Source organism: Trematomus bernacchii, unplaced genomic scaffold (genome assembly GCF_902827165.1).
Source record: "Trematomus bernacchii unplaced genomic scaffold, fTreBer1.1, whole genome shotgun sequence".
NCBI lineage: Eukaryota > Metazoa > Chordata > Actinopteri > Perciformes > Nototheniidae > Trematomus > Trematomus bernacchii.
This window is the reverse complement of record NW_022988082.1, coordinates 354023-480960: the sequence shown is the minus strand read 5'-3', so window position 1 is coordinate 480960 and position 126938 is coordinate 354023. Positions and strand designations below refer to the sequence as shown.

Below are 126938 nucleotides of genomic sequence, written 5' to 3'. Positions count from 1 at the left end.
GACTCGGATAAGGAAATATATGATACATTATGATGTGATATGCCGCAGACTCAGTGGCGTTTTTATATGTACAAAAGTGGTGGGGCACAAAAAACTTAGATGTCTATATATAAGCTTCTGCAGTGATGTGCAGTGAGGTTCATGGCTGGTGAGGCACTGGCACTGACTCTTCAGGTTTACAAATATTATATTTTGACCTAAAGCAAAATATAATATTATTTTCAAAAGCTTTTTTTGTCTGATGCTTCGATTAATTTTAAACAGACAGTTCAACAAAAGGATACCCAAAAAATGTAATTTTATCATTTAAATATTGAATTGTTCTCTCTTAGTAAGATCCCATTTTCAATAAAATTGCGGTCTTACCTTGACTTGAAGATGAAGTCCATTTGCCTATCCTTCTGGACAAACATTTCTATAACTTTTTTGTAAAAGTCCTCCTTATCTCCTTGTAGTTTCAAAAGTCTATCATAAATCTAATCGATAGATTTATGATAAAAAAATTATAAAAGTAGGGTAGACATGTGGATGTTATCCGGCTGAACAAAACGTGCATTTATCTAACGGGTACGTTTCCCACAGATCTTATTTCGAGCTATTTTCTAAAATCCTATGGAGAAACCTCATTGCTTTTTTGTCGAGGGAAGCCATGCGCAGCTTACTTCCTGGTTTTAGGACGCGTCACTGCAGCTCTCTCGTCTCCTCTTCACACACCAGACTTTTCGCGGCACACGTACTTACAGCCAATCAGTTCTATTTCGTATATGGCTTCGCCCTCTAAGGCTATCGCTATTGGGTAATCCCCCTGCGCACCCGCGCAGCACTGAAACACTTGTAGTCCACGCCCGCCCGCAAGGTGGGCCCCACCCTCGGGCTCCCTTCCGGTATAAATAGGAAGGAGGCCCGACAATCTGCTCCCTCTTTTTCTTCAGCACCCCGAGTTACTGAAGCACAAGAGACACGTAGTATATCCGAGAAACATGAGCAACAATTGTGTTAGAGATTGTCCCTCATGTGGATCCGGCTATATTATGAGCTACGATCAGCACACAGTATGCGAATCCTGCCTGGGGTCAGAGCACGCGTACGCGGCTCTCAGCCAGCAGGTCGCATGCCAGCACTGTGCCCGTCTCCCCTCGGACGACAGGAAGCGTAGAGTGGACGCTCTCGCTGCTGAGGCCGAGGAGGATGATTGGCCCGTCCACGGGCTCGTGGACGGCAGCCTCGTGTCCCTGGAGCCGAGTGCCGGGCAGGAGTCGGACGACTCCTACCCCATCTCCCTCCACGGTTCACCGTATGGTTCTCCCCTCCCAGTCGGAGCAGGGTGCCGACTGTACATTCTTCAGCTCCCCCCGTGCCACCGGCCATTGTGGGGGCATAGCATCAGTGTTTAGAGCTAGCCTCCAATGCCGATTGCTTCACCCTGGAACTAGCTACGCTAGCTTTGAGTTGCAGCTTTTTGAACTGAACCCGGCCTCACCTGTGCTCTGTGCAGTCGTGTATCGTCCGCCAAAGTGCAATAAGGATTTCATCAATGACTTTTCTGACTTTCTGTCCGGGATCATGGTGAAATATGATCGTGTTTTGATTTGCGGAGACTTCAATGTCCATGTGTGTTGCGAGTCCAAACCTCTGGTTAGGGACTTTTTAAATCTCCTCGATTATTTTGGTCTCGTTCAGTCCGTGGCTGGCCCAACACACGAAAAAGGACATATTTTAGATTTAGTATTATCGTTTGGACTGTCTGTATCTGTGGATGAAATATGTGCAGCAACGCGTATATCAGACCATTTACCGGTTCTGTTTACAACCTCGATCCCTTCCGCAGGAGTCGAATTACGTGCTCCTGCGCGTCGTCTGCGTTCAATTAACCCCTTGACTGCCTCACAGTTTTCTGATGTTTTTAATGCTTCTCCGATCTGTAAATTAGAGGTGAACTGTGCTCTTAGTGCTGATGAGCTTATCTCCATGTTTGACTCGACATGTACACTAATACTGGATTCTGTTACTCCTTTTTACGCTTAGACGCACCAAAGTTCTCTCAGAGCCGTGGCTCAATGACTGTACTCACCCTCTCAGGCGCATATGCAGGGTTTTTTTTATCGAAAAAGTATCTGCACTTGGGCTAGCCCACACTAGTGCTACCCCATGATCCTGCTCCTTTTCTGTGCCCTGCTGTCCTCAACCACTTTGAGCCTGTATCCCTCTCTTCTCTCTCGGATGTTGTCAAGCACCTACGGCCGACAAACTGCACCTCAGACAGCATTCCCTCTCGCCTTCTCAGAGATGTTTTCAAATCAGTTGGAGCAAGTATTTTATTACTAATAAACACCTCCCTTAGCTCAGGATGTGTCCCAGCTGCCTTCAAACATGCCGTGGTCCAGCCACTACTTAAAAAGAAAAACCTCGACCCCTCCATTCTCGCAAATTTTAGGCCCATCTCCCAGCTACCTTATTTATCTAAAGTCCTGGAGCGAGTAGTCTACGCCCAGCTGCAGTCTTTCTTAACCTGTTAAGCCCGAGAGACCCCGGTACCGGGGCACTGCCGCAACATCTTGCAGGAAACAGTGTCTGAGGGCATGTTCATTTAATAAACTATGAATGTTTTATATCCATGTAACGGGAAGAAACTCATCTAACTGATCATTTTTATTTATTTTTCAAAAGAAAACCCACAATGCTAACACTGAGCCTCTGAATTAGCAACGAGCGAAAAATGCTAACAGATTACTGCACCGAAAATCACTCACAAAACCTTATTATTTATCTTTTCTCTACATCCATGACATCGTTTCACATCGTGAGGTGACACAGAATCGATGGGTACCCTCATTATCACTGAATTATACGAAATGGCGACGTTATAAGCAAAAACGGACATCAAAACAGGTGACGCTAGGTAGCTAAAAATGCTAACATTTTTACCTTGGCTCTGTAGTCTCTCCAAAGTGGTCTTCAATGGCATTAAAACGATAAAAACGCTGCTGTAGTTAATCCATAGGTTAATCGAATGTGTCTGTGTCCCTTTGAATTGATTTCTGATAATCCATAAGCAATAAAACTGCTTTTCCGTTTCCAGATGTCAGAGCTAAAGATAGGTTCGCTCTGATGCAAAACTGCATGCGCGAAGCCTTCACCTTTTCTTTTCACAATGAGTGTGTGTGGGGGACTCCCCCTTTGATTCTATTGGCTCTAACGATCAGAAAGGGGTGTCAACCATCAAAATCGAGCAAGGGGGGCCAGAGATATGGAAAATCCACCCAAATGACCCCAGAAGTGGTTTCTTTTTGCTAAATCTCTCTAAAAAGGTCAAATGTCACTTGTTTTGCATCAATCTTGATACAGGGTACTTATATGTTGTACTTTGGATTCCTAAAGCTTTTAGTCTACCTTACCATCATCCAAGGGTGGTTTTCACTATCTGTAAAAAATAACTTTTGGAATGACACTATAATTTACAGTTTTTTACTATGTAAAATCTGAATTTTCTTTAAAATAAAAAACATTTATATTGATTCTGACACTTCTACATCCAACTCACAGATGTAACCTTGCTTTGATAAAAGAAATTATTCATATAACCCTTTTAGAAGTTAAGTTGTAGTCATTTGTTTTGGGCATGTCATTTTCGAGCCTGAAACATGAAAAACAGGCTAGGTGCTTAACAGGTTAAAGACCTAGAAAGGGTTATTAACGCCTTTGTAACCTTGAGACTGGATTACTGCAACGCTCTGTATGTGGGTATGGACCAGGCGTCAATTAGACGCCTGCAGCTAGTGCAGAACGCAGCTGCACGTCTTCTCACTGGCCATAAAAAGCATGACCACATCACCCCAATTCTGGCCTCATTGCACTGGCTTCCAATTCGGTTCCGAATTGATTTTAAACTTCTTTTATTTGTTTTTAAAGCACTAAATGGGCTGGCTCCGGCTTATTTAGCAGAACTCCTCCATCGCTACACCCCAGCCAGAGCTTTAAGGTCGGCTGACCAGCTGCTGCTGATCAGCCCAAGACCAGGCTCAAAACCCAGCTGCTGGCCCCAGGCTCTGGAACACTCTACCCCTCCATGTGAGGTCGGCCCATACCCTAGGGGTTTTTAAATCTACACTTAAGACTCACTTCTTCTCTCTGGCCTTCTAGTCAGAGCAGAGTACGACTCCTGACATTTCCCTGTGTGTGATCTTTATTTATTTTTGCTGTTGTAATTTATTGTCGTCTGTTTGCTATTGTAGTAAAGTGTTATTATTGCATGTACAGCACTTTGGCTGGACCAAAAATAGTTTTAAAAATGTGCTATATAAATAAAACTTGATTTGATTTTGATTTGTAAGCTAATTTGCTATCATGCTTCTGGACCAGCGCAACAGAACAGCCCGTATCACGTGACCTAAACAGGAAGTGCTCCGTAGACTAGACCGTCTGATTTCGCAGGCCGCTTGGTCCAGCCTACGTGGGCCGGGTCCTCCGTGGGCTGGGCCCTCCTCCGTGGGCTGGTTCCTCCATGGGCTGGGCCCTCCTCCGTGGTCTGGGTCCTCCTCCGTGGGCCGGGTCCTCCTCCGTAAATTGAGACACAGGCCGTGTCTCAATTCAGGGGCTGCATCCTTCGGAGGACGCAGCCTACGTGGTCCACGAATGACCCAGCCCACGTAGACCGGGTAGGCTGGACCGAGCGGCCTATGAAATGAGACGGTCCAGCCTACCGAGCGCTTCGTATTTACGTCACGTGATACGCGCTGTTCTGTTGCGCTGCTCCATTAACCTGCTAGCAACTTAGCTTACAAGCTAACTCAGCTGAAAAGGATCCAGAAACTTTACTTTTACTCCATTTGTTGGAGATCACTGACGGCGATGAAATAAAGAGGACCATACCCAGGTAAATAAGATTAAGCTGTTCCTTTAGCCCCCAGTAATGTTACATTAGTAAGTTAACAAGTACATTATGTATAGCTGATGTCATTTAATCATATTATTTCATATTTAAAATAAGTCTTCATTTTTCTGTACTAATAAAACGATATGTTTTTTTAAATGAACAAAAGCATGTTGTATAGATTGATTCTTAAAGGGCCCATGTCATGGCCATTTCCACTGATCATAATTACATTGTTGAGGTATACTAAAATAGATTTATACTGTGCAATTTTCCAAACTCACATTGGTTTCGCATACAGCATCTCTGTAAAGTATGTGTATTCAGCAGTATTCACTCTCTCCACTAAATGACTCGTTGGAGCTCTTGCCCCCCCCTCCCTGTGAGCCTAGTGTGCTCCGATTGGTCAGCTTGGCCACTCTGTTCTGATTAGTCAACCACCAGAGAGGCTCCGCCCATGTCTAACAGTGCTTTTTTTCGGCACGCTCTCAGCGGAACATCAGTCTTATAATGGCGTCGGTACAGCCGTATATTTTATACGCTAACAAACCGAACTGTACCTACAACTGTTGTTATAGAAGAGTGTGACGGCCCCAGGGCCTTTGTGCAGGTGTGTTGCAGGTCTTACGATGGGGTGGAGTTGAAGAGGCTAATCAGCGCGATCACGGACACCTGGCCGGAGCCGAGGTGCTATTAAGCCCAGCTGCCCGGAGTCACACGGCGGCCCCTGTCTCTCTCCAAAGCGGCTGCAGAAGGACGAACTCGGCGATCCTCTCCCCTCGACCACCTATCTCTGCATTTACCACAATAAATGTGCCGTGGTTTTGTAAACTCGTGTATGTCTCCTTGTCTTTCCGTTGTGGCCTACGAGCCAGTCATAACAAAGAGTAAGTTATTTTTACCTGTAATAAACTACTACTGTTTGATGAGAAATCAAATCATGGTTTGCTATATATGAATGATATGTTATAGGAGCAAATAATTCAGGGAAGAAAGGATAGGCCTACTAAGTATTTCCATTAAACTTTATTTTTAGAAATGTACAAAATGAACATAAATATACATATATACACGGTATATCATCAATTCCTCCCCGTTGTCGGCATCTTGCCTTTCGCAGCCGGGGCTTTTTAGGACGATGCATCAGTGTGGTAGTCCCGTCATGTATTGTCCGGCAGGATCTGGCTGGACGAAATCAAATGCAAATCACAAAATATTAGAGAAACTTGTTTTAGATTCATTAGTAGTAGTTGTGGTAGGAGTGTGGATCTATCTAATCAACACAGTAAGCTTGCCAGCTAATATGCTAACCTAGCTTTCTTGTTTACTTTGGTAGCTAACACGATATGAACGCTAGCTCGGAGGAACGGCAACTATAATGTAGGGTAATAAAACTACTATGAACAAAAGCTAGTGGTTCATATTAGGCTAGCAATAACGTGTTTATAATTGCAATCTTATACGGGTAGTCTGCTACGTTCGGTCATTCATTGTAACTGGCATGAATATACATTGTTTTGCGCTAGCATGTATAGCTAGCCTCGTTAGCTATACATGCAGTATGTACATGTACTGTCACAATGTACGGTAAATCACCCGGAGTATACTGTATGAGTATTCCGTGTGTGACTGCAGACATTCTCCTGCCATGACAAACATGTAAGGCCATCTGCTGACATTGTAGTTGATATATTTAAACTAGGGCTGTCAGTCGATTAAAATATTTAATCGCGATTAATCGCATGATTGTCCATAGTTAATCGCGATTAATCGCAAATTAATCGCACATTTTTTATCTGTTCTAAATGTACCTTGTTGGAGCAGAATACCTCTGCTACGCGCCGTTCGTTGGATGAGGCTGGATCTCTATTAAATTAAGAAAGGAATTGAAAACACCGGAATCAAAGTTATAACAAATTATCTGAGTTTACTTCTGGTAGGAAACCAAACACATATACAAGTTATACAGAGTACTCGAGTACTCCGGGCTTCAGGTTTGTGATGCGATGCAGATAAAGGTGTCGGGACCCGCCAACTCGTCAAACGAGATGAAAGTGACTTCAAGTTTGTGATGCGATGCGGACACAGATATCGGGACCTGCCACTCACCAAACCAAAAAGCATTTTTACATACAGAAACATCAGTATTTATATCTATTTTTGGGGCGGAGATGGGTCAACTCTTCCTTCCCATTTTCCTCCCAAGCGAATCAGAGTTCCGTGAGGAGGAGCTGTGTAAGCTGATCACCTCCCCCAAGTGTCCTGACTGGCTGGATTCACTTCTGGTCGAGTTCAATAGTTCTCACCAGGGTTGCGTTCGAATACTCCAAAAAAACAGCTCCTAAGTTCTAACCCTATCGTCTATTCCTTGACCTCGGAGTGAAACGTCATGGGGTTAAGGGATAGTGGATAGGAGAATTCAAAAGGATTTAGGAGAAGAGACTGCGGCACTTTAGAGAATCCGACTGCACTTTCACTATCCGACGTGTTTATGATGCGCCAGCAGAGGTCATAAATGTGCGCCTGCTGCTGTGGGGAAACTATGGAAACTACAGTTTTCTATACAGCGGACTACAACATGGATGTTTAATAAGAACGAGGGACTACTGTAAACTCATCTAGAGACTCTGCACCGTGCTCTGATGCTGTTGTTTTATGCTTTATGAACGGGGACAACAGAGAAACATATTCTTCATGACCAAAGTTGGAATTGAAATAAAAAAGGAAAGTGAAACTTATGCTCGTCACCCTCTCCCTCCGGTCCACATTAATACAAATGATCCCAATACATATGATTGTATGAAAAGATCTTAAAATCAATACAAATGTATTTATTATAAACGTTAGTCCTTAACATCTATCACTGTGTATATCACCATTCAAACATCTTTTAAAAGTTGAACAAACCCCACACAGCTCAGTAAAGACTGTGAAATGTTGACTTTATTTGATCATTTCAGTAAAAACTAACGTTCATATTTCTCTTTTTGATTATAATACTGATGAACGTTCAAAACAAAGCACTTTGGCAACTTACCACATACGTTTTAAAATGCTTAATAAGCACCGTAACTTTCATGATATCATTTCTCGTTCATAATCGGTTGTTTCCGTGAACGGCCGACTGTTGTGTGACGGCAAATGCTGCGGCCGCAAGGCATTGTGGGGCAGCATTTTCTCCTCTCCTTTCGGTTAGGGAGGTCCAGTGGTTCCTAGGCTAAAGGAGGTTTATAAAGGAAGTTTGAAACCTCCTTTCCTTTTAATTTAGAGAATTCGAACGGCACTTATCATGGCTGCCACTGAGGGACTTCCGGGTCATTTCACTCCGTTAGGAAGGTTCCTAAGCTAAATGGACTATTCGAATGCAACCCAGAACTTGGAATTCCAAAGTTCTCTAAGGTCAAAAGTCAACCTCTATCTCCGATTCGAATCTTAACTCTATTCCTTTCCCATGAGTTCTTCACATAAACCATCCCTTTTCAGACATTTAAACTTTTCTTCACCTATTTAACGATGTCTTTAACGACTTAAAAACAACATCTGGCTTTTAGGGCTGAAAAAGCCAAGTTGGTGTGTGAAACAGAATCTCTGGATCAGTGAGTTTGAAAGTAAAAATAACATTCCTATTCTAAGTGATTATCAAAACCCGTTTGTGATTACCTAAAACAGTTCAAACAATACATGTTCACTAAAATACAATTCAAAACAATACATGTTTACTTCAATACAGTGTAGAATCATATCTTTTTACTTCAATCCCTCTTTTGATCTCACCTCACGAGATCAACATATAGCATTTGAAACATTACCACTGTCAATTTTCTTCTTACTGTGTCTGTCCCAACATATATATAAACCCATCAGAAGTGGGGATATAGAGCACTTTAAACCTTTAGGAACAGTCCACAACAACAACTTATTATGACAGTGGAGGGAGAATAAAACATGTCTAAAAAGCAAAGTCCTTGTCAGCTGAGTCATCTTTACTCTTCCCTCAATGGTGGAACTGATGAGTCTAACACACAATGAGCGGATACAAGGCACACAACAACAACCACATGTCACCAAAATGGCAATAAAAGTAGCCACAGAAATTAGAAAAGACATTATTAAACTTTTCCCTCTTTTGGTAACACATAGTTCTGTAGAATAAAAAAATTCAAATCCCTTATATTGTGGGATATAAAAATAAAGTTGAAAGTTCCTCCAAAAAATGGATTGTTCCGACAAAGTTCCACACCGGCTATATCAACCTGTTTCAGCGGGAAATGGAGTTCCCTGTGCCGTCTTGATTTGCCATGTCTTCGTCCCCCCAGCCCGCTGACGGCGGCTTCTGAGCTGCCTTCTAGAGAGATGTGTCCGGATTGTCCTCCCCCGGCCCGCTGATGGCGGCCTCCGGGTCGATGCTGGAGAGATGTCCCGATCCTCCTCCTCCGGCCCGCTGATGGCGGCTTCCGGGTCGACTGCTGGAGAGATGTCCTGATCCTCCTCCTCCGGTCTGCTGATGGCGCCTCCTGGGTCGACTGCCTTGACGAGAGCCAGATCTGTTCTGATGTCGTCTAGGGTCTTCGCGACGAGGGCCAACTCTGTCCTGATGTCGTCTAGGGTCCTCGCAGGTGTTTTTCCCGACCGCACACTGGCTCCAGTGGTACCAGTTGTCTCCCTTTCCATCTAGGCGGACGGCATGGGAGGTCACCTCCAACCAGACGTAATCTGCTGTGTTGGCCTTGTGTTTCTCGGGTCCCCCTTTTGGCGTCAGCAACCTGTGTGGAGAAGTCTCATACCAAGCCCTTAAGTTGCTGGAAATATGGTTTTGAAAATAAAATAAAAAATAAAAAATAAAAATAAAAAATAGAACAAAAATAAAACAAAAAAGGAACAAACTAACAAAACAAAAAATAACCAAAGCTAGATTATTTCAAATGTATCAATTTCTCTTAAAAGCAACAAACAAAACAAAACAAAACAAAAAATCGCCAAAGCTAGTATTTTAAATTGATAAATTTCTCCTAAAAACGTAATAATCTCACATACATATTGTCTGATGTATATCCTATCCTTTTCCCCCTTTTACTGAAATAGAACGCCGTTAACGGTGTTCTTATTATCAGAAATATCGAGCCTTATACATCAGTTATTTAATATCAGCTATATATCATTATTACTATTACTTATATATCAGGCATTAAATGTCAGCCTTCTTCCATGATTGACCTCGTTTATATTATCTGACTTATGTTGATACGTGTTCGTTTGTATTTATTTAATATACTGTGCAATTACAGCTTTGGTATGAGGATTTTATTGTTGAGACAATATTTTCTCATCCAAACTAGGCCCACATGGCCTAAACTGCCGTGTAATTCGAGCACAACCTGAGGAGCTTCTTCAGGAGGTACATGAATGCTTCCACCCTTTTTCCATATACTAGGAAATATGGCAGTCAGGTGGTTAACTCGTCTCCTGCTTTGAGCAAGCGCATCAACTTCTCTATTTCCCTGATAGTCGAAATAGATCTTATCTGTATGGCTACGAACATGATTCCACTCTAGGTACATGCCGCCCTTAACTCTGCAATAAGACTCCATTGATGGGCATGTGTCAGCGCTTCACCTTTCACATTGGTAAACTGCCTTTGTTCCCAATAATCAAGCTCTTCTTTACCTGCTTTGTAACAATAATCACTATCAGTAACAAAACGGATGCGTGTTATTTTACGGTTTTTAGCAAAAGAAGTCCCTCAACAATGGCATTTGCCTCAGCAGTTTGTGCTGTTCCTGGAATTACACCCTTTTGCTTGCAAAGTACTTCACCTGAATTAGTTTTCATTATACAGGCCCAAGTGGCTGCTTGGTCACCTTTTCGCAGACTCCCATCTGTAAACAGAGTTATTTTGGGAGCAGCGGTTTTCTGTAAGGGTTTCATTGTTTCCCTTTGTAATAAAAGGATAACTTTTTGAATCTCCCTCTTTTCTTAACAACTGGAGCTATGGCTATTTGAAATCTGACTTGGTTAAGAGATGATTTGTTTATTGGTGAGAGGAACACTCTTCCCCTTGTGATGGGGTGGGGGTGGGTAGTTTGGGAGAGTTCCTTACAATCTCCAGATCTTCCTCTCTGTGTTGAGGCCATAAAACCTTTTAATGGGCTCTGTGGTCTGTTCAGATTTAGATTTTCCTCCTCTCCAGAGGTCACGCCTGTCTTTGACCCTGTGTGCTGCCGTGAGTCTGCAGCACCTCAGGAGCAGAGAAAGGGGGAGATCTCTTCCCAAAAGTGTAAGCTCCCTCATGAGCAACATAGCACCATATTTAACTCTCCCTGACTTGTTTGTAAAGCGTTCTTTAAGGCCTGAATTGAGTCTTCTGTTGTGTAACGGAAAATCCCATTTCCAAAAGGGGTCAGTTTAATAGTCCTTATCATATTATCGCTCTGTGCTTGCATGCTAGGACCTATTCTCTTTGCCAGAGCTGCTGCTATTCCTCCTACATGTTTTAGCTCCATATTAGCAGGGTTCACTAACATGGCTGGTTGATCCAGTTTAAGATTTTCAATATCTGCCATTACTATTTCCAACATTCCTTTTCCCTGAATATCAGGTCTAACAATGTGTTTTCTTTTAGGAGTATTAGATGGGATACTCATAAGTGGCATTTGTGAGCTATCATCTCCGTAGGGTGGAGGTAGGGTCTCAGACATTATACCACCTGCTTGTTGCTCTCTGTCTCTATGTCTTCTGCAATTCTTTACCCACAGTTCTTTTTACTGGATTTTTCTCTCAGGTATTACACAGATTTGACTTAAAAAAATCACACAGAGTTTTTCATATATTCACACAGTACAGTCAGGCAAATTTATATTGTGCGATGTATATTTCAACAGATAGCGTGACTTCCAGAAGCAAGCTTCTACAATCCCCTCACGGCGATTGCGGCTTCAGGCAAGGAGTTAAAACTCAGTCAACAAAATCTCTTTATCGTCACGTTTAATGAGCCTGATCAACCCCACAGCAGTTTTGTGATGAGATTCGGTCGTTCCAAATAATTAGTTGGAGGTCGCGTCTCTCTCCTCCTCTATCACCCACCATATAACAATTACAGACATTTTATACATTTAAAGCACCACGAAAGGTAACCGCATTAATCAATCTTATCATGATCTGCGGGGAATTTAACCCATCTGTTTTTTACACCTTTTGCAGCCTTTAATTGACGCACTGCAAGCGAACCGCATTAATCAATGTTATTTTGACTTGCGGGGAATTTAACCCATACATCTTTTACAGCGTTGCAGCGTTCGTTTTTAGTGGGTCATAGGACGGGACTGAACTACCCGCCTCTTATGAGCACTTTTGTGCCTTAGGTAAGGACTGAACTACCCGACTCTAAGCACTATTAATCTAATTCAACTAGAATATGTATTGTATTTCCCACCGTGACTAAGAACACTGAGAACGCTGCTGACAACTCTAAATTTTGTAGTATAATCAATCACAGATATTTGATAGTCAAAACAGGCGTCTGCTCACCTTTTGTATATTGCCATGGTCTTAGTTGTCACCAGTATCTCTGTGTCCTCCCCCTGGACTGGATTCTGTCCCCTGGCTATCGGTGTCCCTTTCTAGAGATAAGCACTCATCACGTCGGGAAAGTCACCACTTGTTGGAGCAGAATACCTCTGCTACGCGCCGTTCGTTGGATGAGGCTGGATCTCTATTAAATTAAGAAAGGAATTGAAAACACCGGAATCAAAGTTATAACAAATTATCTGAGTTTACTTCTGGTAGGAAACCAAACACATATACAAGTTATACAGAGTACTCGAGTACTCCGGGCTTCAGGTTTGTGATGCGATGCAGATAAAGGTGTCGGGACCCGCCAACTCGTCAAACGAGATGAAAGTGACTTCAAGTTTGTGATGCGATGCGGACACAGATATCGGGACCTGCCACTCACCAAACCAAAAAGCATTTTTACATACAGAAACATCAGTATTTATATCTATTTTTGGGGCGGAGATGGGTCGACTCTTCCTTCCCATTTTCCTCCCAAGCGAATCAGAGTTCCGTGAGGAGGAGCTGTGTAAGCTGATCACCTCCCCCAAGTGTCCTGACTGGCTGGATTCACTTCTGGTCGAGTTCAATAGTTCTCACCAGAACTTGGAATTCCAAAGTTCTCTAAGGTCAAAAGTCAACCTCTATCTCCGATTCGAATCTTAACTCTATTCCTTTCCCATGAGTTCTTCACATAAACTATCCCTTTTCAGACATTTAAACTTTTCTTCACCTATTTAACGATGTCTTTAACGACTTAAAAACAACATCTGGCTTTTAGGGCTGAAAAAGCCAAGTTGGTGTGTGAAACAGAATCTCTGGATCAGTGAGTTTGAAAGTAAGAATAACATTCCTATTCTAAGTGATTATCAAAACCCGTTTGTGATTACCTAAAACAGTTCAAACAATACATGTTCACTAAAATACAATTCAAAACAATACATGTTTACTTCAATACAGTGTAGAATCATATATTTTTACTTCAACCTTAGAGGGATATTTTTCACGTTTTTAATACTCTTATCAACATATGAGTGGACAAATATGCTTTATATGTTTGTTTATTATCATTTGAACAATGACAAATATTCTCATGAATATTAAACACAACAACCTCTGAACATTACAAATATTCACCTCAATTCAACCTGGAACGTCTCTCATACATTAATACTGTGTGTGTGTGTGTGTGTGTGTGTGTGTGTGTGTGTGTGTGTGTGTGTGTGTGTGTGTGTGTGTGTGTGTGTGTGTGTGTGTGTGTGTGTGTGTGTGTGTGTGTGTGTGAGAATGTTGAGACACTGTGATGGATCGTTGGAGCTATGTGCAGCTCAAGGCACATATGCTCCAACGGGAGCTGCAATCATGTTGCGCGTACTATCCGTGCTGAGTGTGCTGACTTTTCGTACAATGTCCCACTGTCTGGCTAGCTGCATAAAGTCAAGTGCTCGGCGCAGTTGTCGGCGAAATGTCATCGAAACAGCTCCTTATATCCGTTAGCGCAGCTAGCTAGCACCAGATGCTAACAACAACACGTAAGGTGTGCCTCGCTCGCGCGAGTCGCGCCACACATACCCTCCCGGTCCTCCCGATGGCCAGTCCGGGCCTGCCGGTGGGCGTGGAAGTGTGGTCTGCCACAAGCGGGTGGCAGGAGCGGGGCTGTCAGCATCAGCTTGTCGATGGTATTTTAAACTCGATGCGCTCTGAAACTACGGGGCGGCCGAGGACAAAAAATACACATGCGTTAATCGCGTTAAAATAATTAGTGGCGTTAATTTTTTTTTGCGTTAACGCGTTATTAACGCGTTAACTTGACAGCCCTAATTTAAACGCTAGCAACGTCGTTAGCCCAGTAAGCTGGGCTTGTTTAGTGTAATAAAACCACTATGAACAAAAGCTAGTGATTCATATTAGGCTAGCAAGAACGTGTTTACAATTTCAATCTTATACGGGTAGTCTGCTACATTCATTGTAGCCGGCATAAAAAAAAAAGATTCCCGAGCAAACCCATGTCTAGCTCCGTTGGTTAGCTCGGTAGCATACACGCTACGCCAGCTATAATGTAATTACGTTTCGCGACTGACCGTACGGCAAATCACCCGGAGTATACTGTCTATGAGTATTTCGTGTGTGAATACAGACATTCTCCTGCTATGAGATACATGTATGCAAGGCCATCTGCTGATATTAGAGTTGATATATGGAAACGCTAGCAACTTAGTTAGCACAGTTAGCACTGTGTCAATGGCTTAGCAGTCCGACACAGTTTATACATTTAAACAGTCTTGTTTGATAAATACACAAATAACAATGCAAATGTACAGGTTGTTCCCCTGCTCCAAACGGTCCAAACAAACTAGGAATAGCATCGTCCTTCAGTTTCAAATGCTGTGCATATCCGGCCTCAAACTGGGCAATGTTTTGGAAGCTTTCGTCTGTGAAATGCCGCTAACGTTCTTCGAACCTCTGAAGGAACAGTGTTAAAAAGACATTTCAACCACTGACTTCGTCGTGGTTCTTCCGTCGGTAGGACAAACAGCTCAGATTTCTCCTCACATTTCAGGAAACAGGTCCTTGGCATTGGCATGACTGGATCGATTGTGAACTGAACCAGAGCTTCCAACAGTAAATGTTAGGCTGGCAGAGGGTGCGGCCAGCGCCGCTGGGTGTGGCCATAGCTCTTCCGGATTGCCCATTTTGTTCCGGGTACGGCATGACATCATGCCGTACCCGGAACTAAATGGAAGACTCAAATGGGCAGTGACGTATCTCCAACGAGGCGTTTTGGGGAGGTATTTTCTGTGTTAGAGTTTTACTCGCTACAGGGTGTACTTTGAGGGTTTTGACTCTGCACACCGTTTACATGCATAAAAACCTTCATAACACACAAGGGGACGGTTAATAACCTGAAAAGCATGACATGGGAGCTTTAACAATATTAGTTTTCTTATCTTAATATATAGCTGTTTATAACAGTTTATATTCTCCTTCTTCCCCTAAACACAATTTGTAAATAATGGTTAAAACCTCAGTAAATGAAATAAACAATGTGTTTAACAATTACTATTTTAATTCAATTTTGCATTTTCATCTAATCACAAAGTAGAGGGAAGAATATATCCATCTGCAGCTTCATGTTGTCACAATTCTTATGTTATGTCACGTTTTTAGTTTTGTATGTCTAGGTTTGGGTTTATTTTGCTGTTCTTTTCTCCCTGTTTCATGTTTTCCTCCTTGTTTCTTGTCTGGTCCTTCTCCCTGTGTTTTTCTCCCTGTCATTAGTTTCCCTGGTGTGTCTGATTGTGTTCACCTGTTGCCCTTGTGTTTCTCCCTCCTTTACCCAGCTGTTCCTTGATTACCCCTCCCTGTATTTAGTCTTGTCTTTTCCTGTGTTTTCTCGTCGGTTCATTGTTTGTTTCTCCTGTCTCCCTCCATGTTGGTCACGGTCAGTTTTGTGTGTTTTCCCTTGTACTTTCTATGTTTTTTCGATTCATGCCATGTTTTTGTTTTTTCAGCTTTTAAATAAAGCTCGCTTTTGTTTATAGACCTTCACCTTTTTCTGCTTTTGGGTCCTACCTTTTTCTGCAATCCATACAGTGATCTTAACACATGTCTTCTTTTATGATAACTTTCATCATTGAGACAGAGGAAATCAATCATGTCATTTAACATCACCAGCAGTAACACAAATATCAGCAAAAGTGTGTTTATTCATTATATGTGCAGCAAGTGTATATAGAAGCAGCTGTTTCGGGAATCAGACAGACTCAAGCTATAATCATTAAATATCTATTAAAAGAAAGGACACAGAAAAAATCTAATTCTGAAACTAAGACACAAAAAAGTGCAAGATAAAATATAAACACAATTTAGATTAAGTAATATAATCTTAATTGTAGATTAAATCTAGACAGTATTGCAAATAAACTGTTAACACCAATGTAATAAGTATATACAGAATATGCAAAATGAGAAGTACTATAAGGCACATGGATGAAATGTGTTAATTTGAAGTAAAAGTATGTAAGGCTTAAGTGACAGCCTCTACAGTTCTACACTCATACGTCTGTAGGACGGCAGTGAGCAGAGGTTTGGGTGGAGGATGTTCCTGATCGACGTTTTGCTTTCTCCAGCACCTGTCCTGCTGATTTGCCGTGCACTCTTCAGATTAGGGGTCCTTCCCCAGCAGATCCATTTCTCCAGAATTGTCCTAATCACAGAGAAAACAAGAGAAAAAGAAAAAAGTGAATTAATCATATTAAACACAGGATTGCAAAAGTATTAGTGCAAAATGTAACTAAGCATTTCAGACAAACAATCCCTAAAAGATTATTTTATGTACTATTTTGGTTTTTAAAAAACTAAAGAGATGAAATGACAGTCACACTTGCATCCCTTTGACAGCACTGCAAAAACAAAAAGCAAGCAAAAGGCTGCTGTCCATTTTGTATTGTCTTATTATTATAGGATTAGAACAAATTAAATAAACTTTAACCTAAATAAAAGATGATAAAATCTGGTGGAAATATTTCAAATAGGCTTTTCTTTAGCCTTACCTCAAAGCAGCATGAGCTGAACACAAAGGTTGTAATGTTGTCCCAAAGTTTAATAAACAGTAAAACATTGCAAAATGTCAGAGAAATAAATAAAGCAAACAGCAGCTACACGTCAGGGTAGCATTTTATAAATCCTACCGTACTGTAGGCTATACCGGTCTAAATGTTTTCACTTTGGTCTATTTATGTAATATAAAGTATAACTTATCTATAACAGAGCCAAGATCTCTGTATGACTTTAGTAAACTTCTGAATTGAATAAAAAATAAGTGTAAACAACAGTGCAGTACGTCCAGCTAGCTAGTTAGCGTCACGTATTTATCCGTATTATTTAATGAAAATGTACGTTTTAATGCCCCTTGGCCTTGGGTTTGACGTGTGTGACGTTAGTTATTTAAATGTAAGTTAAAACCCAATACTCACATTTATTAGTGATTCCTCCGCTTGCTGCTGCTTTTAAATCCACTCTGCTGGGGAGACCGGACCGCCATTTCATTTGAAAAAAACTCACTCGTCCCCAGCGCACATTGCATCCTGGGATATGGTAGACCGCGGAGGATACATCAGATGTATCCTTCAAATCCGGGAAAAGAAGGCCGCATTCGTGGAACGCATTCGGAGGAGTCTTGTCTTTTTTTTTTTTATTGGGACAGCCTTCTTTCGGCGGAAGTGACGTATGCGGTCTACGAATGCAGCCTTCGAAGGATGCAACCCCTGAATTGAGACAAGGCCACAGGTAATGAGACAATCAGGGAGGAGGGAAACTAAAGACAGGAAGTAAATCTTGACAGGAAGTAAAACTAAGAGGTAATACATTTAAAAATAAAACTGAAAAATAAACTGTGTGTGTGTGTCCATCTGTGAATGAGTGGGTGTATTTGCCTGATCCTCCCTGGTTCGGGTCATGGTATGAGATGATAATCTGGCCTCATTGCAAATGTCCCTCCAGAGAAACAATGACAGCTGAGTGCAGATTACAGCAGCAGATTATCCCACAGGGGATAGATTTATTTACACATGGAGGGAGGGGGGGGGAGAAAAATATAAAAGTTTAAGACATACAAAGACTGTTGAAGACATATTATATTACATTATTACATGGTTTAGTTGAATACTCTATTCTGATTGGTCAATTCAGAACACGTGACGCGTTAATCCAGTACAGCAGTGGTTCTCAAAGTGGGGGGCGCGCCCCCCCTGGGGGGCGCAGAAGCATGCCAGGGTAGGCACGAGAGACCAGGAGGAAAAATGGTAATTAAAAAAATAAATAAATAAAAGATAAAAAATAAATAAAATCATAATTAAAAAAATTATTGATTTGAAAATAATATGATACAGTACAGTACTATTACGTCTGGGTCTCTGTGTTTCATTAAAGCTCGGCTCTGTGTGTGTGTGGAACGAGCCATTTTGTGTGCGCGAGCGCGAGCGAGAGAGAGCGCACCGGTACCGGAGATCGTTGTTGTTAGCTTCTGGTGCTAGCGAGCTACGCTAATGGATATAAGGAGTTTTTTTAACAACAAAGTGGAGGAGAGTCCTCTCCTGTCAGACTGAGAGGCTCAGTGAGCTAAAGGACTCTCTCAGTGTTATCTCAGTGGGTCTCAAATGTTTTGGTCACCATTAATGTAAACAATTATTTCCGAGGCACACGTTTATATGATCATTATAGTTATAAAAAAATAAGAGAATAAATGAAAAACAGGTATGAAATACTATATGACAGTAAAACAAGAATAAAGTTTAAAAGGGTGATTTGTAAAATATCCATAAAGAAAAAGTAAATCTGTTTACAGTTCTGTTTCATATGGGTGTTGAGAGAGGTATCCATAGATCTCTTAATTTTGCTCTCAAAGTGCACCAGATTGATGCTTTTAACTTCAATATTTACTTTTTTGATGCTAAATTATAATTATTAGAAACAAAATGAACCTGTTCCTGCCTTCAATCAGTACAGAGTCATCTTCAACCACGGGAACTTTAAACCAGCTGTAGGTGCTTTACTCGACCTTCACCAGCTAACCAGAGTTTTTTCTAAACCATCAACCTGTGTCAAACTCAGTGCAACTCAGCTGTATTGCCCTAAATGAACACTTCTTTATTAAATATTATCAATCTGTCGCGATAATCAGCAGACCCGGAGGCCGCTCTAAACCGTTAATCATAACTATACGTAACATATGTGCGTCTTGAATTTCACCGACCTGAAAACACCATAGTTAAAAAACATTCACATAAATGTACTGCTCAGGGCGGACCACTAGATTCTCACACACACACACACACACACACACACACACACACACACACACACACACACACACACACACACACACACACACACACACACACACACACACACACACACACACACACACACACACACACACACCACTGCGTCTATTCTGACAGGCTGTTCTGTACTGAGTTACTTACGTACGGAATTTTTTCATCTACGTCACATTCCAAAAATGTCCTTATCGGGCCGTCCCAAACCAATCCTGTGACGCATTAACACGATCTCCAGTTGATCGTGTTAATGTGTCACTTATATTGACCAGAGCAAGAATAAATGCTTAATGGTCGGGCAGAGACACTCCTCAACGCATCCTTTGTTGCGCAACTCTGGATGTTTTACAATGAAAAAAAAAGTGTGCCTTGAAAGTGACGGCCCATGGTTCCATGTTCACAGGTTTGCAGCTCAATGAGGGGAGGAGTTGTTTGTGCAATTTACGGCTCACCAACTTTAAATGTCAACACAGAGAGAGAGATCAATAACACACAAACACAGATATGGTTGAGATTAATTATTATTCAGTTGCGCATCAACAAATAATAATGGAGTACATCACCTTCTGCCACAGCAGCCAATCGTGGAAATGCCCCACAGACTAGAAAGATCTTGTGTGCTTTATACACGTAAAACACACACGAACATACACTTGAAACATACATGGCAGAGATAGTAGATATGTTAATATGTTCCAGCAGTGGAAAGGTCATTATCTCATGACGTCTTTAGGAGTCTTGTAGAATATGAATTATCCAATTAACAAACTATATATACGTTTGCACATGACCACATACAATTTTCCTTACATTAACCTGTTAAGCCCGAGAGACCCCGGTACCGGGGCACTGCCGCAACATCTTGCAGGAAACAGTGTCTGAGGGCATGTTCATTTAATAAAACTATGAATGTTTTATATCCATGTAACGGGAAGAAACTCATCTAACTGATCATTTTTATTTATTTTTCAAAAGAAAACCCATAATGCTAACACTGAGCCTCTGAATTAGCAACGAGCGAAAAATGCTAACACCTTACTGCACCGAAGATCACTCACAAAACCTTATTATTTATCTTTTCACCACATCCAACACATCGTTTCACATCGTGAGGTGACACAGAATCTATTGACACCGACATTACCACTGAATTATACGTATTTGCGACGTTATAAGCAAAAACGGACATCAAAACAGGTGACGCTAGGTAGCTAAAAATGCTAACATTTTTACCTTGGCTCTGTAGTCTCTCCAAACTGGTCTTCAATGGCATTAAAACAATAAAAACGCTGCTGAAGTTAATCCATAGGTTAATCTAATGTGTCTGTGTCCCTTTGAAATGATTTCTGATAATCCATAAGCAATAAAACTGCTTTTCCGTTTCCAGATGTCAAAGCTAGAGATAGGTTCACTCTGATGGAAAATTACATGCGCGAAGCCCCCACCTTTTCTCTTCACAACGTGTGTGTGTGGGGGACTCCCCCTTCGATTCTATTGGCTCTAACGGTCAGAAAGAGGTGTCAACCATCAAAATCGAGCAAGGGAAGCCAGAGATATGGAAAATCCACCCAAATGACCCCAGAAGTGGTTTCTTTTTGCTAAATCTCTCTTAAAAAGGTCAAATGTCACTTGTTTTGCATCAATCTTGATACAGGGTACTTATTATATGTTGTACTTTGGATTCCTAAAGCTTTTAGTCTACTAACCCATCATCCAAGGGTGGTTTTCACTATAAGTAAAAAAATAATTTTTGGACGGACACTATAATTTACAGTTTTTTACTATGTAAAATCTGAATTTTCTTTAAAATAAAAAACATCTATATTGATTCAGACTTTTCTACATCCAACTCACAGGTTTATCATTACTTTGAGAAAAAAGATTATTAATTTAACCCTTTTAGAAGGGAAGATATGGTCATTTGTTCTGGGAATGTCATTTTCGAGCCTGAGACCTGAAAAACAGGCTCAGGGCTTAATAGGTTAACTAACAAACTAACTGTATTATAATCTAATCAGCGCCTTTGTACTTCCTCTGACATTGGGTAAATGTACTTAACGTGGGTACATCTGCTGATAATTGCGGAAGAGGCAATGGAGCCTCTCTGACCTGTGTTACGTTAATAAATAAGCGAGAAACACGCTGTAATAAGGAATCTGCCATAACAGAGTCATACCTTAACAAGGATGTGTGACATAAACAAACCTGTGGAATATAATCTCCTTAAAGTCTTTTTTTAAGGATATCTTTTTAAACCCAAACAGCTGCCTAGTACAACCGGGCCCACGTGGACATTCTGGCTGGGATGTTTCTGTTTTAGAGTTCTTCTTCAGAAGCTGATGTGGCTCACTAAACTTCAGTCTGACATATTTTGGTAGACTGTTTCCAGCTAAAATAATTTAGCTGTACAATCTAGAAGCTGTTGTAAAAATCCAAAGCCAGAGTTTTTGGTTGGCAGTGAGATGCCACATGAACACAGAACCCATCCCGGACCATGATCAGGGACCCGATGAGCACAGGGCACAGGCCTGCACGCACCTGCTCAAGTTCCTGCAACCATTTAATTCCCCCCCTCTACACAGTGTAGGACCCCTGCACAGATCTGTTTTAAATTACATTCTTGGCTTGATGTGTCTGACATTATATTGTGATTAGGCAAATAATGTTTATGTGCAATACAGTCTTTTATGTCAAAGAGTAATTATAAAGAGTTTCAACATGTTACATTCTCCTCAAACATTACAGTAAAGAATAATAGAAGATAATTATGTGATTTTACATCAGTAATATCCTTTCAAATACAGGAATGTTCATTTGTTCACCTTGACCTGAAGAATCTGATGCGTGGTTTTAAAATGTGAAATAAAGTGGTTTACTTTGATCTGCATAGTTGAGCATGATTAGTTAAAATCCTAGTCTCATAGTTAACTGTGAGGTTTCTCCTGTTGTCATGTGGAGACAAGGCTGCGGCACCCTAATTTAACATTAGTGTCAATTCAATGATAATCTCAGGTTATGTAATACAGATATGGTCCAGGGAGAATTTAGGTGGAGGTCTGTTTAATGACATTTGATGCTGCTTTCCTTTTTTTCCCTCTCTCCTCTGTTAAGCTCCTCTCTGTATCAGATTCATTGTACACTAAGCCCCTTCTGCTGCTCTATTATCGCACGCGCGCACACACACACACACACACACACACACACACACACACACACACACACACACACACACACACACACACACACACACACACACACACACACACACACACACACACACACACACACACACACACACACACACACACACACACATTTTGGGGGGTGGGTGCTCAAGTGAGAAAAAGGGCACTTCCCATTTTCATTTATACATTTATTTTTTAAAACAAAACATTGAATATAGTTGCACATCTCTGACTTACTGACCAATTTATTTTTAATACCCTCACACTCAAGCAATTGTTTAATACTCAGCAGAATTCTACAAAATAATCAGCTAACACAGCTAACACAGAGACAATGGTCTTCTTTAGTATTCACTAAGCACAAGAGCAGACAACAAACAAGTACAATTAATAGTTATTAAATGAGCAGCCAACAATCAAAATTATGAAGTTACTGTTTAAGGACATATATCCTTTTTTCATGTAGGCCCTACTTGTTATTTTGGTCTATTTTGCTTCCATGTTTTCTTTCACTCTAATGGAAATAAAACTTCCACGAAACACATATAAATGGTGTTTGTTTTACCATGTCTGAATTCATCTATAGATTTAAAGCTAATCTGCATTTAAACATAACATTTCAGTGGAAAATACTGACTTGACGTAAGTAACTATCTGGGGAAGTTGATGTGTTTTTTTGTTTTATCCTTTTCACCTGCAATGCCTTGGTAACTGCATGCAAATATGCGCATTTTAATTAGGCCTAGTTAACGCCTAATTTGCATATCAATGTGGCGATTGTGATGACGTTATTAGATATACATTTTACTGTATTCACCTTTAGTGTCAGTCTCCCCTTAAGTACAGTGCATTAGCCTGTATGCCCATGATAAATTGTCTTGGCTAAACCTTGAGCTAACTTATCCATTAGCTAGTAGCCTACCTTAGTTAACTATATTTGTTATTGTTTTTTAGCTAATTAGCTGTAAACTCGAGGCACTAATTTGTTCATCACCACTCACCTTCAAAATAAGCCAAGAAAAGCCGGCATAACATGGGACATTAAAGTGGGAGGTGCTGCTACCTGAAGTGACTGCCGATGTCCGCACCGCTGTGCAGGAGACGTGAAGGGAGGGAGGGCTACGGAACTTCACAGTCTAATCTCCCGACCTGATATTTTGTATTCAATCATATATTTTTGGAAAGGGAAACTGTGCGCAAACAGCAGTAGATATATATTCATTTATAAAAATAAAAAAAGGGGGGAAAAGGGCACTTTCTCTGGAGGAAGAAAAAGGGCAGGGGCTCAAGCCCACTTTGATGTCTATGTGTGCACGTGCCTGCACATGTGTGAACTGATATACGGGAAACTGCTAACATCACTACTCTGCTTCAGTGTTCTTTTGGGACGATCTACATTCAGTTTGGAACGGTTAAACTCCTTGGGTTGGAGCTCATCCAGCAGAGACTGCCCTGAGATCTGCATTTTTTCCTCAGTGTTGTGGGATTTGTAGTTTAGAGTGTTTACATTGGCTTCAACTGCAAATTCATATTTATGAACAGCCACTACAGATTGTCTGAGAATCACAGAGAAAACTACATTCTCCACAATGCAAACACTGAAACACACACACACACACACACACACACACACACACACACACACACACACACACACACACACACACACACACACACACACACACACACACACACACACACACACACACACACACACACACACACACACACACACACACATAAAAGCAGAGGATTTAAAGAGTAACCATTTGTTTTGTAGTAGTTGGTTTGAATAGAGGGAGGAGTGATAAAAGAAAGGGATGGACAAACACAGTAACTGGGGGGGGGCTATTATTTAAAAGAAGGGGAGGGGATAGGGACATAACATAGAGAGAGAGAGGAGGGGATTATTTACCATTATAAACCAATAAATCTGGACTGTGTGAAAAAAAAAACACGGGGGGAGGAGAGAGAGGGATATTTATATCATCAGACCAGAAAGAAGAACGAGAGACAAGAAACAACATGGAGCTGTTTCAGTCATTTAATTTACTTTAAAAGTAAATCTATTTCTATATTTCTTTATAAATTCCTGTTGGAGGCGTTCACACAGCTCTGAGCGAGGGAGGGGCAACCTGCTGACAGATCTGGCTAGCTGTGTGAGTTTGAGAGTGTGTGTTTCAGTGACGTGCGGTGAGGTTCATGGCTGGTGAGGCACTGACTCTTTCAGAGTCAGATTTACAAATATTATAGCCTATTTTGACCTTAATCGAAATATTCTGTTATTTTCAAAAGCTTTTTTAGTCTGATGCTATGATTAATTTTAAACAGACCGATCAACAAAAGGATACCCAAAATCTAAATATTGGATTGTTCTTTCTAAGTAAGATCCCATTTTCATTACAGTTGTGGTCTTGCCTTGACTTGAAGATGAATAGAAGTCCATGCTATCCTTCTGGACAACAATCTCTATTACTGTTTTGTAAAAGTCGTCCTTATCTTCCTGTAGTTTCAAAAGTCGAGTTTGTTGTTTGCGGTAGAATAACAGTAGCAACAAGAACCTGTGGGCTCACGTGCGCCCCCTTCAGTGCGGCAGAGGTTATGGCTGCCTCCCCTTGTGATTTTTTCATTGCCGTTGTATATGTGTAGCGAGCCTAAATATCATATATACGTGAAATAAGTTATTTAGAGACTATGGATGGCGAGGATAAATGTAATAAAGGGATCTACAAACATTACATTGGTGACCTACAGTGAGATGGGAACAGGCATGCGCTTAGGGTTCGCTTTCCAGCCAGTTTCTGTGGGGTGACGCATTCTGAAGTGAGGCAGATCTCATCTGTGCCTCACCTACCCCACAGTAAATGGCTTGAGCGCGCTCACAAAATAAGTGGCCGCGCTAAATTAGTGCCCGCGCTCCAGCAAGTTACTGTGGGCTTACGAGAGGCAGAGCTCGTGCCTGCCTCACTTCTCATCGCTCCCGTAGCGGAGCTCGGCAAATTTGCTGATTTTGACTATAAAATGCGATTGGAATCATACAGAAATCACATTTACACAAGATCAGTGGAGACATTTTATTATTATTATTATTTAGTTTTTCTTTAATTGTTTTTCCGTTACATTGGAGTATGACAGGTGAGGCTCTGCCTCCCCTGCCTCCACTGACTGCACGTCGCTGGTGTGTTTAGAGGATATGTTGTTGTTCATATGCAAATGAATCTGGAGCAAGCTAACATTTTAAATCAGAAGCTACATTTTCAATTGAATGTAGCTTGTTTTGCAATCTTCTAGTGAAGCCACTTTTAAATGGATATATCTCAAATATATATGCATTGCAAACTGTTTAAGTTAGAATTAGAGATTGGTGTCATGGCGAAGAAAAAAGAAATCCTTTCCATAATGTCCTGCAATGGTACAGAATGTTGCTACTGAAAAATAATATTGAATGCAGAATAGTTTGATATTGACTTTATTTACAGCTACTTGTTGTCACATGACAGCTGTGCTCGTCCAGTCTGTGGTGATGGCAGAGGTCAGCTGGGCTGGTGTGCGGGGGGGCAAAGGAGGAGTCAGCATTCTGCTGCTCGTCTGGATTTCCATAGCAGGTGAGTCTTTGCTCCTCTGTTTGTCTCGGTTGTTTGGAGTCAGTGGACAGGAGGTTGTGCTTTTGCAGACTCCAACTTCTCATGTTTCTTGTTCTATTTCAACGAGTGATGTTGTTGTTATCTTACTCTTTTTATTATTTATAAAACTTTACATTTTAAATTTTTCCTTACAAAAGCCACTCCAGATGTTATATGTGCCTCTGTCCCATCCTAAACCTGATAATCTCCATCTGTCCACCAGACGACTTCCTCATTTACCTCTCATCCAATGCTGGTTAAGTGTGCCTTGAATTCTGAATAAATCACCAACAGTGTCACCAGCAAATGGGTTACATTAATAGGTTGTTAAATGTTAACAAGCCCTGGGATGGTGTTTCTTACAAGATGCTGCGTCTGCTCCCGGTACCGGGGGCAATCGGGCTTAAGAGGATGATGGACGGTCGTTTCTCTTTACTGAGTTGAGTCGTTCTTGCCATAATATGGATTACAACAGTAGTCAAATAGGGCTTTCCACTGTGCACTACCTCTGCACAACACAACTGATGCTCTCAAACACATTAAGAAGGCAAGTCATTCCACAAATTGACTCTTAACACACGTGTTAATTGAAAACCATTCCAGGTGACGACCTCATGAAGCTGACTGAGAGAAGCCAAGAGTGTGCAAAGCTGTCATCAAGGCAAAAGGGGGCTTACAGTTCTTAATGACATATGCCAAAAGAATAATCGGTAGAGGAGGCCGCTTCTCACGTTTTCTCAGCCTCACTAGCACTCCGGCCCGGGACCCCCACTTTGTCTTCTTCCGGCGCAACAGCAACAGGTAGACATGGCGAATCCCCATTGTTTGACGGTCTCAGTGATATACTGCTGTCCACACAGTTTTTGATGTGTAGAAGTTCTTCTCTACTATATTGTATAGTAGAGTTGGTGTGGTCGGCTCCCATGTTGCGGACAAAGTTAAAAGCACACAACGAAATGTAAACAAACACTGAAATAAAACGAAAAAAAGGCAGAGTTGGAGAGGAGCCAAAGACACGGCAGCCATCATCACCGGCACAATCTATCCTTATGTTAAAGGGCCCATGTCATGGCCATTTCCACTGATCATAATTCCATTGTTGAGGTCTACTAGAATAGATTTATATTGTGCATTTTTCCAAACTCACATTGGTTTCTCATACAGCATCTCTGTAAACTACGTGTATTCACTGAATTTCACTATCTGCCTTTAACGGCTCGTTGTAGCTCCAATAGCTCCAGCCCCCACCCTCCCTGTGAGCACAGTGTGCTCTGATTGGTCGGGACGTTGTGAATCACGCTGAGCTCTGTGGAGGTGTTGTTTCCTTGTTTAGCGATACACAGCGAAACACAGCCAAACTCATCCTGAGCACACACAAAGTCACAGCCGAAGTAAAAACAATAAGTGTGGCTTGATATTGAGTAAGAAAAAGGTTGATAAACGCTGTGAGAATGGGTCTGCAGAGAGAATTTCGCCGCGATCCCAACTGTCTGTTATCAGCCTGCAGCCAGGGAGGAGAAATCAGCTGAGCTGCCTGCTCCCTGCACACAGATGTGTGTGTGAGGAAGTCCGTGGATTGGTCAATTTGGACCAATCAGCGGGGGCTTAACGTAACGGCTCCGCGGACGTAAAGTGACGGCTCCACGGATTGGTCCATTTCGTTCCGGGTACGGCTTCACATCATGCCGTACCCGGAACGAAATGGAAGAATCAAATGGACAATGACGTATTTCCAACGAGGCGTTTTGGGGAGGTATTTTCTGTGTTAGAGTTTTACTCGCTACAGGGTGTACTTTGAGGGTTTGTGACTCTGCACACCGTTTACATGCATAAAAACCTTAACACACAAGGGGACGGGTAATAACCGGAAAAGCATGACATGGGCCCTTTAAGTCAGCATAGCCTAAGGTTGGGGCACTAGTCAGTTTATCTTTGAGTTCTTCGAAAGCTGACTGACACTAAGATGTCCAAGAGCTTTGGTATAACCAGAGATGGGGTCGTTACTAAAAAAAAGTAATATATTACATATTACATATTACTTTAAAAAAAAGTAATATATTACACTACTTCGTTACTCTCTACATAAAGTAACTCGTTACTTTACTCGTTACTTTACTTGTTACTTTACTCGCAGGGCCGGCCCGCCCCTCCCTACAGGCAGATCACGCAGACTGCTAAAGTTTCAAATGTTCTCTTTAGTTCAGTTTCCATTGTCGCATAAGACTGATCCAGATAGCTCTGACCATGGCTGTCGGCTGTCCTCTGTCTCCTGCTATCTGTATTTTGCGCAGTATATCTCTGAACGATGCGATGGTGATTCCACTGTGCAAATGGGCAACATTACCTCTACTATGAAGGATGCTACAAGCCTGTCCATCTCTGCTTTGGTTACCGGTCCTCCAAATTCTACTTTGTGCCGCTTCGGAGTCTGCGGCGGCGACTCACAACATCCTCACTCTGGGTTCGGGGGTCCGGTGACTCCGGTCCTTAGCTATTAGCTTCACCTTAGCATGTGTTCTTTGTAGGTGTTTGTTGAGGTTTGACGTGGTGTTTGCAGCAGTGTATAACAGCTTCTGGCCTGGACACAGTTTGCACCTCACCGTCACATTCCTGTCTATTCTTCGGACGAACTCAAAATAATGGGCATACCTCCACCCCTCGAAAGTTATCGCTGACTCTGCCATGTTTATGCAGCACTGCAGGAGATGCGGACGCTCAAGTCGCGCAGATTACGTACATATAAACCTGCGGCGGAAACCCCTCTTGTCTGTCAGTATGATTATGACTGATTTTATAAAAGTAACGAAGTAACGCGTGTCGGGGCAATGTTAGTAACTGTAGTGTGATTACTGAATTATAAAATCAAATCAAATCAAATCAGGTTTTATTTATAAAGCACATTTAAAAGCGATTTTTGGTCGAGCCAAAGTGCTGTACATGTAATAAAAACACATTACTACAAAACACAATAAACGACAATAAATTACAACAGATATAACTTAAAAAACAAAATAAGAATAAAACACACGGAAAAGTCAGGAGTCATGCTCCGCTCTAACTAGAAAGCCAGAGAGAAGAAGTGTGTTTTTAGTTTTGATTTAAAAACCCCTAGGGTCTGGGCCGACCTCACATGGAGGGGCAGAGTGTTCCAGAGCCTAGGGCCAGCTGCTGCGAAGGCTCGGTGCCCTCGGGTTTTTAGCCTGGTCTTGGGCACTACCAGCAGCAGCTGGTCAGCAGACCTTAAAGCTCTGGCTGGGGTGTAGCGCTGGAGCAGTTCAGTTATATAGGCCGGAGCCAGCCCATTTAGGGCTTTAAAAACAAATAAAAGGATTTTAAAATCAATTCTGAACCGAACTGGAAGCCAGTGTAGTGAGGCCAGAATAGGGGTGATGTGGTCGCGCTTTTTGTGACCAGTCAGCAAACGTGCAGCAGCGTTTTGGACTAGCTGTAAGCGTTTGATTGAGGCCTGGTCCATACCCACATACAGAGCGTTACAATAGTCCAGTCTCGAGGTTACAAAGGCGTTAATAACCCTTTCTAAGTCTTTAAAAGATAAATACGACTTGGTTTTGGCCAATAGTCTTATTTTAAAAAAGCAGGATTTTACTACGGTGCTGACCTGCTTGTCAAATTTAAAAGTGCTGGTGAATGTCACTCCAAGGTTCATGACCGAGGGGAGGATGTTTTTTTTGATAGAGCCCAGAATATCAACCGGAGAGGCTGGAGGTTGCGGTCCAAAAAAGATGACCTCGGTCTTGCTCTCGTTGAGGTTGAGGAAGTTTTTGCTCAGCCAGGATTTTATCTCTGCTAAGCAGTCCATCAGCTGCTGTAGTGAGTGTTTGACATTTGCTTTGAGAGGCAGATATATCTGTACATCGTCGGCGTAGCAGTGGAAGGGAATGTTATGTTTTGTGAGTATTGAACCTAGGGGCAGTATGTACAGTAGAAAAAGGATGGGGCCCAGAATCGAGCCTTGGGGAACCCTTGAGGTAAGAGGGGCTTTGGCAGAGGAGAAGGCACCTAGCTGTACCGAGAAGCTACGGTCTGTCAGGTATGACCTGATAAAAGTAACGTGTTACACTACTCCGTTACCGACAAAAGTAATATTACGCGTTACTATAACGCGTTACTTTGTAACGCGTTACACCCAACTCTGGGTATAACCAACCCAGTCTCACATCTAAACGTGTAATAACTACGTTGGTCCACAACTTGGGACGTAGTATTTCTACAAAAACGCCTCTGAAATTGTAGGATCCCTACGTTTTTTTTCACCATTCATTTCCAATGGCTGGCATCTATGTCACGTGATCTTCAACTTTCTCTCCGCAGAAATAAAAAAACATGGCCGACCTTCGTTTTATTCTTGGTAGAATATGCCTATTTTAAGGTTAGTTTGGCCATTAAAATGCGTTTTGATGTCATTTGATGTGAGAAATATGAGTTGTTATTTCAGATTATGTGTGCAGTGGATGTACATGATCTTTAGTTTGCTAGTTATTATGAAGAATATTTCAGGAAATTGTGTAAATACAACGTTTTCATTGTTACCAAGGTGGTTGCTAGGGACGCTGCTATCGATATTATGTCTGTTATGTTGTGTAACTGTTTAATGGTGTTATCTTTATTGCTACCCCCTTCCCCGTCAATTTATAGTGTTGGTCCACAGCGCAAACGTATTAGTTTAACAAAATCCGCATCTAAAATTGTGGCATAGATACGTTATTTTCCCCTGTGCAATTCTCCAACCCAGTCTCACATCTCACATCTCACATCGTCATAAACACCGGAAACAGACGTATGCAAGATCCTCAGCTCGGTGATTGGACGGTTTAGCCGCAAACCTGAGCCTCACGCGCCTTTGGTTGGAACCGGGGCAACAGTCGCATGAGTTTCACGACCCAGCGACCGAAGGTTGCGGTGGTTCACTCCATCAGGGGGGGAGAGGCGAGACCACTGGGGGCGCAGGACATGCAGCTCTTGAGTCGGGTCAGCGACAGGTACCAGCCAGGTGCCGACCATGGCGAGGGGGCGTCGGGAGGCCAGGTGGCGAAAACAAGGTCCATATTCCGTGGGGAAAGGGCGGGGGTGCTGAGCCAGCTCAGGAGACCACGCTAGCCACTCTTTCACCCTGACTAGCCAGCCACTGTGTGTGCCTCGGTGTCTGCGTCTCCGGGGTAACCAGGGCCCGCCCCGCAGTAGGCGTGCAGGTACAACCGATAGAAGGGGGGAGGGGAGTTTGTGTGTCCACCCTGGCCAAACTTTGCTAAAAAGCCCACATTTCCCTTGATCTTAAGCAGCTCGTGTCGGTTGTAGACTAACAGAGAGTCTATGGTCCTTGTTACTGACCAAAACAGACACAGAACAAACACTAGTACTAAAGCAGAGAGGCTTGGACGGTTTTAAGTACCAAAGTTGATAAAAACTCATAGAATTCTGATAAGAATTCTGAATAAGGACCTGGGGCACGGTACACTGTAACAAATAAGATTGGCTGCAATGTTTTCCAGGTCGGATGCAGAAGACTAAAAACAAGGCTTTCAAAGGACGTATAATTTAATTTTGGTTTAGTCAAAGATGGCTGCAACTCCACCTCCTCGGCCTGTGCCTCGAGGAATATTAGTATTAATATGGCTGGATGGAGTGGCTTCAATTATGCTGACATATTCTTCATGTCTCAACCAAGTTTCAGTGAGACAGCATATATCAATATTATAATCTGATATTAAATCATTTACCAATATTGCTTTAGATGCTAGAGATCTTATGTTTAAGAGTCCACATTAAATCTTCCTGTTTTGTTGCACTGTATTAGTGGTTATATTTACTTTTATTAGATTATTATGTATGACACCTCTCTTAGGTTTTGCCTTAAATTGTCCTTGGGCAGACACACACACCGTTAATATTGGGTATTTTATTGGGTTCGGGATTCCTATGAATGACTGCCCAGGAGAGAGCGCAGAGAAGCGTGTAAGACTGCGACTCCGCGTCCTGGTCTCAACTCCAGTTTGTCATGGATTAAGTCCACAAAGCCCTAAAATATTTGCCGAAATGAGATCTGCACCTTCCAAAGTAGGGTGAATGCCATCTCTCTTAATCAGACCAGGTTTTCCCCAGAAGGCTGTCCAATTATTTACGAAGCCCATATCGTTTGCTGGACAATCAGTGCTGAAATGATGACATGCGACTATACATGTCGTCATTGATCAGATTGGGGAGGGTACCAGAGAAAATGACGGTGTCCGACATCAGCGTATTTATTCAGGAGTGCCCCCAGTTCTGCCGGCTGTTCTTGTGTTCCACCAAGGTGCAGTCGATCCAGCAGAGCTTGTACGTTACTATCAGCTCACTGGTCTTCTTTTCGGTCGATTGTCACTTCTTCATGGTTGGCAGAAGTTCGCTGAAACTTCACTTCACTAGCAAGAACCACGCCAAAAACCAGTGTGGTGTTTGTAAGTTTATTGAAGTAACATGTGAATGATATGAGGGGGGTGAAGGGATGTTCTGGGAGGACGAGCTGTGGTCCGTGCAGTGGGAGACTCAGAGTGGGGGTTCCGTCTCCGGCATGATCTGCGTGGGCTGATTACGGGCCCCCAGACGATACCTGGAATTGAATGTTAGTATACGCAGTATATAAATATGCACCGTTTAAATATAAATGGTGATGGGCAGAGGATGTTGGGATGTAGGGATGAGGGATGTAGGGATGATGGATGAGGGATGGAGGGATGAGGGATATAGGGATGAGGGATGTAGGGATGAGGGATGAGGGATTGAGGGATGTAGGGATGAGGGATGAAGTATGTGCCGTGATATGCCTTAAAGCAATTCCAGCCGGTGAGATAGGCTGACAAGGTGCTTGGGGCAAGGCTGTTGAGGATGGCTTCCCGTGAAGCGTGTGTGAGTAGTTCCAGTTGTGGGTTTAGTTGAATGTGGTGGCTGAAAACGGTGGGACTGGTATGGGATGGAGATCCGCCTCTGGGGCCGAGTTTCTGAATTTCTGAAATTGGAAACGAGACAAAGAGTCAGCGATGCCGTTCTCATGACCTGGGATGTGTGCTGCTTTGAGGATGAACTGGTGTTTGGCAGAGATTAAGGTGAGTCTGCGGAGGAACTGCATGATGGCTAGGGAGCGAGATCGGCCTTTGTTAAGGATCTCGACGACTGCGCTGTTATCGGTGTGGATGAGTATGGCTTTCCTAGACCATTCGTGCCCCCAAAGAATGGCAGCTATGATGATGGGATATAGTTCGTGAAGTGCGGATGAAGGAGAAAGCGTCTGTGAATTGAGAGCTGTGAACTCTGGGGGCCAGGTGGATGCGAACCATCTCCCTGCGTAGTAGCCGCCGAAGCCTATGGAGGGGGCTGCGTCAGTGAAGAGTTGGATATGCTCTGGTTTGGTAATGAAGTCGTCATAAAAGAAAGAGATGCCGTTCCACGAGGACAAGAAATCCTGCCAAAGGTGCATTTCCATTTTGCATGCGTCGTCGAGAACTAGTCGATCGTGGATGGAGGGAACTGACGCCGCTCTGTTAAGCAGGTTGGATAAGAAGGGTTTTGCTTGAGGTATTATGCGGATGGCGTAATTTAGGTGGCCGAGGAGGGCTAACAGCTGCCGTTTCATGCATCTGTCTGCCTGTAAGTAGTTTGACAAGAGGAGAGTGATGCGCTGTACTTTCTCTGAGGGTAGAGAAGCCTGGAAAGACATTGAGTCCAGGGTGATGCCTAGAAACTCGATGGAGGTTTTAGGCCCTGAGGTTTTCTCTTCGGACATAGGGATGCCGAGGTCTGAAAATGTTTGTATGAGTGTGCTCAGCCCGTGGCGGGGGGGTGAGGATGGTGGAGTGACGATGAGAAAGTCGTCAAGGAGATGGAGCATGTAGGGGAGTCTGTGGTTGTTTGTCAAGATCCAGCACAGAGCTTCTGAAAGGGAATCAAAGATTTTGGGACTGCTTCTGCAGCCGAATGTGAGGCGTACTGAGAAGTAATAGGCTCCCTTCCAGTACACTCCGAAGAAACGCCAGAAGTCTGGGTGAATAGGCAAGATCTTGAATGCACTGGTGATGTCTGCCTTAGAGAGCCATGCTCCGCGGCCTGCTGAGCGGATGAGGGTGATGGCGTGGTCGATGTTTGCGTATTGCATCGAAAAGTCTGGGCTTGGAATGACGCTATTAATGCTCGGGATGGCTGAGCCGTGTGGAGAAGACAGGTCTATTATGAGCCTCTTTTTCCCGGAGTATTTCCGAGTAGCTATGCCTATTGGACTGATGCGGAACACTGGAAAGGGGGGACTGTCGAATGGGCCTATCATGAATCCTTCTTTGACTTCTTTAGCCAGTAAGGTGTCAACGGTGTGAGGTTCTGTTAACGCGGACTGAAGGTTGTGGCAGATGTGAGATGTGTCGGGCAGTATTGCTATGCCTGGGTGGAACCCGTGGGAGAAGCCGTGGGTGAGAAAGTAAACAAACTGTCTATCTGGATGATTTACTAAGGCTGTAGCTAAGTTGCTTACCCTGACGGGTGTGCTGAGGTGCCGTACTAGTCAATCTGCTGGTGTAGTTGGGTTGTGAGGGCAGGTGCTCCTGGCATGAGCGCTGCCGCAGAAGGAGCAGATGTGCATGAGGCGGCAGCTAGAATGAGAGCAGCCTAAGTAATTGAAGTTGTTACACACCATCCTGCCTCCCTGGTAGAGGATTGGCCTTCCGCGTCTGTCGGCGCCCTTTGAAACGGGGGCATTGGCTGATGAGCGTTTGTATGCGGCCCTAGGGATGATGGGAGGTGGAGGTGCAGCAGGTGATAGGCGGTTGAAAGTTGAGGCGTTGCCTCTTGATGGAAAGGAGCGTGAGCGGGGTGGCTCGGGTTGTGGGGCGCTGACTGAGTAAGCTGAGGCCGGGTGGGAGGGGGCTCCGCATGATTGGCAAGAGAGGGATGCGCGTGCTGAGTCCAGAGCGCCCCAGTATGTTCCCTGATTGAACTGGTTGATGCGGCCGGCGGCTTGGCTAGCGAAGTGGATGTGGTAGGTGTAAAAACCTGAGCCTCCGAAGCGTAAGGCCATGTCGAGCTCTATGCGGAGGTACTCGTCTAACTCGGGTCTGCGTGTGGGGTAGACTGAGCAGATGACATCGCGGTAAAGGGAAAAAGCTAGGGCGAACTCTGCGGGGGTTAAGTCCTTAGACCTCTGAGGTGATGGATTTCGCAGCTGGACTAAACCGAAGTTGGTCTGCATTTTTTTTTTTTTTTTTTTAAACTTTATTTTAAATTATTAGGGCAGTACATTATATACAAGTTACATCAATAATACACACATCACACTAAGTATAAATATATAAATAACATAAGGAGAGCACGTTTTACTTATGAGGCTCAGTTAGGTCACAGACTCAAGATGCCCCATGGCAGAGTCTGGGATTTGTCCAGGATCTTTTTTCTCCTTAGTTCAGTAAGTATCTGTTTCACTATGGTGTTACTGCCGATTACTGTCTGGTTCAGTATCATTTTACACCTTGTTTTCCACATTTTCATACATGCGATACAAATTATCATCTGAAAAAGTTCCCTCTGCTTTATGCCCATCCCCTCATCTAGAATACAAAACATAATTGAGGCATATCTTACATTGAATACTAAACCGATGCCCCGCAGGAGCGACCACACCTCCTCGGCTCTGTAGCAGTCCATGAGGAGGTGCTGTAAGGTCTCGTCTTCCTCACAGTTAATCATGGGGCATGTTTTAGTTTTGATATAACAGCTCCATGAGACCACAGCTCTGACCGCAAGTCTGTTGACAGATATCAGCCACCTCACGTCTCTCATGCTCTCCGACAATTGTTTACATTTTATTAATTTTAAAACTTCGTTGTCTACATTTCCCTGGGCTGGCTAGTGTCGATGATTGAAGGCTGTAGTAGCTGAGCTAAGTCTACGTAGTTACCTAGGAGAATCTGCTGGCGCAAGACGAGGGACACGAGGGAAGGGCGATAGACTAAGGAGGCTGGCTGGATGGGTGGTGTTGCTGTGGCTAGAGTGTAGCTGGTTGCACAGGGAGGAAAAACATTTGGGTGTTGGGGATGGGGTAGGGAGGGGGAGGGGGAAAGGATAGACCAGTTGGAAAAGAAGGTACTGGGTAAGAGTCGGCTAATGGGTTAGCATGTAGCATGGCCCCTTGGTTTACTGGGTGGGACGCTGTTGCTACGGGGTTAGCTGCTAAAGGAGGAAGGTAAGCAGAAGCTGGGTAGCTGTGGACTGCTGAAGGTAGAGAAGAAGAAGGGATGAAGGGATGTATGTGCAAGGGGATTTTGTGAAGCCTGTGAGCACAGGGATGAGAGAAAGGTTGACATGAGCTGCGACATGTCAGACACAGAGAGAGCAGGCACAGAGGGCAATACGACCTGGCCCCCGCCAGGGGGTGCTGGTGAGTCGGGCTGTGTCCGTGGAGGAGGACGGAGGCCTGTGACGTCACGATCCGTGGTGCGCGCGCGCCGCGCGGTGGTTGGCTCTGGAGCGGGAAGAGCTGTGTGTCTCGTTGTTCTTGCCGTTGTGCTGCTGTAGGCTTTGTAGAGGTTGAACAGTCTAGCCTTGTTGTCATTTCGGTGAAAGTGGATGCCGTTTTCCTTCAGGAAACGTTGAAGTTGAATGACCGTCCACCTCCGTAGTTCGGGCTCCGTAGTTCGGGCTCCATAGTTCGGGCTCCGTTTCGGAGCGCGGCTCCGTCCGAGAGGCGTGTCGAGTGCGCCGCTGCGAGTGGCCGGGGGCTGCGAGCGAGGCAGGCTGCCGGTGGTGGGGAGATTGGAGCTGGCTGTGCCTGTTGTGGCCCCGGCTGTTTGCCCTCGCTGGTGGAGTAGACGAAGCCTGGGACCTGTCTGGAGTTGGAGGTATCTCGTTGGGGGAGCTTGAGTGGGAGCGGTGGCGGCTGGTGTGTGGGACACTGATTGCCGAGCGCACGCGGCTCCGTTCGGATGCTTGGCTTAGATCCGACTGCTGACCCGAGGATGGCGGGTAGCCGATGTCGAAGAGATCTTCATCTGACTCCGGCGAGTTGATCAGCAGTTCGGGATCCATGGTGAGTAGAATTTCTCGTGGTAGCGTTTGCTTGTGTTGAACCGTGACGACGCGCAGCGTGAATCACGGTCTGCCTGTCAGTCTTTGAAAGATGAGACAAGCGGTGGCCGGAAGTTTTTGCCGGATATAAATAGGGGTGGCCGTGGTTCGAGGCGGAGTTTTAGGCGTGGCTATGCTCCTGAACCTATGTTAACAATTTAACCTCATTTCATGGGGGTCACCCTCAACACACTGACTGAGAACAACTCGTCTTGTTCTGGAAGGTAACCAAGCATCCTCTTGTGAAAAGTGAATTATCTGGACTGGAAACACATTGCTGGCGGATGACACCAAAGTGGGGACATTACATTACATTACATGTCACTTGTTAGACGCTTTTATCCAAAGCGACTTACATACTCAATACTGTGGGCAATCCCCACAGGAGCAATTTGAGGTGAAGTGTCTTGCCCAGGGACACAACGACATGCTGACTGCAGTGGGGTTTGAACCTGTGCTCCCCTGATCCGAACACCAACGCACTAGCCCACTGCGCCACACACCTCCGGGGACAACGATCAAACCTCTGGACAGCGACGAGCTTCCTGGCTCCAACAGCATAGTAGCATCACAGTCAGACGTTCTCTTTTGCCCTCTAGCGTAGACTGTGGCGATTGATAAAGCAGGTATGTGAACCTTGTTTCTACCTGCAACCCTGGCGGTGGACCCTTTCTCGGCCAGTTCTGCCTCCTGTAGCCGGTGGAAAGCTCCTTTAAGACATGGTCCTACTGTGTCGAACTCTGCCAAAACTAGCTGCCTGCACCTTTTGACAATGTGCATACCAATGATGCCTGGGAGGTTTGATTCTGGTTCTTCTTCATCCTCATCTCGAACAATTAGGAAACCCCTCTTTGGAATGGTTAACCCAATGGTTTGTATGTCTAGCTCAACATAGTCAAGGTCAAGTTGAGGTAACCTGTTAGCTGGAACGTCACATATGTGACCCGCTCTATCGAAATCAGTCGGAAGTCGCAACGGCTAATTTCAAAATAAACGTGGATTTGAAAAAAAAAATAGTTTTTCGGGGTTCAGGTTTTTTGTTTGATTTTAAACAAACAAAGTCTTGCCTTTCAGAATATGAAACTTTTATTTCCAAAATCACACGATAAATACATGTTTGAAGCTTGTAAAGGGAAGATGACAGCTTTCACTCGCCACTCTGCTGTTCCGCAGCGCCGCTTCCCCTCCCTCTGCTGAAATTATGAATGTAAGGCGTATAGTAATCATAGATAACACGGCAGGGTCCGTTGCAGTTTGTTTTCATCTGATTTCAATTAAACAAAGTCTTGGCTTTCAGAATATTAAACTTGTTTCGGCAAATTTAGATGATAAATACAACTATGGAGCTTGTAACGGCATATTTACAAGCGGAGAACGGAGTAACTTGACATCACAGCAGGCATAACAACAGCCGGTGTTTCTCGTGAGTGTTTGCCCCGGGAAACAAACACAATACACACAAACGCAAAATGACATAAACACACACACGTATTCACAGACACTCGCAAGCTTCCCCCAGACCAGTAATCCAAACGAAAATATCTTCCCTCCGTAGTATTATGATCATTTGCTCCGCTAATAATCAATCAGATCGATGGATTCCAGAGAAGAGGAAACTTGAAAGGCCTTTATCTCAAAATGATGACTCGGTGACAGTCATTATATAATGTGACATATTTCGCTTAATATTTGGAGTACAAAAACAATCCTAATATCATTAGAAAGCTAGGAATCTCCTCTTTCCAACAGTGTATACACATCAAAATGTGTCTTCGGGTCAATGCGACTGATTTCGATGGAGCAGGTCACATATTTGGATATCCACTTCATGGCATGCGCCTACAGCGTTCTCTTAAAACCTCTCTTTAGTTAATGGGCTGGCCCCTGAGCCTTCTGACTTGCAACTCATAGCAATGGAGGGATCTTGTTTCCCTGTACTGAGGTGTGACGGTGGATTGCCTTTTGGCTTTGCGCTGTGCCGGGCACTGTCTGCCTATGTGTCCACATCTGAAACAGATTGGTTGACGATCTTCAGTGTACTTTGGCCTGAATTTAGTTTTAGCACTTTTGTCACCACCTTCGTGGACTGTACTTGTGAGCTCCCCAATACCTTTACCCTGCTGACTGATTACTTACTACCTCCTGTAGTGTTACTGTTAACTCATTCTGGGCATTGCTGGCTGAGCTTGTGTTTTCTGGAATCCTTCCTTCTCCCTCACTCATTAGGTTTCTAACCTAGCGATACTATCACCATTAGGTCTGTCTTCCTGACACCACGTACATCAAACAGAGTAACGCAGGGTTTCTCCATAACAACCTTTCGAAGTTCCCTTTGAAGAGCTGGGTCTCTGACACCTTCAATAAACTGATCTCTTAGAGCAGGTGGGGAACCTTTTTTCTCTCAAGGGCCATTTCAGTTTTTTCAACATCCTCCGAGGGCCGTACAAATTATTGACCTTAAAAATACTAAAATCCCAGCCCATTCATTTTGCCTTTCTTTCATGCTGTGCAAAGAAAAAGCAACCTCTTAATCCAGATATCTTGCCATGACTCACGCATGCATGCACGTGCACGGTGTGGCATGACCACCACAACAGAAAGATATGGACGCAAGATGTGTGAAACTGTATTTAGTTTCCTATCCATGTGAACATGTTTTGGGGGGGGACCTAACCTCCTCTAGGGGGGTCCGGGGGGCATGCTCCCCTGGGAAGATTTTTTTTTAAATGTTGAAGTTAGCATCAATCTGGTGCACTTTGAGAGCAACATTAAGAGATCTATGGATACATCTCTCAACATCCATATGAAACAGAACTGTAAGCAGATTTTCTTTTTCTTTATGGATATTTTACAAATCACTCCCCTTTTAAACTGTATTCTTGTTTATTAATAACAACTTTTTTTTACTGTCATATTGTATTTTATACCTGTTTACTTTATTCTCTTATTTTTTTATAACTATAATGATCATATAAAGATGTGCCTTTGCCTCACTGGTTGTAGAAAAAGCTTCTTATATCCGTTAGCATAGCTAGCTAACCAGATGCTAATAACAACAAAGTTATTGACTGTATGATCAGTATGACAGATGAACAGATCGCCACTGGGCTTTCAACTAAAGACACAGCCACGCAAAAACTGCGGCATGTGTACGGCTCCTTATGGGTACTGCAATTTTTGGAAGTGCCGGAGCGACGTTCTGTCGCTCTCCTTCAGAACTGCACCCCTGTCAGACGAGACATATACCACGTGATGACACGTTAGGCTCGTGTTGTGTTCAAGCACCTTGACCTTGGCCCGGAAAAACAGGCACTCGCTTGTTTAATTCTTTTGCAATCTAGATTTCTTTAATTTTTTTCTTTTTTGCGTGTGTTTATAAATTACCTCGAGGGCCGTACCAAATGGTCTCGCGGTCCGTATACGGCCCGGAGGCCGGAGGTTAGGCCTGTTACGATAATTAATTTAGTTGGACGATACATTTTCCCGGAAATTATTGCGATAAACGATAATATTGTCGGCACCGTTGTAAGACCATTTTAGACCACTGACATAATGATAATATATAATAATAATTAAAGTACATCCTTTCAAACAGAACTTTTTTATTGAACATTCAACATTGCAAATGAAATGTGAAATAATATTCAAATATATAAATTATATATAATAAATAAAACAAATTAAATTATAAAAATGTTATTAAATCACACACAACCAAAACAATCAATTAAATAGACTCAGGCTGGAAAACAGAGCTCTCTCTCTTATATATATATATTGAGCACACATTTCACTCCTTAAAATAGCAGTCAAGTGTACAGTCCACTGTCCATACAAAGACCCAGATGCCTCAACAGGCCATATCCAAATCTGTATTTCAAAGATTTCGAGCAAGGAACACCAACATGTTTGCATTGTCGGGCAAATGCATCTTTGATGCTTATGTAAACAAACACGCATGTAAACGGCAATTTATCGAGCTCAGAAAAGTTATCGAGTCCATTTTTATTTATCGTACGATAAGTCAATTTATTGATTATCACGACAGGCCTACCGGAGGTTCCCCACCCCTGTCTTAGGCGCCGTTTACACGAGGAGAAAACGGCTTGTATCTGCATAGTTTTGCGTGCGTATAGCCCTATTATTTACACGAGGCCGATAGAAACTGACCCCACAAACGATAACGGGTCCCAAGGTGGATAGATTTGCAAACGAAACGCTCTGGGGGGTCAACCGAGTCCGTGTAATCACCTCTATACGAATATTTCCTGAAAAAATAACGATAGCCCCACCTCTCCTGCACACTGCTGTAGCAACTATCAAAAATAGCTGTGTTAATTAAACGCACAAGGGGTTCTTGAATGAAATAATATTATAAAAGGCAAACCAGAATTGTTAACGCCCAATATACTCCTTAAACAAAATAAACAGAGTCAGATTTCATGCATTGATCCATTATATTGACAAAGGAGCGATCTCACCCGGTGTTTGTAGAGAATATCTCTCTTTCTGAGCCGTCCTCTCCACGGAGACGTGCTTCTTGGTCGGTCAATGCAATATCCACAGATTCGGTTTCTTTCAGTTAACTTCCCCGTTGCATTTATCCATATGCTGAGGAAATGACTATATCCCGCTGAATACCAGCAATCGCCACACACACTTCCTCCTGCCAGTAGCTACTGCTAGTGCTACTGCTACTGACCATGCTACAGATATTAGTGCACAATCTACAGCTCCTCTACCACAACCATCAGCAACAAGTGGACATGGAGAATTACATGAACTACATGTTGCTAAATACACCGCGGGGCGTAAACAGAAGGGTAGCCATGGCAACATTGCTGCGGGGCTGCTCGGGCTGCTCTTCTTCGCTGCTTTTGGTGTATTTTGGCGGAAGTTACAGCGCCACTTACAGTCCCGGCATATGTACTACAGCGTTTCCAGCGGTCTCGTTTGAACAGACACGTTAAATGAAACGAATGCATGTGAACGGAAGACTTTTTAGAATACGCATACTGTGCATAAACGCAAACGTTCCCGTGTGAAGGAGGCCTTAGAGTGACCTGTGTATACATTAGGGGACTGCTGAAGAGCGGCATTACAAATCTGGGGAAAGGACACGAGATAAGCTACAGAAGTTTTCCCACTCTAATTGCTTGCGAGCATAAAAAGCATGCAACAGTTGTGGAGTAGTACGTTTCTCCCTAAAGGCTGCTATTAGATATGCAAACATATCGTTGGTTGTTTAAACTCTTCCCCCATACATAGTTTAACCTCCTCTAAGGCTGAACCCTTTGAGTGTGAGAGGATGAAGTCTACTTGGCCATCAGGACTAAAACCCCTTGTTCTTAGTACACGCTCCATCTCTTCTATGAACTCATCAACAGTATGGCTATCACCACTGAGATGGGATCTGACGCTAACGTGGAAAGTATACATAGGACCTAGTTGTAGCATTACCAAGATTAGCAATAGTTGCCACACTTACCCTCACACGTGTTATCAAATTTGCAGAACAAACTTTTATGAGACTCAAGCTACTAGCTTCAATATAACCTTTTGCAATTACAATTGACACTATTTTTGTATTTTATGATTTTTTAAGGATATATTTACCTGAGTCTCTGGTCCTCTTAAAGGGGCAGCGTGTAATTTATAACTGTATGTCAGTAACTGTCCCTGTTAATAGTTTTAACCTTGTTGCATATATCTGTAACTTATTTGCTTGATGGAACAGAAAGAAATTCACCTTCTTCTTATCTTTTCTTTGTTATAACCTCAGTCCCTCAAGCCCTCCTGCAGCCCCCCCTCTCCCTGCCTGTCCACATGTCCGTCGTCCCTCCACCCTGGCACTTCCTTCCTCTGTCTCAGGCGGAGCTGGGCCCCCTTTTCTCCAACTCCAGCCCCTTCTCCTTCTCCCAAAGCTTTTTAATGGTGGCACCGCCTGGCCAGGCCCCCAGACCAGGCCTCCAAGCTTCATTTGGCCCTTACTCAGTAACACAGGTAAGAGGGAAAAGAACAGGACAGACATATTTCGGTTGGGTTGACAGAAGATGAAAAGGAAGGGATAATGTGCAGCAAGCCGGTTATTAATGAGAAGAAGAGTAGCATCCCGACACGTCTCACCCTACTCAGCTTTCTGTCCATATTTGCATAAAAGTTGAGCTTGACAGCTGATCTGCTGAGGAAGACTGTGAAGGATGTGAGTATAATGACCAGCTCGCTGTACATTGTCCCGCTTAAACAGCTACTTAATATATAAATCAGCAATTTTAATCACAATGTTGTTTTATAAATTATTTGTATTCATTTATAAATGATCATATTGCCTCCATCAAGAAATAAAAAGTCCACTCTGCTTAGCAACAGCAGGCACAGCAGAGACAGCAACAACACTTAAAATGACAGCAGCACTGATCGAGGTTTTCTTTAACTGTCTGTTCACATTTATTTTCTATTACCAGTCTTTAAACACTTTCAGAGCCCACACCGTGTTCCTGTTATTATTTACTTCCTGTCTGTCTTCTTCTACTGATCCCTTTAGTATTTACTTCCTGTCTGTCTTATTCTGCTGATCCTTTTGGTATTTACTTCCTGTCTGTCTTCTTCTGTAGATGGCCCAATTCCAAACTGCCCCCCTACTCCCACTTCATCTGTAGTGACACTCACAGCTGAATGCTGCCACAGCTTTCAGGTCGGGGGTGTAAATACAGCAGTTTTGGAACAAACTCCCCTCTCTCCGGTAGAAACAGGAAATGCTGTTACTTTTCGTAACAACGGTTTCAAATCAGCATCACTTGGACAAAAAATTATAAACAATAACTCAAATAAAACTCCAAACATTTTTAATGGAGATTATTTATATATTTTAAATATTCTGTTTACAAGCTTTTTGGTTTTTGCAACAGTTTGTAAATATACACAACTTAACAATCAAATGCACGTTTTCCATTTTTTCGAGACTAGACACGGGTATATGATCTTAAGTAAAAAATACGAAGTAACCATGAAGTTGTTAACTTATCTGTATGGCAGTTTTTCAGTAAATGTTTGCAAATAACTGTTTAACAGCCTGGGACCGACTCAAACCGCGTTGGGTCGATCAGGTAGTGCATCAGGTGAAGTCAGGACCGATGCAGACTCACTGGCACTTAATGTGGAAGTGTGTAGGGGTTGGGTGTGGGGGGCAGTTTGGAAATGGGTCGATATCTCTGTCCTCCAGTCTTTAAGTCTCTTTCCTCCTATTGATTTCTTGATCTTCTTTTTTTCTTTTCTTTGCTGGGTACAGTTCAACCATCATGAATCCAAAGTTTTGTGCTCTCGAAAAAAGTATTTCTTGTTGTTTTCTGCCAGAGGAGAAGTAATGTGTGTTTTTTAACTACAGCTGACATTAAATTGACAGGACTTCCTCCAGCAGAAAGATATGATCACATGGTCTCTTGGACAGAGTGTCCTTCATACAGTCAGCTACCCAACGGTCTGCTAAAACGAGCATGCTAATGTCCAAATGTACCAATCAGAACCGGGCATCCAACTAAGCTGTGTAACATATATGTTAATTCTACATAAATTCTACATAAATTGTTATAGCCAACTGTCTTGAATCCCCATTATTTTTCCACAGCACATATCAGAGCCCGTCCTCCCTCTTTCCGCCTTCCTCCTTTCAGAGCATGTGGAGAGGGTTAGGGATAAGGGCAGGCAGGAGGGGTTTAGGGTGCGGACACTGTTCCACAGACAGAGCGACACCAGAGCCCGCGGGACCTGCATCACCCTTCATGCTTTCAAGGACACAGAGGAGCACAAGGCCACCTGTCTCCCACAGGTGAGGACCAGAGTTCTCTCAGTCCTTCTTACTCTTTCATTGAACCATTTTCATTGTCCTTCATGTAATCCCTCCAACTGTCCATCCTGTTTCCAAGCCTCCTCTAGGGCTGTGCATGGTGACTCTGACTCTACCCAGTGACTGGTTTGAGGATCAACACACAAACCAATCACATAAGGATCAGAGAAGATGGCCCAGTTACATGCGCCCTCGCCGGCGGGGGCAGCACAGGGAACGGCAGCGGAGGGGAAATCATCACCGCCAGCGTACAACTTCTCATTCACTGAGGTAAAGTGCCAACATATTATGCAACTTTTCGACTTTGCCTGAATATACCTGTATTGACTGTTTCAACACGTCTCTTATGGCTCCCTCCCTAAAAGGCCCAGTGTGTTCTGATTGGCTAGTGTTTATGTTCTTCTGTCAACATCATTGCAGTGTCACTGCACCTGGGGAATCTCTGTAACCAAGTTTAGTTCCATTTCTACAGTAATTACCACCACAATTAACAATGCTACTCCACTGCGGCCGATTTTCTTATTTAGTCTGATGTTAGATCGGTGAGGTGGGTGCAGTTAAAGAGTAGGACTTCTGTAACACCCTACGCGCCAGCGAGGTCACTCCTCAGACTCCAGGAATTTGTTTGAATTCCATGATTTTCTATAATTCAATCTACGTCAACATACACTCTTGTATTACCATCTATATACACTTTGCCTCGGAAATTTAACAGGTCAAAATTCCCTCTTCATTATTTATTGATTTATGTAATTGTTTATTTGGCAGGGACAATGCACAGTAATGAACACTTAAAACATTAACATTTGTCAAGCGTAACAGTGCCAGATTTAGCTTTGAGATAATTTCCATCCCTTCCGTCCCTCACATAAAACTAAACTATATATCTAATGTTATATTGCTTTAAAAAAAACAAAAAAAACCTGAATGTGTCTTTTCAGAAACGAGAACCTTGGTGCAATAAATACATTTACTGAACTGAGCTTGAACGAAACACACCTCTGATACTGGCGGCTAACAGCCAACAGCTAATGTTGCTGTACTCCTGCTAGTTCCATTGTTTGAGATGTAGCATGATCCATGGCAGGCTGTTTTAACATTTAGTGGTGGTAATTTGTAGCGATTGCTTTAAAAGATGTCTTTAGTTTAATTACTTATATCACTAATTCCCTTTTCACAAGTTATAATGACCATAACAGATATATGGTCAATTTAATTTGTAAGAATTTAATTTTCCATTCCAGATGTATAATTGTACTTCTGATATGTCTGAAATATCAACAAACCATTTTGTATAACGTATTTGTCAGCGAGCCATCGTTTCAAATGGGTGAAGTTTTCCTCATGTGTTGTTAACAAATGCATGTTTTAGGGTCTATCATTTCTTCAATTACATTTTTGTTTCCTAAATTCAGTTCTGAGAAGTTATAAAATGAATTTCCGTTGATATGCAAATTAAAATAACTTAAAGGACATTCTTACTAGTGGAGTCAATCGGTTAAAAAAATGTATCACGTCAATCACAATAATAATCAATGAATTATCATGATTAATCACAAGTTTCAAATACCAGTACTTACTTGTATTTTAGGAGGAGATACAACCCAAACATGTGTGGTGTTGTAATAAAGAAACCCATGACAAACTGGTAAGATAAATCAAGAGTTTTTAAAATGTAATTATAACATGATTCTGAATTACTAGCATGGTTTTGGACATTTTACTGAGCTAAAGCATGGACAGAGCTGCTGTCACAGAGAGCCGCAGAGACTCCCCTCTGTATGATGTGCACTAACATATGCTCGTATGGCAGGATTCATACTGCAGCACTATCTGTTCCTACAGTGGTGACCCTCTCCGCTACCTCACATCCTGTGTAACGTCAAGAAACTGGAGCATGATTTGAAGAAATGCCTTTCCTTCATTTTCACCACACCTAAAGAGCGAGTGCAGAACATTGGTCATGGATCAGGTGTTCTGTTACAGCGAGGTAGTGAAGGTGCTTTGAGTTTTTTAACAGGTAAAGATTTGCAGATTATTTCAAAGAGTAACGCATTACCGTTGACAGCCCTCATTTTTACTAATAGTCTTACGGAATGTCTACACAGCAGCGTTAAAAAAATCTTGAAACGCTTCTGCCCATTCACTTTGAATGGGGTGACGTCACTTTCCCTCACTTTTCGCCGAAATGGATTGTGGGCAGGCGAGCGGAGATTTTGAGGATTTTGAGGATTCAAAGTTAAACAATGTTCAACTTTTGAGGCTGAGGTGGAAGCGTCAGCCAATCAAATCCCGTGTACGCAAATCTGACAGTTCAAGCTCTAGCCAATCAAACGGCGTGTATGCTGGGAGAGACATACCGCAGGTCATTTCCTCATATTCCAAAAAATGGAGGAGAAATTAGCGGTAGCGAATCAATCACCCGGTGCTTTATGACCAGACCTACCGGGATATAAACCGGAGGAGCCAGGCATGGAGGGAGGTGGCAGAGACAGTGGTAGGTTTTCGCCTGTTTTGGGGAGTTTATATCCAGTTTACTTCGGGCTTTTTTGCTTCGTATGTCGCGGGCGGGAGATTCATGTGATTGGTTGCTCGCAAAAAATCCTCAAGCTTCAGATACGCCCACCTCCAAGATCTTTCTAACGCTGCTGTGTAGACGTTGCGTTACTGTTCCAAGCTGTGATATCAATAATTAAATTAGAAATAGTCACAATTGAATTAAAAATACCTGAATAATTATATTTATGATATATGTAATGTGACTTTAATTGTAAAAATCTAAATAGCAACTAGTATGTCAGGGGTGAGCGAAGCAGGCAGGACCCAAATGCAGGAACGGATAGGAGGTTAACAGAAAATACCTTTATTTCAAGGCTACAAGTAAACAATCAGAGCAGAACTCTCCCCCGTGAACAGTCAACAACAACAAGGATCTCACAAAGACTCACAGCAAAAGCAGAACCTAAATGCACACAGGACTGATCAAACAAACAAGACACAGGTGAGGAGGGAGGAGAAAACTGGGGTTACGTACTGTAACCCAGCTTCTATGAGTATAGGCGCAGCCCTCTAAGGCTATCGCTATTGGGTAATCCCACTGCGCATGCGCAGCACTGATCCACGCCCACCTATGACGTGGGCCCCACCTACGGCCTCACTTCCGTATAAATAGGAAGGAGGCCCGACAATCTGCTCCCACACAAACAGCTTTTCTTCAGCTATTCGTGGAGCCAGTGGGGCCTGAACCTTAGAGGGCTGCGCCTATACTCATAGAAGCTGGGTTACAATACGTAACCCCAGTTCTATTTCGTATAAGGCTTTGCCCTCTAAGGCTATCGCTATTGCGTTAAGGGCGAAGCAGGATGTAGTCCACGCCCCACTGGTCCGTCCGTTACCAGAAGTACAAAAACACATCTACTCAATTAATAACCCATGCGTAAAGGAGCATCACAGCCCCTGGAAATATAGCATTTAAGGGAATGAAGGTGAATACCCGTAGTTTAAAAAAAGTAGAGATAAAAAAATCCCACTTGTTAAAACGATAAAAGAGGGGAAAAGGGGCAGCTCTCTGAGTGCCGACAGGCAGGAGAGAGGGCACACCGTTGAGTCCCCGACATTACTCAATCTGACGGGACACTCAGTACTGAATGTGTAAGAGAGGAATGGGAGACATCCCTCAAATAAAAACGAATAAAAGAACAGGGGGAAGACCAAGATGCTACAGTGCAAATGTCTTCCACTCTCATTCCTCCGTGCAAAGCCGTAGAGGTTGAAATTCCTCTGATGCTGTGCGCTTTGATGTTGTCCGGGGGATCCACCCCAGAGGAGCCTGTGACACAGCCTCACACAACCAGTGTGACAGGCGCTGTGCAGACAGAGGCTGCCCTATTGAGCGCTCTCTGTAATGCACAAACAGGCGCTGGGACCTGCGCAACGTGGCGTGCAATATAGCATGACAGCGCACGTACGGGACAGAGGAGATGAGATGTGGCTTCTTCCTCCGATGTGTGAGGAGGAGGAAAAAAACCATCCAAAGTTATCACTCTTGATCTAAAAAAGAGCTTGTGATAACCTTTGGCATAAAAGCCGGGTTAGGGCGCAAAACAGCTGAGCTGCCATCTCCTTAGATCTGGAGACATGACGGAGCCACAGAGAGAGCAGACAAATCACTCACCTCTTTTAGCTGATGTCAGAGCCAAGAGCAGAGCTACTTTGGCTGACAAGAACTTCAGGGGGACCTGATCCAAAGGTTCGAATGGAGCTTTACTCAGTGCGCGTAACACCAACGCCAAATCCCATTGAGGCGCCAAAGCGCGTGACACCGGTCTGAGTCTCTGTACTCCCCGTAGAGTAGAAAACGTGTTGTCAGAGGGTGACTAAACACCGTGCTGACACCAAACCCTACGTGGCAAGATGAAATGGCAGCAGCGTACATTTTGACCGTGCTATAAGCCAAATTCCTGTCCAGTAACGTCTGGAGGAACGACAGCACGTGAGGCAGGGGGCACGTAACGGGGTCCAGGCTTTTCCCTACACACCAGCGCTGGAACGCTGTCCATTTGGCTGTGTAGGATGCTCTGGTGGACGCCGCCCGTGAACCCTGAATGGTACTGATAACATTTTTAGAGAGGCCCAGCCCCTCTAAATGTTCCCGTTCAGGGGCCATGCCCACAAATGTTGGCCCAATACTGGGTGACCGCTGATCGCTCCCTCTACCTGGGAGAGAGCGTCCCTGCGCCACGGAATTTCCCACCGTCTCCCTGACAGCATCCGCTGTAGGCATGGAAACCAGGACGCTCCCGTGCGCTCCGGTGCTATTAAGATCGCTGTCAGTCTCTCCTCCTGCACTCGGTCCAGGAACCGAGGGATCAGAGGGACTGGTGGGAAAGCGTATAACAACACCTTGGGCCGGCCTGTGTGCGAACACGTCCACGCCCAGGGGGGGGGTGGTCCTGAGGGCACACTGCGCGTTCTTGCGTGCAGCGAACAGATCCACCTCCTCTCTCCCGAACCTGCTCCATACCTGGGAGACCAGCTCGGGGTGGAGGCTCCAGTCCCCTTGGCGAGGACCTCCTCTGGACATGAGGTCCGCCCCTCTGTTCAACACACCGGGAATATACACCGCTCTGATAGAGAGTACGTGTGTTTGCGCCCAGCACAGCAGCCGCCTGGCTGTGTTCAGCAACTACGCTGATCGTACGCCTCCCTGGCGATTTATGTATGCCGCCGCTGCTTTGTTGTCTGTCCGAATCAACACATGTTGATTGAACAGCAACGGGGCGAAGTGCTGGATTACTCTCCATACGGAGATTAACTCCAGCACGTTTATGTGGAGAGACATGTGAGCCGGCCACTGTCCCCCCCCTGCCTGGGACATGCACGTTCCTCCCCAGCCTGCGAGAGATGCGTCTGTGAACACCGCTGTGTGTGACATCACTCTGCCCAGGGGAACCCCCACTGACAGGACGTGGACATTTTTCCAATAGGCTAAATCCGAACCCACGGAAGGGGGAATGTACACCATGTGTCCCTTCTGCCGTACGGGGTCGATGTGCAGGCGAATAAACCACCTCTGGAGTCTCCTCATGTGAAGGAGTCCCAGAGGGATCACCACGTGACCAGCTGACATCATGCCTAACAGCTGCATCACGGAGAGAGCTGTCACCACCCTGCGAGGTGTGACGCGCCGGAGGAGAGCTGTCACTTTCTCCACTCTCTGCTGTGAGAGTCGCGCTCTCATGCGGGCTGAGTTCAATTCCACTCCCAGATAAACGATAACATGGGAGGGAAGAGGACAGCTCTTCTTCCAGTTGACAATGAAACCCAGGCTTGACAGATGAGATACGAGCTGTACCGTCTGTAAAGCAGCCTCCTCCTTGGAGCGAGCCAGCAACAGCAGGTCGTCCAGATAAAATAACACCCTCATCCCTCCTCTGTGTAGCGGCTCCAGAGCCGTCTCCACACACTTTGAAAAAGTGCGAGGAGCCAGGGAATATCCGAACGGCAGTCGATTGAACTGGTACGATATTCCCTGGAATGAAAAACGCAGGAACTTCCTGTGTTTCGGGATTATGGTTATGTGAAAGTAGGCATCCTTCAGGTCTATTGACGTAAACCAGTCCCCCTTGTGAACGTAGTATTGCGCCGAGGCTTCGGAGCGTGTGTCGAGTAATCCCCGAAGCTTTTTGTGAAGCTTGTATCGAGGCTTGTATAGTTTTAGGCCAGTGACGTCACCGATGACAAACGAAGCCTCGCGTCCCCTCAATACCACGTGACTGCTTCAGAAATTGCTTTCGATCGGTTGAACCACAACGCTCATAATACCCATGGATGTATAATAAGAACGATAATACCCCTCCTGTACCCGGGCCTGATGACACGATGGAATTAAGCACCCTCACTTATATAGAGGTCGGAACATGTCATAAGTAGGCCTGTCACGATAATTATTTTTGTTGGACGATACATTTTCCTGGAAATTATTGCGATAAACTATAATATTGTCGGCACTGTTGTAAGACCATTTTAGACCACTGACATAATAATAATTCAAGTACATCCTTTCAAACAGAACTTTTTAGTGAACATTCAACATTGCAAATGAAATGTGAAATAATATTCAAATATATAAATGATATATAATAAATAAAACAAATTAATTAAATTGTAATAAATTAATCACACATAACCAAAACAATACATTAAAGTGGACCTATCATGCAAAATGCACTTTTGTACGTCTTTTATACATGAATATGTGTCCCCGGTGTTCCAGGGAACTCATCAAGTGTCAGAAAACACAACCCTCTCTATTTTCCTCCATACCCAAATCTCTAAAAAAGGGGCTGCAACGGATCTGATAAAAACTGATCCAGATTTGAACACTGTCCTGACGTCAGGACGGTGGCGCTACGGCTATTGGGCCAACTCCACCAATCAGGAGGAGACAGCCACGGCCATTGCCGTTCGAAAGCGCTGGAGACGCTGTAGTACATATGCCAGGCCAGTAGATGGTGCTGTTCTGCCCTTATCTGCCCTTACACAAACAGAGCTAAAAAATGTCAAATTGAGGCATGGCTAAAATGCATGATCTGTTTGGTATTTTGAAAAAAGTATAAATATGCCTTATATACTGTAGGTATGGTCCTACACTATATTATTCAAATATAGCATGATAGGTCCACTTTAAATAGACTCAGGCTGTAAAACAGAGCTCTCTCTATCTATCTATCTATTTATATTAGGGCTGTCAAGTTAACGCGTTAATAATTATTTTAACGCGATTAACGCATGCGTATTTTTTGTCCTCGGCCGCCCCGTAGTTTCAGAGCGCATCGAGTTTAAAATACCATCTACAAGCTGATGCTGACAGCCCCGCTCCTGCCGCCCGCTTGTGGCAGACCACACTTCCACGCTCACCGGCAGGCCCGGACTGGCCATCGGATTAAGGAATACAAATCCCTCTTTGCAATGTTTACCAGCCTCCTTCACAAGGACACAATCATTACACTGGAATAAATACAATATTGTTAACATTAAAATATGATTTAATGTTCGTTGTTTAGAGTTATTCTAAGGCTTTACTCATTGGGAACTCGGTATGAGATAGAGCACACTATTGAGATGTCAAATCTGCCTGTTTTACACACTTTGACCAACAGGGGGGTTTGTGTTCAGATGAAGCCCATAATGAAGCCTCATGAGATGAACCCTCTTGCGAACCAATTGGCTGGAAAGCTTCAAAGCTTCATAAGGTTTCATCTTGCCATCACTATCATACTTGCCAACCTTGAGACCTCAGAAATCGGGAGCATTTCAAAACCACTGCGGGGGGGGGGGGAGTAAATCTGATTTTGTCAGAAATCGGGAGAAATATGACCCCGGGAGGAAACCGGGAGAGGGCAATAAAATCGGGAGTCTCCCGCGAAAATCGGGAGGGTTGGCAAGTATGATCACTACTGGTGAGATCCTTCTGTCAGGGGTGAGCGAAGCAGGCAGGACCCAAATGCAGGAACGGATACGAGGTTAACAGAAAATACCTTTATTTCAAGGCTACAAGTAAACATACGGAGCAGAACTCTCTCCCCCGTGAACACAGTCAACAACAACCTCACAAAGACTAACAGAAAAAGCAGAACCTAAATGCACACAGGACAAATCAAACAAACAAGACACAGGGGCTGCATCTCACTTAGATTAAATGGAATCCTTGCGTCCCTCACTTGCGTCGTTTCCCTGCGTTTAGTCCCTCCCACCAGGGAAGCATGGAGAGACGCAAGGAAACCACGAGAAGCAGGGAAATGAGTTTTAAGAGCAATGGGACGTCCTTTCCTCCGGAGCGTCACGTGAAGCGACGTCCGTTTGTGATGACGCCGCACAGCTGTTCGTCTGACAGCAGCTCTGTCCCCGTTATTTTCACAAACACCCCCGCCTCTGTTAGTACACATTTACTGACACAAACATTTGTATCATCTGTTGTAGACCCAAATACATTAAATTAAATAAGAACTCATTCTCAAAAACGATAAACGAGTGATTCTACAATTTAGGGTACATTCCATGTCCATTGTTGTCCATTGATGATAAATATAATTATTCTAACTATTTTCTTCAAAAATATCATATTTTGCCTATTATTGGAAAGCATGTTATAATATCACACAAACATTATGTGCATCCTATGCTTTATTTAGCTTGAAATGTGTCATGATGTTCTTAAATTGTCAGTTTTTGCTATATCCGTTTTTCAGTTGAGAGTGTCTTGGTTTCAAAATAATGAATAAAAACCATTAAAGTAAATTAAAAAAATGATTCATTTATTTCAAAAGTCTAAATACTAAAGAATAATAACATCTTTTTAATTGATTTCCCCCTTTAAATCATTTAAATATCTTAATATATGAATGTCCGCAAAAGTTCTGTCAACTATGTTACTAACAGAACTCCCCTCTTTAACTCAAAAATGGTTTGTCCCAATACCATGTCACCAGCATCACATGATGAACACACTGTGGTGATTGTCCTCTAATTTTTTACAATATTTTATGTATAATAGCACATTGTCAATGAATATATTAATTGACCATCAACAATGTTACGTACATTGTTATGGTTTACAATTGTTTAATGATTTTAATTCAATTATATGTTCAAATGTGATGTTAACCTGTTCAAGAAAATGACATGTGGTCATCCAAGCAAGGCCTACCATTGAAATGATGGGTCAAAATAGGGAAATTGTCAACTAGGTTACCTGTCAACTAAGTTATTACTGTAATAACTATAGTAACTTAGTTGACAGGTAACCTAGTTGACAATTTGTATGACATGTAGACGTCATTACACATCATTATCAATGGAATTTTGCACTTCTGCCTTGAAATTAACATAGTGCTGATGGTTAATAATGTGTCCAGTCAACTATGTTATTTGCGTCAAATGTTTGACTTTCATTGTCAACTATGTTGCACCTAATTTTTTCAAATTTAAAATATCTAAAATAGTGCTTCTGATATCCTTTATAGCAGGGCTATTCAATTGGCGGCCCGCGGGCCAAATCCGGCCCCGGGGTGATATTTACTGGCCCTTTGAGTATAATGTTAAAAAGTAATCAATTTTTTTTTTTTAAGATTTTTTTTTTTTTTTTTTTTGTGCCATAGTGCCTTTATTCCAGAGAGGGTGTTACATTGAGAGATAGAGGGGTAGACAATGCCTGAACACTTCGACGGGCTCGGGTTTCGAACCCACCTACTATACTGTAGTGACAACTCCTGTCATTGATTGCATCTCTGCGTGAATGATTAGATCATTTCACCTAAATGAAATCAAATGAAACATGTAGGCCTACTGAGTTCTGAACTTGCCATTTAGATCTATAAAGGCCTTGGGGCTATGTTGTTTGTTTGAATTAAACACAATATATGCACTCCACTATGCTGTTGTAGTATTTACTGTATCTGAAGCTCTTAAATATGATTGCTCATAATTCAAGCCATCTTTTTCCCGGCCCCTTGCTTTGGATCATTTTCATCAACCGGCCCCCATTCCAAACTAATTGAATAGCCCTGCTTTATAGTATAATGTATACACAGGTTGGAGTTTTACATGACATCTCTTAAAACTATCAAAATGACCTGTATGGTAGTTTTATAATACAAAATATCCCTAAACTTAATGACAGTGCTGAACATATCACATGAAAAAACAAAACTTTAATACAATTATTTTTAAACTTTAAAAAATCTTTGGATATATGGTAGAATAGACTCAAGAGCCTTTCAAATTTGATTTTACTTGAAGTGCAGGACTTAATCAAATGATTGTAATGACATCAAGTTTGTCCGTAACATAGTTGACAAACTGAGTAGTGAAAACATCCTTTCCCTTAAAATAAAAAAATAAATAAAAATGTTTAAGCTTTGCAACTAGTGGATATGTTACACTGAGGAATATACTAACTTGAACCACTGATTGTTCTATTGAGAAAGAACACTTTCTTTGTACTGTTTTGTTGATGTGAAATGCACCCTAAATTATAGAATCAGTCAAACGCCATTCTTAAAATGTATAAACGAACAATAGTTGGATTAATATTGATTAGAGTGCACAATATAAATAAAATAATTGAGAGAAGAAAAAGAGATATGTTATCTATCAAAACCCAGTTAGATTAACATTCATTGGATTGCACACTTTGTCTGTTTGTGTGGATATGTAGCACATTAACATTTTAAATAGTACTTAATGACTGACTGAATGGAAATGACAATAAATGAAAATGTCAAACGAAAAAAGCGATGATGAAAATGTTTCCAATAAATGAATAAAATTATTTTTGACCACTTTGTTGTTCAGATATATCACATATTTGTAACTGAATGATGCATTCATTGAAACAAAACCCAGTATAAACTGAGGAGTGAGTCCAGTGAGTTTCATGTGTTTTCTTCACTCCGCTGGGAAACTGCTCTCATGTCAAGAAGCATCAGATCAGTGCATGCGCTGCATCGTCCAATCAGTGAGCGATACACAGTAAGGGGGCGGGGCGAGTGTCTGAGGATTTCACCGGAGGATGGTCTGGTGGTTCCTCGATTATCGCTCCTCCGTTATCGCTCCTCGCTCCTCGGTCCTCCGGCACAAATAAGGCCACTGGGACGCTACTCAAGATGGCGCAGACAACTTCCAGTGATACCGAGACCGAGGAGCGAGGAAATGAAAAATAACCGAAGTGAGACGCAGCCAGGGGCACAAGGTGAACACAATCGGGTAATCAGGTAGGAGGGAACACAGAGACAGGAAGCAACAGAAAAGACCTGGGGTGAACACTTTTCAAACTAAAACAGGAAACCAAAAAGACATATCTACACAGGACAAAAATAAAACACAGACAGATCGTGAAATAGTAAGAATTTAAATGCTTATGTGAATAATCATATGATAATGTAAAACATTTCAACTAATGTTAACAAATGGTTGTTAACTTATTAAATAACTTAAATAACTGTTCGAAATTAAATTACGATATAAAAAATGTAGCTCACAGTCCAAAATGCATTGTGTATATGTTGCCTTGGACCAGGGGTAGGCAACACGGTGCCCGCGGGCACTTAGTCGCCCGCAGGGGCAACGTGAGTCGCCCGCGGGGCATGTTCTAAAAATAGCTCGCCAAGCAAATCCAAAATGTATAAAATACACAAAACAAAAAAGGAAATGTAATTAAAAGAATCTACCCTATGCATAAACAAAACCGCAATCATAGCAAACTCTATCTACTTACTACAGCTCTATATCTATCTAACACCCCTCCTCCCCCCTCCCCCACAATGAATATCGACCAATCACGTTCTTGCTTGATTTGCGGGACCAGCGTTGCAGTCGGGAAGAAAAGCAATGTGGCACCTCCCCGCTGATTTTCCTTCTGGCAGAATCTACACAACACATCAGCCCCATTGAACAGCCTAGTCGTGCCAGCCTCTACAGCACATGGGGGTCAGAGTTTTACTGTGTGTGTGTTGCAACTTGCATATATATTTATTGCACTTGACGCACACACACGCATGGCGTAATTTCCACCTGGGACAGGGGGGACATGTCCCCCCCACTTTTCGAAACCCCGTTTGTGTCCCCCCACTTTACAAATATGTTTATTATTATTTTTGAACGCAAGCCGTCATATAGAGAGAGAGAGAGAGAGAGAGAGAGAGAGAGAGAGAGAGAGAGAGAGAGAGAGAGAGAGAGAGAGAGAGAGAGAGAGAGAGAGAGAGAGATAGAGAGAGAGAGAGAGAGATAGAGAGAGAGAGAGATAGAGAGAGAGAGAGAGAGAGAGAGAGATTTTGATTTTGATTTTTCAAACCACTTTTATTCACATAGCAAATAACCAAACAGACACAATAACACACATTGTCAGTTCAGAAAACGACTGAAAATAAGATCCTCATTCACCACAGAACACAAAGCATTTTTAAGACACCACATGGCCTCAAATTCTCCCACATTTTGGTTAAACAAAAGTAACTGTAGTCCGTTTTTAGTCTTGCTTTTACCATCCGCTTGAAAATCAAAACTGCATCGGTATCCAGTGACTCCGCAACTTTATTCCTCCTGCTGAGGTAGATGGCCATTTTAGCCTGCCCCAACAAAAAATTCAAAAGCTGACTTTTGCACTTTTGCTTCTGGCTGTACCTACAACCCAAAATGAACATTGACTTAGAAAAAACCACATTAAACAAAATCAACATCTGAGCGAGTAACTGAAAAAGACAAAGGAGTCGACCACATTCTGTAAAGCAATGAAAAATGGTTTCCCTCTGTACACAAAAAGGACAGGCGTCAGACACTGTAGGGTTGATCACTGACACAAACGCATTTACTGCTACCGCAGCGTGGAGAACCCTCCACTGGAGGTCCCCACCCCTCTTAGTCAGCGGAGGCTTGTAGAGCGCTCTCCACTCAGGCCTCTGAGCCTCCGTCAGGCCCAGGTGGGCTCTCCACTGGGTGTCCACTCGCTCCTGGAGTCTGCTCTGATTCAGCACCTTTGTCACCAGATAATAAAAGGTTTTGTTGGACATGGTGCTAAACTTAAAATCGGTAACATTGTTCAACTTTAACAAAAAACCCTCACAACTGAGATCAGGAAAACATAGCATCTCTGGAAAAGAGTCATTGTCATTTGGAGACTTCAGTCCGTTACAGTGAGCAGCGATCAGTGCCAGCTCTGATTGGCTGAGCTGCTGTTTCCAGCTCTGCAGCAGGAGGCTGACCACCCGGACTGACCTGAGGCTCAGACGTGAGGCCAGGCCTGCAGCGTTGTCTAGGCGGGGGCCACACACCTCCACCACCTGGCCCAGCATGAGGATCCTCTCCTCACAGAGTCTCTGTTGTAGAGAAGGCCCTACTCCACACACAAAACGAGATCCACGGACCACCGGCTCTCTGAGGAGCCAGAACAGTGAGCCACAGCAGTCTGGTCTCTCTTTTCTGAGTAGTCCCCACACCTTGAAGAGACCTCCATAGAAACCTGAGAGATTATTCAGGCGTAATCCTTTTAGGTCCATGAGGAACAGCGACTCAGCCAGACCCAGCCCACCACAGCGCTCCAGTAAGGCCCAAGCTACGGGTCTCCAGACCAGGTCAGCAGGTCCAGTCAGGAACCTCTGGACGAACCGGAGCCTGAAAGCAGCCCCTCTGCTCGCCAGGTGAACCAGGCCATGTCCCCCCCTCTTCCTTTGGCAGGAACAGGACGCTCTGAGGGACCCAGTGCATGCGGTCCCAGAAGAAGTCCACCATGAGAGCCTGCACCCTGGACAGCAGGTTTACGGGCGGGTCGGTGCATGCCAGCCGGTGAGCCAGCATGGAGGAAACAAGGTTGTTTAAAATAAGGATACGCCCTTTAAAAGAAAGTTTGGGAAGGATCCACTTCCACTTCTTTAACCGGCCTTCCACTTTCTCTATAAGCCCGTCCCAGTTTTTCAAACAAAACGTGTCATCACCAAGATAAATACCCAGGTACTTTAACCCTGCCCTTTTCCAACCAAGGCCCCCAGGTAAAAACAATCTGTCAATGCTGCCCTCTCCTACTGCTAAAGCCTCACTTTTCCCCCAGTTGACTCGAGCAGATGAGATCTTGCAAAAGTTGCTCACAGTTTCAGTTAAAACATTAATGTCCTCTTGTTTTTTAACAAAGACCATTATGTCATCCGCATACGCAGACAATTTAAAAACATCCCTACAGCCAGGAAAAGAGAAACCCTGTAACTTGGACCTTAACCGGTGTAAAAACGGCTCTATGGTCAGGGAGTAGAGCATCCCGGACAAAGAGCAGCCCTGTCGGATTCCTCTCTGAGCTTCAAAAGGAGCACACAAACTACCGTTTATCTTCAGTACACTCTCAATGTCCCTGTACAAGACCTGGATCTTGGCTATGAGACCAGAGCTGAACCCAAAAGCTTCCAGCGTCTGCCACAAGTACTGGTGCTCAACTCGGTCAAAAGCCTTTTCTTGGTCTAGAGAAAACAGACCAAGCTCACAGCCCAATGAACCGGAGAGGTCCAAAACATCCCGAATTAGAGTCACGTTGTCAGTTATCAACCTGCTGGGTACACAGTATGTCTGGTCTACGTGAATGACATGCTCCATCACTTTTCTCAGCCTCGTTGCTAACACTTTGGAAAGCAGCTTGTAGTCGGTACAGAGTAGAGACACAGGACGCCAGTTCTTAATCTCCTGCAGGTCTCCTTTCTTAGGGAGGAGAGTGAGCACAGCTCTCCTGCAACTCAGAGGCAACCTCCCGTTACTTAGACTGTCTCTGAGCACACTCAGCAGGTCGTCTCCTATAACCGGCCAGAGAGCCTTATAGAAGTCTGCAGGCAGGCCGTCTATGCCAGGAGCCTTCCCACTCTGCATGCTCTGCAGGGCCTACTGCAGCTCCTGGGCAGAGAGCTCTGCCTCCAGCTCTGCATGGTCCTCCTCAGGGACGTTAGGAAGGCCCTCATAGAACGACTGCGCCACCTTTGGCTCGGCCTGGAACTCTGTTTTGTAGAGCTCTTTGTAGAACTCCACAGCACACTGACGAATGTCGGCGGACTCCTGAAGCAGCTGCCCCGCATTGGATCGCAGGGAGTGCATCAGCCTCCTCTGACCATTCTTACGCTCGAGACCAAAGAAAAAGTGAGAGGGAGCATCCATTTTCACGATGTTCTGAAACCGGGATCTGACCAGAGCACCCTGAGCAGAAAACCCCAGCAGGTCAGACAGAGCTGAGTTTTTACTTTTGAAAACTTTAACATGTTCTCGCTCTCCTGTGGAGTCTGCCAAACCCTGCAGCTCCACCACTTCTCTCTCCAGAGCTCTCAGAGATCTAGCCATGTCCTTTGTGACATTGAAAGTGTACTGTTGGCAAAGCTGCTTGATTTTCACTTTACCTATATCCCACCACTGCTGAAGAGAATTGTACTCACTCTTAGATAACCGGTAGTTTTCCCAAAAAAACTTAAAAACATTTTTAAAATGGTTGTCGGCCAACAGAGAAGCATTAAAGTGCCAATACGCACTATTACACTTAACATGATTAATAAAAAGTGAGACCTGTACCAGGGAATGGTCAGAGATTCCCACTGGACTGATGGAGCAGCTTCTGCTTACATTAATGTGATGGCTAAACACATAGACACGGTCCAGCCTAGCTAGAGACAACAGGTTATCCCTAGAGTGCACCCACGTGTACTGCCGCTGGCCCGGGTGGAAGTGCCTCCACACATCACACAGCTCAAAGGTTTCTGTGAGTCTCATTAAGGCACTCTTTGAGGCAGCATGCGGCTCCTGGTGGTTCCTATCCAGCACAGGGTTCTCTGTGCAGTTGAAGTCCCCCCCCAGGAACAGATACTCCTCACTATCACATGTGCTAAGAGTATCTTTCAGTTTCTCAAAAAACAAGAGCCTCTCTGCGCCCACACAGGGAGCATAAATATTTATAAAACATATTTTAACTTTTTCAAATTCAGCATTTACTTTTAGCAAGTGTCCTGGGATGACCTCATCGACCGTACAGGAGAAGGGTGTAAAGCCCCTTGCAAAAAGAATTGCGACCCCTCCACTATTGCTGCACTTATGGCTGAAGAAACCCTCCCCCCCCCACTCCCTCCTCCAGTCACTCTCGTTCTCAGCAGTGCTGTGAGTCTCCTGGAGAAACGTCACATTTAAACTCTTGTTTTCTACTAAAGTAAATAAAGATGCTCTTTTCGCATCCCCCCGAGCACCGTTAATGTTTAAAGAGCCCAGCTTTATGTCACTCATAATTAAATTATAGTTGCATCCTAACAAAATCAAAAACCTGGCTGAAGAAAAATAAAAGAGAAATAATAAATACAAGATGTACTTATTCATCATTATTTACACTTCCCTCTCTAACCCTCTGAAGTATCTTCTTTAACCTAGCCTTCTCTGGGCTGCTGAAGACAGGTTCCCCTAAGGCTTCTTGGCGCCGCATGAGAGCCCTGGCAGAATTGTGAAAAATCTGCAAATCAGCAAAAAAATTCTCTAACTTCACCCCCCTCAACCCCTTAGTTCCCGCCAGAAAGGATCTGATCCTCTGGAAAGAGTACTCCTCTCCCTTTTCTACCTCAACCATGTCAAAGAATGACTCACTGTCACTGTCCTCTGAGTCCTCTGCGACTCCCTCTGGCTGAGAGGAGGAACACAACGACTCTGTCCTTGACACCTTCCCTTTCTGTGCCACACTGCCTTTGCTCACTTCTTCGTTTTTTCTTTTGACAGGCAACCTTAATAAATCCTCATCCATTTCAACATCCTCCAGAACAGACTCAGCTACTCTGGCTGCAGTGTGCTCACTATCTGCTTTCTGTGTGACCTGAGTGTCTGTGTGTGTGATACTGTGTGTATCTGCCTGTGTGCTTTCTGTGTGTGAAACCGTTGGCTCTGCCACGGACCCACTGACCTGCGGTTCCACCACCGGCGTTTCCGCCGCGGGCGCGTGCGCGGGCTCAGCCGTGCACAAAACAACCGGCAGCGGCTCCGCAGCGAGCGCGGACCCCAGCACCGGCGGCCCGGCCGCGGACAAAGGGACCGGCAGCGGCAGCGGATCCGCCGCAGGCGCGGGCCCCAGCACCGGCGGCCCGGCCGTGGACAAGTCAACCGGTAGCGGCTCCGCCGCTGGCACGGACACCGTCGGGCCGGCTGCGAGCGCGGACACCACGGGCGCGTCCACCGCCCTCTCCGGGCACGCGCGGATCAGGTGTCCTGCCGCTCCACAACCAAAACATCTCAAAATATCAGACGTTACATGGACAGTATACACAAAATCATCAATTTTAAACTTGAGAGCCAGATTTAATTCCCCTTCATCCTTTTTCAGGACCATCAGCACCTGTCTCCTAAAAGACACAACGTGCTTGAGGTGCGGGGATTTACAGCCCAGGGGGATCATCTTAATGGGAGACGCAAGCTGCCCGTGTCGAGCCAGCTCTCTCTCCAACAACTCGTTTCTAAGAAACGGGGGCACATTTGAAATTATAACTTTTTTAGCAGGAGTGACAAGGGGTAGCACGGGTAATATCGTCCCTTTAATCACTAGCCCGCTCTCCACCAGCTGGTTAGCTTTCTCCGTGCAGTCTAAAAAAATAACCACCGCACTGTTCATGCGGGAGGCAGATTTGACTCTGCCATATCCCACCACAGCCCCCACAGCCAGACCACACTCCTCCACCGACACACCGTCAGGTGGAGAGAGCTTGATGGCGTGTTTGCGAGTCAGCTTCTCTAACCCGGCGCAGCTGCCACGGGACGCCATGCCGGGCGGCGTGACTGCAGCTGCAGCCGCTAGACAAACAATTAGACAAACAAATCACCAGTGCAACCAAACAACACCACCAAAAAACACCAAAGTCGGACAAGTGATGCACAATGACATAAACTATCGCCCAGAGAAAAGTGAAATATTAACAAGGGTTTGAAAAGTTGTAAACTTTAAACGATCGCTCTCCGCTATACTCACCGGTCCACTCACAATCAGAGAGAGAGAGAGAGAGAGAGAGAGAGAGAGAGAGAGAGAGAGAGAGAGAGAGAGAGAGAGAGAGAGAGAGAGAGAGAGAGAGAGAGAGAGAGAGCGAGAGAGAGAGAGAGAGAGAGCGAGAGAGAGAGAGAGAGAGAGAGAGAGAGAGAGAGAGAGAGAGAGAGAGAGATTTTTGATTTTTCAAACCACTTTTATTCACATAGCAGAAGCCAACTGTTGCTATCTTTAACCTGTTACGCACCGCCCCCCCGGTACCGGGCGGATAAACGCGTCATTTGCAGGAAACAACGTCTAAGGAATCTTAATATTTAATAAACTATGAATGTTTTATATCCATGTAACGGGAAGAAACTCAGCTAACTGATTTAATTTTTTTTCCCAAAAAAAACCCACAATGCTAGCACTCAGCCTCTGAATTAGCCACGAGAGAAAAAATGTAACCTAAAATGGCACTTAAACTCACAAGTGCCATTGGAGACACTGAATCTAGTGGTACCCACCTCAACACTCAGTGATAAACATTTGCGACGCTATAAACGAAAGCATACATCATAACATGTGGAGCTAAGTAGCTAGAAACGCTAACATGGCTTACCTTGGTCAAAACTGGTCTTCAATGGCATTACAACGATAAAAAAACGATGCTGCAGTTAATCCATAGGTTCATCCTATGTATCTGTGCCTTCTTTGAAATTATTTCTGATAATCCATAAGCAATAAAACTGCTTTTTCGTTTCCAAATGTCAGAGCTAGAATGTAGCTCCACTCTGCTTTACATTTACATGCGCGCAGCCCCCACCTTTTCTCTTCACAATGTGTGTGTGTGTGAGCCTCCCCCTTCGATTCTATTGGCTCTAACGGTCAGAAAGAGGTGTCAACCATCAAAATCGAGCAAGGGGGGCCAGAGATATGGAAAAAAACCCATTTTCACCCAAATCACCTCAGAGGTGGGGTGGTTTTGGCTAAACCTCTCTAAAAAGGTCAAATGTCACTTGTTTTGCATCAATCTTGATACAAGGTACTTATTATATGTTGTACTTTGGATTCCTAAAGCTTTTAGTCTACTAACCCATCATCCAAGGGTAGTTTTCACTATCTGTAAAAAATAATATTTGGACGGACACTATCATTTACAGTTTTTTACTATGTCAAATCTGAATTTTCTTTAAAATAAAAAACATTTATATTGATTCTGACACTTCTACATCCAACTCACAGATGTAACCTTGCTTTGATAAAATAAATTATTCATATAACCCTTTTAGAAGTTAAGTTGTAGTCATTTGTTTTGGGCATGTCATTTTCGAGCCTGAAACATGAAAAACAGGCTTGGTACTTAACAGGTTAAACTATGCCGCCGAAACATAATTTCAGCCAATCAGCGTCGTCAAATCTGATGGTCACAGGGCTCCTACGTGAGCGCCCGGTGCAGTCTGTGAGTTGTTTGGACTCGTATCCAAGGAGACAAAACAGGAAGCTGTCATACACTCTGGAAGCTACCATTAGCAGCTAATGAAAACTCAGTTTTTGACATAAAAATGGAATTATGGATCATCAATCATTTTTTCAAAGTGACAGACACATTGGATTAACCTATGGATTAACCTTCAGCTGCGTTTTTCTCGTTTTTGATCAGAATTGTTTTTCTGCAAAAGGTGAGCATATCTCCGTGTTTTGCTACCTAAAGCTACGTCGTGTGATGTCTGTATTTGCTTCCCCTGTCGCAAGTTCTGATCGCTCAGTGATGATACTTATATTTCTAGAATCTGTGGAATCTCAGCTTGTTACACTGCAAAAAACAAAAAACAAAGAGGAGTAAAAGTAGCCCCGACTTGTTTTATTTTTTGAAAGTAGCCCTCACCCTAAAAAAGGTTGGTGACCCCTGCCTTGGACTATCTTCAGTTGCTAATACTGCTACTGATTCAATCTTAAAATGACATGCCATGAACTATCAGAAAAAGAAAAAAACTTTCTGTGGGCAGCTGGAGTTGCTTCAACTTAAGAGAGATGTATAAACTCATGCTTTAGGGTCCATTGAGCAGAATTGAAATTTAAATTGTTTTCTCTTTTTGGGATTAGCGTCAACAGGATGCCGTCAGTCTCGAGTCCCCGGTATCCTGTGAAAATACCATCACCTTTCGAGAACATTAAAGAAGTAATAGTTATTGTTACTCGCATGCCTGGATGTAACAACATATAATATAGTATAACATTTCACAAAAATAAATATGAAATAACTAGGGCTGTCAGTCGATTAAGATATTTAATCGCGATTAATCGCATGATTGTCCATAGTTAATCGCATTTTTTATCTGATCTAAATGTACCTTAGAGGGATATTTTTCAAGTTTTTAATACTCCTATCAACATATGAGTGGACAAATATGCTTTATATGTTTGTTTATTATCATTTGAACAATGACAAATATTCTCATGAATATTAAACACAACAACCTATGAACATTACAAATATTCGCCTCAATTCAACCTCTCTCATACAATAATACAATACTGTGTGTGTGTGTGTGTGTGTGTGTGTGTGTGTGTGTGTGTGTGTGTGTGTGTGTGGTGTGTGTGGTGTGTGTGTGTGTGTGTGTGTGTGTGTGTGTGTGTGTGTGTGTGTGTGTGTGTGTGTGTGTGTGTGTGTGTGTGTGTGTGTGTGTGTGTGAGAATGTGGAGCACCAGATGCTAACAACAACAACAACACGTAAGGTGTGCCTCGCTCGCGAGTCGCGCCACACATACACACACCCTCCCGGTCCTCCCGATGGCCAGTCCGGGCCTGCCGGTGAGCGTGGAAGTGTGATCTGCCACAAGCGGGTGGCAGGAGCGGGGCTGTCAGCATCAGCTTGTAGATGGTATTTTAAACTCGATGCGCTCTGAAACTACGGGGCGGCCGAGGACAAAAAAATACACATGCGTTAATCGCGTTAAAATAATTTATTAACGCGTTAACTTGACAGCCCTAGAAATAACAGTTGCCCACGTCCAAACTAATACTCTCGTTACGTTAATGGTTTTAAATGAGGCTTAATGTTCACCCAGCTTTTCAGAGAAAAAGTAGAGCGCTCTTAGGATGATGAATTCAAGACGATCCTTTAATCAGTGACGGGTTCCTTTATGCCTTCATTCAGATATCATCCAGGTGATGATGGGGACACTAAGGGTGATGTCCACTGGCGCTTCAGATACCAGCGGGTTGCCATAACAACCCACATACATCTTTACTACTCCTCATCTGACACAGTGGCTGACCTCAGACTGACACCAGGTCAGGTACCAGGGTATGTGAATCAATGTGCGAAAAGTAAAGAGAATCCTTAGCTTTTATATTGCTGTTTTTTTCCAACATATGTTGATCTCTATGTTCCATGTGACTGTCATCCAGATGTGTGGAGGACAGAGCGGAGTCCCAGAGGCAGCTCTTCCATATCAAAACAGTGACACTAAAGGAGGAAGAGGAAGAGAGAGAGCAGACCAGTACCAAAGAAGAAGAAACCTGTTTGAACGGGAAGGAAGAGGAGGAGCTAAGCTTGGATCCCCATGTCATGATACGCTATCACAGGGGGCCGGTCCTGATAGGACAGCCAATCAGAGTGTCTGTGAATCTGAGAACCAATTTCAGTGCTGAGTTTGCTGTCATAAGGTAAACACAAAATGATATCAGTTCACACACATCCTTCAAATGATGTATTATATAGATAGTTTCCCTATTTGCCAACGCTGTCTCTAGTCTTACACTGATAATGTGTGTGTGTTCAGGCTAAAGATAAAGAAGGGCTTGGTGTCAATGGTGGCCCAGAGAACTCTGACCTCTGACCTGTTGGCAGTGACCCTGGAGAGGAGCAGAGACTCCAAACATGACATTGTGTCCATCTTCTGCCACAAACACAGCACAGTCAAGCACACACACGAGTAAGTGAACAACTTGATTCCACTCAGTTCAGTGTTTCCATAAGCTATTACACTAACAGGCTAATGGATTGAGTTCCTTGAGCTAATCATGTTATAAATCAAAACAAAACCTCCAATTGTAGTGACAGCTTTTGCATACTAAAATATTCAAGAAAACAGTAGCCAACAAAATAATTTTTAATACATTTAAAAACTCCAACAGACAATCTCAGCTTTAAACAAAGACACATTTCCTCCCCGAAGTTACATTATTACATTGCATTTTTTTTTTTAGCTGACGCTTTTATCCAATGCGACTTACAATAAGTGCATTCGACCAAGAAGATACAAACTTGAAGAAAATAGAATCATATAAGTACATCAGGTTTCATAGAGCCAAAACATTTCAAGTGCTTCTCAACTGGCTTTAGATAAGCCAGTCCTTTGTTAGTATATAAGTGCTTTGTTAGTAAATTTTATTGCTCGAAGTGGAGTCGAAAGAGATGAGTTTTCAGTCTGCTCTGGAAGATGTGTAAGCTTTCTGCTGTCCTGAAGTCAATGGGGAGCTCATTCCACCATTTTGGAGCCAGGATAGCAAACCCACGTGTTTTTGCTGATGGGAACTTGGGTCCCCCTCGTAGTGCGGGTGTAGCGAGCCGTTTGGCCGATGCAGAGCGGAGTGCACGTGCTGGGGTGTATGGTTTAACCATGTCCTGGATGTAGGAAGGGCCAGATCCATTCACAGCATGGTACGCTAGTACCAGTGTCTTGAAGTGGATTCTAGCAGTTACTGGAAGCCAGTGAAGGGAGCGGAGGAGCGGTGTGGTGTGGGAACATTTAGGAAGGTTGAAGACCAGACGAGCCGCTGCATTCTGGATGAGCTGCAGAGGTCGGATGGCACATAGAATAGAATAGAATTCCTTTATTGTCATCGCACCAGGTACCACGAAATTTAAAAAAGCAATCCTCACAGTGCATTTCCACATAAAACGAATAGATATATATCTATATAAACATATACACACATAAACATATGCTCACACATCCATACCAACATGCATACATGCCCGCACATAATTTAAATACAGTTTACAATATAAAAAAACACAGGGATGATATTTTGCATCTCTGATGTCGATCAGTTAATAAATTAATAAAACTATTAAAAAGTAGTGCAGTTGCAAATTGTAACTGTGTGTGTGTGCTAGTTCAGCGTTTGACGGTGTTCAGTTCTCGTATGGCTCTGGGGTAGAAACTGTTTTTCAGTCGGTTTGTCCTTGATTTAATTGACCTGTAGCGTCTACCGGAGGGCAGAAGAGCAAACAGGAAGTGTCCAGGGTGTGAAGAGTCTGCAATTATTTTGCCTGCTCTGTTGAGGCAACGTTGGCTGAAGAGTTCCTCCAGAGAAGGCAGTGAGCAGCCGATGACCTTCTGGGCTGTGTTGATGACCCTCTGAAGGGCTTTCCTGTCCTTTTCTGAGCAGCTGGCACACCATGTGGTTAGGCAATATGCCAGCACACTCTCTATGGAGCAGCGGTAGAAAGACAACAGAAGCTTCTCATCCAGGTTGTTTTTCCTGAGGTCAGACAGAGGTGTCAACCATCAAAATCGAATAAGGGGGGCCAGAGATATGGAAAATCCACCCAAATGACCCCAGAAGTGGTTTCTTTTTTGCTAAATCTCTCTAAAAAGGTCAAATGTCACTTGTTTTGCATCAATCTTGATACAGGGTACTTATTATATGTTGTACTTTGGATTCCTTAAGCTTTTAGTGTACTAACCCATCATCCAAGGGTGGTTTTTACTATAAGTAAAAAAGAATTTTTGGACGGACACTATAATTTACAGTTTTTTACTATGTTCAATCTGAATTTTCTTTAAAATAAAAAACATCTATATTGATTCTGATTTTTCTACATCCAACTCACAGGTTTATCATTACTTTGAGAAAAAAGATTATTAATTTAACCCTTTTAGAAGGGAAGATATGGTCATTTGTTCTGGGAATGTCATTTTCGAGCCTGAGACCTGAAAAACAGGCTCAGGGCTTAACAGGTTAATCCATTGGCAGATGTTTGGGGAAAATCCTAGGTCAGATAGCTTGGAAACCAATCTGCCCGGGATGACTGTATTAAAGGCAGAACTGTAATCAACAAAGAGCATCCTCACATAGCTCCCCTGGTGTTCAAGGTGGGACACTGCACTGTGAAGAACAGTGGCGATGGCATCCTCTGTAGACCTATTTGCTCTATACGCAAACTGATTTGGGTCGAAGGTGGGTGGGAGAATGGTTTTGATGTGCTGCAGGACCAGCCTCTCGAAACACTTCTTGATGAGCGGTGTGAGTGCTACCGGACGGTAGTCATTGAGGCTGGAGATGATGGTTTTTTTCGGCAGAGGGATGATTGTGGCAGATTTCAGGCACGAAGGGATGATGGATTTGGAGTGACAGGTTGAAGATCTTTGTGAAGACCTCCGTAAGTTGGTCTGCACACTCCTTCAACACCCTTCCCGTCACGCCATCAGGGCCTGCAGCTTTCCTCGGGTTCACCGCTCTGAGCACATGCCTCACATCATGCTCCTGCACAGTGAGGGTGTAATTGTTGGATGCTGGTGAAGTTGTTGTGTCCGTCTCTACTGCATTGACCTCAAAACGAGCAAAGAAACAATTAAGTTCCTCTGCCAGTGAGGCGTCCCCGTCAACCGTTGTGCTGTTATTGTTCTTGTAGTTGGTGATGTGCTGTATACCTTGCCACACCCGCCGTGGATCGTTGTTGGTGAAGTGGTCCTCAATCTTCCTCTTCTAGGCTGCTTTGGCATCCCTGATGCCTCTCTTCAGGTTGGCTCTAGCTGCACTGTATTGAGCACTATCACCAGACCTGAAGGCGATGTTTCGGCCCTTGAGGAGAGCTCTGACCTCCTTCGTCATCCAGAGCTTCTGGTTGGGGTATATCTGAATACGTTTTTCAACAGTCACATTATTCACACAGTTCTGTATATAGCAGAGTACAGTTGATGCGTACTCCTCCAAGTCCTGAACCTCAAAAATATCCCAGTTAGTCCTTTTGAAGCAATCCTGTAGCTGCGAGGAAGCTCCTTCAGGCCATGTTTTAACAGTCTTTGTGGTGGGTTGAGTTTTCCTCCTGACAGGGGTGTATGCTGGAGTTAAAATGATGGACAGGTGATCTGACTGCCCTAGATGTGGTAGTGGTACAGACTTAAATTCCTTCTTAATATTTGAATAGGCCTTATCCAGTGTGTTTTTATCCCTGGTAGCACATTTTATGTGTTGTACAAACTTTGGGAGAACTGTCTTTAAGATGGTTAAATGGTTGAAATCTCCGGCTATGATATGGGCGGCTTCGGGATATGTGCTTTGTTGTGAATTGATAGCACTGTGCAGGTAGCCTAGCGCTATGTTAGCATTAGCATCTGGTGGTATGTAGACAGCTGTTACTATGACAACGGTAAACTCACGAGGGAGGTAAAAAGGCCTGCATTTCACTGTCAAGTACTCCAGGTCTGAAGAGCAATGACTGTCCATGATTATGGCGTCCTTGCACCAGTTGTTATGTACGTAAATGCATAACCCCCCTCCCCTGCTCTTACCGGAGTCAATGTTTCTGTCCCAGCGGTATGCTGTTCGCCCCGCTAGCTCAATGGCTCCGTCTGGGATAAGTGGGTGTAGCCATGTCTCCGTTATGATCAGGATGCAACAGTCTTGTACGTATTTATTTTCAGACATCTGTAGGTTTAGTTCATCCATTTTGTTGAGGATGGATCTGGCGTTCATGAGAAAGATGCTGGGTAGCGGTGGTTTGTGAGGTTGTCTCCTTAGCTTAGCCAGTTGACCGGACCGGCATCCCCGCTTCTGCTTCCTGCTCCTCCTCCGCCTCCGATGCCTGGTGGAGCCGACAACAATCCACGGAGAGCCCGGTGTCCTGGCTATCTCTTCCGGTATATTGTGGGAGTGCGAAAATGCACTTGTTATCGCCACATTGCACTGTAATCCTATCGTGAGTAGGTCCCTGCGGCTGTACATAGGATTCGCACTGCTAACCGTAACATTGGCTAGTAGACATACGGACGAAAACACACATAGAAAGCACAGAAAGGAAGAGCTACGAGCCGCTGCGACTGTGCGCGCCGCCATCATCTGGCCCAACCAGATGATGGCATGCAGGTAGTCCAGCCAGGAGGGAGTTGCAGTAGTCTAGGCGTGAGGTGACGAGAGCCTGGACCAGAAGTTGCGTCGCTTTCTGGGTCAGGAGGGGACGTATCCTCCTGATGTTGTAAAGAGTGTATCTGCAGCAGCGGGTTGTAGCAGCGATGTTTGCAGTGAAGGACAGTTTGTTATCTAGGGTCACACCCAGATTCCTTGCAGTCTGAGTCGGGGAAACAACAGAGGGGCCGATGTTGATTGTTAGGTCAAGAGTGGGACACTCTTTTCCCGGAAGGAAAAGCAGTTCAGTCTTGTCAAGGTTGAGCTTGAGGTAGTGAGCAGACATCCACCGAGCGATGTCTGCTAGACAAGCAGAGATGCGTGCGACGACCTGCGTTTCAGAACGGGGAAAATACAGAATTAATTGGGTGTCGTCAGCGTAGCAAAGGTAGGAAAAACCATGCGGGCTAATGACCAATCCGAGCAAGTTTGTGTACAGAGAGAAGAGGAGAGGACCAAGGACAGAGCCCTGAGGGACCCCTGTAGTTAATTGACAAGGGTCGGACTCGGACCCTCTCCAAGTTACCCTGTAGGTGCGGTCTTCGAGGTATGAGGTGAGGAGGGAAAGTGCAGAGCCTGAAACTCCAAGTTCTTGGAGAGTGCGAAGGAGGATCTGATGGTTCACCGTGTCGAATGCAGCAGACAGGTCCAAAAGGATGATGACAGAGGAGAGGGAGGCTGCTTTAGCAGTGTGCAGTTCCTCAGAGACAGCGAGAAAAACAGTGTGGAGTGACCTGCCTTGAAACCAGACTGGTGCGGATCAAGAAGGTTGTTCTGATGGAGATAACAGGAGAGTTGTTTAAAGACTGCGCGTTCAAGTGTTTTAGACAGGGACGGGAGGAGAGAGACAGGCCTGTCGTTTATAATATCGGACGGGTTGAGAGTGGGTTTCTTTAGGAGAGGGTTTACATTTATTTGTAGCTCAGCAAATGTGTTTTACCTTAAGTTTCAGTAAACTTTAGGAAACTCACAATCTGGCATGCAATCCGCTTCACTCATACCTCATACACACCAACGGTGTTTCAGGGCCGGTTTGGAGCTTGAAAAGCACCAGGTTTTCCTGTTCACACCGCAGCGGAGCAGCCTCTTAGCTCCGGAATCCGGTTCGTTTCAAGCACCAAAAAATTGTCCGGCTATAGCAAAAGCACGCATACGTCACGCTTATGTCGAGGCAGGGGCAGGGGCGGGATCAACTCCTGAACAACAACAAAAAGCCCGCGTTTTATCCAGTTTGTACACAACGATGGAGAAACTTAACAAGCAGCAGTGGTCCACTGAAGAGACCAGCTACCTACTGGGAATCTGGTCTTCCGAAGACGTACAGAGGAAGCTGGAGCACAATCGGCCATTGTTGTTGTTGTCGGTGTGAGCTGTGAGGGGTTTCCGCGCGGTTTGGCTTTATGAAGCAGACACGCAAGCGGTTACGTCATGACGCAAACGATGACGCAATGACGCAGCACCAGTCGGACTCTGGGCGGTGTGAAAAGAGCCGGAGCTAAACTGAAGAACTGGTTCTGAACCTGAAAAGCTCTAGCACGGAGCTTGAACCAGAGTTGCGTTGGTGTGAATGAGGTATGAGTGACTGTTCAGCTTTGATGAGGTTGTCAGAAAGAGCCAGGGTTTGAACTTTTCTCTCGGTTCTCTTTTGCATTCCTCACACAACATCATCGCTGATTAACACCATGAATCGTTATTGTGCCAATCGTATATATAAAAACATTAGTAAAATAGTTCTGTTTATCAGTATAATGTTTACTTGCATATGAAATGTGGTATGATTCCTTTATTGGATTCCCTGGGTCATAGGTTGAGCAGATTGCAACACACCTGTCTCTGGAGCCGTAGGGAAACTTGAGTGGGATTCTGTTCATCTTTGGAACATCTTTTTACAGGAAGCATTTGTGAAGTGTGGGGGAGCTTGCTGTGCTATAGTCTTTGTCATTGTTTTACCTATTATATTCAGGCAATATTCAGACTTTAAAATGTACACCGCATATACATAGCAGTCCTGGTTCGAACCGCTTATTCTTTCAGTATTTATCCCAGATAATCATTTGATTTTGACACAAAAAGCAGATCAATGAAACCTGGCCTAACAAAGAAAGATTAGAAACAGTGGCGTGATACCCATTATCACTGATTGGGTTTTATGGAGCCACCTCACACAAAGAAAGAAAGAAAGCCTGCCTTTGTCCAACATGCTTCGTAGTAAACCCTTTCAGGCTCAAATTGATTGTGCTTGAATTTTTGCTCAATGCATGTACCTTTGAAATCAAATGATTTTCAAATATATTACTAAAACAGTGCTTTAGAAAATATGCACATTTCAAAATGATGCTTTCAGATCAATACTTGAACACACATGGTGTTTACACGTGGCCATTCATTGTGATCTGCCGCCCTGCAGTCCCACCTTACTCCAACAGGTGGTGTGTCTGTCAGTTGAGGGCTTGAGACAGAGTTTCGGTGTTGCCATGACGGTGTCTGCTCACTGGTGGGTGGAGTACTCCAGACGCATACATTCCCTATCGCCACATGGGGCAGCAGTGAGCATCTTCTCATTTGCTGATCGACACATCTTTAGCATCGCTCCCATCACAGAGGTACTTCATACATTCTTTCATTTATTAATCCCAATCCAGTGTTCACATTTTACATTTTTCTAATCTTGAAAGATGCATCCAATCCAATCTGATTAAACATAATTATTTCTGATCCTCAGAGTAACACAATCATCAACACAGCCATACTGACCAACCAGCCGGTGTCACTTCCTGTCATTGTGCTGGCCATAAACCTTGATGGGAAGGTGTCAGATGTCACCTCTGCAGTCACATGCCACTCTACCAACGAGAACACTGTCAAGGTGAAGCGCACAGTCAAACACAAACAGTCTTTCAAAAGATTAGTTTGATATTACATTAAATACATGTATGTTTGTTCATTATCTTACCCAAAGGCAGATTAATAACAAAATGTTTGTCCGTGAAATGTTAGCCAAAACAAATCTTTCTTCATTGTCCACTTACTAGTTTCCTTCAGATGTTTCAATCACAACCAAATAATAGACTCCAGGAATCAGCTAGCACTAGATTTGTCAAGTTTAGCACACAATCTGGAAGTAGAGGTAGACCTCTGACGTAATAAATCTAAACTGTAGACCATGTGAAGGGACTTTCAAAGTTGACTGTCACTGCAGTATTTGGCATTCAGAATATTAAAATATTACCACCAACATCTGGTAAGGTATTTCATTATAGATAGACATATCTTTGGATTAAAGAATATTTAGTGAAACAAGATGTTAGAAATGTGAATGATCTTTGGTGACTAGACCATGTCATATATCTTACATCTAAAACAGGAAACATGAAAAGATTCAGGTAGGATTGAGTTCATAGGCCTGAATTGACATTTTTGTGAAAGCGGCAAATATATATAAATTGTTGTATGAAAAGTAAGACGACAATATGAAGTCAGAACACCTAAGTAGAAATGAAGTGCCAAAAGCTAAACAGAAATGATCCAAGCCGTCGCAAACAGAATGAAAGGGCCAACAACCAAGTGAAAATACCATGAGTGATGAAGACAGGCTCGACTAACAGCACAACCTGGAAACAGGTGATCTGCAGCATTAACACTTGAAATGTGAGATGACAGCTGGAGAGAGAAGATCAGATTTCACGTTAGACAGCAGCGAAATGATTGGCTGTTGTCACATCCTGACATGGAGTGTTGACTAAAAGAGTGGAGGCCCATGATCAGCTGATTGATAATTGAGATTGAATAGACTGAGGCCCAGGCTCCACGGGAACGCATACGGCAAAACGCATAGGATTAACGCAAACGCAATCGCCAAAAAGCTTCCGTCCACACGCAATATACACCGGATAGTGTCTTGCCACGCGAGACAGCTCCATTTAGATCCAACCGCTGGAAAAGCTGCAGTACATATGCCGAGCCTGTACGTGGCGCTGTAACTTCCTCCACAAAAGCAGCAACTTCCTCCACAAAAGCAGCGAAGAAGAATGGTTGTCATGGCTGCACTTCTGTTTATTCTCCGCGGTGGGGGCCGAGGGAACCGGGCAGAGTTTTTCTCCGGTCAACGTGTGTTAAAGTTTAAATCTTCTGGACAAAATTATAAAAGTGCCGGTCAAAGGTCTTCTTTGTTATTTATTGAGCTTTAAAACAAATGAATAACGACGATATAATGATATATAATCATAAAATAAACACAGCCTGTCTCTTTTTCCTCCCTCTCTTCTGACAGCGTCAGTGTCTGTCTCATGCAGCAGCTGATCCAGTAATGATGACTCGACAGTAAAAATAAACATATTTATGTCTAGTTTAGGTAGTTTGAGAGGTCATTAAAATAGCTAAGGGTGATGATCTGACTTGAAGTGTGTGACTTGCTCCCGCTGCTTCACAGCGGGAGGAGCTGCGTGTCTCCGTCCTGTCAGATTAGACTTCACTCGCGTTTATGTCCATATCGAGAGAAAGATAAATAATCTGAATTCAGTGTGCAGTGTACTTTTGCGGGGGTGAGCAGCAGAGGTGGGGGGAGGCGGGGTTATTGCGTCGTCATTATCAGAAAAGGATGACCGTATAGGCTACCACACGGCCCCGTTGGACCCCCCAGAGCGCTCCGTTCCCAGATCTATCCACCTTTGGACCCGTTGTCGTTTGCAGGGTCCGTTTCTACCATTCCGTTACGGCGTCGTGTAGCATAAAGGGCTATACGCAAGAGAAATATGCGGATACAACCCGTTTTCGTTCCCGTGGAGCCTAGGCCTTAGACATCAGCATAAGACAAACAGGAAGTAACCTGGGGCGACAGAGCCTTCTCCGTTGCTGCACCCACCCTCTGGAACTCACTACCCCAATCCATCAGAGATTCTTCCTCCCTCACCGCATTCAAAACATCACTCAAAACCCACCTGTTCAACACTGCATTCAACCACTGTCCATCCCCACCCTCCTATTTTCAGTTTTGTTTATCTCTTTTTGTATTTTTCTTGGTCTTTCTGTCAAGTTAACGCGTTAATAACGCGTTAACGCAAAAAAAAATTAACGCCACTAATTATTTTAACGCGATTAACGCATGTGTATTTTTTGTCCTCGGCCGCCCTGTAGTTTCAGAGCGCATCGAGTTTAAAATACCATCTACAAGCTGATGCTGACAGCCCCGCTCCTGCTGCCCGCTTGTGGCAGACCACACTTCCACGCTCACCGGCAGGCCCGGACTGGCCATCGGGAGGACCGGGAGGGTGTGTGTGGCGCGAGCGAGCGAGGCACACCTTACGTGTTGTTGTTGTTAGCATCTGGCAGAGGTGGGAGTAAGTCCTACATGTGCAAGTCATGAGCAAGTCTCAAGTCTTGACCTACAAGTATCAAGCAAGTCCCAAGTCACTGTGGTGAGAGTCAAGCAAGTCAAGTCAAGTCATTGCTCAGGTCAAGCAAGTCAAGTCAAGTCATACGAAATTCTGATGAATAAGCCCAGTTTCCGCATTTAAATCAGTTAAAAGACAGTGGTTATGAAAATGGATTTAACCCACACTATGATCTTCATCACATACACAGTTAATCATTTGAAATCTAATTTAGACCGATGACAATCATATTAGATTAATATTAACCCTAGAACTGCAGACAATATAGCTAGGACTCAGTCAAAGAGTCTGTTCAAAAAGGCAGAATTCCAGGTAAGAAAATCATATATGGCATTTGCCATTACACATATTTAATTTAAATTTCTGTTAACACTAGAACCGCCAACAGCGTCAGCACCTACATAGATATCATTTTCAAATCATTTAATTTGTTCCTCTTCATCATTTCCTTATAAACTAAGTAGGACGAGTTAAAACTCAGTTAATTTAGAAATTGCTTCAGTTTATCATCATAACAGATCAAAAAGTTCAGATTCATTTTACAATAAATCAAGGAATGATGCACTTCTACAAACAAAAACAACATAATTAAAACATTTAAACAAACTACTAAAAGTAGATGAACTACATTATTCAACAGTTTACAGTAACTTCTGATAATAACACAGGGGAAATAAATGAGGCATCTCTTTTCCTCTCTCTCTCCCTCTCCTGACAGCCCGTCAGTATCAGGGTTAGTCAAAATGAATCCCTTGGCGGTTCTAGTGTTCATTTACCGTTTTGTCTTCTCTTTGCAATGCTTAATCGATTTGAAACCAAGTCTAACGTAGCTTAAACTTAACGTTAGCTTTCTAGCTAACACAACACATTCACGCACCTTTCTCTGAGGGTTTTTTTGTAGTGACGAATGAAGTTGGATGTTGTGGTGGTCGTGTCACTGATCTTTATGCTGCAGACCCTGCCTACCGCTGTTCTCTTCTTATTAGCGTCATCGACAACATAATCCTTGAATCCAAACTTCACTATTTTTGGAGTAACGCTAGCCGCTGCCCTGTTAACTGACGCTCCTGCCGTCTAGTGGGTTGGGTTGCCAGGTTTGCGCGCACGGCGCTATAATCACCCAATCACGTTTTTCGAAAAAACTAAACGTAATATCTCACGACAAAAACAAACGCAAATATTTAATTTTAAACAGTCAAGTCCTTTCAAGTCATCTGTCTCAAGCTTAAGTCAAGTCTCAAGTCATGAATACCAAGTCAAAGTCAAGTCAAGTCTTTTATCAATGTTAGTCAAGCAAGTCTCAAATCCAAAAATATGCGACTCGAGTCTGACTCGAGTCAAGTCATGTGACTCGAGTCCCCACCTCTGGCATCTGGTGCTAGCTAGCTGCGCTAACGGATATAAGGAGCTGTTTCAATGAAAACAGAGGAGCGACATTTCGCCGACAACTGCACCGAGCACTTGACTTTATGCAGGTAGCCAGACAGTGGGACATTGTACGAAAAGTCAGCACACTCAGCACGGATAGTGCGCGCAACATGATTGCAGCGTCCAGGCCGCTCCCGTTCGAGCATATATGCCTTGAGCTGCACATAGCTCCAACGATCCATCACAGTGTCTCTCCACACACACACACGCACGCACGCACGCACGCACGCACGCACGCACACACACACACACACACACTTTGTATTGTATTAATGTATGAGAGAGGTTCCAGGTTGAATTGAGGCGAATATTTGTAATGTTCAGAGGTTGTTGTGTTTAATATTCATGAGAATATTTGTCATTGTTCAAATGATAATAAACAAACCAACACAATCTCACTCCACAAACGTCCAGGAGCGACGCTTGGTCAGGGTCCCGAGGCGTGCAGTTGGGACGCTCCTAGGCTCCTTCAGCTTCATAAAGGGACGCAAATAGCTTTCAACTGATTGCAATGTATTCCCATCTGCGGCGGGATTTGACGCTCATGGAAGCACGGCATTCGTTTGTGTCGGCGGCATTTAAAGGCAATGTGAGCGTCCATTTCCATTGGATAACGGAGAATTGTACACCCGGAAGTAAGTATTCCCCTTACTGTCGATTGATTTGACAGTGATATCTGCACTACTCATCAACTCAAAAACACCAGATTATCCTTGTTAATTACACAACATTGATTGGTTTAAATTGTGTGCAATGCTTTTGTATTTTTCCCCTTCGATTCGGAGAAACAAATATTTTTTCGGAGTTTAGGATGGCAGAAGACACTACACTACCCAGAATCCCCAGCTATCGTTTAGGACTACACCATGTGCTCTGTTTGCAGGGATGCAAACTTGTCACCTTTCGGCGAAATTCGCCGTTTTGAATCCAAAATAGGTAGTTTGTGTGATTCATGTAGATCTGCAATAAAAATATTTTCGGGGTATGGGGGGGGGTCTGGAACCCGGAGTAATCTGCGGCCGCGAGCTGTTATGTGCCATCATGACACGCATGGTGTTCTTTTTTTATATATTATAATGCAGCGCGAGCTGTGTGCTCGAGTCTTCCTGCCTGTCGGCTCTGCTCATGGATGTATAATAAGGCTCTGCTGCTCCGCGATGATGGTCTAGCTCAGGGCTTCTCAAACTCCGGACTAAGGTCCGGATCCGGACCAAACTACAAATCAATCCGGACCGAGCCCTGTGTCCCATTATAAAAAAAAAAAAAATTATTGAAAAAAAAAAAAAAAATTCTGATTCTGATAAATTAATGTACATCATCATGTACGCGCGTCTTGTGTCTGACGCGTTGTGAGAATGAACGTGCATTTATATTTACTTGTGTGTTCGAGCGTGACACGCATAGCAGACCGCAAGTTAACCGCAAGTTTACCTTGACTTTCTAATGCTTCTAATGCCTTTTTTGCCGAGGTTCAAAGCATTGACTACAGACAAACAGTGCCATTTCTCCCACTAGTTCAAGCCACCATACTGTATGTATGTATTGAATGTGTGTGTGTATACAGGGGCGCCATTTACCGACAGGCAAGGCAGGCAAGTGCTTGGACCAGAAGGGGTCCCCCAAAGAAGGTAGATTAAGAAGGTCCACAGCAACGACAACATGAAACACCCTTTAATGTACTGCAATGACATGTCGGGCCCCATGCATAGAGCGCCAAGAAACTGCTTCTTAATTTCAGTTTTGTTTCTCCGCTCGGGGGACGGGGGGGGGGACTTTACAGGCATTGATCCGGACCAGTGACCTTGTATAAAGTTCACAACTGGACCTTTAATAAAAAAGTTTGAGTACCCCTGGTCTAGCTTCATTAGCTACATTACCTACGGGTGCGTTCGTTAATATTAACTGTGCGGTCCGGAGTCACTGTGGCACAGACTGGACCGCTGGTGAACAGCTGTTAGAACGGGCCGTTCAGGTGTTCAGAGCAGAGCTCCCTGTCGGAGCGGCAGAGCGTGATGTGCACTGAAAAGTTTTTCTGTCGCAATATTATCGTTGAGCTAGCTAACTAGCATACATTGTCACTATCTGCTAACGTTAGCTTTAGCCTTCGTTTTCTAATAGTTTTTTTCATAGGCTATAAACGGAGGTGGTATAAGTATAGATCTTGTACTTGAGTAAAAGTAGAAGTACTCAGGTCTTGTACTTGAGTAAAAGTAGAAGTACTCAGATCTTGTACTTAAGTAAAAGTAAAAGTACTCAAATCTTGTACTTGAGTAAAAGTAGAAGTACTCAGGTTTGAGTCAAAGTAGAAGTACCAGAGTGTAGGAACAATCCTGCAATCAAAATGTTCCTCAAATAAAAGTACAAAAGTATTATCATCAAAATATAGTTAAAGTAGTGACAGTAAAAGTAGTAATTGGGCAGATTGGTCCATTTCAGAATAATATATATGATATGTTTTATAATGATTGATCATTAAAGTGTTCTCAAAGCTGGTAAAGGTACAGCTAGTTTGAATGACTTTGTATACTGCAGGGGAGCTTGTGAATTTACTTTTGTGTACTAAAAGTGTACTTTTACAGTAAAAGTACTGCATTCAAAATATTCCTCAAGTAAAAGTATAAAAGTATTATCATTAAAATATAGTTAAAGTAGCGACAGTAAAAGTAGTAATTGGGCAGATTGGTCCATTTCAGAATAATATATATGATATGTTTTATAATGATTGATCATTAAAGGTAGGGTAGGTAAGTTTGAGAAACCGGCTCGAGATCGCTAGAATTTGAAATAACACAACCGGAGAAAATCTGCCACTTCCTTACAGAGCCCCTCCTCCAACACACACGAACGCGCACATGACCAATGAGGGCACGAGATAAGTGTGTGCACAGATGGAAGGCTGACAGGCAGGTAGGCCATCCAGTTATTTTAGCCGGGCCGGCTAAAATGATTGGTCGTACTTTTTACAGTACTACGGCTTCCACAGATGACATTTTTTTATGGATTTTTTGTCAAAGCACTTAAAATATTCATTGCTATTGGGATGTTAAGAGCATTCCATGGAATATAACAAAAAGTGTATCTCGAGCCGGTTTCTCAAACTTACCTACCCTACCTTTAAAATGGAATTATGGATTATCAATAATTTTTTCAAAGTGACAGACACATTGGATTAACCTATGCATTAACCTTCAGCCGCATTTTTATCGTTTTAATGCCATTGAACAACGACTTTTGATCAGAAACCAACAGCTAACGTAAGAGATGTCCCGTGAATGCTCCGTGATGCTACGTGTTGTGATGTCTGTGTTTGCTTCCCCTGTCGCGAGTTCTGATCGCTCAGTGATGATACCAATACATATATAATCTGTGGAATCTCAGCTTTAATCGGATATCTTGTATGTGCAGTTATGATAAGTAATAAGGGTATTTTTACCTTGAGTTCTGTGCTAAGTGCGTTTTTTCGCTCAGGGCCAGGGGCGCCGCCAGGGATTTTGGGCCCCATGAAAATATATCACATTGGGCACAGGCCACGCACAGGCCACGCCAACCAGGCACAGGCCACGCCAACCAAGCACAATTGCTGTAACCACACCTCCAGAACCCAACCAACTCATGTATGCTTTAAATAACTCTACCTGTACAGGCTTGCATCTATCTTGTAGTCCAATACTAACCGCACAATATTTACTGATACTGAGCTGTGAAAATATAACACTGTGCAGACGTGCAACATTCTGCTGCAGTAGAATTCACTATTTGAAACAAGACTAACATTCCTGACAATAGATCTCAATTGTCATCTTTTATGGTGTAAATGCCTTTTTAATAATAACTAGGGCTGTCAGTCGATTAAAATATTTAATCGCGATTAATCGCATGATTGTCCATAGTTAATCGCGATTAATCACAAATTAATCGCACATTTTTTATCTGTTCTAAATGTACCTTAGAGGGATATTTTTCAAGTTTTTAATACTCTTATCAACATATGAGTGGACAAATATGCTTTATATGTTTGTTTATTATCATTTGAACAATGACAAATATTCTCATGAATATTAAACACAACAACCTCTGAACATTACAAATATTCGCCTCAATTCAACCTGGAACCTCTCTCATACAATAATACTGTGTGTGTGTGTGTGTGTGTGTGTGTGTGTGTGTGTGTGTGTGTGTGTGTGTGTGTGTGTGTGTGTGTGTGTGTGTGTGTGGTGTGTGTGTGTGTGTGTGTGTGTGTGTGTGTGTGTGTGTGTGTGTGTGTGTGTGTGTGTGTGTGTGTGTGTGAGAGAGAATGTGGAGACACTGTGATGGATCGTTGGAGCTATGTGCCGCTCAAGGCATATATGCTCCAACGGGAGCTGCCTGGACGCTGCAATCATGTAGCGCGTACTATCCGTGCTGAGTGCGCTGACTTTTCGTACAATGTCCCACTGTCTGGCTACCTGCATAAAGTCAAGTGCTTGGCGCAGTTGTCGGCGAAATGTCATTGAAACAGCTCCTTATATCCGTTAGCGCAGCTAGCTAGCACCAGATGCTAACAACAACAACACGTAAGGTGTGCCTCGCTCGCGCGAGTCGCGCCACACATACACACTCCCTCCCGGTCCTCCCGATGGCCAGTCCGGGCCTGCCGGTGAGCGTGGAAGTGTGGTCTGCCACAAGCGGGCGGCAGGAGCGGGGCTGTCAGCATCATCATGTAGATGGTATTTTAAACTCGATGCGCTCTGAAACTACGGGACGGCCGAGGACAAAAAATACACATGCGTTAATCGCGTTAAAATAATTAGTGGCGTTAATTTTTTTTTGCGTTAACGCGTTATTAACGCGTTAACTTGACAGCCCTAATAATAACATTTATGAATGGAACATTCTCAACATGAATGCATAAATCCAAATAAATATAACTTAAATATACATGACCTCTTAAATTAAAATAAAGTGAACATTACCACCAATATTATCATTTATAAAATGCTATAACACAAAAAATAACATAAGCAGCAGATTTAAAAATTAAATATACATACCAACTACAAAATAAGCGGGTATTAAAGTGTAAATGGAACACAACGGAAATGGAAATGAAAAGGCCTTATGGTGGTGCTAAATCAGAGCCTATTACCTGTTCTCAGTCTTTTTCTCAACATGCATCTGAGCCCTTGCTCAGCCTTACTCACCAAGAGCCCAGCGCCTAGCCTTCTTACAGGCAAAGTCACTGATTAAGTCCTTGAAGTCCAGCTTTCTAGCTAACTGGCTTTCAATGGACAGCATGGCAAGACTGCAAAGCCTGTCCTGAGACATAGTGGACCTCAAATAGTTTTTTATCAATTTTAGCTTACTGAAAGCTCTCTCACCTCCTGCAACAGTCACAGGCAGTGTGCAAAATATACGTAAAACTATGCACACTTCTCCAAAGATGCTTTGCAGCTGCATCTTGTGAATTGCATTCAGGAGACCAAGAGGGGACAAGTTAGGGTGGAAAGTGGCAGCATACACAGTGTTCAGGTGTCTTATTTCATTTTGAAACGCAGGTGTAAGATCTCTTGAATACTTCCTGATCAGTGGTTGGCAAAGAGAAGGGAATTTATCCTCAGCAATCTTCCCAACTTTCAAAACAGCAGAAAATTCTTCAACGATATATTCAGTGGTGCGGAACCTAGTGTCTAAGTCGCATATGATCTTGTCCATTGCAGTAAAAAACACTGTGTTGCGGAACACTGTTTCTGCACTGCCCTGATCTGTCTTCTCTTGAGAGGTCTCATCATGGAATCTCTTCCTTTTCCTCTTGCGACAGTGTTCCATGCTAAATTCAGGTGCAACATCCATTTGAGCAGCAATCAGTGTTGCCTCAGACAGGAGTGACTCCCATGCATCTCTAAGAGCCTGTATCTCTTCCTTTAAGTCTCTGATATTGGCTGTCTCTGTGTCGAGTGAGATCTTCCCAGACTGGAGAATTGTATTCCTGTCCTCAATGCATTGCAGTACTTTTAGCCAGACAGTGAGGAGGACAATAGCATTGAATGACATGAAGTAGGTCTACAGCCCACTTGCATCTGATCTGGCCTCACTGGTGAGACTGCATGTCATGAGTATGCTATCAAGGGCCTCTATGACATCAGGTAGGTGTCTTGCTACAGGTTTAACAGCGTGGATCCTTGAACTCCAGCGGGTATCGGAGAGGCGATGCAAAGAGCAACCTGTTTTCTCTTTGTAGATGGCCCATCGCGCTGGACTGGCACTAACAAGTGTGTAAAGGCGATTGATGCAGCCACATTTTTTTGACACTTCTGTGCTTGATTCTGCAGCATGCACACCTACAAGATTTAGGGTGTGGGAGGCACAAGGTGAAAATGTAGCCAGATAATTTTTTTTCAGTATTTGGGTTTGGACTCCCTTGACTTTTCCTGACATGTTTGCCCCATTGTCATATCCCTGCCCTCTGCAATCTGCAATGTCTATCCCTTTGTCTTGAAGCACATTTTCAATCATCTCAACTATCTCACTCCCTGTCTTTTTGTGGAAGTCCTTGAATTCAAGGAACCGTTCAGTGATCTCCCAGTCATCAGTTTCTTTGTTATAATTCACATATCTTATGAGCACAACATTCTGCTCAGTATGTGAAATGTCTGGTGTAGCATCACAGATGACTGAATAATAAATAGAATCCTCCCTTTCCTTTAGAATTGGTTTCAAAATTCTTCTGCCACATAACTCAATGAATTCATTTTGAATGTCAGAGCTCAAATAATGTGTCAGCCTGGTTCCTTTCTTTTTGTCCTTAACTTTTTGTAAGTGTTCATTCAACAGTGGGTCGTAATGAGATAACAGCTCTAGTGTGCCTAGGAAATTGCCATTGTGAATGTCATTAGGCGCATTCACACCGCAGTACTTTTCCCACAAAGGTTCATCAGAACTCAGTTCATGAGAACTCTTTAGTTCTCATGAACTAAGTACAGATCGCGTTCACACCGGAATAAGTTCCTGGGGAAGGATTAGGCAAATGAAGCCGCTGACGTCACTTCTTCTTCTTCTGCTTTGGGTTTACTGGCAGGCCGCAAACAACTTCACGGTGTATACTGCCACCCGGAGTCCCCGGCCGGAAGTCCCCGGAGTTAGGGACTGGCTTCAGTAGAAGCTGCTGGGACTCCCAGCAGCTTCTACTGAAGCCTTCCGAGTAAATCGCCAGAACGCCGACACCTCCTCATCTCCACCGCTCCCATGTTTTCTTTTGTGTTGCCATAAGTTAGTCTCTCTGCATTTCTGCGCTGGGCTAATGCTAATGCTAATAATGCTAATGCGAGGATAATAAAATGGCGGCTTCACACATTTTTTTTTGAGTTTTACGGGGCGTGGTGTGCATTCCGCCCAGCCAATCAGACATGGGAACCTTTTTCTCCCACGAAAGTATACCTGCTCTCTAGCAGGGACGGAAAAGGGGGTAAAAGAGGTTCTGATGAACTCATTTTAGTTCCGGCTCTTTTTGGTGTGAACGCGACATTTCGGAACTATATCGGAACTAAAGTGGGAAAAGTACTGCGGTGTGAACACGGCTATACAGATCTTTGGTTTTACCCCTGAAAGGTCAATTCCTTGATGCCAAGTGCAGTGTTACATCTAGGATTCTCTTCAAGAGAGCTCTATTTTTCTCAGTTTCTATTTGTAACTGCTTCTGCAACTGACAGTCAATGCCGCTAACTTCCATTACAGATTGATGCAAATTCTTCCACTTTAAGTAGCAGTCTCTGTGTGCCTTATTCTTCTCATGGGCCGGGAACTTATCATACATACGACGCCACTTCACATCAGACATTTTATATCCATGTTGACTGTTCAGTACACTAAGGGAAGGTCTTTTTTGTTCATGGGAGAAAAGCACACATGGGATGCAATATAGTGCATTAGTGCTTTTGCTGTGAATCACCCAGTCTCTCTTCACCTTTTCTCTTCCATTTGCTGCCTTAGTATACTGCAAGTATTCTGGGAATTGCTTTCCTTCAGAATCCTGTAGCATGTGTTGGTCTTCATCTCTTGTTGTGGCCAATTTCCTAACTATAGACTCCCTGTCCATATTAGTCATATTTGCTGGCCACAAAGCTGGGTCATTTGACAGAAGATGTTCTTCCTCAGAATCTATGTTGCATAACTTGTCATTTACAGCTTCCTCACTTTGTCTGTCCCTTTCCTCATTTTGTCTGTCCCTTTCCTCATTGTCTGTCCCTTTCCTCACTTTGTCTGTCCCTTTCTGTGCACCTTCTCTTGTCCTCACTGGAGCCTTCATCCTCATCATCTACACTGGTACTGCCACTGGCACTGTCACTGTCCTTCACCTCCTTCACCTCTTCCTCCACTTCCACACACCTTCCTGACAAAACTGAAGAGGGCCCTGGCTCTGTAGAGTGTACATGACACATATGATAATATATTCTTTAATATAATAACATTAGTATTAATACTAATGTTATCATAATCATAACCATAATCATAACCAAAATGTTGGTGATTAACATTTTGTTTACCTAATACAGACTGATCACTCAACGCTTCAAACATCCTAAATAGACTAAAAGCAGTTTTTTGTTTTATATAGATCATTGGCTATGTGGGAAAATACTGTGTTTGAAATGTATAATTGAAATTAGATGTTAGCTTTTTGTTTTGATATATATATCAATATATGAGGAGGCGTGTGGCGCAGTGGATAGAGCAGGGGTGGGCAAACTTTTTGGCTCGGGGGCCACTATGAGTTTTAAAATTTGACAGACGGGCCGGGCCAGTAGCAGATCGGTAAAAAAATATTTAGCTGTCCACTCCTCATTAAACACTCGGCACTCAATGTTGACTTTTCTTTTCTTTGGTCCACTCATTGTTACAGATGCAGGTTCAAAGGTGAATTAGTTTCAAAGGTGAATTATTGCGTCATCGTTTGCGTCATGACGTAACCGTTTACGTGCCTTCTTATTACCCACACGGCGTTTTACGTCCCTGATTTTCTCCGCAACACCGCTCACAACAACATCAATAGAGGACTGCGTCTGATAGTTGTTAATCATACGAAGCCAGATTAAATTAAAGAACTACTTCTCCAACCTTGTACCATTCTCCAGAGTGCCGTGGTGCATTGTTTATTAATGTGGTTCAGCTGCATTACTGCCTGCTGCAGTGCTGCTCGTCTACCGGAGTTTATTCTCCCGTTAACTCGCGGCAGCGGCCGCTGTAAAGTTTTCACTGTCTGACTGTCACACAAGCAGCTGATAAATATCCCCCATCCCCATAAGTGAATGTGTTTTAGTCTGAAAGCTGTTTGGCATCACAACGCTGTTATGAACGTTTCTGTGGCATTCTACAGGTGATGTTAGCATAGCAACCGAAGCTAATCAGACTATCTTGACTACTTGTTGCTATCATATTGTGGCATAAGCCGTTTTCTACACGCATATTTTACCGGCGTAGTTTTCGTTATGATTTTACTTGTGATGGCCACATGTAGCCCATGTATTGATTCCATCCGATAGCTGCAATAATACAGAACAACAGGAAAACGTCTGCCTCTTCACAATGGTCAATAACAGTGAACGGATGGTTATTAAAGTAAGATAAAATAAACAGAATCACACTAAGCCCGATTAGTGTTGCTTGACTTTATATAAGTGTTTTTTATAAGTGTGTGGTCGTGTTCTAGTTACTTTGCTCAGTGCTACTGCTTGTTACAACTTGTATTCGCTGTACTCGCCATGAACTGTTATTGCTCAGGTTAATCTCGACCCCCTCCAATGTAAGCGTGACGTATTTGGTTCTTGGCTCTTGCCGGGTTGCCGAGTGGGGCCAGCTGAGAGAATAGACCAGACTCCAGCAAAGGTCAATTGTGTCTAGAGTACGCCATCTAGTGGGATCAACTGAAATGCCAGGTATTGCAGGAAAAAGGCTAAATGAATGCGGTCTTTACTATAATTTGGACAATTTTGTACCAATATTCGGCGGGGCGGATTCAAAAGCCCAACGGGCCGTATATGGCCCGCGGGCCTTAGTTTGCCCATGCCTGGGATAGAGCCTTGGTGTTGGGATCAGGGTGTCACAGGTTCAAACCCCACTGCAGTCAGCATGTCGTTGTGTCCCTGAGACACTTCACCCCAAAGTGCTTCTGTGGGGATTGTCCACAGTATTGAGTATGTAAGTCGCTTTGGATAAAAGCGTCTAACAAGTAACATGTAATGTAATGTAATATTGTATTCCAGTCTCCCTTCAGATATGTTAAGTGGCATGTCATTCAACACAATGCTGCTCACCTCCTTCAGTTGGGAGAAAAGCTGGTTCAGATTCAGCATTATGGGGGGACAGGGCTGCTGTCCTGAGACATTTAATGTCAACTAAAAGAGCAGTGAAATTAAAAACCTCTGAATTTTCTGTGAAGATATTAACAGTAGCCTACTTAATGTCAGCAACAATTATTATTTACAATGGACTACGCTTAGCTAACAGACTCATTTCCACCACTCATGGACCACACCCACCTTTTCTTGTGAAAAACTGGGTGACATACTTTCGCCCTTTAGTCCCTCTCTCCTGTCTTTCTCTCCTTTCTTTTCTTTTCTTAGAGCCTGACTTTGTGAGTCGTTGAGACATGTTACAACACACGTACGTAGGCTACTAGCATCCCTCCTCACATGCTTTCACTCTCGCAGGATGAAGTCGCAGGACCAAACCATTACATGTAAATAGAAGGGGGTGTACAGAGGCTTTGGATAATTAACTTTTGGAAGAAAATAAGTTAAATGAATCATAAGTTTAGTGAGTAGCCTACTTTATCAATATAACGTTCTATTAATGTTAATTATTGATGAAAGGGTACTTACATTTTTTTTTCTTAATGTTCTAAACATTTTGGGGCCCCTGTTAGTCACGGGCCCTTAGAATCGTCCTAACTTTTCACCCCCTTACGGCGCCCCTGCTCAGGGCTAATTTAGACGCTTCTTGTGAGACTTGTGCTTTGTTTCGGTAAAAATGGTTCATATCTTCAGTTAGCTGAGTTTCTAACCGTTAAGTTAATAGATTTTTAAATATTAAGAAGCCCTGAGACACAGTTTCGTGAAAAAACTACCCGCCAGACCCGGATTAGGGGCCTCTCGGCCTTAACAGGTTAATAACCCTGCTCTCTGTAGTTATTCTGAGTCCTGCTGAGCGGACCTGTTCTACCCGCAGAATGCCTTTATATTATTCATTTATTTATTAACGTCTGCATTTATTGATATCCTGAATTTTGAATTCATAATCTAGGAATCCAAGATATCGTGGTGCTTTTTGAACACTGACAAGGCTTATTTTTTTCAGGAAGAATTACGCTCAAAAATTGTCAGCCTCAATGAAAATGACGAAAAATAAAAAATAAATATATAGATAAGAAAAAATGTTATATGTGGTCCGTTTTGTTGTTCAGATGTATTATTACTTATTTTAAACTAGATGATAAATTATTTGAAAAACAAACCGTATAGACTGAGGAGTGATTCCCTTTAATGAGTTATCTTCACTCTATTAAACTACTCTGATGTTAAGAAGCATCAGATCAGTGGATGCGTTGCAGCGTCCAATCAGTGAGCGATACACAGTAAGCTCAGCGAGTGGCTGAGGATTTCCCTGAAGGATGGCCTGGTGGCTCCTCGCTCCTCCGGCACAAATCAGCACCATGGAACGCTCCTTAAGATGGCGCAACAGAACAACTTCCGGTTCGGGCGAGGTTCGAGGAAATTACAAATAAGAGACTTGGCATTCAGGGCTCCTCTGTCTTCTTCTGCTGTTCCCTTTAGTGGTTAATAATAATAATAATAATAATAATAATAATAATAATTAGGGCTGTCAGTCGATTAAAATATTTAATCGCGATTAATCGCATGATTGTCCATAGTTAATCGCATTAATCGCATGATTGTCCATAGTTAATCGCGATTAATTGCAAATTAATCGCACATTTTTTATCTGTTCTAAATGTACCTTAGAGGGATATTTTTCAAGTTTGTAATACTCTTATCAACATATGAGTGGACAAATATGCTTTATATGTTTGTTTCAACACACTCTCACTCCACAAACGTCCAGGAGCGACGCTTGGTCAGGGTCCCGAGGCGTGCAGTTGTGACGCTCCTAGGCTCCTTCAGCTTCATAAAGGGACGCAAATAGCTTTCAACTGATTGCAATGTATTCCCATCTGCGGCGGGATTTGACGCTCAGGGAAGCACCGCATTCGTTTGTGTCGGCGGCATTTAAAGGCAATGTGAGCGTCCATTCCCATTGGATAACGGAGAATTGTACACCCGGAAGTAAGTATTCCCCTTACTGTCGATTGTTTTGACAGTGATATCTGCACTACTCATCAACTCAAAAACACCAGATTATCCTTGTTAATTACACAACATTGATTGGTTTAAATTGTGTGCAATGCTTTTGTATTTTTCCCCTTCGATTCGGAGAAACAAATATTTTTTCGGAGTTTACGATGGCAGAAGACACTACACTACCCAGAATCCCCAGCTATCGTTTAGGACTACACCATGTGCTCTGTTTGACAAACCCCGTGATTAGTTCTCAAGCTCTGTGATTGGTTGACCTCCAACTGCATTCCATATGAAAAAAAACGTTTCGTAAAAGATAAAATCATACTTTATTCAGCAGTGCTTGCTTACTCTTTGAAAGTCATCACATGAATGCATTGTAATGAATGGTTTGGCTGCATTAAACATTACACATCTGTCGTAGTTCTTTATTTATCTACAGAGATCGGGCCTCAGAATAGACCGGAAACTATTCTTTTATCGTTCGGTTTTAATTTCACAATAAAGTTAGTAGTAATGATTTGTTTTGATATTATTGTTTTTTATTAACTACTAGACCGCTGGGTCATGTTAAGACCATCTTTTCTGTGTTGCTGTGGGTTTTTTACATCGCTCTTGTGTTACAAATATCAAAACAATAACTAAATATATCCGTCGTAAACTAAACCGGAAACAGCAGTATATTTTATTTTGTTAACACTGTAAACTTGACAGCTTTTTAACCCGCACCTCCTACTGGTGAAAGCACGTTATTACACGTTTAGAGTAATGCAATGCAGGGAGATTGTGTTGCTTTTTAATGACTGTTTAAAATGCCTTTTTCTTAATGTCTTTCATTTTTGTAAAGCACTTTTGAATGTGTTATATTTGATGAAAACATTTAAATATTAAGAGTATATACAAAATAGGAGGAAAGTAGAAGGTCAATGATAGAAATATAGAATAGAAAATATCAAGAAGATACTGTAAATGGTATCTAGAATAAAACAGTTTAGTGCCTGATAGGAGGATGTGCAAAACAGACAAACTAATAAGGCTTTATTTAAACATTAAAGAATACTTTAGGTTAAGGTCTTCTTTTAAATACATGTAAGCAAAAAGCTTTGGGGGTATCTATATTAAGCCTGACAAAGTACTTAACGTTTAATATATTGCATGGTTTGTTTTGGGACTTGACAATCAACTTTCCTGCAATGTTAACTATGTTGAAGCACTTATTTTAACCGATATTATACATATTTATTATACTCTTATAAGATGTATGTAGATAGAATAAGAAATGTGCAGAATATGACAGTTTAATGGTGGAGGTACACACATATTGATAGATCTCTTGTTGAGGAACCTGTGACCCAAGTTTGTCATCATTGCATAACTACACCGTAGTTGTGTATATGATATTTCAATAAACCTTTGAAAATCTTGTAATCTTGAAAGGGATGTGCAAAATAGCCATTATATACAGGTTTTGATGAACAATTAAAGAATAACGAGTAATGAATATACTTTATAGGGATCTGCAGATACATTTTTTGTCTTCTCAAGCACCCACTACCAAATATCTCGCCTGATTGTTGGCACTTGACAATCACCTTCACTGAATTTTACTCAGGTGTAACTAAAGTCTGATTTAAGGGTTGTTTATATTTCACATCATTAATCAGAATCTGTAAAGTAACTAAAATAAATGTAGTAAAAATACCAGGTTAACCTTAAAGAAAGCCCTCAGGATTATAAAAGACCCCCATCACCCCAGCCACAAACTGTTCTGTCTGCTGCCGTCTGGCAGGCGGTACCGCAGCATCCGGACTAAAACCACCAGACTCAGGGACAGTTTCATCCCACAGGCCAGAAGACTATTAAACACCTGAACTTTGAAACAACATCCATAACATTCATCTGGCTGCTACTTAGAAATTATTTATTTAATATATCATATTCCATACTTGTATATAGACTCTTATTGCACTATTTTACTTTTTAACTATTTTTCTTTTTGTATTTACTTGCACTATTTTTTCAATGTATCTGTTTTATTGTGTTGCACTGTTGGAGGAGCCTGTGACCTAAAGGGGGGGGGGGGTGGTGGGGAGGGGTAGGACACGTTCGAGTCTTGATTTGGATAGTGTGCCGTCGATGGGTTTCATTCCATTTCAAAGTGCTGTTTGACGCTGTAAACTTTGCGCACTGCCACTCCAACATCAAATCACAGAGCTTGAGAACTAATCACAGGGTTTGTCAAACACAGGGATGCAAACTCATCAGGTATGAAAAAGGTGACAAGGATCCGAGCCCCCCAACCCCACGGAATATCGGCTTTAAAATGAGGAATAACAGAGGATTTTAGCAGTCAGAACAACTAAAGCAGTTAATAATAACAGAAACGCCAAAGAGTCACATCTAATAGAAATATATAAAAGCATTTATTTTAATTGTGTAGCAGTCAGTTTATAATTTTGGCAGCACTGTTGAGCCAAGTACTATACTTGGGTACAATTTTGAGATTTTTGCTACTTTGTTCTTCTCCTCTACAGTTCAGAGGTAAATGGTGTACTTTGACTCCACTACATGTATTTAATAGCTTTAGTTACTTTACAGATTTGGATGAATGATGTGAAATATAATCAAGTGTTAAATCAGACTTTAGTTCCACCTGGAGTAAATTCACAAGCTCCCCTGCAGTATACAAAGTCATTCAACCTAGCTGCACCTTTACCAGCTTTGAGAACACTTTAATGTAAAAATCGGAGAATTAATATTAGCTGCTAATGGTAGCCACCAGAGTGTATTGCAGCTTCCGGTTCCGGGGCATTCTGGCTGTGCAGCACTCATTCACCAATGGGTAATGTTTAGATGGATTTTAGGAACTTAACTTCCCCTCGATTCTATTGGCTCTAACAGTTAAAAAGAGATGTCAATCATCAAAATCGACCGAGGAGGGCCAGAGATATGGAAAATGCACCCAAATGACCCCAGAAGTGTTTTTTTTTCTTCTAAATCTCTCTAAAAAGGTCAAATTTCACTTGTTTTGCATCAATCTTGATACAGGGTACTTATTATATGTTATAGTTTGGATTCCTAAAGCTTTTAGTCTACTATCCCATCCTTCAAGGGTGGTTTTCACTATAAGTAAAACATATTTTTGGACAGACACTATAATTTACATTTTTTTACTATGTTCAATCTGAATTTACATTCAAATTAAAAAAATCTATATTGATTCTGACTTTTTTACATCCAACTCACAGGTTTATCATTGCTTTGAGAAAAAAGATTATGCATTTAACCCTTTTAAAAGGGAAGATATATAGTAATTTGTTCTGGGAATGTCATTTTCGAGCCTGAGACCTGAAAAACAGGCTCAGGGCTTAACAGGTTAATGTGCAGGTGTGTGTGGAACAGGAACACACTGCTGCTGCTCTGGCGGAGATAACTGTCTCTTTTGTTAGTAGTAGATCAGCGAACATGTCTGCAAACCCAAACTCTATCAAAACTCTGCAGCAACTGACAGTCGATCCAGATGCATCAGCTGTCGCTGTCATCACAAACGGAAGTCGTTTAACGTGACGTCTCATTGCTCTTAAAAAACATCCATCTTCTCTAATGTTTTACTCAAATTATTAACCTACTATTAATGTCCTTTAATTGCCAGTATAATTTGATTCTTCTCCTCTTGTTTTTTTTGTTTGTCTCACTTGGAATCACAGGTTTCCAGCGATTGCTCCACCCTCTTTGTGGATGGCAGCGAATCAGGGTTGGGTGACACCTGTGCAGAGGTGGAGTTTCTACTGGGTGCACTCCGTGGCTCTTTGTGTTTGGAGGTGTGGGCCCCTTCAGTGCCCCTTCGGGTGTCTTTGGCCGATTCCATTCTCAATGTCATTGATGGCTGGAACCACTTCACAGAAGAAGGGTAGGAGACATTCCCAATTGGTCTTCATTGATTGTACTGGATTGGATCACTCATAAGACTGTAGCACATCAGAATCAGAATCAGAATACCTTTATTAGTCCCACAGAGGGGACATTTACATTGCTACAGCAGAAAAGAGCCAAATACAGCTTAATGTTACCTAAAGCATGCAAAAAAAAGTATTAAAGATTAAAAAAAGAAGGAAATTATAATAAAAAAAGTTACATATTATACAAAATACACATCATGTAACAGTTCTGAGGATAAATCAGAGTGCTTAACATGTTTTGAATTCATTAAAAGAGTCCGGCAAAATCAGCAGAGGTAACTGTGGCGCACACACCTCGGCTCCTTACAAACGACAGCGCTGTCAATGGTTCAGAAACCTCAACGTGTCATTGTCCAAATGAGTCACATTAATAGTTGGTGACTACAGCTGGCAGGCCACCAAGCTTTCAGGAGTTTTGTTTTCCTGTTGCCACTGTTTTATTCCTGTTACCACAGTAACGTAAGATGGCTCTGCATTACCACCACTTTTGCTCACAGCTACAGTACATGTGAGTTGGATTTGGTTGTTTGTTAGTGCTTGTTGCCATTAGGTTTAGGCTAGCACATATTCTACAGACTAAAGCTAGCAACATAATGTGTTCAACGTATTTGTTTAAAGGTCTCCTATCATGCAAAATGCACTTTTTGATGTATTTTATATAAACTGCAGCTGTGTGTTTGTGTATTCAGCAGGATGTCTACGAGAGGGACTTAGAGTAAAGTTGTTATCTATATAATACATATAATGACACTGTTCTAGAGGTAAACACTGAGGAAAGAACCTAGCTATGTGCTGTATCAGAAACGGTGGGTTACGTATTGTAACCGTAGTTATATAAGCACAGGCGGAGCCCTCTACTGGACTCTATGGGTACTACTCTCATCAATGATACGCGAGCGTTCACACACTGAAGTTGTATAAACGTAGCCGGCCAATCAGGGCGAGCCTACCTGAATAAGCGCACAGGCTCACAGTATATAAGGCGGCTACGCCTCCTGACTGTCATCCTACACCCTCTTCAGCGAGCGGCATAGGAAAGACAGGGCCCCTACTGGACTCTATGGGTACAGTGGATGGAGCCCCGATGGATAAACGCCCTGTCGTCCTACAACATCGACCCACCACACTGCCCTTGACCAGCCTTTGGTTAACAGCCACCGCACCCCAACTTCCTATCATCTGGTTGTGACCGTGGAGAAGTCGGGGCCGCAGCTTACTTGGCTGGGTAGAGCCTAATTGGTCTGAATAAGCCCATAGCTCCACCCTGCAGGTGCCAGCGCAAGTGACTATACACTGCGCACTACGTTTCCCAGGTCCCTAAGGAGCATGGGGAGAACGTAAGTCCCCTATGTCCCCCACACTCACACACACTTACCTCGTGTAGAGTGTGCATGGACCCTAGTGGGGAAGGCTACATGCGCCCTACATAACATGCCAGCGCACAAACTGGGCAGAGGAGGTGCAATTTTGCCTCCCTGTCCCCAGTATGGTGTGGAAGACTAAAGCCGTATAACTGTATAGCCCTCGACCTGAACAAACTCCTTAGGTTCTTGGGAACAAAGGAGGGGTTCGGTGTGTCGCCCCGCTACGGTCACCCCGAATCAAAAGGCAACTTGGGTGCACCGACAGAGCGGTCAGCTCACATACTCTCTTGGCCGAAGTCAAGGCAAGCAGCAAAGCTGTTTTCAAGGAGGAGAGCTCCAAAGGCTCAAATGGTTCTGTGACCAAAGCCTCGAGCACCAATGGCAGTTCCCATTGCGGGGTGGAGACATGCACGACTGGGCGCTGTCTCCTGATCCCCTGCAAAAAAACGCTTCAAAAGCGGTTGGCTTAAGACTGGTCTGCCGCCAAATCCCGCATGACAGGACGAGATGGCTGCTGCATACACCTTGACTGTGGCATGAGCAAGCCCCTTGTCCACCAGTAGCTATAGCTAGGATAGAATAGAGCCCAATGTACCGGACAGAGTCTCTAGACTCCTTTCCTCGCACCAACGTTCAGTCCGCAAACTGCCTGAAGCAGGGACGTCTGTCTGTCCTCTGACAGAGTGGCACAGAGCCTGCCCTCCTTCTCGATGGGGCGTACACCTCTCTCTCGATGGAGGCGTATACCTCCCTCTCGATGGGGGCGTACACCTCGCTCTCGATGGGGGCGTACCCCTCGCTCTCGATGGGGGCTGCATTGAGCAAAATCCCCAGATACCCCACCTGCTGGTGAGGTATGGGACTGCTCTTCTTCCAATTGACCACAAACCCCCAACTTGGTTAGGTGTAAGATCAATTGGGCTGTGTGGAACATCTGCCCATTCTCTGGACCTGGCCATGACTATGAGGTCGTTGAGATAAAATAAAACCCTCATGCCATGGTCGCGAAGCGGCTGAAGCGCTGTGGCCACACATTTGCTGAATGTGCCTGGGGACAGGGAGTAGCCGAACGGTAGTCTCCTTCTCAGGAGCCAAGCCTGGAGAGGTTGGCCCAGAGTGGGTAACGCCCCTATTGCACCTGCGGTGGAAAGGCGTAGAGCAGCTATCTTGGCCATGGCTCGTGTGCAAACGTGTCCACCCCCAAGGGTGGATTGTCCTGCCGAGCCAGGGAGAACCACCCTGTTCTCCAGTCCCGGAATGTGGGGGGCCTTTAGAGATAAAAACATTCTCTGAGGCCCACAACCACAGGTTCTCCGATACACTCAACAAGGCGGCGGAGCTGACTCCGTCCTGCCTGTTGATGTAAGCCTCTGTGGTGCAGTTGTCGCTCCTCACCAGCACATGTTTGCCCTGTAGTAAGGGTTTGAAGTGCTGTATGACCAGTACTACTGCCTGTAGCTCTAGAAGGTTGATGTGCCGAGTTTCTGTCAGAGGCCAGCCACCACCTATAGCTGTCTCTAGGCAGGTCCCTTCCCTTCAGCAAATGCTCTGGGGACCCCCAGTATCGGGGGTTGCCCTCCACTGAAGGGTAGGGATGGGTACCGAGCCCCGGTATTAAACGGGCCCCGGGACTGGATTATTAAAGACCGTGGTACCGTTAAGCTCCGACGTTATCAGTCTTTTTATCGGTACTGGAGACATTCAAAAAATATATGTCATATGTATTATTGCTGCACAAACATTATATTGCAGTTCTAGTGTCGCCAACTCCGTTTCTAATATGCAAAAAGACTGCAAAATACGTCTATGATTATTTTGAGTATTTTCGATCTTTCCAATCCAGACGAGAGATCTCTCTCCTGTCTGTGTGCGAGGGGGCAGGGCAGTTTAAACACACGCAGCTGCTACATGCAGCAACACACACACACGGAGGAGATGGCGGAGAGAATGCGCTCCGAGGTGTGGTTAAACTTTACCCGTCTCGATGTGGACAATGCTCGTTACCAAAAGTGCAACAAGAGTTTAGCATGTAAGGGCGGTAACACGAGCAATTTGTCTAAACATTTAGCAAATGTGCACCACATTCAGACGGAGAAATGCACCGGGTTCGACTGTCTTTCTAGTAGCTCTGTATTATGTATGCTAGCAGCAACACACGGAGTTAACTAAATGATACAAACATGGGTTAATGATTAGAGGTAACTGAGTTATTTATTTTGTTTAAGTTTCAGCTATTCTGTTTACAATTCTGTCATCAGATTATTTAATACGGTTTGTTAAAACATTGTTGTTTCTTTTAAGGTGAAATATTATGTATTTAATTTAAATAAAAAGCAATGTTAGTTTTGTTCACAATTTGTTTAGTTAGTTTACCTTATTTTTTTTCTCGAAAAGAACGGATAAGAGTACCGCTAAAAGACCGGACCGATAAGCGGTATCGATAAAAGTAGTAGTACCGTTAAAACCTTAATGATAATTAATTAATGATACCCATCCCTACAGACGTCGTTTGTGCCTCTTGGGATCTAAACGAAGGCTGGCAAACCACCTCTGTAGGCGACACACGTGGTGAGCCATGAGACCCAAGTCTGTTGTACTCGTAGGCTATCCCCTGGAAGGCAAAACGCAAATACTTTCTGTGCTTTGGAGCACTTTTGACATGAAAGTAAGCGTCCTTCAGGTCGATGGTTGTGAACCAATCGCCCGGCTGCACCAGTTCCAGTAATTGTTTTATGGTTAACATATGGAACTTTTTGCAGGCAATGTGCTGATTCAGGATGCGAAGATCCAGAATGGGTCTGAATTCTCCTGTCTTCTTGGAAACCAGGAAGTACATGGAGTAAAGCACCTTTTCTCTGTCCTGAGAGTGCACGACAGACACAGCCTGTTTTTTTTGTAACAGGGCCTGAATCTCTGTTGAAAGGAAACCTATCTCCTCCTGGGATGATAGATTTTCCTCTCTTATGGCGCATTTCCACTGCAGGGCCTTGCACGGCTTAGTACGGTATAGTTAGGCCTTGGTAGGCCAGGCTCACTTTATGCTGTGTTTCCATTAAAGTTTAGGAACTGGGGTAGTAACTATAGTAACGCAGTGTAGGCGGAGCCGTGACGTCATCTTCAATGCGAAACACAAAACCAACATCAGCCGTTAGCTGTTAGCCCTCAGAGCTCACAGCTCCTCATATCTGTTCAGAAACTAGACAAAAGTTAAACAAGTACAAACCACAGACTGTCTGTGTCATGGCGAATAAAGTTGCTGGTTTATTTATGTCTGTATAGGCCGTTGTTGTGAGTGTGGACGGTCGGAGCATACTGCGTTAGCTTAGCCGATCTCCATTCAGAAAACAAGCATTTTAAAAGGTTTTTCACCTGCCGTCTGTCTGCAGACTTGTCAAAGCATTAATTCATGGTTTTTACTAAGCGGTATCAGTATGTTGTTACTTCGGCATCATTTTGAAACGTGTATTACAATTAAATCAGGTAAAATATGTTCATTTTGTTGTAGCAATTCTCTCACTAGTTTAGCATACTCAGCCCGGTTGTTGGCCCGGAAAGAACCTCGATTTTGGAGAGCCAGAAAACTGTGAAAAAGTACCCGCTAGCCCAGGCATGGGCAAACTAAGGCCCGCGGGGCCATATACGACCCGTTGGGCTTTTTAATCCGGCCCGCCGAATATTGGTACAAAATTGTCCAAATTATAGTAAAGACCGCATTCATTTAGCCTTTTTCCTGCAATACCTGGCATTTCAGTTGATCCCACTAGATGGCGCACTCTAGACACAATTGACCTTTGCTGGAGTCTGGTCTATTCTCTTAGCTGGCCCCACCCGGCAACCCGGCAAGATCAAATACGTCACGCCATAGGAGGAGGTCGAGATTAACCTGAGCAATAGTTCATGGCGAGTACGGCGAATACAAGTTGGAACAAGCAGTAGCACTGAGCAAAGTGACTAGAACGCGACCACACACTTATAAAAAAACACTTATATAAAGTCAGGCAACACTAACCAGGCTTAGTGTGATTCTGTTTATTTGACCTTACTTTAATAACCATCCGTTCACTGTTATTGACCATTGTGAAGAGGCAGACGTTTTCCTGTTGTTCTGTATTATTGCAGCTATCGGATGGAATCAATACATGGGCTACATGTGGCCATCACAAGTAAAATCATAACAAAAACTACGCCGGTAAAATATGTGTGTAGAAAACGGCTTATGCCACAATATGATAGCAACAAGTAGTCAAGATAGTCTGATTAGCTTCGGTTGCTATGCTAACATCACCAGAGAATGCCGAAAAGCTTTCAGACTAAAACACATTCACTTATGGGGATGGGGGATATTTATCAGCTGCTTGTGTGACAGTCGGACAGTGAATACTTTACAGCGGCCGCTGCCCTGAGTTAACAGTAAACTAAACTCCGGTAGACGAGCAGCGCTCCAGCGGTCGGTAATGCCGCTGAACCACATTAATAAACAATGCACCACGGCACTCTGGAGAAAGGTATTAGGTTGGAGAAGTAGTTATTTAATTTAATCTGGCTTCGTATGATTAAAAACCACCCGACGCAGTCCTCTATTGATGTTGTTGTGAGCGGTGTTGCGGAGAAAATCAGCGACGTAAAATGCTGTGTGGGTAATAAGAAGGCACGTAAACGGTTACGTCATGACGTAAACGGTTACGTCATGATGCAAACGATGACGCAATGATGCAATAATTCACCTTTGAACCTAATTCACCTTTGAACCTGCATCTGTAACAATGAGTGGACCAAAGAAAAGAAAAGTCGACAATGAGTGCCGAGTGTTTAATGAGGAGTGGACAGCTAAATATTTTTTCACCGATCTGCTACTGGCCCGGCCCGTCTGTCAAATTTTAAAACTCATAGTGGCCCCCGAGCCAAAAGGTTTGCCCACCCCTGCGCTAGCCGGAACTACGCCTAGTGGAAACGCAACCAAAAACGCGCTCCGTGCTGTAGTAGAAATACACCATTATACCCCTGAATGAAGGAGGGATGCTGCAGAACTGGAGTGAGTATCCCAGTCTCAGGGTGTTTCTCAATCGCGAGTAAAGCTGCTGCAGAGCCACTATTTCAAGCATACTACGCCATCGAGTGGCACCGAAGTACTGTTCCAATCTCCAGCAAACTTGGAAATCTACCGAGCCCGGCGTACTCCGTTTGGAGAAATATCGAGGCTGCACATGAGTAGACTTCGCGGTCTTAAAATCCCCACAATGCTTTGCGCACGGACCAATTTCCCCAAATCTGTGGCGGAAGATCTTATATGACGCACACCTGCACACTTGCTAGCGTGTTCCACACTTCGTTTTCCGAATGTCAGGAAGTATTCTTGCCTCGCTTCTGAAGCAAGATGCTCGGCAGACATGTGCTACCAAGCAAGCGTACTCGCGATTGAGAAACACCCTCAGTGTCCTGGCCATCCATTCTGCCAGTACACAGCTGAGCTTCCATTCCCCATAAAACTGTGTTGGGGGACATGCAAGCAGCTGTGGAGCCGCAGCTAAGAAGCTGTGGTACTCTCTGGCGGCCCTTTCCGCCGCCAAACCATCCACTATACCAGGTGAGGTGTTTTTCTGACAGCAACACACCGGCTATAGTGTCCCTGACCGCACAGTGCTTTGACGGCACTTCCTGCGGTTTATTACACTCATGTGAGTGTAAGAGCGCTGGCTCCTCTACCGGAGTTTACAGCTTGAGTGGCGAGTGTGCTCACAATAGTGCTGCTTTTGAAACGCTGCGTGACCGAGGCTATCGATCCAAAGAGTCCCTCTGTAGACACGGGGGCTCCCAGGAGATCATCACGGTCACTTTTTGGAGAATGCCGGGAGTCCCAGCCAGCTGTGGCGTGATCCCACTGTGGCCAGGGACATCACCTGGCCAGCAGCGGCTGTCACACCATGGATCAGGTTATTAATTTGCTGCGGTCCAAATAATCGCTCTGATCCGATGAGGTGGGGGCATCTTACGGAGGAATAATCAGCGAGACGCCTAACACACCCGTGTAATTTGCAGCCGCGGCCATCCGCTCCAAGCCGGAATATTCTATCAAAAATATTCCAGCGTTTTCCCTGTCATGCGGCAGCGGGGGCAGAGGTTCTCCGCCCAGCCTGCTGCCTGTGCCAGGCTCTCATCGAGGGGGGGCACGCTGGGATATGAGGTTTCCGTGCGGCCCCGCACCCTCAGAATACCTACCATTCCTGCCATCGACATCTCGTTTTCAGTGGCTGTTGCCACGACGCCTCCACACACTGCCAGATATCTGGCAACGGGGGCGAGACGAAAGCCGGTTGCGCCGGGCGGGCCGGACCGTAAAACCCCTGGCTTCGGCGGCCGGCTTCGGCGGCAGGACGAAGTCATCTTCTTCCTCCTCAGCAAACGGAGCCATAACCCGATGGCGAACATTGGTGGCGTCGCCTCGGCCATATCCTGGTCTCCCACGTCCACCACCTCGAGCTCGTCTTCGGCGTGGTCTGGTCACAGGCACTAGAAACAGAGCTGGTGGGGATCGGCGCCCGCTATTGAGCCGGGCATGAGGGACAGGCACGGGTTTCCAGGGGCGACTCCATTTGCTTGCCTGGAGGTAAGATACTTTTTACTTGTTTTTTTCGAAGGCTTTTCTGGTCAGGTGTTGTCTCGCTCGCTGAAGAGAAAAGGATGACAGTTAGGAGGCGTAGCCGCCTTATATACTGTGAGCCTGCGCGCGCATTCAGGTAGGCTCGCCCTGATTGGCCGGCTACGTTTATACAACTTGAGTGTGTGAACGCTTGTGTATCATTGATGAGCGTAGTACTCATAGAGTCCAGTAGAGGGCGGAGCCTGTGTGAGATAGAACAATGCGCAAGAAAAGCGCTATATAAATACAATTTATTATTATTATTATTAAAAAATTGCCTCAACTCTGGCCATCCTGCTTTGTTGATTTAAGAGGGAATTCTCATTCTATCTCGAATATGGCTGGTACAGTATGTGAAACTTTTTATGTCCGGCTGGTCCTGTGGTGAGTTTTCAAATATTTTCCTGTTGTGTAATGAAAAATGTTTTGCTCACTTTATTTGCTTGCACAAGAGACATGGTGGGGAAAAACTGTTCAGGCTAAGAGCTTTAACTATAGTCAGAGATTCAAAGTGCATAATAATAACTTCTCAATTGTGTTGGGGAATAATTTGCTTAGGTATTTAACCTTTGACACAGTTCATCATTTTCTCCTTTGCCTGTCTCTTTTCCAATGGCATAGGTCTACGGTATGGGGTGTTGCTGCTATCTCTCTTAAGGAAGGGCAGCTTGGGATCATTGTTGAGGCTATGACAGAGCACAAGCTGCCATGAGGTAGTTTATTGTTCAGGGACATCTAGAGGCCCGTATTTTCTGGAACATAACATAACATAACGTATTTATTTCCCTTGCGCACATTCTTTTCTATGGACGACAGCTCTAGTTAGATTCAGGGTCCATATTTGTTTAGTCTCGCTGATGAGGAATGTTGATTATTACATTCTGAACTAGTTAAAACCGAAGAGATTTTCAGAATTGGTTTGGCAACCGCTGTGTCAACTCATGGCACAGCACATGTCTTTGTCAATCCTCCTGACGTATCTCCATAATAAACCATCAGTGTTTGCCATCAAGCTCCAACTCTCCCCGTGTCTCTCTGAGTTTCGTCTCCATTGCTTCAGAAGTTTCCATCACAAAATGTATTGGTGGCATGGTCCTATGCATCATTGTCTCACAGACACACAGAGGTGTGTTAGGACTGTAGCTCCTCATGTGTTTCCTGTCTCCTCAGGTGTGTGCCAGTGTATCAACGCTCTTCAGTCCGGGTTCTGACTCGGTTCACAGCTCAGGATTCTCTTGGCAGAACCACATACCTCCTTGGCTCATCTGATTGGTTCGTGGATGTTACAGAGCTGGTCCGCAATTGGCTAAGAGTAGAGGACCCTCGAGTAGCTTCCCTTGACAGCAACAACAACTTGATTGGTTTACGACCAGGAAAGACATCACTCCATGTATGATAGCTGTATAGCAATTCAGTTGGACATCCTCACTAATTGAGCACTATCATTACTACCATCTGTCTTCTCTCAGGTCATCTCTGAGCAGTGGGATGGCATGCTGGGCGGATGTGACATCACTGTGACCTCTGAGCCGGTTACCCCCGGGGACCTGTCTGTGCAGGTGGTCAGTGGCATTGGCATGTCAGTCGCAGATAGCCCCACCCACCCTTCCATTGTCACAACAACAGTAACAGCCTTCAACATCCTATACGACCATCACCAGGTGAGAGAAAGGACATCTTAACAGTGTTGGGTAAAGTTAATTTTAAATTTGAGTTAGTGCATTATAACACTCATGAGTTATGCCAAAAAAGGAAATGTCATTGCACACATGTTGTTTACATTGTCCTCAATTCAATCGAAGAACTTTGGTAGGTATGAGCAGATTACTTGGATTATTATTGCACAAGTTTCATACAAGTAAAATGTCTCAATATGCACTCATGATGAAATCATTATGGGGTTATAGCTGTCTCTATAGCAGGCACATACAGAACAAGTCAAACACAAACGCCATGGTTGCAGGCAGCCTCTCTTCCACACCGGTTATTGTTCTATTCCATCCTCCCCCTCTACCTTTGTACCTCGCCCAGTGCTCTCAGTTGCAGTCCAGGGGCCTCATTTATAAACGTGGCGTACACTCAAAAGATGGCGTACGCCAATTTCTAAGCAATCTTTGCGATTTATAAAAAACAAACTTGACAGGAGAATGTGCGGTCATCCACGGACACTCTGACCCATGCGTACGCACAAAAACGGGAAAGATGAGAAACTGAGACACCGTTGGCAGAAGGAAGAATGGAGAGAAACATGTGAAAATAATACCATCAATCAAAACATTACCTCTAATGTATCATATATGAAGAATACATTTGCAAAAATGGATTAAAGCCAATCTTAAAATGATTAAACAAACGCCTGTTTGAGACTCCTCAGTGCACACAAAAACGTAACTTGGAGAAATAAATAAATACGGATATGTTATTGATCACCCCTCGAATATGTTGTCTTAATGTTATAAAATGTATTCTCATAAATGATGCGATTTCAAGAGAGGAAAACGGAGAACTGGAAGAATGAGTGGAAAAGCGTCACATAAATGTATAAGTGCTCAGCTCCGTGGGAATTATTATGTGCAATTCATTTCTTAAGGTTATACTAACAATTTAAGTCATGTTTAATGATCTTGGACGTCACTAAAACATAGCTATTAAGAAAGCTATTTCATAAATGGCTAGATCTTGATAAATAACAATTATTTGTTTTGTTTTGTGTTAAAATATTGAGTAGTTAAATTATTTAAAATGCACAGTCCTGAATGTGGGTTTGTGGTAAATGTGGGGATCTACAGGACACACATGTTCAGAGTAAAGGCTTTCACATTATTATAATTATAATTTTATTGAAATGTACATTTTACACCACAACGGAACACAAAAGCAGGACCAACCATCATACATTGAATTCCTTGACTAACAAGAGAAAGATTCATCATTTAAATACATATTTAACAATAAATGGGCCGGTTCTAAAGGTTATTCAGTTAAGCCCGATGAGAGGGGATACAGCTGTGCACATGTCATCATTAACAGACGTCGTTGAAGAGTGACGTTTGAGTGAACGAGGACATCCCAATTAATACCTGAGGACTCCTCTGTCCTCGCGTCACCTCCTCGTGTCTCTCGCTCGCATCTTACGGAGGCGGAGCTAAGACGCAAGGAAGGGACGCGAGTGAGGGAAAGGAGGAGTCGAGGAGGGGTATTGAGACGAGGCTACTGAGTGCGGACCAACGATTGAACGATAAAAAGAACGGCTCTGACCAAGTACGACTCGGTTCCCCTCGTTCGTACCAAAGAGCCGTTCAACAGAATCGGCTCGCTCGCAACCTACACATTACTATTACGGAGGGCATTTTATTTACCAGCAATGGAGGTAAGTTTTAATGATTTTAAAACCTTTAATTCTTTGCCTGCTACTACTACGGTTTGAAAAAATAAAGAGTATGAAGTTATCTGTGGACGTTGTGCTTACTAATATTGATAGAAAGCTACAAATATTAAAGTGTAAGCAAATGGATTTGTTTTTAATTATGAGCTACTAAAGTCAGGGTTAAGGGAGCGAGACTGTCACTTTTAATGGCTGTGCGTGCACTTTGGGTTTAATATTGACCAGTAAAATATACAATTTATTATGAACTGTATACACATAAAGACGTGTAATCATGTGGCGCATGCTGCAGACCCTGGAGGCAACTCATCATTTGTGAGGGAGATCTACCTTGTCTGCTTTTTTCTCCGCTCTGCGTGTGTGTATGTGTGGGGGGACAGGGCAGAGGAGACACGGAGACGACATTTGTGTTGGGTTTTCGTGTGTCGGATATTCTAACTATTACTTTATAAGTATCATACCAAAATGTCATGAGAGTAGTTTAGCTTTTTCGGGAATAGTGCGGTGCGTAATGTACGTAGTGTGTGGGCAACCAAGAGCAGGTGAGAGAGCATCGGGAGCCGGTGGGGCGAGGGATAGAGAGAGGGGTAGAGAGAGGGATAGCAGTAGCTCTTGAGTTTAAATCTAATGTATGGATCACGCCACAGCAGCAAGAAATAAAGACCACAAAAACAACAAACAGTGACTTCTTTGACCGCTCTGCTGCATGAAACTCGCTACTGCTGTGGTATGATTTGAAGAAATAGGGGGCAACTGCTATTACAAATGTAACCTGAACACTGGAACGTAAATTTGAATCACCCCAAGCATAATTGTCTTCATTGTAATTTTTAAAGCAATTTTTTTCATCTCTGCTGATATGAAAACATAAATGCTGATACCAATATATTTGTGGAAGGTCAATATCAAGGTAATTAACGTGCATTTATTTTGTGTTACAGGTGTGAACGAGCATGTCCATTTCATGAAGTGGAAATGTATGTTTTGTGCGTTCTCCTCCAATTGGCAAGGAAGAATAATTCAGCATTATAAACAGCGTCATGGACATCATCGAAGGTGTTCAGGCCTTGTCTGTATTTATGAAGACTGTTTGAACACATTTCAAACCCAAGCTTTACATAAAAAACATTTGAAAGAACATGTTAAAGAAGCTAACAAATGTGTGTCAAAATTATGCTGTGATTTGTGTTCATTCTCAGAGCCTAGTGACATGAACAGATATTTTGCTCATTTAAAGACTCATTTGAGGAATAGGGAAACAGTTAAATGTCCATTCGTAGACTGCTCATTCAAGTCCAGTATACTATCAACCATTACTGCTCATAGAAGTCGCTATCATAAATGTTCCACCCTAAATAGTCTTAGACTAGGGCTTTGTGTACAGCATGGACATACAAATACTGTAATCAGGGAGGATTCTGTTTCTGATACTGAGGCATCACCTTCATATGATTCTCTACCTGGTGCTGAACATCTTCTTGAAAATGGAGAGACCATTACAAATAAGTTTGCATCTTTATTCCTCCGCATGCAAACCATTTTACATGTTTCTAATTCAGCAATACAGGAAGTAATTGATGAGTTATTTGACATTGGAGAACTTGTTGATCAAAATATCAAGGAAATTATACAGAAAGTTTTGGAGGAAAATAACTGTGTAGTTGATGCCTCTGTTGTTACAGCATTGTGTGATGAAATACAATCTTTAAACCCACTGAAATGTATTTCAAGGCAGGGACCTTTGGGCACAGAGAGCGTAAAATAACTTTGCAGTCATTGAACCAGTCGAGTATGTGCTAAATGTACAAGAAAAAACCCATTCATTTGTTTATGTTCCTATTTTAGAGCTGTTAAGTAAGTTGTTTGAAATAACTGAGATTCTTCAATCATTACAGACGTCAACGGGAAGACGGGAAGGTCATTACAGTTCATTTCAAGATGGTGAATACTTTAAAGAAAACAAACCTGGTCTGTGATCCTTGAACTGAAAGACATTGTGGAGCTACTATCCAGCCCCTCATTCACAACAGAAACCCTGTGCTACCTACAAGCAAACATCTCTGACCACAGACAGTTGCTATTGGAAATATTTCCTGGTACAAGATTACGTCCTCAGCATCATTATCTTGAACATTATCCTGTACTGATCAAGAAACTTGGTCCACCAATTGAGTTCTGGACAATAAGATTTGAGGCCAAACATTCTTTCTTTAAAAAGGTGGTTCACAATACTGGCAACTTCAAAAATATTCTGCACACTTTAGCCACAAGACATCAGCTGATGTTGGCATATTATTTGGAGATGCCAACAATTTTCAAACCAAGCATTGAGACTGGGAAATCATCAGTCGTATCTGTGGACATCTTAGATGTTGCTATCAGAGAGGCCTTAAGGAATAAGTTTAAAGATCTGTACTCTGTTTCACTCACCTCCACTGTTTACTTAAATGGGACAAAATATTCGAAAGGAATGGTGCTCTGCTCTCAGTTGGACAGACAAGTGGACTGCCAGATTTTTATGGAGAGTACTCGATATCTGTGTAGTGGATTGCTGCATATCATTCATTATGGAACTATTCACAGCAGCCTTCGTGATTCATCTTGGGTGTTTCCAGCTTGCCAGAAGAGACCCTGCAGTGACTGTGGTTGTCGAGCCTGACAATCTGAATGACTACACCCCTCTTGCTGCATACCTTGTGGAAGGAAAGCTGGTTGTCACTCCAAGGACATTCATGTTACATTAAGGTAAAGTTTGACTGGGAAGTGTTTTCTTTAGTCTCTTCTGTACATTTTATTACGTGCAACTTATTTTCAATTCACTTCCAATGTTTATTTCCTGATGATAAAGTGTTTTCTATATTGTTCACTGTGTTTCAGCTGATGCAGACACCTCAATGATGTTTCTCAGAGTTATCCTCTCACCTGAAGATATAAGGCGTGTCACCCTAGAAGATGTTCCCTCATCAGTTGATGATCTGTGTGCAAAACTGCGCAACACTCTGGGTCTACGAGGGAACTTCATTTTACAGTTTGAAGATTCCGACTTTGGGAATCAGCTCTGCAATTTGACAGACATTAAGGAGCTACCAGCGGAACGAGCCACTTGCCAGTTGTGTTCACATCTTCTGAAGTGGTTTCTGACTCAACACTGGATGATTCCCCAAGTAGCAGTCATTCGACAGAATGGCCCGGTCAGACACAGGTAATTCTTTGCTAATCGAGTGCAGTTTGTGCAATTGTTTACTTCTACACAAGATATTTTTGTAACTTCAGCTATAACACAAAAATAAAAAGAGGGCATATTTTACTGCAAGATGCATAATTCTACTTAAGTTGGCTGATAATACTATTACATTTATAATATCATATACTCCATCATTTCATAATAATGGAGGACTTTCAATGTGGTACAAGTACTATTACTGAACTATAGGATATCATACTTCAACAACATAAAGCATGTACTATTTCTTGCAGTTATATTTTGGATTTCTCTCTTTAAATTACTACAGCTGTGACATGGTGCTCTTATTTTTCTCTCACTCCTGTCATTTCTCTGTTTGTTTATTTTGTATGTTTTAGCTATGTGCCGAGTTCAGCAGAATTGTCACCAAAGACCTGCTGAAATCTTTCCTGGAAGGACTAGATGCCATGGTTCCAAGTCTGTTGGAGGCTTACAAAGCTGCTGTAGCATCTGGACGAAGGTTGGCCCTGAGTGGTGTTCTGCAGTGTCTTCAGAAAGAGGCAAGTATTTTACAGAGAAACTATTACCAAAAATGTGCAAAGATAAGGATTCTAGCTTGGCTATCATATTTACCTACCCTTGTCTTTTTTCCCCCTGGAGGACACAAACCAGAACAGTAGAACGGCTGCCCTACTCGGTCTTCCAATATTTATTCCAGAGGATTCCTCCAACGTAATCAGGATGTGTGATGTAAGTCACTATATTATTACATATTATACATTTACTTTTCTCTCGCTTAATTTGAGGTTTTGCCATAGCCAATATAATGCTCATTTACAATATTGTGTATTGTTTACGTATTACTATTGTTAACTTAGTAATTGCAATAATGACTGAAAAAGTGATGACCTTGCAATTTGTCGTGTTTTTATTTCAAGTTTGGAACAGTCAATTAAGATGTATGTGTCTTTGTTATTAGGCTCATGAAGAAACCCTCAATGTGATCCTGAAAGGAATGCAGGTTGGACTGTTGATTGGACATGAAGGCCCTCTGCTTGACTCATTTCCTCTGGAAGTCTTCAATGTGGCTGTGGTGGTAGAAGAGAAGATCATCCTACATGACCTCCGAAATGTGCCCACAGGCTTCGCCATGTTAATGGGGGCAATCTACTGCCTCAACCCCGAGTACCCCCGCAACATGAAATACTCTTTTGAGTTCTTTCAAAAGGTCATCATGACCATCAAAACAGACCAATGCTCCGCAAGAATCCATGGACTCAGAAATAAACTGCTGAGATCACCTCTAAACAAATGACTGTGTCATTGCTCTTGGAAGAAGGGAGTTTCTGTTTTGGACAGTTATTCTACACATTGTTCTTGTTTTCAGCTGTGTAGTTTGTAAAGTGCAGGTCCAATATAAACACAGCTGCTGAGATCGTTAACAAATTAATGCACATTTCAAGCCCTTATTGAGAGGAAACAGTTTTTGGGGTCTCCTACATTCTTCAACTAACATTGTTCATCTATTGTTCATCTAACAAACATAGTTTGTGTATCCAGCAATATTGTTTGTACAATAAAGAGGTGGTAAACCCTTATGTTTTCCTGAACTGAATGTTTGATTGTCTAAATGTATATGCTTTGGGAGATAATAACTTTCCTAATGAACCAACACTTTTATTTAAAAATAGCTTTAAAATAATCTTCTTTCTACAGGGTTCCTGCAGGTTTCGCCAACTCAAATTTAAGACTTTTTAAGACCACTTTGAATAGAATTTAAGACCTATTTCACGGCAAGAAAGTATGAAGGAAAATTGCTATGAAAGAAGAAATACGTCTCATAATTACTTACAAAGTAAATGTAAATGTAAATGTTCAACATAAGAACAATGACTGAACATAACAGCATAACAGTACAGAACTGTGTTAGCCAAAAAGTGTGTATGTGTGCTTGTGTGTGTGTTAGGGCTGTGCAATTAATAATATTTTAATCGCAATTACGATTTTGGCCTGCCACAATTACAAAAATAACATAATCGAAAAAAACTATTATTTAGCTTTGCTAGGTTGTGACAGTGCACTACAACATATTTGATCTAATTAATTTTAGTCTAATTTATTTTTATTTATCATATTTATATATGTTTAGTAGCTTGTGGAAGTGCGCTCCAAAATATTTGTTGATCTTGTTTATTGGTATTTATTATTTTGATATTATTTATTTAAATATATCATTTATTTAATTTATTGTTGTATTGGTTTTTCAGTTGAATTATACGTTCAGGGTAATCAACAGTTAAAAAGATACTGTTCAAATTATTATTTGTTTTAAAGTTCAATAAATGGATGTTTTCAAAGTCAATGAATTTAATAATCGTGATATCAATTATTGACCAAAAATAATCGTGATTATGATTTTTGCCATAATCGAGCAGCCTGTGTGTGTGTGTGTGTGTGTGTGTGTGTGTGTGTGTGTGTGTGTGTGTGTGTGTGTGTGTGTGTGTGTGTGTGTGTGTGTGTGTGTGTGTGTGTGTGTTGTGTGTGTGTGTGTGTGTGAGTAACTGCTGCCTTGGCTACAATCTTTCATCGTTGCTGTTGTATGATTGGTGTTTAACTACGGTATTTAGCGTATACACTACAGCACCTCCGCTTTTAGGGTTGACGTCGTAGACCCAAACGTCGCCCGGAGGTCCCCCGGTGTTGTTGCGGGAGCTGCTGCACTAGCTAACGCTGCACTAGCTAACGCTACATTAGCCAAACAAACGCTAATTTATTTTGCAAAAGGTGCAGCGGGCTTCAAACACGTTCCCCTCCACTGGTTTCAACCAAGCACTAAATTCGATGTTTTCCAACCAAATACGGTTGAACTTACACTTCCCCATATTTATTTGTAAGTAGATTCGAAGAGACATGAGTTTCTGACTGCCGCTAGCTGAAGCTTGGTTGCTAGGTTACTAGCTGGGTGTTCTCCGATAAGGGGCCGGGGGAAACAAAGTTAGTGATTACTGGTTCCATGTTGATTTATTTCAATACAAATTGTTGGGGGGAACTGAATGGCTATTACCGTTACTTTGCAGCCCGGACATTTCCCCCAAAACACATTTTAGACGCGATCGCAACACAGAAGTACCTTTCAAATCCCATCATTTTTAAGACCTTCTAAATCATATTTAAGACCTTTCTTATTTTTTTGGTCATATTTAAGACCTTTTTAAGGCCTTAAATTCAGATTATCAAATGTAAGACTTTTTAAGACTTTTTAACCTCTTACGCACCGCCCCCCCGGTACCAGGCAGATAAACGCGTCATTTGCAGGAAACAACGTCTAAGGAATCTTAATATTTAACAAACTATGAATGTTTTATATCCATGTAACGGGAAGAAAGTCAGCTAACTGATCTTTTTAATTTTTTTTCTCCAAAAAAAACCCACAATGCTAACACTCAGCCTCTGAATTAGCCACGAGCGAAAAAATGCTAACCTATCACTGCACCGAAACTCACTCATAACTCCCTTATTACTTATCCTAGATGCACAGCCAACCCATCGATTAGCATCGTCTGGAGACACAGAATCGATGGGTGCCCACCTCAACACTCAGTGATACAAACTCGCGACTCTATAAACGAAAACGTACAACAAAACATTTGGCGCTAGGTAGCTACAAACGCTAACATGGCTTACCTTGGTCTTTGTCTGGTCAAAACTGGTCTTCAATGGCATTAAAACGATAAAAAACGATGCTGCAGTTAATCCATAGGTTAATCCAATGTGTGTGTGTCCTCTTTGAAATGATTTCTGATAATCCATAAGCAATAAAACTGCTTTTCCGTTTCCAGATGTCAGAGCGAGAGATCGCTTCACTCTGGTGCAAGCCTGCATGCGCAAAGCCCCCACCTCTTTGTGTTAATGTTGGTGTCTATGTGAAAACCCCCCTTCGATTCTATTGGCTCTAACGGTCAGGAAGAGATTACAATCACCAAAATCGACCAATGGGTTCCAGAGAAACTGTAAAAACGCCCATTTACACCCAAATCACCCCAGAGGTGGTTTTTTTTTTCTAAACCTGGCTAAAAAGGTCAGATGTCACTTGTTTTGCATCAATCTCGATACAGGGTACTTATTATATGTTGTACTTTGGATTCCTAAAGCTTTTAGTCTACCATCCCATCATTCAAGGGTGGTTTTCACTATAAGTAATGGGTTTTTTTTTAGGCGGAGGTAAGAATTTACCTTTTTTTACCATGTTCCATCTGAATTTATTCTGACTGAGAAAAATCTATATTGATTCTGACACTTCTACATCCAACTCACAGATGTAACCTTGCTTTGATAAAAGAGATTATTCATATAACCCTTTTAGAAGTTAAGTTGTTGTCATTTGTTTTGGGCATGTCGTTTTCGAGCCTGAAACATGAAAAACAGGCTTGGTGCTTAACAGGTTAACAGGTTAAAAAAAAAATCTTCCTAACAGGTTAAGACCCCGCGGGAACCCTGTTCTAGTCATGAAAGTTTATTGTATGGTTCATTCTCATTTTGCCATTTCTCTTTTTTCATCTGGCCTATTGCCAATTACATTTTGGGTTTAAATTGATGTATAACATATTTTTTTAAATAAATGTTATATATCTGAATAAATGCACTGCAATAATTATTATTAATTTATGTAAACTTGCAATCAGAAGTCAATATAACTAATAGATCTAAGTTGAAACAAATGTATTATTACAATATTCTTAACTTGAAATTATGAGTCATATAAATGTTGAATTTGAAAGTGTGAGTTATAATAATACTGAAATGTGATTTTATTTGACTAGGTAAATACATTTTTCTTGCACTAATAATGTAAGATTGGTAGTTGTTTAAACTCTGAGTATAAAGTTAAATCAATTTAGACAACTTAAAAAACAATGTTAATACAACTAGAACCTTTAGGTCATATCGACGAGATTTACTTGCATTAATGAGTTGAAACAAAGATTGTCTTCAAGTTGACTTGATTTGCTTTTTCAAGGCAGCAGGTGGACTTTCATTTGCAAGTTGAACTGACATGAACTGTTTTACAGTGTAGGCTTCACAATCATGGGGAGGACTGCTGACTTGACAGTTGTCCAGAAGACAGTCATTGACACCCTCCACAAGGAGGGTAAGCCTCAAAAGGTCATTGCTAAAGAAGCTGGCTGTGTGTAATGAATCCATTTATTTTTATGAGTTTCACTTTTTGAATTGAATTAATGAAATAAATTTACTTTTCCACGATATTCAAATGTATTGAGATGCACCTGTATATGTATATATATGTATATATAAATATATATATATTTATATTACAGAACAACGGTATAATCAACAGTAATACAAAAAGCGGAAGATGTAACAAACAAATAATAATAATTCTTATTCTTAAAATCAATGTGGTGTACTTCTTTGACGTGCCTTTAAAAACGGTGGCGATCTTCAGGTGCTCCTCCAGCACAGTGTGCAGGAAACAAAATCCACCAATCCCCTGAAAATGCCAGGGTTGACTGAAGAGTCTGTCCCGTCATGCCCACGCAAAGCCAACTCAAAAGCCCCACAAAACTTCATTATTTTGGATAAAATATGCCTGTTTTTATCCACCTCATTGTGTTTCCTCACCGCAATCCTGTGACCGTTGTCCAGCTGCGTAGCAGTTGCTTACTTGGGGCGATAAAATAATCGCTCCTCTGGTAGTAGTTTTGAGGACGCTGATTGGCTACATTTTATGTATCTTATAATCATATCTTGAATCAGCAATTGGCTAACCTGCTACAGAGACCCGCCTCCGTGGGGCGATTTCTCCATCGCCCCAGCACAGTACTTCAGACATACAGTGTACTAGGAAAAGCATATATTTTGCGCAAATTATTTTAAAATCATATTTTACACATATTTCTGGGTGCATTCCATATTTTAAACACACAAATATTGACAATTTATATAATTAATTAGTATTATTATTATTATATTGGCCAGCCGCCACTGTTCATCAGAACATGTCAGCCCGGGACTCTCGACCGGCCCACTTCGGTACCGCCGGCCCACTTCGGTATATATATCAAGTGCTAGTGAGTTATCCGAGCGGCCCACCTCCGTGCCGCAAGTGAATACCGCGAGGAAATTGTCAACGGGGGGGGGGGGGGGGGTGCTAGTGACTTATCCGAGCGGCCCACTTCAGTAACGGCCCATCGGGATTCCGATGGCCAGTCCGCCCCTGCCGTTAGGCCTACTTAACATATTGAAGTAAAAAAGTAGGGTTCTTGTTGCAGAGTTTGTGAAGTGACATGAACCCAAGCTGTTGCCTGGCAACATGATTCTGTTGATAGTTAATAAGGCTTATTACTGTATATTGCTTGATATTTGTAACACCAAACCAATGGAAAAAACCCACAGCAACACAGAAAAGCTGGTCTTAACATGACCCAGTGATCTAGTTTGTAAAACATTATAATATTAATATTCACTATTATATTATTCAAATGAAAAGAAAGCAGTAAAAAAACATAGTTTCCGGTGTTCCGACGAGCTCCGTCTCTCGGTCCTGACGGATGGCAAAAAAGGCAGATATTATGCAATTAAACAAATAAATAAAAACAATGGTAATTCCGACTTATTGTTGAGTAGATAACGGTGCGTGGTTTAGAAAAAGAATAACATATTAGATTCCAGTATCCTGAGACCCGCCTGTGATCTGAACGATTGGTGTGTACACTGAAAACAGTGGACCTGAGCAAGTAGTTATGTGGACTGCAAATAGTATTCTTCCTTTAGAAAAACAGACATAGAATTTGGTTTTGGTGCGCTCCGGCAGGACAACTGAACTCAATTGAAATGCAAAAGCCCACAGCGGCGGTGTCACAATGCTTTAATCTGAATTCATAATATAATCAGAGTTATCTGTAGATGGCAAATAGAAACTACATTTATTAGTGCCGTCATCCTCTGCCCTGTCAGTGAGCAACCTAAAAGATAAAGGGAAAATAAATGAATGCATGCCAGCTGTTCTGTGATTCTCCAGAACACAGATGGCCAGTCCCCTGCCCAAACTAGTTGCAGTTGGATTAAATGTTTATGTTTACATACAAATTGAAAGATTGTTTTACCTGTTTTCATAAATGTATCTATTTATTTCAATCATCCAGGTAGTATGGATGTTTTCCTGCCTTCCTGCCATAACTCCACAAACAAACGACATGTATTACAAACACCCTATGATTCACTAACAGGCACAGTGTACAAAACACCATCTACAAACTAATGCATTTGGTTTTGCAAGTAAACAACATATCTATCAAACAAACACATTGCATTTCTCTAATAAATAATGTCTCAGAAACAAAATACAGCATAGACATTACAAGTACACACAAATATTTTCTACGAGTACAAAAAAAAGCATGTGACTTTTGACAGGAATATTCCATCGTGGTTGTGCTGAGGATTTGATCACAAATGTCCTGAGTTATTCTCCACGGAGCAGGAAACACCGCTGTCATCAGACTGGCTGTTACTTGCTCTGCTCCACCCCCCTCCGTTTAAATGGACTCAGTAGCGCCCCCTCCTGCTGTGGAGAATAATTCAGGACATTTGTGAGAAAATCCCACGGATGTATCATAACCACGGCGGAATATTCCTGCCAAAAGTCATGTGATTTCTTTTTGTACTCGTAGAAAATATTTTTGTGTACTTGTAAGATCTATGCTGTATTTGTTTCTGAAACATGATTTATTATAGAAATGTAATGTGTTTGTTTGATAGATATGTTATTTACTTGCAAAGCGAAGTGAATCATAGGGTGTTTGTAATACATGTAGTTTGTTTGTGGAGTTATGCAGGAAGTTATCTCCATACTTTTTGTTTAAATGCACCAGATAATGTTCTAAAAAGGACATTAAGATGATTTGCCTAAAAAATAAATAATAAACTGTTGGAATATAAATAATGATTTAATTTTTTCCTTTTCTAGATTGTCTACTGTCTGGGGTCTATATTGGCAGCGAACCCAAAGCAGAAAAACATTAACACTGTATATTTAAGTATTTGTTTGAATATTCCAAGCGATAACAATCTCAATCACAATAATCAACAGTGTTATCGCATATTGCAGTGGTACAAGATAAACAAGATAAGTTTGTGCACGAGATGGAAGGCTGACAGGCAGGTAGGCCATCCAATTATCTGCCGCGGGCCGAGGCAGATAATTGGACTTGTTTTTTACAGCGCCACGGCTTCCACAGATGAAATATTTGTATATATTTATTGTCAAAGCATTTCATTTATTCATTGCTATCGGGATGTTAAGAGCATTCCATGGAATATAACAAAAAGTGTTTCTGAAGTGAATTACCTACCCTACCTTTAATTATTACAACTTCTACTCCACTACAATTCAGAGGTAAATGGTGTACTTTTATTCTACTACATTTATTTAATATCTTTAGTTACTTTACAGATTTGGATTAATGATGTGAAATATAATCAACTCTTAAAGGTCACCTATAATGCAAAATTGACTTTCTGATGTCTTTTATACATAAATATGTGTCCCCCGTGTGTAAGGAGACTCACAAAGTGTCAGAAAATACAACCCTCTCTCTTTTCCTCCTTACCCACATCACTAAAAATGGGGGACCAACGCAGCTGATCCAGATTTGCTGCGGTCATGTCGACATTACTAAAATGTGGGCTGGCTTTACGTTGAACTCCTGGCAACGTCCCGCCCAACCTATAGTCCCCTATCAGAAACGTCGCTGTATCAGAAACAATGCACAACGTGTTTAGAAGTAATATGGTCTGTGTTTACATTAGCAAGCATCGCTAACAATCAGAGCTAACGCTGTACTGGAGAGAATATGTGTAAAGAAGCCGGATATAAAAGGTACTGACCTTGTAGTAAACCCGCGAGAGAGAATGCGTTTGTCACCTCCCGTTTGGACTACTGCAACGGTGTCCTGTTTGGGGTACCCAACAAAACCCTGGACAGGCTCCAGTACGTCCAAAACTGTGCTGCCAGGGTACTCACGCACATCACTCCCACCCTCATTCACCTCCACTGGCTGCCGGTCAAATCCCGCATATCTTATAAAGTCCTCCTCCTGACTTACAAGTCCCCCCATGCCCATGCCCCCCAGTACCTATCGGACCTCCTCCGCCCACATGCCCCGACCCGGAACCTGCGGTCCTCAGACTCTGGCCTGCTTACCACCCCCCGCACCAACCTGCGAACCTTCGGGGACAGAGCTTTCAGTGTGGCAGACCCCACCCTCTGGGACGCTCTCCCTGCGGTGGTCCGCAACATCCCCACACTTGACGCCTTTAAAAGGGCCCTCAAGTCCCATCTGTTTGCCAAGGCCTTCGCTCCCTAATTTATTTTGTTGTTTGGTCTGTCCGACTGTTTGTCTGAATGTTTTATTTTTTTTTATTTATGTTTGTTTTACTCCTGTTTTTTGCTGTAAAGCGACCTTGGGTCCCCTGAAAGGCGCTATATAAATCTAAGTTATTATTATATTATTATTATTATAAGCTCCATACTGTTTCAGAAATAATGCTTGATGTGGTTTGGAACATGATATGGCGTTTAATCACGGCAGCGTTTAGCTGAGTTTCTGCTGGTAGACAGCCTTCTCTTCTCACTGCTTGCATGCGGAGGGGGACACTCTGACCCAAGGGGCGTGACCAGCAGCAGCTCCAAAGGGGCGTGGTCAGCAGCAGCTCGGTAACATTTAAAGGGCCAGACCCAGAATCAGCACTTTAGTAACAGGGCTGAAATAGAAGAGTATCTGATTGGTATTTTGAGCAAAACACTTCAGAGAATTTTTTTTATAGATATGGCCCTATATATATAGCACAATATTCAATTTAGATAGCTGCTGATTGAAAACAATTGGCCAACTGTTATTCACGTATTGAATTAGACCTAATAATAATCTCAACACCCTTATCCTGTTGTCACTTTGCAGGAGGCTTCCATCAGCGTCTGGCTCCAGTTCAGTGACGACACTGCCTCCCTCCTCTCTTCCTTTTGGGACCTTCCCTTTTTCCTGCATCTCTCCTCATTGGCTGAGACTGTGGTTGTGGTGACACCCATTCCCAGCCAACGCATCTTTGCCAAGGGTGATGGAGGCGGGCCTTTACTGCGTGCAGAACTTTTGGTCTCTACCTGCACTGACCAACCAATCACCTCCAACTCTATCAGTGAAGGGGAAAGGGATTGGATGGACAGCGGAAGAGGGGGAACCAGGAGGCTGGCTGGAGGATCGGGTTGGATAAGAGTCAACCTAGACCACGGCTTCTTACTGCCAGATGGGGACAGGGATGAGGAAGGCGATAAGTTCAGGCTTCACATTACAGACACGCTGGTTGAGTCGGACAGCGACATCTATGCAGCAAACTTTGACGGGGACGAAAGTGAAAATGTTAGCAGTGACTACTTTAACAAGATCAATGTTAAGAGACCTGATAAAAACTGGAATGATGTGTGGAACAGAGGAATGGTCAGTCAGAATAATCTGGAAAGAGCTGTGCTCATGCCAAGCCTGGAGGAGGGTGTTGTGTACTTCTCCCCTAGTCAGGAGAAAGAAGAAGAGGGAGAGGAAGGGCAGGGAGAGGGAGAGGAAGGGCAGGGAGGGGGAGAGCTGAAGCTGGGTGTGGGGGCTGTCCTCTCTCTGCTCTGTCTCTCTGCTGTCCTGTTCCTGGCTAACTGTCTGCCCTGCGCCCTGCAGGACAGAAGGAGCCCACTGATGGGGGAGAACAGGGAAGCAGGACTAGAGCGAGCCGCAGAGAAAGAAGAGGAACAGGAGAGAGAAAAGATGGAAGTAGAGAAAAGCAAAAAAGATGAGAGAAATAAGACAGAAGGTGAAGATAGGATAAAGCAACATGATATGAACAATAAAGAGGATATTAAAGAAGTAGAGATCATTTGCTGATATACAGTATGTGCATGTATGGACAGTATGTATGCAGTATGTGTATTCACAAGGAACATGAAGCAAGCTTTTTTGTAATAGCGTGCTTTCACCTTGATAGTACAATCACTAAGAATGCATCAAATGTAAAATTCTGGGCCGATACTGATGTTTTTGTCATTGTTGTTTATTTAGTTATATTACTGTTAATTATCCCCTTTCTGTGTCTGGAATACAAAAATACACCGGCAGAACAACCACTGCATCACTCTCCTACTCTCTAGACAGTTTGTGATCTCTCTGCTCGGCATTTATTTGTTACCCACAGTGGAAAGCTGACATAACCTATTTGAGCCTTTGTTCAGGCTGTTGGCCAACTCATGGAAACCAGAATCTAGATCACACACATCTAAAACAAAACTACTGGATCATTTAGCATCCTGAAAATCTGGGCCGGGTGGTATGTCCTTAATGTATATGACAGTGTAAATAAAGCTGATTAAAGAGTCTGTGACGTCACCCATAGCTTCCTTCAGAGCAGATAAGCAGACGAGGGCAAAGAGGAGCCGAGGTAGGCCTGGCTGCCATCGAGTTTGAAGCTACCAAACTAACTGAGGCTAACAAGCTAGGCTAACATGCTCAGCATCGCTGCCCTGCATTGCTAGCTTAACCTGCGTATGTTGCTCTCATAGCATGTTGATTTAGGTAAGTAAATATTAATCTATAGAGCAAAACTTCATATAATTGCTGTTAAAAAAAAACTTCACGATCATAATGCCGTCATAGTTTTTTAGATTTTCAACTGCCGTAGGTTTCAACACTTGAATCAAGCAAGGGTGCATTTATATTTGTACATGACTCTAATTTATGTTTATTTGGTATTACAATTTTTTTAATAAATGATTCCATCAAAGACGCACTTAACCTTGATTATGTTTCTGAAATCAAATTGTTGTCACTGATACAGATGATAACAGTCTGTTGGTTTATTGAGTGTGAAAATATTAAAAGCATGTTTAACCTGTTAAGCCCGGAGCCTGTTTTTCTCGAAAATTACATGCCCAGAACAAATGACTAAATCTTCACTTCTAAAAGGGGTAAATTAATAATCTTTTTTCTCAAAGCAATGATACACCTGTGAGTTGGCTGTAGAAGTGTCAGAATCAATATAGATGTTTTTACTTTAAAGTAAATTCCGATTGAACATAGTAAAACAATTTAAATTATAGTTTCCGTCTAAAAAAAAAACATGACTTATAGTGAAAACCACCCTTGAATGATGGGATAGCAGCCAAAAACCTCAACATATAATAAGTACCCTGTATCAAGATTGATGCAAAACAAGTGAATTTTGACCTTTTTAGAGAGGTTTAGAAAAGAAAACCCACCTCTGGAACCCATTGGTCGATTTTGATGATTGACACCACTTTTTAACCGTTAGAGCCAATAGAATAGTGAGAGTGATGCGTGAGAGTGATGCGCATGCAGTTTGCCCAAAACCGAAAGCGCCGTTACACTCTATATGAAAAATAGGTTTATTGCCATAAATGTTATGATAGATTATCAGTAATCATTTCAAAGGGACACAGAGACATTGTATTAACCTTCAGCAGCATCTATATGCGTTTTAATGCCCTTGAACACAACTTTTGATCAGAAAACAGCAAAGGTAAGACGTATTTGCTATTTTGGCCCCGTAAAGTGAAGTTGTGTGTTGTCTTTCCTGGCTTTCGCTGCCGTGAGTTTTGGTCGCACAGTGATGATACTTATACCAAAGGAATATGTGGAATCTCAGCTTTCATATGATATCTAGTTTGTGCAGATAGCATGAAGTATAAAATATCTCTACCGTGAGTTATGTGCTGAGTGCGTTGGCATTTTTTCGCTTAGTGCTAATTCAGAGGCTTGGTATTACCCTTGTGTTTTGTTTAGCTAAAAATGGTTAATATTGTCTGATAGCTGAGTTTCTTCCCGTTAAGTGGGTATGACACATTAATAGGTTGTTAAATGTTAAGACGCCCTGAGACACAGTTTCGAGCAATATTGTTGTGTTTGCCCCCGCCGGTGGGGGCAATCGGGCTTAACAGGTTAAGTGGTTAATGAAAAACAACTACATAAGTAATTAAACAAACTACTTATAGTAGATCAACTACTTTATTCAAAAGTTTACAGTTATTCTGGATAATAAAATGGGAAAAATAAACGGGGTACTCTCTTTTCCTCTCCCTCTCCTGACAACCCGTCAGTATCAGTCTCATGCAGCTCGCTGAACCTGTAATAACTAATAAGTGACCCGACGGTAAAGAATAAACATATTTGTGGTGGCGTTTTAATCCTTGTCTACAATTTAATAGCCACCTCTGTCGGGGTTTTGACGCGCCTCTCTTTGTTTCCAAACAATTCAGCGGAGATCGTAGTTGAATCAGATGAGCTTTATTCATTGATTCACACGGCATATACAGGAGGACACATTTTTTCGCTGCATAGTAACTAAAGGTTTATCATTTTCAAAAGGAACAAAAAGAACACGGTCAAAAGACTTTTCCGTTTCCCCGTCTCATCACCATCAGCTGTGTCCTATCAACCTACCATATATAGGCATATAGCCATGCACGTGATACTGACGCACATATCATAACAAATAAGTGAGCCTTAAATTAATACATTTTAAACCATAGTATGACTCACAAAAATACCTTTAGATGGTGAGTTTAATCTAATTTATATTATTATCAAGCCTAACTATCAGACAATAATAACTCAATGAAAATGGCTCTAACAATATTTATAACTAGCTTGTTCCAGAGGTAGATAAAATACCTAAGTGTAGGTCTAACTTGAAGTGTGTGTTTTGCTCCGCTCAGCGGTCCGTCACAGCGGCGGAGCTGCAGGTCAGATCAGCTGCTGCATTTCTCCGTCAGCAGCAGCTGATCAGGGGCCTCATTTATAAACGTGGCGCACGCTCAAAAGATGGCGTACACCAATTTCTAAGCAATCTTTGCGATTTATAAAAAAAAAACTTGACGGGAGGATGTGCGGTCCTCCACGGACACTCTGACCCCTCTGTAACCAGTCTGTCAGGTGTGTGAAAACTGGACCAGTATTCCAGGTTCTTAAAGGATGGGTAATAAATGAAGTCGAACACCAGAGTGAATGAAGTGAATACTGAGATTTTATAAAGAAAAATATATATATATTGGCACAGGAATAAACAACATTCTTCTAAATAATTCCAATTGTGTTTAAAGCGCTTGACACTTGGGTGCACCCCAAATAAAATAAAAAGAAACCCCAAAAGAAAATAGTTCTTTGTTCAGTCCCTGTAAGGTCCTCTCAAAATCCTACCACTGGTAGCGGAAAGATGAGGTGTTCAGGTTATCATTGGTAGCTCGCCATCCCCCTCGTCAGGGAGTCCACAATCCAGAATCCAGAAAATCCGGAATCTTCTTATCCAAGGGTATCATAAAAACCCAGCCTGTGTAATATAACACGGCTTAAAACATTGCAAATGTATCTTCAACACATGTGCATCAAATATCATAACTGTGCAGTGCTAAATTATCAATGCAAATATACAACACATTTAGATACCATAATATGGAAAACTGTTGCATTGTAAATAAAAGATTCATTCTAAATGCACTACTAAAACACACTGACTTCAATAACCATGAAATCATGAAATGTAGATCAAGATAAGCATTTACAGTTTAAACATTAAAGGTAGGGTAGGTAAGTTTGAGAAACCGGCTCGAGATACACCCTTTGTTATATTCCATGGAATGCTCTTAACATCCCGATAGCAATGAATATCTTAAGTACTTTGACAAAAAATCCATACAAAAAATGCATCTGTGGAAGCCGTAGTACTGTAAAAAGCACGACCAATCATTTTAGTCGGCCCGGCTAAAATAACTGGATGGCCTACCTGCCTGTCAGCCTTCCATCTGTGCACAAACTTATCTCGTGCCCTCATTGGTCATGTGCGCGTTCGTGTGTGTTGGAGGAGGGGCTCTATAAGGAAGTGGCAGATTTTCTCCGGTTGTGTATTTTCAAATTCTAGCGATCTCGAGCCGGTTTCTCAAACTTACCTACCCTACCTTTAATGCTCAAAACATTGTAGTAAACAAAATAAATGTCTAGTGCTTGTTAGCACTGTATAGTAATACACAATATATAGCTACTGTAACTCTATCAACCATAACTCATATTTGCTCAATTTAACTGAACTCTCAAAAGAGCTAGGTGGCTAACACACCACGATGGCTGCAGCATGCAGGCAGCAACTAGCAGGTAGCATGTAGCGTATTGCTTCACTCACCGAGGAAAATAAAATAACAATCAAAACTCCCGCTTTCCAAAGCAGCTCCAACCTCCAACGACAGCCCCAGAGATTGGTCCACCGCCGTCCCGGTAAAACTCTTAATTTGCGCTGTTTTGTGCATATAATGATCACAAGTGTCTCCGTTCTTCCAGCGTGACGCTGCTCCCTCACACACGTCTTCAACGTGCCCTCACTAACCTGAGTGAGGAGGCGGGACTTGGCGGATTTTAGTCCAACTGCAATCATGATTGCGTTATGAACCAATGAGCTTTGTTCTTAAAAGTTGACCATTAACCTGTTAAGCCCTGAGCCTGTTTTTCAGGTCTCAGGCTCGAAAATGACATTCCCAGAACAAATGACCATATCTTCCCTTCTAAAAGGGTTAAATTAATAATCTTTTTTCTCAAAGTAATGATAAACCTGTGAGTTGGATGTAGAAAAGTCAGAATCAATATAGATGTGTTTTATTTTAAAGAAAATTCAGATTTTACATAGTAAAAAACTGTAAATTATAGTGTCCGTCCAAAAATTATTTTTTACTTATAGTGAAAACTACCCTTGGATGATGGGTTAGTAGACTAAAAGCTTTAGGAATCCAAAGTACAACATATAATAAGTACCCTGTATCAGGATTGATGCAAAACAAGTGACATTTGACCTTTTAAGAGAGATTTAGCAAAAAGAAACCACTTCTGGGGTCATTTGGGTGGATTTTCCATATCTCTGGCCCCCCTTGCTCGATTTTGATGGTTGACACCTCTTTCTGACCGTTAGAGCCAATATAATCGAAGGGGGAGTCCCCCCCACACACACGTTGTGAAGAGAAAAGGTGGGGGCTTTGCGCATGTAATTTTCAATCAGAGTGAACCTATCTCTAGCTTTGACATCTGGAAACGGAAAAGCAGTTTTAATGCTTATAGATTATCAGAAATCATTTCAAAGGGACACAGACACATTAGATTAACCTATGGATTAACTTCAGCAGCGTTTTTATCGTTTTAATGCCATTGAAGAGCACTTTGGAGAGACTACAGAGCCAAGGTAAAAATGTTAGCATTTTTAGCTACCTAGCGTCACCTGTTTTGATGTCCGTTTTTGCTTATAACGTCGCAAATACGTATAATTCAGTGGTAATGTCGGTGTCGTTAGATTCTGTGTCACCTCACAATGTGAAACGATGTGTTGGATGTGGTGAAAAGATAAATAATAAGGTTTTGTGAGTGATTTTCGGTGCAGTAAGGTGTTAGCATTTTTCGCTCATTGCTAATTCAGAGGCTCAGTGTTAGCATTGTGGGTTTTCTTTTGAAAAAAAAAAAAGAATGATCAGTTAGATGAGTTTCTTCCCGTTACATGGATATAAAACATTCATAGTTTTATTAAATGAACATGCCCTCAGACACTGTTTCCTGCAAGATGTTGCGGCAGTGCCCCGGTACCGGGGTCTCTCGGGCTTAACAGGTTAAACTAAAATATACTATAAAATAACTAAATAAATAATAAATTATTATTAACAAACAAAATACCTTGGTTTATCCAGTGGGTTACACATCCGTACGCACAAAAACAGGAGAGATGAGAAACTGCGACACCGTTGGCAGAAGAAAATAATACCATAAATAAAATGTTACCTCTCATGTAGCCTATCGTATATGAAGAATTAATTTGCAAAAATTGATTAAAGCCAATCTTAAAATGATTAAACAAACACCTGTTTGAGACTCCTCAGTGCACACAAAAACATAACTTGGAGAAATAAATAAATACGGATATGAAAACCACCTCGAATATGTTGTGTTAATGTTATGAAATGTTTTCTCATAAATGATGCGATAAGCAGAGGACAGCATTACGTCTAAACTGAGGTCGTTTTGCATTTCTATAGGTTGTATAGATACGAGCATGGTTTTATACTATCATGTTTAATCATGTTTTGTGCCGTTTGCCAAGACTTGATAAGTCGCTCATAAAACACAGAAGGTATGGAAACTAAGAACACTTTGGTACATTTTAGAGCTGATATAACACAACACATTTGTTTTATTTCATTTAAGTGGTGGATAGAGGTGCGGCGGGGGGGTTGAGACGCACAGGCTGCAGTGGAGACGCTGCGCACAGCTGATTGACAGCTGGAACACAAACCACCAAATAAAAAAATAAAATCAGATCCAGTCGTCATGACTCCACTCCGGAGGGATTCCCCGATAATTTCTTACAGCTTCTCATCAAGGGGGTGTCTCCTGTCCCCGGCACAAACACACTGACACACTGCCTGAGGAAGGTTATGTGTGTTTTGCAAGCGGCAAACTCTGGGTCAGAGCCGGGAAGCCTATAAGGAAGGGCCTCAAACTGCAGTTCATCTAGTGGCCAGTAGCAGCAGTCTGCAGAAGGGAGCAATTTCCATAGACCCCCATGTTAAAATGCCCAACTTTACAGCAGAAATAAACATGTTTACATCGTGGTTCGAAAAACGATATTTTCTGTATCGTTAGATTCCCCCTTCATGACAACTGTGAGCGGGGTGAATTTTTTCACAACTCATTTGTTTAAGTTATATTAAGCCTTAAAGTTATGCATAAATTAGGGCGTGGTCACATTGAGTGACAAGTTTGTCCAGTGACTGCTGTTGGTGGCTTTCTGTCTCTCTGCTAACAGCTCCGTGATGCTACAGGGACTCTGCGGTTAAAACAGACGGTGCATGAATGCGGTTTTGCGGTAAGTGAAATTCGAGTACTTTATTTATGTGTTTATGATTTTAATCAGCTAGTGTTAATGAGTGTTAAGGCTTGGGTTAGCATGTAAGCGAGTGGTAGCTACATCAAATCTTTAAGTGAAAGAGCAAGGACCCAAATATAGGTGAAGATGCACAG

The 126938-nt window shown here is 42.8% G+C and overlaps 2 protein-coding genes across 2 annotated transcripts; one reads left to right on the top strand and one right to left on the bottom strand.

The window, feature by feature from the left end:
* Nucleotides 1-32990: 32990 nt before the first annotated feature.
* Nucleotides 32991-35294, bottom strand: LOC117474888. The gene is made up of 3 exons (XM_034120913.1): nt 34740-35294; nt 34581-34698; nt 32991-34489 (listed from the first exon to the last, which is right to left on the bottom strand). The coding sequence occupies exons 1-3, from the start codon at nt 35292-35294 to the stop codon at nt 32991-32993; spliced, it is 2172 nt and encodes a 723-aa protein (XP_033976804.1).
* Nucleotides 35295-35699: 405 nt separating this feature from the next.
* tmem132a (transmembrane protein 132A) lies at nt 35700-119768 on the top strand. The gene is made up of 15 exons (XM_034120911.1): nt 35700-35734; nt 36023-36093; nt 42948-43168; nt 44790-44990; nt 45088-45250; nt 56204-56219; nt 66246-66317; nt 66422-66679; nt 66796-66948; nt 73557-73752; nt 73872-74015; nt 94001-94203; nt 103424-103643; nt 103723-103914; nt 118803-119768. Exons 1-15 carry the CDS (start codon nt 35700-35702, stop codon nt 119766-119768), a joined length of 3111 nt encoding a protein of 1036 aa, XP_033976802.1.
* The last annotated feature ends 7170 nt before the right edge of the window (nt 119769-126938 follow it).

Bases quoted from the DNA above. Each gene is read 5' to 3' on its own strand.
- LOC117474888 (XM_034120913.1), bottom strand. From the start codon at position 35,294: ATGCAGACCAACTTCGGTTTAGTCCAGCTGCGAAATCCATCACCTCAG. The intron at 34,699-34,739 runs GTGTGTAACAAC...CTCTCATTCTAG, and splicing joins TCTACCAGGGAGGCAGGATG to CTGCCGCCTCATGCACATCT. The intron at 34,490-34,580 runs GTAAGCAACTTA...GGTTCCACCCAG, and splicing joins ACCTCAGCACACCCGTCAGG to GCATAGCAATACTGCCCGAC.
- tmem132a (XM_034120911.1), top strand. From the start codon at position 35,700: ATGCCCCGCAGGAGCGACCACACCTCCTCGGCTCT. The intron at 66,318-66,421 runs GTATGTGAATCA...ACTGTCATCCAG, and splicing joins ACACCAGGTCAGGTACCAGG to ATGTGTGGAGGACAGAGCGG. The intron at 66,680-66,795 runs GTAAACACAAAA...GTGTGTGTTCAG, and splicing joins GCTGAGTTTGCTGTCATAAG to GCTAAAGATAAAGAAGGGCT.